Source organism: Quercus robur, chromosome 11, assembly GCF_932294415.1.
Source record: "Quercus robur chromosome 11, dhQueRobu3.1, whole genome shotgun sequence".
Lineage (NCBI taxonomy): Eukaryota > Viridiplantae > Streptophyta > Magnoliopsida > Fagales > Fagaceae > Quercus > Quercus robur.
This window is the reverse complement of record NC_065544.1, coordinates 832,582-938,233: the sequence shown is the minus strand read 5'-3', so window position 1 is coordinate 938,233 and position 105,652 is coordinate 832,582. Positions and strand designations below refer to the sequence as shown.

Sequence of the window (105,652 nt, the reverse complement as noted above, 5' to 3'; positions counted from 1 at the left end):
CATACTTTCCTTTTTCTCTACCTCTCTTTCTCTCTTTCCTTTTCCTTAATTTCTCTCACAGTCATCCCTCTCTCACTCTCAACCTCTTGCCATGCAGTCGATGCCGCCGACCTCACTCTTTGGTTTTCGGGTTGATTTTGATCCTTTTTTTTTTTTTTTTTGTGATTTTGGGTTAATCTAATTTTGGGTTGGTGGTTTCAGTGTGTTTTTAGTGGTTTGGGCCAGTGGTGGTTGGTTGATTTTAGGTTGTTTTTACGATAGCCAGTGGTGGCTGGGTTAATTTTGGGTGATGTTTGGTTGATTTTGGTGGTGGTGGGTTTGCATTTTTGCAATAGTGGTGAGTTGTGGGGGTGGGTTGTGGGTGGTGGTTGGGTTTTGTAATTTTTTATTTGTATTTATTTTTTTTATAACAGTAGGTTTTTTTAAGGATATTTAATGTGTTGTAATTATAAAATAGAATTAAGGATGCTTTAATGTATTGTAATGATAAAATAGAAGATGAGATGGATGATGTATTGAATGTCATGTTAAAAGAGTGAAGTTGCCTTTTGGTGTGTCAAAGTAACTTTTTGTTTTTTTTTTCGACAAATCTTATGCCACCCCTCCTCTAATGACTAACAGATGGCATGCACCCCAACAGAAGTGGTATCAATCAATACATTCATATTGTAATTTAGCAAATTTTCTAAAAAAAAAAAGTAATTTCTCAACTAAAATAAACCAGCGTAGAGGGGGAAATAAAATATAAAAATAATAACATAAAACCAAAAGGGACACAAACAAATTAAAATTTTGAGAATAAAAAATGAATGAGATGATTATATCCAAAGAGTAATGGGGGTATTTACAAAGTGTTGGACGGTGGTCTCCAATGTCAGATGAGATGCAGAGAAAGGAGAAAAATGAAAAATGAAAAATCTCACTTGCAAGTTCCAAATACGAGACCACTTAAACAAAGTCCTAGTTAGTATTGTGAGATCCAGTTTTAACTTAAATTTTCATTTTTTCCAAGTTGCGGGTCTCATGAATAGTGCCTATGTACCTACTAAAAAAATGCAGCCACTGAAAAACGCTCAAAACACGCTTCCCAAACTCATACTTCATCTCAATCCAAACCCAGCCTTCTTCTAACTTCTAAAACCCATGTTTTGCTTTCACAGGCAAACACGTCACTTAAGCAAGGCACGTGGCGTTATCTCTGCCGATTATGGAGAGAATATACACAACCTCTCTCCCTCATTTTATTTCTAAACTCTCCTTCTTACTATTACTAATACTCTAAAGGTTCGTTTGGATAGAACTTATTTTGTTGAAAACTGAAAACTGAAAACACTGTAGCAAATAAGTGAAAAAACGTGGATGATATATTTTAATATGGATATTGTAGCTCAGCTGAAAGTACTGTAGCAAATAAATACAGTGTTTACTCTATTTTTTATTTTCCTTCTTCCTCCTCACCGTACCCTAGCTAACGCCTGTGCTTTCAGATAGTTCCACGCCCACCAGAGAAATCCACAAGGAAGACCTACATCAGTCTGACACCAGCGAAGAGCTCACGTGAGAAATCCACGAGGAAGACAACCCCAGTCCGACGCCGACATGTACTCTTCCTTCCATAAACCCATTTCACCCTCTTCCCCAATTTCACTCGAGCTCCCACCCATGACACCTCTCTTCCCATAAACCCATTTCACCCTCTTCCAATTTCACTCCTCTCCCAACCTAACACCTCTCTTCCCATAAACCGATTTCACGCCTCTTCCAATTTCACTTGCTGACCCATTTTTTTAATTTCTAGGTAAATGGGTTTTTGAGTTTGTGAATTGTGGATCTTTCGTGTTCTAAGTCACGGTACCTTTCACAATATTCTCATTATTGTGATCTCTGTGTGTGTTTTTTCTTTGTTTCTTTCTATTTTGAGAATTGGATTTCAATACTTTGATTGTTGTTTGAAACGCGTGATGATCAAAGCTATAAACGGAGATGTGGATCTACTGGGTTTTTTTTTTTTTTTTTTTTTTTTTTTTTTTTTTTGGCTTAAGATTCGACTTAGCTTTATGATCAGCTCTGTTTTTTGTTTAGCAATGAGATTGGTTAATGTATTTACATATTTATGGACCTACATTGTGTAGATTGAGAGATTGGAAAATATCTGATTCTCTCTCTATAAAAACAGGGCGGATAGTGAGCTTGTTAGTTCTAGACCCAGCATGTAACTTAGCAATAAAAAAGAAAACCACTGTTGAGGGCCATTTATGAGAAAGAAAGCCCAATAACAAGAGCAACAAAGAATTGAAAAAGTAGACAGCAAAACCATTAGGCACAAGCGGTAGGAATAATGGATCACAGGCCTAAGAAATAAACAAATGAGTCTTGAAAAGGCAAGTGGGCTCAAAGAAGCCCGGAAAGAAAGAAATAGCATCTAATGGGCAGTGTATGAGATAGAAAAGCAAGAAAGGGCTGTCGCAGGCCCAAGGTAATGTAAACTAAGAAAGTAAGGGGTTTATGGCAGGCCCATAAACCCCAAGGATGAGAATAAGGTTATTGAGCCAAGGAAGCTCAATGAAGTTAGTAAAAAAACCCATGGGAGTGTGGAATTAGCAAAAGGGCTAAGGAAGCCCAAAGAAAGCAAACGGGCCAAGGATGCCCAAAGAAAAGCCCAAAGGTACATAGGAGCCTATAAGTAAAAGCAAAACAGTGGCCATGCCAAGCCACTGAGAGAAGGAATAAATGGCAGGCCTAAAAGAGGTCCAACAGGATTAAGTTATTATGGCAGGAATAACAGTACAACATTGCAAGAAATAAAGAAAACTAAGGTGTGGGCCAAAGAAATGTAAGGCCCATCATCAGACAAAGCCCAGCTCTTGAATGAAGCGGGAAAACAAAGAAAAGCCCACATAAGAAGTCAAAAAACACGGACGGCGAGCCTCCAGACCACGGCAGACGAATGGGCAGCAGACAAGTTTTGGACATATATGGAATGAAGGCACGCGCAAGGCTCAGGCACCACCAGCCTGTACCCAGCCAATACAAAGCATGGTGAGGTCGGGGGGGTCAGAGGATCAGAGGGCATGGTTTGGTGGTGGGGAGAGGGGAAAAATCTATTTTTATGGTTCCGGCTAAGGCTCTTTCGGGGAGGTGTCCTGCTGGGATGGCTTACTACCCAAAAGAGACAAGCTGAGTTGGAACCATTAGGTGCATGCCATGAGGGATAGGGAGAGAGAAATAACCCAGACCGTGGCAGGAAAGGGTGCCACGACAGACTAGCAAACAAAATATTCTTCCTTGTCTGGCGATGAGAGGGTGACACACAGACAGAACAGTGATGGTCGGCCAATACACCCAGACCAAATAAAGGGAATTAAGGGTTAAAACAGTAAAATTGGGTCACAGAAGGCACTATAAAAGGAGGGTCTTGCCGTGAACAGAAAAGGGGGGGAGGACAAGACGGAACAGAACTTAGAGAAGGAAATAGAAAACTTAAAAGAAGTAGAAAAGGAAAACATAGTGAGAAGAAAGAAAGAAATAGTGAGAGTTAGAAAGGTGGGCATGCACTGGTAGATTAATCCCTTCTCTCCCTTATGAAACCCAGCCCTCTGTAAGAGAAAACTTGAAAGTACCTACGCAGAAAACCACTCAGGCTCGTTTCCCTCAAGGCTGTTAACCTCTATGGCAGGATTCTTTCCTAAGAGATTGACTGCTTTGAGGAGGGACGTTCTCCCCTTTGTGGTTCTGCTCCTGTGGATGGAATTTCCGGTCGAATTCCTCCGTTATTCCGATTGACCCGTGAACATTTGATGTTTTCTCTGTTATTTCTTTTCTTCCTCTCTTCCGTAAAAGGAAAACAAATAGTGTTGTTATTATAATTGATGTTAAGGGCTATTTAGTCATTTCCCCATTTAAGTGGGTAGATATTTTCTGTTTATTCTATTATTATTATTGTAGGGTCACGTTCCGCGACGAACCGCAGTAGTGTTGGGTTCGCACGTGAATGGGCCCAAACAATATCATTTGTAGAGAGTGGATTCGAAAGGCTAGGCCTTAGTTACCCAGCGGTGGTTTTGGTGGTGTTCATATGTGATTTAAGTGCTTTCACTCTTGGAGTCTTTCTTCTGGAGGTAGACTGGAAGCCCTTCTTTTTTGGCCAGTCATCCCAGCCCCCCTCTCCAGATTACTTATTTTTTCTTTTATACTAGCCTGCGTTCACTTTCCTTCGTCCACGTGTAGGGTCAACCTTTCCAAGACTGATACTTGTCCCGTCAGTCCAAGTCCAAAGTTGTTGGGAGTGGTTGATAAAGCTAAAGGATAAGGCTCTGTTAGGCGCAGAGCTATGCATGGGGAAGGTAGTAAGGGCAGCCTTTCCTAGATATTTTAGATTTCCTTTCAAGTATGTCCCTTTACCGTTTTGCCCCTCCTCTTGGTGGATCTTTGGGTCAGCCGAGGACTGCACTGTCCTCGGCTGCTTCTCCGGGCCAATTGGGCCTTATTATTCTTGAGCTCGGGCCATGACCTTTTTTCGGCTTAGGCCTTTGGACTCCCCATCAGCAAGTGGGCCTGGCCCATCAATTATTGGGCCCCACAATAGCCCCTCAAAACCCTGCTGTCCGATATCCTGGTTAGAGAGGAGGGTTTTGATAATACCGAGCATTTATTATGGCTCATTTAATTCAGCCCTTGACTAACGCTGTCGACTCTTCACCTGACCAGGGAATGTACCGGTCTGCAAGAGATTCCCCTTAATTTGCGCATGATGCTCTTATGCCGTTTGGTTATACGAAGCGCGTCTTTAATATCTTCCTTTTACGAGACTTCCCAGATTCAACGGTTTTTGATGGCGTGAGGGAATGAAACGGACGCATTCATGTTTGCAGATTTTCTTGGAGATCTGAACACATTAAGTACTCTCCTCTTCGTCCCCTATATAAAGAGAAGAAACAAGAGTTGTTTCTCCCACAGATGAATCCCTTTAACCCCGCCAAAATTTAAAAACCTCAGATTCCTTCCTGAGTTTACTTTTACTCTCCAGTCATACTTTAACCTGAAATATATTCTCCATAGAAATAAGCAATGAAAAAACCATTCCCCTCCCAAAAACACCGTGTTCTAATGAAGCTCGAAATGGCTCGGTCAAGACAAGGATGGCGGAGACTCAAAATTTGTCTCGCCTTTCTTTCAGCCAAAATCCGAAGCAGGGACTCGTCACGTCACACTTTCGGCGTGACTGAGCCAAGGACACACATCGTCATTACTACCCGCTCTCTCATGAGCATACCTAATATGGCCCCAGTGTGTTAGGAGTCAGGACTGGGGCAGGGACTAAGTGTCCCTGCTTCTTCCTCTCTTCATTCACTGGCGCCTCCTTCTGCCTCTCTTTCTCCCTTCTCATCTTTTCCCTCTTCTTCTCCTCCTTCTTTTACTCATGTCCTCCATCTTCCTCATTCATCTCCTCCATCTTCTTCTTCCTTGTCCTTCATTTTCTTCTTCCTTCTCCTTCAACTTTTCTAAAGAAAGTTCTTCTATCAATAGGAGCAATACTGCGGCAGAGATTGGAGGGACTTTGAAGACGAGTTTAAAAGACACCTGACTGTTTACTTATCTGTATTGCGAATACTATTGTTGCTTCGGTAGTTTACCTTTTGTATAGGCTTGTTTAAGCCCCTCTTTGTACGTTGTAATAATTTTTCATATTAATAAAAATTGTTGTTGTTTTACTTTGCATATTCTGTTTTTATGTTTTTACAAGTTTACAAGCGCTGCTCGGCACAATAGTATAGCACTTGAACCAATGACAACTAAGGCCGAAATACTTGCTAATAAAAAGATGTCACCATAAGTTTAATAGCATTATTTGACACAGCAATGCCTATCTGGGAATAACGATACTTACCCAAAACAATGCCGACATTAGAACTGGATGCTCTATGCGGTGTGGGATATAATCATCCGAAGACATATTTCCCGCAAGAATGAACAACCCCCGTAGGCTACCAAATAGTGGGGTGTCTCGCCATCATCCTAACACTTTTATCGGCCTCAGCATTTTAAAGTATTTGAGCCGAGGGCTTTCCCCATTTGAGTAGTGGGCGTCCCAATAGGTTTGAGTCCGAGGACTTCACAACGCCTTGGTTCTGTCCAAAACCTAGTTTTGTCACCTAGGCAGTTGGTTTCCCCATTGGCTTGAGTCCGAGGACTACACAACGCCTTGGTTCTGTCCAAAACCTAATTTTGTCACCTAGGCAGTTGGTTTCCCCATAAGCTTGAGTCTGAAGGCCGTAGTTCAGTTTCTCCCTCTCCTCAGGTATTTCGCGAGGTGCCGAGCAGGAGGCTATCCTCGGCAACGGTTATTCCTCGGCGTGGGCCATTGTCCCTGGGCCCCCATGCAGAATGGGCCTGGGCCGCAAATTCACTAGGCCCATAACTTAAAGGGTATTTGTGTAGTTTTTGGTCACGCAATACTTTTTGGCGTCCCAATGTTCGAGGTGCACCTTCCCGAGACTCCTTTAATCCCATGGTTGCAGGTGGCGTTGGAGATTGAGCCAGAGCCATCTTGTCTATAGCGTTCCTTGGGACGCTGCGTGAATTAAATGCCACCACCTTATCTCTTTAAATAAATAGGAGAGAAAGTTGCTTCACATACGCACCAATTCTTCAGTTTCCTCCCAAATCACAACTCCCATATCCAGTGCTATCCCCCCTTAGCATAACATGTTTGAGGCGAGGGTTGGGGAGAAGAAACTCTCTCCGCCACAGAGGCGTCGTGTCCTCCTGAGACTCAGAATGGTGAGGTACGGGCAAAGGAAGCATAAATTTAAGAGAGTACTCCACTTCGACAGAGGGGAAAGGGTGTTTCTCCCTCTTCTAGTTAAAATCCAAAGCAGGTTCTGTTCATGCCAGAATTTTGGTGTGTCAGAAGAAAGATTCTCCGCCATCAGCGTCTCTGCCCTGTCGCAGGCAAATTTTTGGTGAAGGCTTCTCAACTTCCAGCTCCCTGCACCTTTCCTTCAGCGGTGTGAGGCTCAAGTTGGGTTTCTTTTGCTGCCTGAGTTATGGGCATATAAAGGCATTGAGGAAGAACAAGGTCTTGGAGCAGTAGCCAACCTCTCCTCTGATCCACTTCCTCGGCTTTATCTTATTTTCTTGTATCTTTCTTTCTTTTTGGTTATGTGGTTAGCTTTAGAAGCTAACCTCTCGTCTGTACTGCCTCTTCTGCTTTGTTTTATTCTCTTGTATCTTCCTTTCCAATTATGTAGTGAGCTCTGACATAAGCTGATTCCAGCTTTTCATTGTACGCTGTACTGTTTCTTTGTTTTAGTGAAAATGGAAACTTATTTACTTGTTTTGAATACTGTTCTTTTGGCAACACCACTTTGTGAATGAGTGTGCTCCATGTGTTTGTTTCTTCTCGGCGATATTTAAAGCAAGAACCCGTGAAATACAATCCAACTAATTCTAATTTGCCGACACTACCAGGCACAATAATAACAATTCATAGTAAGTTGAACTTAGGAAACTAACCGAGATAATGGTTGAACGTTCTGTAATAAGTGCGAGAATACTGTCTGAGAACGAAAAATTCTAAATAATTCATCCAAGGGGATGACCGAGCATTGAATGACTTCGCTTATGCTTTTGGAAACATGTTGCCCCATTTCGTACAAGTTCCTTTGGTGTTGAGGATCTGAGGGCAAACTAGAGAATCCATGTAGTTCAGGAATTAACCCAATTGTTAATGGAGAGTTTTCCTTGGGGAGATTCTAAGGTCCACGTAACATAATTTTTCCTTTTAAATAGTTGGTTTCCCCAGAGGCTTGGGTCTGAAGACCATGCAAGGCCTTGGTTCTGCCCAAAACTTGTATTGTCTTTGTAAGTAGTTGGTTTCCCCAGAGGCTTGGGTCCGAGGACCATACAAGGCCTTGGTTCTGTCCAAAACTTGTATTCTCTTTTTAAGTAGTTGGTTTCCCCAGAGGCTTGGGTCCGAGGACCATACAAGGCCTTGGTTCTGTCTAAAACTTGTATTCTCTTTTTAAGTAGTTGGTTTCCCCAGAGGCTTGGGTCCGAGGACCATACAAGGCCTTGGTTCTGTCCAAAACTTGTATTTTTCTTGTAAGTAGTTGGTTTCCCCAGAGGCTTGGGTCCGAGGACCATACAAGGCCTTGGTTTTGTCCAAAACTTGTATTTTTCTTGTAAGTAGTTGGTTTCCCCAGAGGCTTGGGTCCGAGGACCATACAAGGCCTTGATTCTGTCCAAAACTTGTATTCTCTTTTTAAGTAGTTGGTTTCCCCAGAGGCTTGGGTCCGAGGACCATCCAAGGCATTGGTTCTGTCCAAAACTTGTATTCTTCTTTATTTATTTATTTTCCGAAGGTTAGCCTGATGTTTGAAGCCCCTAGACTTGTCCATGCCATTGACACTGCGAGGCGTAGCCCCTAGTGGGAACTTATGTTGGCATAACAACACTGTGTCGCCGGTCATAAAGGCATCCTCATAGACCCTTGTTCGACAGAAGCTCAACTTCACCACCGCTCGAGCTAATGCGCAAGCCTTTCCCACAGACGGCGCCAATTGTAGGGTCACGTTCCGCGACGAACCGCAGTAGTGTTGGGTTCGCACGTGAATGGGCCCAAACAATATCATTTGTAGAGAGTGGATTCGAAAGGCTAGGCCTTAGTTACCCAGCGGTGGTTTTGGTGGTGTTCATATGTGATTTAAGTGCTTTCACTCTTGGAGTCTTTCTTCTGGAGGTAGACTAGAAGCCCTTCTTTTTTGGCCAGTCATCCCAGCCCCCCTCTCCAGATTACTTATTTTTTCTTTTATACTAGCCTGCGTTCACTTTCCTTCGTCCACGTGTAGGGTCAACCTTTCCAAGACTGATACTTGTCCCGTCAGTCCAAGTCCAAAGTTGTTGGGAGTGGTTGATAAAGCTAAAGGATAAGGCTCTGTTAGGCGCAGAGCTATGCATGGGGAAGGTAGTAAGGGCAGCCTTTCCTAGATATTTTAGATTTCCTTTCAAGTATGTCCCTTTACCGTTTTGCCCCTCCTCTTGGTGGATCTTTGGGTCAGCCGAGGACTGCACTGTTCTCGGCTGCTTCTCCGGGCCAATTGGGCCTTATTATTCTTGAGCTCGGGCCATGACCTTTTTTCGGCTTAGGCCTTTGGACTCCCCATCAGCAAGTGGGCCTGACCCATCAATTATTGGGCCCCACAATTATGTTTGCCTACCACAATTTTTCTGAAACAGTTCCACCTGCCGTGAACACGTTCCTGGCAGACTTGGCTTAGTTTGCGCACAACCCGGACCACCTTAAGTCGAAGCTGGACCGGTCCCGACTCCCTTATCCAGAAAACTTGGGCTTAGTGCAGCAGGAGGCCCAATACCACTAGCACAACCCGCCCCCCTTACAACCACCTTATGCATATATGTACAAGTTGCTTTTTTTGGGTTTGATGATTTTGAAGCTGTTGACAAATGGGGTTGTTTTATGTATAGTGTGAGTGTCTAGAGTTTCTGCACATATTGGGAAATAAGACCTGGTTTGGGAGAATGTTGTTTATAGAATTATAGTATAAACAACATTTGATTGGTAACGGAAATTCACTCATGGGTCTTTGTGAATTAGAATAAAGTTTGTTGTTTGTTGTTTGTTGTTGTGTGTATGTTATTGAGTCCATCTTCAATAATTAAATGGAATGGATATCACATCAGAATAGGGATCACACGACTCACAGCCTGAGTCTTGATAACTTTTGACATCAAACAAACTCTTTTTAATTTAGAAGGTTTCCGATTTCCAAATTGAAACCGAGGTGGTTCAACCATACATGATACATCGCAAAGAGACAAAAAGTCTATGGTGGGAACTATAACTGTAGGCAGATCTTGAAGGATCATACTGCTGAGGTAAAAATGCTTTCGATTCTATTCATCATGTCCCTTAACTGATGTCGACTTTGGGTGTAAAATTTGTCTTTGTTCTTCATGCTTTTAGTTTGTACTTCGGAAATAGTAGTTGAATTTTCTTATTCAATTCTTTCTTGTCTTCCCCCTCCCCCTTATTTCCTCTTTTCTTATAGTTTTGACGTACCTAGTAAGGTGCTGCTGGAGCATGAGACCTGTATGTGGTCATTAGTAAAGTGTTACTTCAATTAAGAGTGTTTACAGCTAAGTCCTTTAGTGTCAGGGAACTTGTCTCTCACTATGCTATATCACACTTCATTAATCATGTTCTTTTTCATGTACAACCTGCAACAGGAGGCATTTTCTCTCTATCTTCTTCCTTTTTTTTTTCCCTCCCTTTTTAAATGCTACACAATATTTCCATTAATTAATACATGTTGACCAAAATAATATCTTGACATCACAATTAATCTAGGATCTTTGAAATATTTTCTGACATTCATGAATACAATTGTTGCATTATATGCAATGATTTCCTCTTACCACTTTCAACACTGCCCTCATCAATGTGGTGTTCTTAACTTTAGAAAAATGGCATGCCATGGTGTAGTTTTCATTTTGGCACTCTTGGAATCTCGGATTTATTTCTTGGTGATGAAGTTTTGCCTTTTTCTCCCCTTTTTAGGTGGAAGCTAGTACTGTACATGCCACAAGTAACTACTTCGTGATTGTTTCTCTTGACAGCACATGGTGCTTTTATGAACTTTCTTCTGGACTATGTCTAACACAGGTCTCTTTCTCTCCTTCTCATGCATGTGTGCGCACTCAGACTTGAACTGACACACAAACCCACTGTTATATAGTACATCTAGAACTATGAATAGCATGCATGTATCTAAAGGTTGACAACCCATTGCATTGACTTAATCGATAGATTGAACACATGCACACTTAGACAAACATGCAAGTAAATGTCATTTGCGCTTTCAATAACATGTTAGAGGTTGTAAAAGAAATAGTGAGCTTTAAATGCTTTCATCAACCTTAAAGTATCTCATAGTCATTAGTATGTATCTTTTTCCCTTCATACTTTCTGGTGGGTCAATTTGACAATCTTCAGTTCTGCAGGTTGTGGACTCAACGGATTCTAGTGGATATACTTCTGCAGCATTTCATCCTGATGGTTTAATCCTTGGGACAGGAACTTCAAATAAAACATTTCACATCCCACTATTCCTGCAGTTTCTGTTACTACTACTTTTGAATTTTATTGGCTGAAGAAGTGGAAGCTAGAATTCCCTAATTATATGGTGTTGGTGCTATTCTCACATTCACATTCATAGACCGGAGAATAACCTATGAGCATTTTGCATCAATTTCGCGAGGTGCACTGCCAACTGAGCTGGAAACAGTTATATCTCTGAGCAATTCTAGTCTCCGTGTTATCATCTCTTTATAAGTACATGTCCAATCTAATGTATTATTATTATTATTTCCAAATTTTTCTTAATGAGATTTTGTTCTTTACAAATAGTTTAGTTGTTAGCCAAGAATTTAGCCTTGTATGTTCAGATGTGGTTGGGTGATAAGATTATGACAATTGTTTCCTAAAATTATCAAACTGCCTTTTTTTTTTCTTTTTTCTTTTTGGTGTGTAATTTGTTGCACTTCAAATAGAATTCAGGGTAGATATTGTTTTCTTTGTGAGCCACCAGTTCTGCTTACTAACAATACAACAACAAATGGAGTTACATTATTGAAGTTTGTGAACCATCAGTTATGGTCCCCACAAAAAAAAAAATCCATAATGTTAATGGTATTTTCAACCACACTAAATTTCTATTGTGACAAAAATAATAGTCATCATAATTAGTTATCGTCCACACATATCGATGCTGTCATACTATCACGAACCTCTTTCATCTCAGTTTTATCCAAGATTGAGATCATATGTGCCACAGGATCATAATGATCTCTCTCTCTACGTCCAGATGTGCCCCCTGTAGAGCTGAAACGTTCAACGTCATTGTTTATCTCATGAGCTCTAACAAAATTGTGAAGAACCATTGTAGCAACAATGATGTACGATTGAGTGCGTATATGAAAGGGTAGCATATTTCTTAAAATTTTCCATTTATTCTTCCAAACTCCAAAAGTTCGTTCTATGATCGAACGGAGTGATGAATGGAGATAATTGAATCTCTCCTCTGGACGATGCAGCACTTCATGAGGCTGAAATTCGGGGATGTGGTACCTCTCCCCCTTATATGGTGCAAGGAACCCTTTCTTCATAGGGTACCCAGAATCAACAAGATAATATTTTTCTGCAAATGAACACGTTTATTACATTAGCATTTTCACTACATTAAGACATACTTTAATACTATAATTAAACTGCATATTTACAAACTAGCTAGAGCTTTTGGGAAGCTGTAACTCTCATTATTGAGGCAGCTTAAAAAAATCCTCGTGTCATCTGCTGACCTTTCTCATCCAACACACGCGAATGTGAATTTCATGTCAAAGTCACATGCGCACATGCAATTTGTTGTGGTGATCCCCTTCTTGCCATAATACGGGTGTTGCTCATCAACTGGTACGACCATGGGAACGTGGACCCCATCAATCGCACCAATGCGACCCTAACCATTGCCACAAAAATACCATATGAAATGAAATACGTGGTATGACCATAAAGATAATTTGAATAAAATCAAGTCAAGATACCAAATTCACAAAGTACCTTGAAATGTGGCCAATATCAACTTGAATGCTGAATATGTTCTGGCACGTCCCGAAATGTACGATCAGTAGGCTTGATAATATCCATTGCCATAACGGTGGCTAACAATGTAACTACCGTGGACACGTGTCGATGCATTGTCTCACCTAAGTGCTGAAATCTATCCTGCACCATTCTGTTACCCTCAGCATGACCAAGTACCACTAATGTCATTGCCAGAGACTCTTCCAAGAAAACTCTTCTGGTACCGTTATATCCATACTGGCGTAATGTATTACACAATTGTCCAAACACATGGCTTGACATTCTAAACTGTCTTCCACATTTCTTCTCATTTCCAGTTAATGTATATTGTACCCATTCATACCTTGTTTGTATATTTGTATGCAATGGTACTTTGGTCATATAGGTCTGTCGGGGACGTTTTTGCGACAAGGGTCGAAAATGCAAGAATGACCCAAATCTCCCCTTGGGTTCTTTGGAAGTGTTTATTTGTGGAGAATCAAACCCAAAATTCCAAATGTATAATGAACAAAAGGCTAATGGTGCTTTGACAAGAGAAAATCAAAATGCTAATAATGAAAGTGCTGAAAAAGCATAAAAACATAACAGGTTTGAAATTTCGACCCACAGTCACATAGAAAAAGAAAATGAGGAAGGTCGTGAGGAAGAGAGGGAATGTTCCCCTGTACTCATATTTTCACCCCTAAGGTTCAGAATTGTGAGAATGTCTCTTGGCTCAGTGGGTTTTTGCTCTCAAGTTTCAGCTCTATAGGGAAAACGTGGTTTAACAGGTTTGAAACTTTGACTCACAGTCACACAGAAGAGGAAATTGAGGGAGGTCGTGAGGAAGAGAGGGAAGGTTCCCCTATACCCATATTTCCACCCCCAAGTTTCGGAATTGTAAGATTGTTGAATAGCTGAATAGGTTTTTTGCTCTGAAGTTTCAAGGCTCTAGGTAGAACGTGGCTGCCCTTTTTTATGAGCTGAAGAGAGAGTTTTATATAGAGTTTAGGGTGTTGCTCTTGACTGGTTTTTGAATAATGGAAGAGGCTTTTATCCCCTATGATACCAATTTGGTGTTTTGGCTTGGGTTGCTTTTTTTAGGGAAGAGTTTGGTAAGCTTTTTACATAATTTTGGAAATAAAGGAGGTTTGCTCTAATTGTTTGCCTTTGGTCAGACATTTCAGACCATTAGGAGGCTTACCTAAGTGAGGTCTAGCAGATGGAGTTGGCCAATGGGAGCCAAATATGCTTTAAAGGTAAAAATGGGTTATAGCGGAAACTTTAGGCCACAGTCACCCAGAGCATAAAAACTATTTTGGGGTGGAAATTTTGGATACAAGACCTATTCCATGAGCCTGAGGTGCTACCAGTTTCCCTTGCCCACTTGGTAGCACGCATGGGCTGGGCTCTTGCAAAAGGTCCGAAAGGAACCAACCCATACCTTCCAAACCACACTTCCTCAATTTCCCCCAATAATTCGCATGGGCTTGGGCCATGTTTAAAAAAATAAAATATAATACATGAATTGAGCCCACAAGAAAGTCGGGCTTGGTTGAATCGGGCTTGTAGAAAATGTGTCGCGAAAATGGGTATCAACATTAGCCCCCCGAGCACGCGTGGCGCTTGTGGCATGCGGTGTGAGTAGTTGATGTGTAGGTTGGCTCTTCCTTAGGAGATCGCAGATACCGTGAGGTACCGACCCATAAGGTTGAGTCATTGTAATTGAATCTGAATTTCATATCGAAGTAGACTCCTTATTGATTTTGATAGTCGCAAGGTATGAAAATCAGTTCGTAGCATGACCATGCCTGATATTGAGTTGGTATTGGTGTTGGAAGTAGAAGTAGCATACTTGACTGTAAAATTGACTTGGGTCCATAGGAGAAGATGATGATGAATGAAAGGCTATCTTGAAACTCTATGCAAATTGTACCACATTAAGGATGCTTCAATTTTCTTGAGTTGCTTGATTGTTGGTTAATTTGATGAGATTACGTTTGCCAAGATTTGTTTCGATGAAGCTATAACCACAAGCGATAAGTGATATTGCTAGCCGTATAGCGCATTTGAGATGGAATAGAGCAAAAATATCACTTGGCGATGTAGTATAAGGGTGTGACATAGCTGCTGTATGTGCTGGCACTGGCAGCCCCCAATATTGTGTTATCATGGCGAATGCGAATAAAATGCAGAGTCATAAGTTGTTGTTGCTTTATGTTTGTTGTGATGAAGAGGAGAGTGTTGGCGAAACCATTATTAATGATTTCATAGAGCGTCTATTATTTGATTGTGGTATTGCCCATTTATAACAGCCCATGTGTCTTGGGCCTTGATAGGACCAGATTGACCATGATAGCATGAGAGGTTGCCTTGTAAAATAGCTGTTGTGTATGCTAAAATGATGAATGGTGTAACTTGTGAGCAAGTAGGAGATTCCTTTTTGTTGCGTGGCTATAAAAAATGTTCAATGAAACATCGTTGTGTCGAGATGCTTTCACTTGTGGTAATGTCGCAGCTCCATTTGTTTGAGAATGAAGCCGCGGATTTCTTTGGCAACATAAAATCTATTGTGAGAAGTCAAAACTCATTGCTAACCCCTTTTCATGCCAATAGGGATTATTGAGTGCGTCGCATTGCCATCCTGCATAGAATAAGTATATTTTGGGAGATACAATTGTTGAACGGGAACTTTGTAACTCACTTGGTAAGCCATATATCGTTCTTCATTTTCTTTTCTTGATTGCATATAATGGTATATTGAGTGAGTTGTACTATGATTTTTTATAGGATGACTGTGGCTTAGACAATTGTGATGCCGTCGTTGGGACTTTCATTCCCGAGGCCAATCCCATTGCCAATGTATCATTTCCTGAGATTAAAGCTACTGCGAACAACAACATAGAGCTGCAATAAATGGTACCACGACTGTTGCTAATAACTTTGGGCCATTTTTAGTCCGTTTCTCACTTGCGGCTTCGAAGTAAAGAAGAGAGAGATTGCAAGCCAATGTCCCAAAGATTGTGATGTTGGATAGGGACTATGACATAGCTTCAACTTTTTCCTTCGCCTCCTTTCTTGCTTTCCCCTTTTTTCTTTTTTATCCGATTGTCTTGTATTGAGCCCCAAGTTGTGAAATTTCAAACTAGTTGAAGTGTGTAATATGGGCTGCTGCCTTGGAAACATTTTCTCTCGTATTCCACCCTTGTGGACAGCCCACTTATGTATAGAGTAGCTTCTGTCTAGTTATATTGGTGCCACTTTGAATTTGTACTGTTATGGTTAGTAAGTACAATTTGTATTTTGTACAAAGAAACACATATACTATGTCTCAATATGTAATTTGAATTTTGGAATGAAAAGAATGATTTGTACCTCAAGGATGTAAATAGTTTGTATTTTGTACCTTGAGAATGAGTTTCTACCTTTCTTCAATAGGCTATGAACATGTTTTTGTTGCGAAAACAACTCTTGTATGGCCGTGACCATTTGAATATATTGAGAAAAGCTTGCTTAAAAGGGTCAAGTGCACCTTGCGATGAAGTAGCATAATTTTGATAGATTATATGACGTAGTCTCTTAAGAATAACTCGTGCTTAATTGGATATGTTGTGAATATGGCTTTGCCTTTGCAAGGGCAAATTAGTAGACATGTTGCTTGGTTGTCATGCCCTCGCAAAAAGGTTTTGGCTAAGCGCACGTCTCGCTGCTTGTGCACCATTTTTCAGCGCTTTATTGACAGGCAGACTTGGTTTCACAAATAGCACCTCATATGTATTGAAGCTTGGCTCGCCACTTGGTAGTCGACATACATTAGGTTGCTATTTCTTTAGTTTCAAGAAGCCCTCACATATGGGCTGCGTTTGCGCATGCTACAGCTTGTGGTGCATTTGTTTGTCACCGTTTCGTAGAGGCTGATTGTGTTCTCACAAACAGTAGCTTGAATGAAGCTTGTATTACTATCAATTTTGAAGAAATCACATTCTTGGATATAACGCCCTATAGAATGCACGATTTTGCCATTCTCTTGAGGAGTTGTATCCTTGCATATAATGAATTACCATTCGACAATGGGGTAATAGTTTATTGACTTCCTTGCCGCTTTATAAGGTTTATGCATCGGCTTTCTTATTCTTTTGAGGGCTGGCTATGTCCTCGCATGTAGTGGATCACCGTGCTTGAATTTTAAGATGTTATGTTGGCTTCCCTACCGCTTTGAAAGGCTTGCTGTTAAGAAAATGTTGGCTTTCTCTACTTTGTCGAGGGCATTGCATCCTCACAAGTAGGGGTCTTGCCACATATGAATGATATGACATCTCGTCGGCTTCCTAATCATTCGGTAGGGATTTCCTTTGAGGGCGCATTGGCTTCCCTACCTTGTTAAGGGCTAGTCGTGCCCTCAGAAGTAGGGGTATCGCCATGATAAAACGTCTCATTGGCTTCCTAGCCATTTGATAGGGCTTACCATTGAGAGAGTATGCGTTTGGCTTTCCTTACCTTATTGAGAGCATTTTTTTTTTTTTTTTACCCTCGCATGTAGAGGCTTTACCATAAGAGTAATTTATTGGTTTTCTTGCCATTTCGCAAGGTTTCTCATTAGAAGAAAGCGTTGGCTTTCCCCACCTTATTGAAGGCATTGCACCTTTGCATATAGGGATCTCACCATGCTTAGATAATATGATAGTTTGTCGGCTTCCTAGTATTTCATAGGGCTTGCCTTCAAAAATTGGTATAAGCGAGACGTATTGTTGTCGCTTATGAACGAGACGTCAAAGCAACAAATGATATGCTTCTTGATGAGTTTGGCTACAACCATTCCCATCACTTTGCTTGAGTCAAATTGCTTCTGCCCACTTAGTGAACTATTTAGTGGCGGCAAAGACCCGAATGTACTCATTCAAGGGTGAATGGATAAGTCCGATGAGTTCAAGCCCCCGAGTATAAAAGGCTATGGAGCGCTCATGTCTTGAAGGCTTATATGGTGTGTGTGTATAAGCTTGGAGTGCACTTGGAAGTGTGGCGACTTTAGCGAATTTGGTTATGCCAAACCAATGGTATCCCATCGCCAAGAGTTGTTGGTAGGATTTATTCCTCCCTTAGTACTCACCATATTTCTCCAAGATGAATTCCAAAAATGGGGTTCCTCATTTGCTATATAGAGGGCAGAATATAATTCCTCTTTGTCGAAGATTTGTTGTGCCGTAGACAGCGTCTCCATACTCAGCTAATTTGACTTCTAATTTTGGGACAATGATAGGCTAAGCATCGAAGATGTCGGTATAGGGTTGTTTCATTCCCAGCACCACAGTTTTTCTCCCACACTTCGGTTAGCCTCTTTGTCGAAGATACATGGTACCGCAAATAGCAGCTCCATACTTTGCTTTGCTTAGCTTCTAACTTTCAGACAATAATGGGCTAAGCATTAGAGACATCAGTATAGGGTTGTTGCATCCCTAACACAACAATTTTTTTATTGGCCTCTATGCCGCTTATTCCAAGCTTTCACATCAATACTAAGATTCCACTCGAAAATCTTTGGAATGGATTTCTAGCAACTAGCTTGTGATTTTTGAGTTGTTTGACATCAATGTTTAGAGCGAGCTCTAGTGAAGCATTCCTCAAAGGTGCGCGCGAACTTTCCTTATTAGTTGGCTTGGCCGCGGATTTCAATTGCAAGAATTGAGTGACAAGAACAATTTTCTTGATGATGGCAACGTTTGAACTTCCCTCTTCAAGTATAATCTCAAATTCAAGAAGGATTAAGGCGTTGTCATGGCTTAGAATGCATGTGCTTGTCATGACTTGAGATATATGAATATGCTATGGCTTGGCGTGCGCGGATCAACCAAGATTTTGGATGCGTGAGCTTGTCATAGCTTAGTGTTCATAAGCGTGTCACAGCTTTGGTGAGAGGGAATTGAGTTTGGATTTTCTTTGTCATTGGGTGCTCTGAGAAGGTTTCCATTTCACCCTAAGTGCAAATGTGATTTATATTAATAAGCGATAGTCATGGCCAAGCGAAATAGCATAAATGACTTATAAAAAATATTATAATTAAAAATTTGAAAGATTAAAATGGTTTAAACGATATGTATAAAAAAATGAATTAGCGAAAAGAGTGCTCGAGAGTCTTAGCTTAAGCACGCTTTAAACGATAGTATGTCGCTCGTATGACTTCAAAACTTGGCTTATGAAATGTCGCTTCTTAAAGACTTGATGTATGGTGTGTCGCAACCTTAAGGCTTGGTGCATGGAACGTCTAGCGCCTTACGGCGGGCCATTTAGCTATGGCTTTTAGCTCTTTGGTGAAGACTTCATTTAGCGATGATGCCAAAAATGTTTAGCTGCGAAGGGTCGCACACAGCAGCGATTATTATTGTGCCAAAATAATTTAATCACTTGCAGTAGCCCCCATATGCTCGGCGCTAACTCAACAACAATACAACTTGATGTATGGTATGTTGCTACCTCAAGGCTTGGTGTATGGAATATCTAACACCTTGTGGTGGGCCATTTAGCTATGACCTTTAGCTATTTGGTGAAGACTTCATTTAGCGGTGACGCCAAAAATATTCAGCTATGAAGGGTTGCACACAATGACAATTATTGTTGTGCCAAAATGAGTCAATCACCCGCGGCTCCCATATGCTCAGCGCATGAGGGGTTCTTGGTTTTGAAATTGATGTTTAGAGCTTTGCATTGTTGATTATTGGTTGGAACCGTCATACCCTTCGCGGTTGGATTTGTGGCTTGCCATTTTTGCATTTTCAAGCTACAACAAATTTTTTTTTCACAAATATCATGTAAAGCAAGAGATAAATGGTGATTCATCCATAAGAATGATATCTAAAATATATATATATATATGTATATATATATATATATACATATACATATATATATATATATATATATATACATATACATATACATATATATATATACATATACATATATACATATATACATATACATATACATATACATATATATATATATATATATATATATGGATGAGTGGAAGAATTTTTTTTTTTTCCTTGAATAAGAAAGTTGATTCTCCCTCCATCCTTCACTTCTTGGGTGGTTTCCGGAGGTTAGAGCGATTTCGTCACATGATTTGGAGCATCTCCAGCAGCTCAATGAGCTAAGGATAGAACTTTTTCAAGCTCAACTTCACAATGCTCTTCTTGCGCGGTAAAGCATCATACAACTTTCCTTGGAACGACAAGTTGGTGTGAGAAACACCATCTTTTCACTAGTTCCACACCTTTGGAGGCACCATTTCTCTTGTGTCAACTACTTGACTCCCCAGTGGAGTCGCCAAAATGTCAGGGACGTTTTTGCGACAAGAGCCGAAAATGCGAGAATGACCCAAATCTCCCCTTGGGTTCTTTAGAAGTGTTTATTTGTGGAGAGTCAAGCCCAAAATTCCAAATGTATAATGAACAAAAGGCTAATGGTGCTTTAGCAAGAGAAAATCAAAATGCTAATAATGAAAGTGCAAAAAAAGCATAAAAATATAATAGGTTTGAAACTTCGACCCACAGTCACATAGAAAAAGAAAATGAGGAAGGTCGTGAGGAAGAGAGGGAAGGTTCCACTATACTCATATTTCCACCCCTAAGGTTCAGAATTGTGAGAATGTCTCTTGGCTCAATGGGTTTTTGCTCTCAAGTTTTAGCTCTATAGGGAAAACGTGGTTTAACAGGTCTGAAACTTCGACTCATAGTCACACAGAAGAGGAAATTGAGGGAGGTCGTGAGGAAAAGAGGGAAGGTTCCCCTATACCCATATTTCCACCCCCAAGTTTCAGAATTGTAAGATTGTTGAATAGCTGAATGGGATTTTTGCTCTGAAGTTTCAGGGCTCTAGGTAGAACGTGGCTGCCCCTTTTTATAAGCTGAAGAGAGAGTTTTATATAGAGTTTGGGGTGTTGCTCTTGACTGGTCTTTGAGTAATGGAAGAGGCTTTTATCATCTATAATACCAATTTGGTGTTTTGGCTTGGGTTGCTTTTGTTTAGGGAAGAGTTTGGTAAGCTTTTTACATAATTTTGGAAATAAAGGAGGTTTGCTCTAATTGTTTGCCTTTGGTCAGACATTTCAGACCATTAGGAGGCTCACCTAAGTGAGGTCTAGTAGATGGAGTTGGCCAATGGGAGTCAAATATGTTTTAAAGGTAAAAATGGGTTAGGGCCATGCTTAAAAAAATAAAATATAATAAATTGAACCCACAAGGAAGTCGGGCTTGGTTGAGTCGGGCTTGTAGAAAATGTGTCACGAAAATGGGTATCAAAAAGGTCTCCACGTAAGTTACACATGCACACTCGACTATATATGCTGCGAGTACAATGTCGTCGCTCAGGTCGAAGTCATTGTCCCTACATATGTTACCGACTTTAATTGCATGTGCAAATACTAATGTGATACTATAATATGTAGGCTAAAAACAAGTTGTTAAACGTTATTGAACCTTTATTACTACTAGGGTCAAACTATTGTGGTACCAATAAATTAACAATCCTAAGCATATGCTTTCACGATTTCATCCAAGATTTCTAAAAATCATATATTCACATCTAGAGGGGAAAGTATAGAAACTCACTGGTGTTGGGAATCAGATGAGTCATTTAGCAAATCCATCCTTTTGTATACCTTGAGACTGCTTTACAGCTACTGAACAATGATCTAAAAGATATCAAGCTTAAAATTCAGAGCCTTGAAATACGGAAGATATCTAATGCTACAAAACCAAGAAAATTAATAATAAGAAAATAGTATAAGCACTGGTTATAGAATAAATAATAAACATTACAACCAGTTGATTAGACTGCCAAACCACAAGCACAAGGTATTTTTATACTAAACAATCACCCACTTCCTAACATACTTTTTAAATATTAATCATGATACAAATATATACAGTACCAAAGGAATACTCATATAATAAAATAATATAAAAGAGCAAACATGCCACAATAAAATAATCGATAACAATTTTTTTTTTTTTGAGAAGTGATACCATTGTTTTGAATGTCAAGGAACTCAAGGTTTCCATTTATTAGTAAAAACAGGTCCAATCAACTCAAACATGCAGCCTCAAAGAAGCTTAAAAAAAATAGTAGTTAAACAAGCCCAATTGCAATCAAAACTTCCAATAGAAACATTCCAATAATTGGCTTTTTTGCAAAACAATTACACTGGTTGAGGTGTGTGTCTACCAGTTCATTTTTCTGAAAATTCAGCTTAACTAAACCTTAATTCTAAACTAATTGGAACTGTTTGAAAATTTATATTAGTAGAGTAAAGAAAAAAAGGTATAATGAGATTTGCTGCAAATTTCTAAGACTTTGTGATCCAAGTGTACCCTCCAAACTGGACAAAAAAGTGTAAAAAGGAAATCTGATGTTGTAAGAAAATTCTTTGCATACTAAAAGGTAAAGCATGGTATACTCTGGAAGGCCAACTAAATCAAGATCATCTAAAATTGCAAACCACATGGACTGGAGATAAACTTGCTGCCAAAAAACATTAATAAAAACAATCACCCACTTCCAAACTAATAAAATCTTTCCAGCACATGAATGACTTCCATAAAGACAAAGAGCTAAAGTCATTATCCTTCCCTTCAAAAGGAATCTAATTATCAGTCTCCCTGTAGAACTAAACACAACAGTTTTATCTCATTCACTCGCTCTCATTTTTTTACTCTCTCTCTCTCTCTCTCTCTCTCTCCATATATGTGTGTGTGTGTATCTACATCCATGTTTATGTGCGTGTAAGATTTAGAAGCAAAGTACCTGACAATGATCCCTATATTCCTCTGGAAGCTCCTTAGTAGCCAACAATGCGTCAAGCATGCCAAAGTAGACCTGAGTTGGCATTTTGGTTATAAGAATTTAATTTAAATTTTTTTTTTTAAAAAAGCACTAAGTTGGTATAGAAAAGACAGTGAAGTAAGATGCTTCTGATATTCTTCTGCAGGTACATGACAAAGCACCTTTGAGAATCTTTTTTTTCCCCACAAAAAACATGCCCTTTCTCATTCTTCTCTAGCAGCTGCTTAACCTATATTAATTACCAATAAGTCACATTATTACAAGGATTTACTTGAATTAATGCTTCATTAATTTAATTCCTATCTCCTAATAGTTCAGTAGAGTCAATCTCAATTTAATGCAAACAAACTCTAAAAACAAAATGAGATTTTTGTGACCTTGTTGCACCAGAGGAATTCACTTAATTCAAGAATAGAAGTACTTGACCAAAGCACAAGCATCTACAGATTATGGCAGAAACAATGCAACTCAAATACCTAGAAATCTAATTTAATGAATATTGACAACGGTTCTGATGCTCCATTAATTTCAAACTCTTTACACTCAAAATGAAGCAGTAACTGACAAAAAAAAAAAGAGCGAGGATGCAACACAGTAGAAATTAGAAATGCTAAAGGTACAAGCTCATAAGATCATGGAAGAGCCATGAGGATAATAATCTATAACTGAAGATGTTCAACTTTGGAACCCTTAAACAACTTATCTCCCTTTGTAAAAACAACTTGAAAATTAAATTTTAGTAACTACTACTCCATAATAAACTCATGAGGGAGCCATAAAAATTACATAGTGGAAGATTTTTTATTCATTTGAAAAATTAAAGAATCACTTAGCAACTGTTATACCTATACACCCTTAATGGTGGCATCCAAAAGACATCTAACACTCTTGTCTAATCATGACCAGCAATTTTGCAGCAAACTTATTGGCAGAACCAGAAAACAACCAAAGCACACTAAACCAGAGCTCAGAACATGCTTCAAGGATTATATCCCATGACTTCTTCTTTCTAATCATAAACGACCATCATCAAATTTTACCACAAATAATAGTGCATAACCATCAAAAATACAAAAAACTCAGCTAAAAGAAGCATTGGAAAAACATATATAAATATACCAAGAAGTTGACATAGGAATGATGAGCATTGTCTTACATACACACTGATGGTAAGCATTAGTTTCGACCAATAAAAAAAAAAAGAAAAAAAATAGTGCAATAGGTACAACACTGAAAATTCGATTACTACACTAAGCCCAAACAACCCTATCGAGACAATCCCCTTTCCTTCACTAAAAATGAAATTCAAGGTGCCTTTGGTACTCTTTTTCTAGCCACTTTAGTTGGATGTTCTTGTCATCGCCAAGTGCAGCAAACATGTGCCTACCCCGCTCTTTTCCATGAAGTAGAGGGTGTTGAACAGATGAAGGTAATGACCCGAGTGCACCCCGGGAAGACTCAACACCATGTCCAGAATTGCTTTAACCTGAGTAATTGCTGTGGAAGCAATATCCATATGGGTACTTACACTTCTACTCTCAACAATAACATCTGAGATGCTCTTCAAAGAGTCAAACATCTCTTGCACAACTAAACGCTTTTTTCTTGATTTCTTACAAATTGGCTTGAAAAGGGGGACACTGGTTGCCAAGCTTTTCCCCTTAGTCACTGTTGGTCTTGCCCTCGACGATGATGGACCTTCAACCTCCATTGCGTAAACATTCACAAAGGGTTCACATTGGGGGTCAACAAATTTTGTGCTATCAACAAAGTCCCCAGACCCTTCAGTGGTTTCCTTTGGTATTTGACCGCTCGTGCAAAACACATTTTTCCCCGTTGCAACCGTGCCTTCAAACATGATGTTCAGGAAGTCACGATTCGACAAACTTTTATTTTTTAAGGTTTTTGCATTGGGACATGCCTACATGTGGACAACCAGTAGTTAGAACACAATAATATAGTTGTAGACAGTAAAGATTTTCACAATTATGTAAAGTGAACTAACCGCAATTTTTCGAGTCCACCACTCATCACTGGCCTCAAGCATTCCAGTTCCAGCATCATAACCCAACCCAATGTCATTGTCAAAACACTCGTTATACTGCTTCCACCCTTTTTTCAGATGATCCCATTTATTTTTAACCTATAGGTGAGTCACCACTTTTCCCATGGCACCCAACTGCTCAATCACTGTATCAACCCTAGTTTTGGTAAAAAAAATCCTCCTTTCCTCTTGCCGTCTATGACTTGAACAGCATAGAACTCACAAAAAGCTTGTAGTTCTTTAGGGTCTTTCCAGTCAGCTTTCGGATCATTACTACCACCGTTCTTCGATTTCTCTTTAACCATTTTTGCTACAACTTCCTTCTATACTTATTGAGGTATTTCAACAAACAGTTCATGTGCATATCATTTTTCAGTTAGGCATGCCCACATGAAAAATGTCAAGTAAACTCACGTATATCCAAATACAACAGAGGTAGGAAGAGAAACAATGGTATTACACGAAGGATCAAGAAACACACATACTAGTGTCATGGAAAACACAAAAGAACCACACACAAACATTGAACACAAAAACCACACACAAACGTTGAACATAAAAAACCACAGATTGATGAAGCCTCATAGAAAACAATATAACCACACACCAACAGATTAGAGAGCATGAGAAGTTAGACACAACTTACTCGTGAATGCAGAGACCTAAAGTGGCGGCAATGATGTCCCGAGAGGAGAGAAGGTGAGCTACTACTGATGAAGAACAAAGGGGATCTTTTCAGAGAGTTCCGCGTAATGGGTTTGCTTGTATCGTGTGTGTTCTGTTTTGATGGTTTTGTGGTTGGTGGGTAGGTGCAATTCATTGATGTGGTTTTGGACGGAGCATTGAAGAGCTTTGAAGGCATTCTGCCACGGTAGTTGAGAGGAAAGAAGAAAGCTGAAGATTCTGAAAATAGCCGTTGTGAAGAGCACACCATTTTGATCAGATGATATAGCTGTGCTTGTGCAATGAACAGTACAGGCACCGTGAAACATCCGTTGAGCGCACCGTTTTTCACAGTACACACACACGCCTTGGAGCTTAATGAAACAGTGCGTCTCAGCAGCGTTTCAGCTCTTTTCAATTCATTCCGAATGTTGCTGGCTTTGGTGTCCATGAACAGTACTTCAACACGCGTTTTCCATTTAATGAAACGGTGCGTTGAGCTTGCATTTCAACTCTTTCATTCTTGCGTTTCCTCAACGTTTATTTGTCTACTGTGTAGCGTGGGTCCTAGCAAATTTCCAAACGCAAACGTGAAACGCAGGAGTAAACGTGAATCCAAACAAATACTAATATTATAATACATGCACTAAGGTTTACGATAATGTCTATGTTGAACCGAAATAAATATATTAGTATTATTATTGTGATTTTTTTTTTTTTTTTTAGGGGGGTTGGAGGGGAATATTATTATTATTATTTATAATATGCGAAAAAGATAAAATTTCTTCTGCGGGTCGGGTCTACTTTACAATCAAGAATATTGCAACATATCTGAAGCAAATGCAGATCTGGATGAATACGGAACTATCAGTGGACTACATACATTCACATAGTAATGTAATAATAATCATCTTTATTTTAGTATTTCTTTTTCTGCTTTCCCATGCCTAGCTCAGCAGAAGAATCAATAAAGTGTTTACTGACCAGACACCACAAAAGCTACTATCTGCATTAAGATAAAGGATAAGATGGAGTTATATTATATATTCACAATTATTTAAAGTATATCTATGATCTAAATTGTACCACATTATTTAAAATTTTATTGTGGACTTTCTCCCTGTTCCACTACAAAATACCATAAATCTTAATCTTATCTCATAAACTTTCATAAATCCTAAACTTGAAGATAAAAAGTTTTGACTCTTTCTTGGTCTTTTATAATTGTAAATATTACTAGAAAATTTAAATATCTTGACAGTTGGATTAAACAAAATAAGAGAAGTCTCTTATTGTCAACCTTGTTCGTAAAAAAGTCTTGTTTCTCATAGGAAAAGATAAGCTTCAAATGTTTGAAACTTGGAGGAAATTAATAATGGATGTTATAAATTTAAGTCTCAAAATAACAAAAAGTCTCGTAAGAAAAGATAAGCTTCATATTTTGCTGAAATTAAAATTTTTTTACTGAAAGTATTATAGATAAAAGTTAGCTGAAATAGTATAGTGGAACTCATGAATAGTACCAAAAAATGTAATGAGATCTATAAATAATAATAAAAATAAGTTAACAAATTTCATTCATGCCAAATGCAGCTTAGTTCATTAAATTTGGAATATAAGGAGACTTGTATCATGTATGATGTAATTTGAAAGGTGTAAGGTGTGGTCAAATGTGAAGAAGATGATAATGGAGCCGTTCACATCAAATACCAAGACTAAGTATGTGTTAGGATCCAGATAAACCTGCGTTTGTGTTTTTAGTGTTTTACTTTTCTTTATCTTTTTTTCCTCCTACACGCGTTTCAGCTTTAAGAGACAAAGTGACTGTTCACGGGAACTACAACTACTTTATTAAAAAAAAATATTAAAAATGAGTCTCACGGTACTATTCACCTATTTAAAAATTATTTTCTTACAATATTTTCAATTTCCAACAAAATAAACTGTATTCAAACGGATGGTAAGAGATCTAACGAGATCTAACACTATCCTTGTACAGCCTCGAAACATCTTAACCAAGTACAACCTGGTCTACAACACAACTCTCACACTGACTGACACATAATATTTTATTTTATTTAAATGAAAAAACAAAAACAAAGAGATAAATTAAAATCACAGACCAAAAATCGAAAAGGAAATTCTTTCTTTCTTTAAAACAGTTTACTTACCAGATGTCTTTCATTTCCAGGAAATATATATATATATATATATATATATATAATATAATTTTAATTCTTCTTTGATCTGGATAAGGCTTCGGAGCTTCACTTTCTCCCTTATTTATTCTCTCTCTCTTTTTCCTTTTTTTATTATTAAAAATTAAAAAAAAAAAAAAAAACTCTGTGTGTTGCTGAGATATCAAGAACGGAGAAAATATCGGAGACCCATGTGCTTGTTTTATAGTAAGAGTATATTTAGATCAGAAATAGTATTTATATCCACCAACTAAGCTCATTAGTCTCTCTCTCACGCACTTGCTGCTTATCCAAATTTTATTTTATTTTATTTTATTAATTTCTGAAGACTAGTAAAAGTCCTATATTGATCACAAAGAAAGAAGGAAGCATGTCGATCACCATCGAACGCTCCAAATTCATGCAGTGTATTCCGATCTACGACTCGCCGCGGTTCCGGGCTGAGAGAGTGGGTGACGACGAGGACTCGTGTAGCTCTTCATCGATCGGGAGGAACAGTGTCAGTGATACTTCGGACGGTGGTGGTGGTGGTGATGATGATGAGTCTGGAGAGGAGAGTGAGGTTCAGAGCGCGTTTAAGGGACCCTTGGATACCATGAATGCTCTCCAGGAAGTTTTGCCGCTCAAGTATGTGTTTACTACTTTTCTGTTTCTGGGTCAAGCTTTCATTTTTATTTGATTTTACATTGTTTGATGCATTTAATTTTGGAGTGGTTTAAATAAGGAAAGTAAATTTGTGTATGCGCTTGTCTTGATGTCCTCTGAGTGGAGTTTTGATGAAGGGGTGGGGCTGATAAATTTGTGGGTTTTTAATTTCGTATCTTGTAGTCTCATAAGCTTTTATGCCATTTCTAGAATTTTGTTATCACAAATACGAAACCCCCTGAAATGATTGATGAAGTTGTTTGTGTCTTCTTGCATTTCATTACTCGTCTTAGGTAAAGCTCAAATTGCTGCACTTCAATTAGGTTACTTGATATGGAAATCATGCTCTGGCTGTTTCCTTTATCTACATCCTTGTACTAAGTGTGTCTACACTGTTACTGAATGGAGTTTTGTTTTAGTCGGGAAGCTTAATTTTCCCAAAATCAAATGGAGCGTAAAGAGGTGTAGCATGCCGTAGCCAAACGAGTTGTAAAAATAATAGAAGGACGTGAAAAAGTGCTGATTATTAATGTTTAGGAGCTTGAATTCTAGGAGCATATAAAATCAACTTTATCTTAATATGGCCTATTAACTAGTACCTATTACCTATAAGAGTGATGATGTACAAGAAGTGAATATCTAATTTCTATAACTTAAGTAAATACTGATTTATTTCCATTCAAAATAAGAGAAAATGAGTTTTTAACACACTTGTATTCCACATCATTAGTATTCTAATTCTAAATATGCCAATTTCCAGCTTTAACTGCCTATGTTTGTATTAGGTTGAAGTAGAAAAGAGCGAGTCTATAGATTAGAATTATAGGTCTTCTTGCTTAAGAAGACTAATTCTATGGAAGCAGGCTTCAAGCTTATATATGCAATTTTCTATTACATGTTTCCATGGTCTTTTCTTGCGTGAAAACAATTTGACGCATAACTGGAGTGTTTTTCCCTTGGAGATCATTTTAACTGGAACAAATGGATCTTCAACTTCAAGATTATAAAATATAAACACATGAGCATGTAGCACTTGTCTTTCTTACAAATGTAATAGTTGGCTGATAAATAAAAGTTATGCTGTCCATCATTTTCATTGTTACCATCTGGTTTCTTAATTTTCTTGCAATGTTGTGCTTTGTCTCATTTCAGGAGAGGCATATCTAATTTTTATAGTGGCAAGTCAAAGTCCTTCACAAGCCTAGCAGATGCCTCATCTGCTACCTCTATTAAAGACCTTGAAAAGGTAGAAAATCCCTACACCAGGAAACGCAAGAATTTATTAGCGCATAATTTCTTGGACAAGAATCACAATTACCCTTTGAAAAACAATGGTGGTGGGATATCAAAGAGACCAGCCAACTCCAGTCGAAGCACAACTGCAGTCGAGGACTCAAACTCAGTTTCAACATCCCCTTCTCTCTGCCTTCCACCTCTGCATCCACATGGTAAAACACCACCCAGCAGCAGCTCATCACCATCGCCTCCACGGCGAAATTCTCCATGGCGGTCATTCTCTCTGTCTGATCTACAGTGTGTTGCTGCAGCAACTCCTAACATATCTAGCTTGGCAATTTGTAGTCGAGATGAGGAAAACAAATTACATTGACAAGCTTGTGTTTCATCCCATGCCGAGTTTGAAAGTTGGAAGCATGTTTGTGTGTTAATTCTTTGCAGGCAGTCTCCTTGATTAATATGGAAATTTTGCCGATTGTACTCGCAGCTAAAGGTATCATGCCGGGGCATTTCTAGAATATGATCATAACAATGCTGCCCCCGCTCACCCCACTTCATTCCACTTTCGCAATCATGTAATGACTACAATGCTTTATTACTGTATCATAGAAGAACTTAAAGTTTGCTCCTCTTGTTTAAGCTATTTTAATTGTCATCAATCTATGAAAGCAATTATCCTGCTTGTAGAGAATTCTAGAGGCGTGGGGGGAAGCATTAATTTAGAGTTGACGAGTGGGGCGATTGGATTATTAATTTGTTGGTGGGAGTCGAGAGCAAGCAAATCCGTGTTTTTCTTTAAAAGCTTCCCATAATAGCTAGCAGTTTAACTTTAAAATATCACATCTCACTTGTTTCTTATTGAAATGCGTTGTTCTTAAGCTCAAATTGAAACTTTGGATGTCTACTTTCCAATAAAAAAATTTATTTGACTATTTCTAAACGGCCAATATACTTTGTGAACGTTAAAATCAATCTGCGTGACTCTGTCATAATGCCTTTTGAAGGGTTCCATAATGATTATTTGGATAAATTTTCACAATTTTCATAGAAATTCCCAAGAATTCGCATAATTATTATTTGGGTAAATTTTCACCATTCTCGTAGAGATTCACAAGAATTCTCTCAAGAGTACTACTTGAATAAGTCTCGGCTTAGTTGTGTCCTGGGTACAAATTTATAGCAATTCTTTAGTATCATTTTTGTGGGGGAAAAGTATTATCTAAGGATAATGAAGTGATCGTGCCTCTAAACCCTTTGTTATCTAATTATTTTGTAATTCCTTTACTGAATTACATATATTTTCCTAACATAAACATGACTTCAAAAACACCAAGATAGAGGGATGGGAGAGAATTTTAAATTTCGAGATCCTTTCTCTTTTATAAATATAAGAAGAAATCATTTGAAATTGGACTTTTGGCTCATCAAATTTTAATATATATATATATATATATATATATTTTTTAATAAAGAAATTAGGTTGCTTTCATACAACACCTCTCACTACAAGTGGCATGACTAAAGTTTCATTAGTAATCATTTCCTACCTCTTATACATCATTCACATATCTCTCAAGCCATCTCAATCATCCATCCAAAACCCTAGACAGCAAAAAATTCATCAAACACCTGAAATACTTTTTGATTAAACTCAAAAGTGACTTAAGAAAAGATCTAGTCACATTTGCGTTATATTCCAAAATGACTAATCTAGTCATAAGTAAAGTTCATTGTAGTTGTTAATAAAACCTTGATCAACCTATATGGCTGATGTGGGAGATCGCCCTTCAAGATCATCATCTCAAACTCATGATGATGAGATCTTTAAGTCAATTTCAAGAGTCTTTCATCCACAAAATCTGAAGACATCAGGTTGCACATTAAAAATTAACAACGTACACAACAAGAAGAAGCACAATCTACCATGCAGTTGACAAATCCATGGATCAATCCAAGAAAGCAAGGCCAATAACTTATTCTATATTTTTTATAGTGATCTGCCATCATATCATTTATAAGAGGACATGCATGTAGGTAAAGATCCAAACTTAATTTAATTTTCATCATAATTGGTTGGATGAAAGCATAAACTTTGATAATATGGGTTAATTCATATGCTCATGGATATAATACTATAATCATGCATTAGATCTAGGTTTAGAATAGGAATACTACTAAATATCACAAGATGAGGATATTATATTCAAGCAATTCATAGCATGGTATCATGTTGGATGAATGTGCATACATGACATAGTCATCAATTTTCTAAAGATTGATGTACGGATAGAATAGAATGGGTGCTTAACTCATTCCTATCTTTGTAACCTAGCATTTGAATCTATATCTTGAGTTTGTAGACCGAGTCCTTTTCTTCTTCTTCTTTTTTTTTTGGAATTTTTTAGATTATAATTAGAAAATAACGCAATATACTTTTCTTGTTCTAGATTTTAACGCTTTTACCATAAGTTACTTTAAGCTTTCAGTGAAGTTGTGTAAGGAGATAGATGTCTAGATATGAAAGTTTTGGTGGGGTCATAAATGGAGATAGAAGATCCACTTACTAGGTTAGATGTGAGAAATATTTTTGGCCAAAATAAGTGGGGGGTTTGGGCTCTGCGAAAATTCAACGGTGCACTCCTAGTTACACAAGTGTGGCACATTTTCCATAATATTAATTATCTATTATATATACAAAGTTTTCAAAGCAAAAGTATTTCTCTAAAGGCTACATTTTGGAAGTAAAGGAAAATAAATCTAGGTCATATATATGCATGGAAGAGTATTTTCAAAGCAATCGATGTTATTCAAGATAAGACTCTTTGGACAATAGGGGATTATATATATATAGAAGGATAGGTGGTTACCACAACCAAATAACCATTGAGTTATTAGTCCACCACACACACATCGAGTAGAGAGTAGGGTGCCCGAGAAGTAAATAAAGATGGTAGAACCTGGAATGAAGAAGTACTAATATGGCACATGTTTATAAACCATGAAGCAGAAGCAATCCTGATGATCCCACTAAGTGTTAGAATGCAAGGAGGTAAATTGGTTTGGTTGGGTACTCTTAGGGGTGTCAATTCAGATTAGCGTGTCGAGTTCGTGTCGTATCAAAGTAGGGGTATTCAACTAAATAGCTTAACCCGAACTTGGTCCATTTAATAATCGTGTTATGATCCTTCAACTCTAACCCCGACCTGTTAATAAGGCGAGTTTACTTGACCTAACCCACTTGACATGCTTAATAAACGGGTCGTGTTAGGTTGATATGAATGTAACACAACTCATTTCAACTTACATAATACTCTTTCCGTCCTAGTTTGTTTGTCATCTACTTCATTTTGAGATGTCTCAAAATATTGTCCTATTTCTAAAATTAGAAGTCATTAATTTATTAATATTCCTATTATGCTCCTATTGTATTTCCAAAACTATTTGAAAAGAAAACCAATAAATATTTTAAAAAATCAATATTAATTAAAAAGATAAACTAGAATTTGTATTTGAAGTAATCCAAAATTGCTTGGAGCCAATACCCAATAGTTTTTGTATTGTGGTAGTAGTAGATTTTTCAAATTTGATTAAGAGGATAAGTTACAATTTGTGCAGTGTAATTTCAAAAATGCTAATACTACTAAGGAGCAGATTTTTGTACCTGTAATTTTAGATTTAATATTCCTATTTTTTGATAAATTTATTTAAGGGTAGTTTGGAAAATTATACATTTTTTTAAGGCAGACAAGACAATAAATGATGTTCCCTTAAAAAAATTTGATTTTTGAAATAGGACAAACAAATTGGGATGGATTGAGTATTAAATATAACATTCATCTAGAAATAAATTTTTTTTTTACATCCCAAATATAGTGCATGCACTTCAAGTCTTCAACCCACATTCAAAATAATATAGTTTAACAAAAATATAATATCTATCTAGAAATAAGTTCTTTACACTCCAAAAGAAGTGCATACACTTCAACCCAAATTCAAAATAACATAGTTCAACAAAAATATAATATCCTCAGAACTCGCCCAATGCTAAGTATCAGTATTGAAAGAGTTTGAGCAAACAGTAGACTAATCCTAACTATGACTACGATTATCATCCATAGATTCTTTGTTGATGTCCAAATTCATAACATCTCCCACAAGCTCATCCAATTTCATTTGTGCAAGTTCTATGCCAAAATATATATATATATATATATATATATATATATATTAGTAGTTATAAAATATGATCATGCCTCAACAGTTTTACAATAACTAAATAATAATAATATAAGAGAAATAATAACTAACAAAACAAATAATATTACCTTTCTGTCTATACATCCAATCTCTAGTGCAAACCAATGCCTCAACAGTGTTTAGCCTTAATGAACTCCTAAATTGATCAATCACTCTCCCACCAACACTATAATTAGACTCTAAGGCAACATTAGAAATAGGAACACTCAAAACATCACAAGCCATGGAAACTAATCCAAGGAATCATAACTGATTTGCTTTCCAAAATGAGAGAATATCTAAGTTTGCACTCTTGTCCACTCTTGGCTCATCCAAATAGAGTTCTAATTGACTTTTTTGTGAATGGGTAAACTCCTCATCAATTTCAAATGAATCAAATTCCTAGATAAACAACAATGTCAATTTAAAAAAAAAAAATTAGATATTTATAAGAAGGTTTATAGAGTTAGGGTTTGTAGGGTTTAGATCAGATCTAAGGTTTGTAAAGTTTTAATTTCCAATTATACCCCTTGTAAGCTTTTGTAATTACTCACTTTTCTTTTTAAATTTAAAATATAGGTTGGATATAAAAGGTATTTGACAAATCTAAGATAAAATAAATATTTATTTGTTATACGACTTAAACGGGTTGTGTTAAATGGGTCATTTCAGGTTGGTACAAATAAATTGGTATGTTAAACGTGTCTATTGCGGGTTATGCGAGTTGACCCGTTTATGACATGTTTCTTATCATGTCGTTTTTAGGTTGACTTATTTATGACCCAAACCCGCTAAGGTTCAACCCTAACCCACAAAAACCCATGTCGGGTTGTGTCGTGTTCACAGATTGAGTTGAACATTGACACCACTAGGTACTCCACATGGATTGTGTACTATTTCTAGTGCATAATGTACTTGCCAAGGTTAAATCCTAATTCTTAAAGTGAGCTTTGCATGATGCCATTCCCATGAAAGTGGACTTATTTAAGACAAAGTTCATTCATTCATGAAGCGTAGCTACTTTGAATCCTATTTGATGGGCTAATAATAAGATACAAATCATGCACTTTGTTCATTTAATTCTATTAGACTAGTATTGTGGCTCAAGTTAGGCTTGCTTAAATAAGAGATTAACTTATTATTTCATATCTTCGATCGATGATATAATAGTGGAAAACATATGATTGTTATGCTGTCCTAGGTAATTCCGCAAAGGAATAATAAATTTTTTAGGGTGAAGCAACCCCATCACTTCAGTGACTAATTTGGTCAGATATGAACAAAACTTACTGAATGAGTTCCTATCACACCAGCCGATCGAACAACAAACCTTTAAAAATCGAAGATCAGTACAAAGTAGTCATATATAGGAGCCACCAGATGGACATTTTTAAGGTGAAATTTTATAGAGCAGTTTTCTTAGATAAAAATTGAGCGGGCTTAGTTGAGTACGGTCATTCCGATCCAGATCAAACTGGTTCCATGTTTGTTGCATTAAACAAAATATCTGAATGCACTTAATGATAGAGGAATCAAGGTATATTATGGAAAAAATGACGATGCAATTTTGCAAGGAGTGTAGAGTTTTTTTTTTTACAAGATTGAAATTCTAATCTAACCTAATCTAAGTATATATATATATATATATATATATATATATATATATATATATATGTGTGTGTGTGTGTGTGGTTCCATGTTTGTTGCATTAAACAAAATATCTGAATGCACTTAATGATAGAGGAATCAAGGTATATTATGGAAAAAATGACGATGCAATTTTGCAAGGAGTGTAGAGTTTTTTTTTTTTTTTTTTTTTTTTTTTTTTTTTAAAAGATTGAAATTCTAATCTAACCTAATCTAAGTATATATATATATATATATATATATATGTGTGTGTGTGTGTGTGTGTGTGTGTGTGAAACTCCCTTCTAAAGACTTGAACCTTGACCCTTGGCCCCACACCTTACAAACACTTATGTTTGTAGAGTATAGAGTTGATAGAGCAATATTGGACGGGTGATTATTATGAATGCAAATAAAAATGAAGTTGTAAAGCATGCTTAGTATGTGAGTTTGCCATGTAGGCAGCTAAGGCAACATCGTGGCCACGCGTTAGCAAGGAAAGCAAAAGAAATGCTCATGTGTAGAGGTGAAGCTATGTAATAGGGTGGAGCCATAGCTCCGCCAAAATTTTGAAACTTTTAATATATATATATAAAATTATTTTAATGTTTTCAAAATTTAGTCTATAAAAATCAAGATTTTCAAACCCGAACCAGATTGAGAGGTTGGACTGTGAAAATCGGGAACCGAGATGAAAACTGGTTTTTTAAGCATAAAGAACCAGATTTTTTGTTAATTCCGTGAACCCCTAAAACCGGGGTTGGACCGCACGAACTGGTGGCAAGAACCGTGAACCCGTTTGCATTTTTTTATTTATTTATAAAAACAACTTAACGCGATTTTATTCTACTTAATTAAATTATCCATCTCTTACAAGGAATAAAAAAAAATTATAATTAAAATCCTTCAAAGATATTCAACTTTACTTCAAAAATTAATCATAAATTTAAATGTTTTCATGGTTATTATTTTATTTTATTAACTTTCTTATTTAATTATTAAATATATGCTTGAAAATCATTAAATTTCCCTCACATATATAGATATATTGTCAATTTTGCTAGTTCTATAAATTTAATATCTATATTTAGGTTTTAATTAATTATTAAATTAATTATGATGTCATCACGGTTCGATCTCAAAAACCTTGAACCTCTCCCTTTTATGGTTCAATGAACGGTCTGGGTCTGAAAACCTTAATAAAAATAAGAGTTGGCCATCCTGAATATTTGAATTAGTTCAATAATGCTTTTAAAAAATTAATTGGTCTAATAGTTGTTGAGGAGAAAATTTTGATGTTCCCAAATAAAATATGGAGTAGCCAAGCCGAAATTCAACGATGGACCCTTGAAATAAAGCCCAAAGGCTTTCGGTGTTGTGTAAGTCCGCCCAAGCAAGAGATAGAGGTTGCAACCTAACAAGAAGACAACAATAAAATACAATAAACACGTTACTATTGTTAGTTTGTTATATTATTAGTCATTTTACAGCATCATAGTCCAAATCAGTCTTCTAGTGGTACGGTATTATCTTCAACGGTAGGATAATTTCAGGTTAATAAGTGTGCTTACATGGTAAAAATAATATGTTTTCCTTATTATTATTAAGTCAACTTAATGGAAAACTTTCATAGTATCCAAAACATTATGGCCTTCATCATAATAATAATAAACAAGGATTAAAGGCTTTGAATGTTCAATTAGTGTATAAAACACCTTGAACGTTTAGAACCCCAATTTACAAATTATCAATTCAAGTTTATTATCAAGCAATTAATGTGCGGAATTTGAACATAAGCATAAAACAGAATTGATCAACAATCTTAGACCAAATAAAATCACATTCACAGTAGAAATTAAATGGAAAAGATTAAGGGAAGATAGATACAAACACAAGGACAACACACGATGTGTTATCGAAGAGGAAACTGAAGCCCTCGGCATAAAACCTCTCTGCCGCTCTCCAAGCAGTAAATAATCCACTAAAGAATGTAGTTGGGATACATGAACAGCAGAAGACCCTCTAAGCCTAATCTACCCAGTGTACCTAAGTCCACTAAGTTCCTACTCCAACGAGGTTACGCCGAACCTATTTCTTTTTTAGCTTTCCGGATTCCGCTATTGACCATAGCATCAACCAATATGAAATTGGTCCATTCTTAACTGCTTCCCAAAGCACCAAACAGCCTTCTCACAGGTATGGTGAGAAAATGTTTTGGTAATGTACCTCTCAAGGATGTAACAATGGAGAGGAAGAGAATAGAGGAATTTGAAGAGTCTCTATGTGAAGATTGAGGATGAGTCAATCTTGTTTTTCTCTAGGGTTTCTCTCTCAAAATTCTCTCTAGAAGCTCTCTACATTTCGTGGGTATAAGGGGTATTTATACTAAGATGAGAGTGGAATGCGAAGAGTCAGGTTTTTCAAAACAGAGCTGGTTAGCGGCTTGGCCTCGCGACTTGACTAAGTCGCGAGTTCAAGCCGCGAGTTAACAGAACGACCAAGCTGGACTTTTTGTCCTGTAGTGCTCCAACTGGCATGACTGTTCATCTTCTTTGCACACTTCACTCGTGTGCTGCAGTAGGCGACTTGCCAGTCGCGAGTCACTCGCGAGTCCCAGCCGCGAGTCTTTGCATCCTTGTACAATCTTGAGCATTACTTCACACTCTCTCACTCATTACCCTTACATGATTCCCACCTAAATACAGGATTACTAATTGCTAAAATACAAGCAAATTTGGCATGGAATAAAGCCAACAAGGTGGTTGATAAAATTCAACCTTACAGGCTTCATAGTTACAAATAAAAGAGGAAAAATATGATGGAATGAAGGGAGAGAGAGATCCTAGCTCAGTGTAGCAAGTATTAAACTAAGATTTTGGTGAGTGTGTATTTATAAGGCATGAATGAGGTGAATGTGAGCCATTTTGAGTGAGTGAGATGAGATTAATACTAAGATTAAGGCTTTTTGTGAGTGGTGGGCTGTTTATGACTAGTTGAGAGACACTTATGGGCTGTGATTGTGTGAAAGGGGGAAAGAAGTATCTGAGATTAGATGAGTGTGGGCTAAAGATGGTGAGTGGTGAGCTTGAGGAAAGCTAAACCACAAGCAAAGTAGTAAACAAACCAAGAGTTTTAGAGAGGGTAGCTGTCCTTTGGTCAATTATGGGACGTTTATGGAGTAGGAAGGTGTAAGCCAAGTGGTGAATGTTGGTGTTATGGTGACTATAGGTTGAGAAAGGTTGTGAGTGAGCTCAAGATAGCTTGAGGAAGCTTAAAGAAAGCTTGATAGGGACTAAATTTCTGCATAATGAAGTCAATGACAAAAAATTTTAGAGAGGCTCCCCCCCTCTGTGGGCTGAGGTGTGTATGTTTTTATAATGGAGTTTTAGAGAAGTATTAATTAACAAGAATTCAAAAAACGTATGACTAATCAGAGGTAGTGAATCAAGGTTAATTTTCATGGGATTTTTTGTCAGAAATAGGAGATTTACTTTAGGGGTTGCCTTGCCTCTTTGGTAATGATGGGATTTTAGAGTGCTTTGCATTAAATGCCAGGATTTCTGGGACTGAGCCTAATCAATGAGATTAAGGCGTGTATCAGGAACGAATCCTAATGTTGCAACTGAGATTTGGTCCCCTCAAGAAGTAAGATTTAACACCCCAAGCCAGGTGTCAAGCCCTAAATCCACTTCAGGGGGTTCCGCTGGAGATCCTTTTATGCCTTCCAAACCACATGTTCCCAATTTTTCCCCTTTAGGATTTATGGGCTTGGCACATGAATCATGTCTTGAACGGTTTTGCCATTTATAGCATCAATTTGCTGAAGTTTGGATAACTTGGTTTTAGGTACAGTCTTGAGGAAGATGATGGAGTTTCATCGTCCTTCAGACTTCAGCTGATATGACAACCCTCGAGTACTATTCACGTTAAGTAGAGGGTAGCAGAAAACTGATGCGACAACCCCTAGTTCATCCTCAAAGGCTTGGTTCTCTTGTAGGGGTCTCTAGTTGTTTTTTGATTAGGCATGAACAAGGGCTGGTTGCCCACTTTCAAGCCTCTTGCTGGGGACCTTTTTGGACTGGAACTTTGCTCCATTTCAGCACTTTTAGTTGGGCCACATGGCCCTTTCTTTGCTTGGGCTTGTTCCCTACTCCATTAGACTCGTAGGCCTACAAAATGGGCATTAAAGACATGCTTTGCCATGAGTTTTTTACTCCTCATGGGTTTTAGTTGTTAGTAGAAATAAAATGAATCCATGAGCTTTAATAAATATTTATGATAGATTTTGGGTATTAATTCCACGGGCTTTAAATAACTACTTGTATAATTTCTCATAATTTTTACTATGGATTATTTTGTAAATGATATTTTCTTTGGGGCTTTTTTAAATAATGACCTCCAATATTGTTCTTGAGAATAATATTTACCATGGGTTCTAAATAAATATGGTAACAACCACTATAATGGAATAATGTGATGTTCTCATGAGTTTCTCTATAGATAATCATAATGGACACGTAGGATGAATAATTTCCATGAGTTTTGGTAATAAATATTATGAATGTTGTGATGTAAGATAGATAGTGAACATGAGTTTATAATATGAAATAAATAAACGTCATGGGTCTAATAATCATAACTTTCCATTGGTTTTTATAAAATGATTGCCATGGGTTTTGAGAATAGATAATTCATAAATTCCATGAGCTTATAATATTGTAGTAATAGGTTTAAGAATCTAAAGTATCATTCATCAGTGGACTTTTAAGTGAAATAATTATGATATAGTATTTTGCCAAGTATTAATAACCTTGGGCTTTTGATAAAATAGTGTCAAGTAGTTAACTTGGACTTTTAATAGTGTCAACGTAAGTTGGGTTTTTGATATTGCCAATAAGAATTGGGCTTTGATATTGCTAGCAAGAACTGGGCTTTGATATTGCCAATGAGAATTGGGTTTTGATATTGCCAATGAAAATTAGGCTTTAAATATTCCCGCCAGCAAGAATTGGGCTTCGATATTGTCAATGAGAATTGAGTTTTGATATTGCCAATGAAAATTGGGTTTTAAATATTGCCAACAAGAACTAGGCTTTGATATTGCCAATGAGAATCGTGTTTTGATATTGTTAATGTGAATTGGGTTTTAGATAAATAAATTGCTATGGGCTTTGATTATGGATTTGAATTCCATTGATAAAATTGTTTTACCATGGATTTGAATCATTGGCTTTTCAAATATTGCCAAGCATAAGTATTCTTGGACTTTAAATAGAATAGGATGTGTTTATTGAGTTCATAGGGCCGGTTTTGGGCTTATTTAAATAATGATAATAAAATTGGATAAAATATGAGTTTTTGGGCTTTTTTATGATATTTTATATCATAACTCAATTTAGATAATGAGATATGAAACATTTGTGATTAACATAATAATAGAGAAAAAAATATTTGGGAAAACCCAATAACTTATTAGTGGTGTTTGAAAATAAATAGGTGATACTCAAATAAAATTAGGTGTAAAAAAAAAAAAGTACCCTAACAATAGTTATAAAGATATAACTTTATTTTTCGCAACTTTATTTTTCGCAATTCTATTTTTTATTATAAAATGTGGTCTTATATCTTTTAAATATTTGATAAAGTTTGGCACCAAACATATTTGAATATATCTTTTTCAACTCGTTATGTAGCAATTAACAAGTTATTGACTCATTAAAAAAAATGTTGTCACTAAAACTACATATGAAATATCTCTTTAGTTGCCATATAATGGGTTAGAGCAAGATAACTTCAAATATGTTTAGAGCTTAACTTATTTCTTCAAGTTTTGGATCATTCATGTTTTTAAAAATTTCATTAGTTCAATTGAAAGATTTTATTTATTTATTTACTTTAGTGTAAAATTTGCGAAAATGAAACTTTTTAAGAATTTCACTGTGAAAATGGAAAAAATGAATTTTATTTTATGAAAGATTGCCATCAAACATAATTTTGTTAAAAATACTAAGCTCTTTTTTTTTTTTTGGGTGTGTGTATATATAACTTATCAAATAGAAAAGTGTATATATATATATATATATATATATATATATGTGTGTATGTATAATAAAAAAGTGCGCGTATAAAAATCAAAATAATGATTAAATTATAATAAAGGAACTGATTATTAGGTAATCGTTTTCACATTTCACAAATCAAAATAATGCAATTAATAAAGTAACTAATATATGTCTTCTTATTATAGGATGAACCAGTAGATGCTTTCTTTTCAATGGAAAAATTTACTGAATATATAGAATAATGCTACAGTCACAAATTATTTTACAATATTTTTACAAAATGTTGATGTGGCTAACCTCTTATTGGTTTTTATCTAGACCCACTGTTAATATCACATTTTCATTTACCAATAATCAGTAATCACTCACCACTTCAACAGTTTGTAAAATTTTTTGTAAAATAGTTTGTATCTCTAATATTATTCGAATCCATATCACATGCTTACAAAATACAAAACATAGAGTATACTCATTACTTAGTAAGTAATCCAGTTTGCAACTTGCCGCTGAATCTACATGCAATAAATTGAATTTGATTATATACTACTTAGTCATGAAGGAGAGAATTGAGAGTTGAAACAAATTGAAAAATTAACACACACATACATATATATACACACACTTTTAAACTAAATTGTTATTCTCTGTAAGTTCTAGTTAGCTCAGCTAGTAAAGTTTTCGATGGTTATATAAGAGATTTAGGGTTCATTTCCCGCTTACACCAAAAATTGATTGGTGTCTTGATTTTGTGATAATGAGTTATCATCAGGAGTGAACGTCATAAGTTGAAACTCTCTCAAAAAAACATTTCTATTCTCCGACCCATCAGACTATTGTATAATTTTTTAATTGCCAAAAATATGGCTTCCAAACAAGGAAAGATTATTAATGACCCAACTTGCAATTTCTACAGAAAGGTTCAAAACATTAATTATGCATTATCATATATGAATTCTTACCTAAAACAGATGTTGAAAAAAAGATAATCATTGTAATATGAAGAGGACTTTGATAAGAACAACATTATGATACTAACTCATTTCTGGTTTACATAAGTACTAGACTGACAACGTATATAAATTTTCACAGACTACGAAGTCATATTTGTGCGACTTTAAGAGCCTCCTGACCTTGGCTATCCTAGTTGGTTGACAATAAGTTCACAGTGAATACCAGTTTTACTTAAGAAGAATTACCTCCAGGTTTCTTTGCACTTTATTATAAATTGATTGTCAATATTTGAACTTTTTTTTTTCTTTTTTGGTATTGTTGGCATGAAACTTAATGTCTTTTGCACAATGAATTTTGTTTAAGTAATTCCTTTTAATTACATATTTGGTCATAAAATTTCTTAGAAGATGCTAGTCTTGACCAAATTGGCTTCTCTAGCATGTCGAGCATGCATTGACATTATCTCTCTTTTAGTTATTTTAGTATTGTGACCATGAATTTTAATTCTTCTTTGATTCATATTTGTCCTTGACTTGAAATTTATAAAATTTTGTTAATAGAAATTATGATGACAAAAATAATATTGACAATTACATTTCTTAACCAGGATCTTGTTGCCTTATTACCAGAGTTAAGATATGATGGCTTCCTCATCTTCTTTTGTCTCTCAAGAGGAGTTCAATACATTCTATACAATTGACCGGAAGATTTACACCCTCCTTGTAATCAACCTTTGGCGAGATCCAGTGGAGACTATGCAAATTATGGCCTTATGGCTTTGGCTGGAGCGGGTGGGCTTTAATAATGTTGTGCATAAGATGTTATCTTTGCCTTACACTTTAGTCAATGAGCTCGCAGATGAGGCTATCATATGCCTCAATTGCATCAACACCAACCAAATACCGACCTCATCTGAGAACAATGATATTCCTCTCACCCAAAGTTTGATGGATAAAGAGATATCTCTCCAATTTTTCCTAGAAAATCGATTAAATGGTATTGTAGGGATCGCCAAAATTGTGAATGAGGTATGTATTAGAGCACTCTCAGACATCATGCAGCAAGCCGTTGAGAGAAATGCTTCTCAAAGTTTAGTAGAGAGCCAAATGTTGATGATGCCACCTTCTGCTTCCATTCACCAATCCTTAGTCCACCCTGGACTTCGTCAACCTAGAACCTCAGGAAATGAGGTACCAGCAGATGATAGGACCATGTTTGTTACATTCTCTAAAGGTTACCCTGTACATGAATGGGAAGTTAGAGAATTCTTTACTAGATCATATGGGGATTGTATAGAGTCTTTGCACATGCAAGAAGTGCAGCCGCATCAACAAGCATTGTATGCTCGTATCGTTTTCCACAATGCTTCAAATATGGAAATGATACTTGGTGGCTTGGGAAAGGTAAAATTTATTATTAATGGTAAGCATGTTTGGGCTCGAAAATTTGTGCCAAAGCGTGCAAGATCCTCATTGTTGCCGCCATTGCCAACAACATCACATTTGCCAGGCACCTCATTTCGACCATAGTTTATTAATTTTAGATGAAAGGGGTGTTTAGTTGTTATGTCATGTTTTCTTAAGTTATTGGAACAACATATTTGAATGAAGTTCTAGAAGAACAATATTGTTGGAATATTGTTTTATTACCATCAAACCGAAAGAATGAATGGAAAAATAAGGAAATCTTTGTAGAAAAGTTTTAAGAGTAATGCTACAGTTACAAATTATTTTACAATATTTTTACAAAATGTTGATATGACCGATTTTTAATTAATTTTCATCTAGGCTCACCATTAATATTACTTTTTCATTTAACAATAATCATTCACCACACTAACAGTTTGCAAAATTTTTTGTAAAATAGTTTGTATCTCTAACCGTACTCAAGTTTTAATTCTTTCACCTTAAGTAAATTCAAATTTAAATATATTTAACAAAATTTACTGCACACATTAATGCTACTTTTGTTGAATCTTAATGGTACTGGTGGTGCATTGATGATGTTATTTATGATATCTAAATTGATGATTTTAAAAATAATAAAAAAATTGAAGAAGGAACAAAGTCAATAAATGTTGTTAATAATTTGAATTACTATCAACACAATTTGAATTCCCTACATTTATTGGGGAAAAAAAAAATCCTTACATATAAGACATTAACTTTCTTCAGTAATTAATTTTATTGTGTTAGACAATTGACCAATCATTTGTTATCTTTCAATAATGATAATGAGCAGACTTTTTATTACACTTTTTAAATAAGGACTTTGTTAATAGGTGCCGGTCAGCATCTATTAATAAACCAACTATGGTTCATTTATGATCATTCACAAATCCCACCTGCATAGGAAATTAGTAAAGTTTTTACTTTTCAGCTGTAATTTTGTAAGATGATTTGACTTTCTCCATCTAAACTGACACACATTTAATACATATTCAGTTTTTTCCATATCCCTAAAAAAACGTAAATAATTTATTTTAAATTTTATCACATTAATGGGTGCTATACAACACCCGTTAATAGCACCCTCTAAATAAACATGCTTTAGAGGATTGACCATTACCCTTTTTCATTCAATATTTGACACAATTTTTCCATAACTTTCTAAGAAGGCAAGTTGTGAGTAGTAGACAAAAAGTTCTAAAATCATAAAAGCTCCCCATTAATAGCTCACCTCTTAACAAACTTCCTAATCCCATTGTCCATGATTGACTAAACAGTATGTAGAAAGAAACTAAACAGTGGTCACCATTACATTCATTTCAGGACAAAACTTAGATACAGTACTTTAGGTGATGTTCCTTAGATTTTCCTCTTAAAATTCAACCATGTGTCTACTTAACTAAAAAGATATACTTTCATCCCATGAGAAAAAATCCACATGACTAAATTTTAAGAGGAGAACTTAGGGAACAGTACCTAAATACTGTACCTAAGTCTTGCCCTTCATTTCAATATGTTTCAATTGGTTGCAAATGATTTTTAAGTTTTAGTGCACAGACTGTAATTTAGTTTATTAAAAAAAAATGCTACGAATAAACATAATGCAAAGTAGAATGTTTTTCCTGGACCCGTAGTGACCCTGAGAAGCTAAAGAAAATAAGAGTAAAAAACCTCCTTTTACACATGACATTAAAGGATATACCTTCTAGATGATTGCAATGTTGCCCATACTATTTGCAATATCTTTCACTCGATATATTTTAAAAAATGATATTGGATTTGTTAAGAGAAACTTGTAGTCTAGGCTAAAGAAGAGTGCATTACTAAATTCTTTTAATGGTTAAGGAAAAGTTTTGATTTTTAAAGTTTTAGATTGTTTTTAGCTCTGAATGTCTTTAGGGAGAAAAAATGTCAAGACCAGTAAACTTTTTTATTATGTACATAGCTTTATGAATTTATACATCTAGAAAAAATAATATCTTGTGATTAAATCATCCTGCAAGCTAATGACTCCTGGACAATTTCAACTAGTGGTGAAATATATAAAAGAGAACAATATCCATTCTCACATGTCATTATAATTTTAGGCTTCATAATTAACAAATGAATTTATTTCCAGCATGTATGAGAAATTTTAAAATGCCCTCAATTTCAAGAAAAGTTTAATTGAATTGAACTTTCAGAGAATTTATACATATTTTTTACTATGTAAGATTCAACAACATATCGATGTCATAGGTATCCTTTTGTTGAAGTTCGTTTGAGCTTATCCTGGGAGTATGACATGGGTTATTTCAGCACTGTAACGCCTGGTACTTGAACATTGGCTTTAGTCATTTTCTCTACCCCTTCTTACCTTGAAAAAGGGGCAGCTTGAGTTCTTGAACCAATAACCATCTCTCGGCTAACCTAGCCTCCTTTGTCCCTCAAGACCAAAAAGGGGCAGTACAGGAATATTCACCTGTTGCCAATCGACTACGCCTTTGGCTAACAAATTTTAATTTTATTAATAAATAATGATTTATATGTTAATATAAAATAAGACGTTAATTTATGGATATTCCAACGGAGATGGCTGCAAAATTTAATGCAGATGGTATTAATGATATTAATGTGGGTGAACCGTTAAAACCAATTAACGTGGAAGGAGCAGATGCGTTACTTTTTTAGCGAGATACCCACCCAAATTCGGACTCAATCATGTCCAAATCACCCCCAATAAATGCTCCTATTTATGAGGAGGTGATTAAGGAATTCGGAAATTCAATTCCAAATTCAATTATTATGCCAGAATTATTTGATATTCAAGTCAGGGAGATTGATGAGGCATTAATGACTAACGGGCAAAATCCTAATGGGAGTGAGATACCTAAGACAACAACTAATAGGGTTGTTAACTCGCCAACTCAACATGCCATCTCAGCAGAAAATCAAAGTACACGTCAAGCAGGAATTAGGGCAACACAAAAAAAAAAAAAAAAAAAAAAAAAAAAAAAAAACCTACGACAGGAGCAAACCAAGTTGGGTAGGCAAGGAGAAGGCTGTGACTGAAGTGCAAGTTGAAGGAAAAGTTGGTGGAAAGAGAAGGGGAGTTGCTCATCCGAAGTTACCAAGCAAACATAGGCGGGTTTCTGAGGATGAATGTGTGTCTTATTACTCAATGGTGGAGGCTGATGTTCAGCCCTGCCAATCACCATGAGTTGCTTAAACTGGAACTGTCATGGGCTTGGGAACACATGTACAGTGAACGAGCTTGCTGAATTGGTGCAAGCAAAAGATCGCTCTATCGTGTTCTTAGTCGAAACAGAGGCAGATGAAGCAAGGCTAAAAGATGTGATGAAGAAAATTCAATTTGAAAACATGTTTGTTTCTCCAAGAACTACTAGAGGAGGTGGGTTAGTTTTATTCTGGAGGGAGTCGGTTAATCTTTCAGTGGAGGGTTTTGATAAAAATCATATTGATGCAATCATAAATAAGAACAAGGAGAATGAGTGGCGATTTACTGGTTTCATTTAACAATAATCATTCACCACATTAGCAGTTTGCAAAAATTTTTGTAAAATAGTTTGTATCTCTAACATTACTCAAGTTTTAATTCTTTCACCTTAAGTAAATTCAAATGATATCTTAATGGTAATGGTGGTACATTGTTGATGTTATTTATGATATCTAAAATGATGATTTTAAAAAAAAATTGAAGAAGGGACAAAGTCAATAAATGTTGTTAATAATTTGAATTACTATCCACACAATTTGAATTCCCTACATTTATTGGAGAAAAAAAATCCTTACATATAAGACATTAACTTTCTTTAGTAATTACCACCGCACATCCTTAGTGCGATAGTCACTCCACAAGTATAAGTGCTTGTGGGGTGTGAGGGGTAAGGGCCGGAGTTCAAGTCTCCAAGAGAGAGCTTTCACACACATATACACTTAGATTAGGTTAGAGTAGAATTTCTATCTTGTATATATAAAAAAAATAAAATAAAATAAAATAAACTTTAGTAATTAATTTTATTGTGTTAGACATTAACTTTCTTTAGTAATTAATTTTAGGAATGTGCATTCTTGATCCTCCTTAGGTTTCGCCAACTCATATGCCGATGCGGTAGAAAATTCTCCATTTTTTGTAGCTTTCCAAATTAAGGTGTCCTCCTTACTACCATATAACTGGATAGGCGTAGCTGAAATTTTTTCCTTCACACTTGCCAGAAGCTGAAAAGACAGCTCGTTCCATTTCCATTCTCCATCTCTAAACATATCTTTAACTAATATCTTGTCTTTCAACTACTGTAATGGACCTTCTATGAGCTCCCTTAGGCTGCCCCCTTTTAACTAGTTGTCAGTCCAGAATTTCAAGTTGGAGTTATTGCCTACACTCCATGCAATTCCTTTAGAGAATATATGGAAGCCTTGTTTGATCGCTTTCCAGATTGAAGAACGAGGAAGCTTGTCAGGATCACTGGAGTTCCTCCTTGATTGAGAATAGTATTTGTTTAACAAAACTTTTGCCCACAGAGCATCCTTTTCATGATAGAGCCGCCAGTTAAACTTAGCCAAAAGTGCTAGATTTTTAGCTCTCACTGCTTGAATGCTTAATCCTCCCTCCTCCTTAGATTTGATAATTTTGTTTCAACCAACCAAGTGCATCTTGCTCTTTTCTTGAGATGATCCCCAAAGGAAATCCCTACTAATTTTATCCAGTTTATCACAAAGATGAATTGGTAGAGCCACCCCTTGCATCACATGATTTGGAATGGCTGACATCACAGATTTCACAAGGACCGTCCTACCTGCGAATGATAGTAACTTAGCTATCCATCCGGATAGCTTGTTGATAACCCTTTCCGCCACAAAATTAAATTGATTCCTTGCAGCCCCTTTATGTCTAATGGGAAAACCCAAATATTTGCCTAAATTGTTGGTAGGTTGGATTTGCAGATTGCTGCAAATTTTATCTTTTAGCTCTGCCTTCACATTTCTGGAGAAATAGATGCAGGATTTATTAGAGCTCACTTTTTGACCCAATTCAGCACAAAATCTGTCTATCACATCTCTAATAACCACACTGCATTCTTCACTTGCCTTGGCAAAAAGAATAAGATCATCGGCAAAAAAGAGATGTGATATCTCAAGATTTCCCCTTGAAGCCTTTATGGGAACCCAGTCACCATTAATACATTCTTTTTCGATTAGGCTTCCCAAGTACTCCACACATAGGATTAAGATGTAAGGGGATATTGGATTGCCTTGGCGGATGCCTCTTGAGGGTTGAAACTTTCTAGGGACTCACTATTAACAAGAATGGAGATGCTTGTAGTGGAAAAACAACTCATTAGGGGTGTCCACGGGTCAGGCCGGGTCAGGTTCGTGCCCAACCCGGACTTAACCTGACTGGGGTGGGTGAATAAAAAATTGACCCGAAACCAACCTGGAGACCTGGTCGGATTTTTCATTTCGAGTCTCGTCGGTTTCAGGTTGATTCGGGTCGGTATCGGGTTTAACACCGAGGACGAAATCTGGCCGGATCTGGCGAGATCTGGCCTAAATCTAGCCGGATCAGTCAAGATTTGGCCGAAATCTGGGTGGATCCAACGAGATCTGGCCGAAATCTGGCCGGATCTGGTCAAAAAATCGTAATACTTTGCTGGAAAGGATAAGGATTTGGTTCAGGTCGGGTGTCACGGGTTTGGAAACCAAAAACCGACAACCGACCTGCATGGGGTCGGGTTAGCTTCGCCGGAACCCGCATTCGACCGTCGGAGTCATCGAATCGGGTGGTAGCAGGTCGGACGCGGGCAGGTTGGCTGAGTTGAGCGAGTCGTTAGGTCTTCTGGACAGTCCTACAACTCATAATGAGCTTTACCAAGTGATGAGAGAAGTGAAATGCATGAAGAACTTTATGGATGAAATTCTACTCAAGCCTATCATAGGCTTTCTTAAGGTCCACCTTAATTGCCATGAAACCCGTCTTTCCTTTCTTGTTACCCATGGAATAAATGAGCTCCTGAGCTATAACAATGTTGTCCATACCCCTCTTACCCGGAACAAAAGCAGCTTGTAAGGGTGAAATATTTAATTTTTTGAAAAGATTCCTACCTAATCTATAGTCAAACTCACACTCCTCCCACCTAAGGTTTGCGTAAATGATGTTCTCCATTTGAGATTTCTACAAATGAATAAAACTGAAATATTCTTTTAGGAAAGTAATAACATGCGAGGATAGGACTTATTTATTGCATTTATAGAAGGGTCCTGTTAACAGGTCCTGTATAGCACTTGTTGAGAAGGAATAAAATAATAAATAAACTACACGTGGAGACACATTTACTGAAGAAAGAGAAATTTTTTGAAAAGTTAAATTTGTTACGTAAAAGACAAAAATACCCTTCATCATCTTTTACCTCTTCTAAACGTTTTACACAATTTTCTGTCTCTAACGTCTAAAGCATTCTTTTTCTTCTTCTCGTCTCACCTCCTTCTCTCTTGGTCTCTCTAACGTTTCAATCCCAAAAAAAAAAAGAGAGAGAAAGAGTCCACCAACACCAATGCAACCACTAGATCTGTAACCCACCCACCACCACCAAATTTGTCTCACTCCCTCTCTGCTATCTCGGATTCTCTCTCGTATCAACCAAAACCAAAACCTTGAGCTCCACCACCGTTTCTATTAGCTGTGCTTACCGGTGCCACCACCACAACCTCTATAGCCGTCGCCCTCGTTTTCTCTCTCTGCCTTTGATTCTACTTTTACTTCCCTTGTTTTTGGTTGTATCTGGGTTGCTATGGTGAATGGGTTCAATTTGGAACCTGAAAAGCTTGACAATTTGGCTTGGGTTTGAAATTTGGGCATTTGGCTGGTTTTGTAGATCTTAAAAAAAAAGAAAAAACTCAAAAAGTACAGACTGAGAAATGTTAGTGAAGGAAAGGAATATGAAAGAACTTAAAAGGGTATTTTTGTAAAATGACCAATTTTTATGCTTTACTAACACTTTAAGTGCCACGTTATCCTACTTTTTTCTACTCTCAAAAAGCAACTATGTTTTATTAATAAAAAATTCAATCTTAACGGGTGCTGTTTTATAGAAACCTCAAGGGGAGTGTCATTTATACAATTTTTTTTTTTTTTTTTTGGGGGGGGGGGGTGGGCGCTGGCTGTGGGTGGGGGGAGTGCCATTGTGATAAACTTAATGGAAGATTGGTGTAATTTACCTAATGATTAAAAATATTAACTTTTTTCTTGCAACAAAAAAATGTATTAATCAATTAATAAATTTCAATCCTAATTGAGAACGATTAAATTTCAAGTTAGTTTTCCTCAAACACTAATATAATCCATTAGACACTAATATAATTCTTTTTGGAAAATGTTTGGAATCAATTAATAAAATTTCAATTTTAATTGAGAATGATTAGGTTTCAAGTTAGCTTTCCTCAAACACTAACATAATCCATTAAACATTGATATAATTCATTTTGGAAAATGTTTGGATCCAAACATGTTTGGAGCCTTCAACTCTAACCACCAATAGAAGGATGACAAGTGTTTTGTTATATGTACATTGCATGTGACAAATATAAATGTTATCTTCCTATTAGTAGTTAATAGTCAAACTTTGTTCATTTTGTAATTGCCAAAATTTAACATTCCAACAAGGAAGAGTATTAACGAAGCCAACTACAATTTCTATAGAAGGATTCAAAACAATACTAACATCTTGCCATAAATGAATTCTTACTTAAAAAGATGTTGAGTCCAGCATAGTCCTTGTAAATGAAGAACACTAAGATAAGAACAACGGGAAATTATTGTATACTCCCGGAGTACCATAAATACGTACTCCCTCCTCTCACATGAATGGTAGGTCTCACCATGAATTTAATTAATGAGACCCACCATTCATATGAGAGGAAAGAGTACACATTTATGGTACTTCGGGAGTACCTAATAATTTTCCAAGAACAACATTATGACATTGACTTGTATTTATTTTTCATAATTGGATTGAAAATACTAATAAATTGTTTTGGTCTAAGAAGTCGTATTTGTGTGACTTTCAACGCTTTCTGACTTTGTCTGCGTTAGTTGGTTGCCGAGTGGTTCACAGTGAAAATTAGTCCTACTCGAGAACAACTATTTTCCGGTTTCTTTGTACTTCCTAAATCCATAGCAGGTCATTAAAAGACATTACTGTGATTCATTAGATGGATTACTCTCCTTAGAGAGTGTTATATATGATATATGGCTCTAGAGATTTATTGAAATGGTGGGCGTGAAATTGTACTCATGTGGATACAATCACATATCTAGATATAAAATCTTTTTAGAATGTGCTAACCCTGGCCAAATTTCCTTCATTAGCATGTTGTTCATGAACTAAAATTATCTCTCTTTTAGTATTTTAGTATTGTGATAACAAATTTATTTTCTTCTTTGCTTCCTTTTTTTCTTCTGAATTGAAAACTATTAAGTTTTTGTTGGTGACAACAAAAATAATATTGTGACAACAATATAATATTGACAATTGCATTTGTCTTGGCAGGATCTTGAGAGAAACTATGCATTCTTCATCTTCTTTTCTCTCTCAAAAGGAGTTCAATGCGTTCCATAAAATTGACAGAAAACTATACTCCCTCCTTGTAATCAACCTTTGGCGAGATCCAATGGAGTCTATGCAAGTTATGGCCCTATGGCTTTGGTTGGAGCATATGTGATTTGATAATGTTGTGCACAAAATCTTATTGTTGCCTTACATTTTGGTTAATGAACTTGCAGATGAGGCTATCATATGCCTCAATTGCACACCAACCAAATATCTTCATCATTTGATAACAATGATATTCCACTCATCCAAAGCTTGATGGAGAAAGAGATCTCTCTCCATTTTTTTCTAGAAAATCAGCTAAATGGTGTTGTAGGGATTGCCAAAATTGTGAATGAGGTATGTATTACAGCATTGTCAGACATCATGCAACAAGCTGTAGAGAGAAATGCTTCTCAAAGCGTAGCAGAGAGCCAGATGGTGCTGTCACCTCCCACTCACCATTCCTTAGCTAGCCCAACATGGACTTCGTCATGCATGTTGGACTTGGTGGAGGTGATTTGATTCAACCTAGAACACTAGGGAATGAGGTACCAATAGATGATAGGACCATGTTTGTTGCATTCTCTAAGGGTTATCCCGTACAAGAATGTGAAATCCGAGAGTTTTTTACTAGATCCTATGGGATTTGTATAGAGTCTTTGCATATGCAAGAAGCACAACCACATGAACAACTATTGTTCGCTCGTATAATTTTTCAAACGGCTTCAACCATGGAAATGATACTCAGTGGTATGGGGAAGGTAAAATTTACCATTAATGGGAAGCATGTATGGGCTCGAAAATTTGTACCAAAGCATGCAAAATCCTCACTATCATCACCGCTGCCACCATCACATTTGTCAGACACCTCATTTTGACTATGGTTTTTTTTTTTTTTTTTTTTTTTTTTTTTTTTTAATGAAAGGGATTTAGTTACTTGTTATGTTATGATTTTTTAAGTTATTGGTAGAATATCATTCTCAAAAAAAAAAAAAAAGTTATTGGTAGAATATAATTGAATAAAGTTCTTCATTAGAACAATTTTGTTGGAATGTTGTTTTGTTAGCATCAAACCAAAATAATGAATGGAAAAGAAAATCTTTGCAGAATGACTAAAATTCTTTCACTTTAATTTAGAACTAACATGAGTTGTATTTTTATGTGCAATAAATTTAGTGAAATGCATCAAAGGTTGACACTACAATCATCATGCTTTTTGGTGATATCTAAAAATAGATGTAAAAAGAGGAATGATCTTTTTAAATGGGGGAAAATTAAACCTATTAACATTCAAAACAAAACTTGAACTCTCTACATTACCCCCCCCCCCCCCCCCCCCCAAAAAAAAGAAAAAAGAACATGTCACATTTTCTTCTTTTTAGTTATTTTGTTATCTTTTATTAGACAAATTACCCATCATTTTGTTATATAAGTTAATAGGACCACAACTAGGCTAAGTGTCCGTTTGGATTGGGATGGAAAATTAAAATTATTTGACTATTCAGCTTATTTTTACTACTATTCATGGCCCCACTGTATTATTTTGACTAACTTTTACATTTATCTACAGTACTTTCAGCAATAAGTTTTCAGTTTTAGCAAAATAAGAGGTATCTAAACACACCCTAAATATTTAAAAAAAGAGGCCAATTGACATGACAAGTTTTTCTTTTTCTTTTTTGGTTGTTCTTGTTGTTGTTGTTATTGTTACAAGAAGGGAGGTTTTATTTATTTAAGTGAACTATTTACACATAGCATTTTCAGGGCATTATCATGGGTGCCTTGATAAATTAAATCATATATATATATATATATATATATATATATATATATATAACAATGGTACATAAACTAGGGACAATTATCATATTTTACTTTTATCTACAGTACTTTCAGCAATAAATTTTCAGTTTCAGCAAAATAAAGTTTTGAGGAAAAAATATATGACCCATAGGAGGTTGGCTTCTCCTAATGAATCTTCCCTGCCTAGTTCCCGTACTTGGAAAGCAATGAGGAAGGGGTTAGATATTTTTGCAAAAGGCACTAGATGGAGTCTAGGCCGTGACAGTAACATCAACTTTTGGTTCGATAATTGGACTTCAAATGGACCATTGGGAACTATTGTGTAGGGGCCTCTCACAAGAGGGGAAGAGGATTTTAAAGTCAAGGACTTAGTCTCAGACTTGGGTTGGGATTGGGGGAAGATTTCTATTACCTTGCCAAGTCAGATTGTCATGGAAATTCGAGCAATGCCTCAATCTTGTATTGCGTCAACAGAGGATAGGTTGATATGGGCAGCAACCTCTAATGGTCAATTCAACCTCAGTAATGCCTACTTGCTGACAATACAGCAACTCGAACCTCATCACTCCTTCAATGGCATTTGGGTTTGGAAATTAAATGTTCTTCCAAGGGTCCAATTCTTCATCTGGATGTGCTTACACAATAGCATTGCCACCCGTGAATGCCTTGTAGCTAGAGGAATCCCTGTGAACACCTCTTGTCCAATATGTCATCAAGTGCCAGAAACTATTATTCATCTCTTGAGGGACTATTCTTTTGCTGTAAACTGTTGGCAGAACCTTGGAGCTAATAGTAGAGCTGATTCTTTCAGTATGAACCTTCAGGACTGGTTGAAGTTTAACTGCAAGGTAAATACAAAATATGGGGGAGTATGGGGATTCCATGGAACATGATTTTTGCTTTTGGTGTGTGGACCATTTGGCAACACCAAAACAAAGTAGTGTTCCAGAATCGCAATCCAAACTATGATATTCACACCGAAGTCATTCATAGAACAACTGAGTTTGTGTTTTGTGCTCAAGGAAACTCTTCCAAGAGTCCTCATATCGAGCGAAGTATCAAATGGGAAAGACCATACTGCAACTGGTTCAAGCAGAATATAGATGGTTCAGCTCTTGGAAACCCGGGTACAACAGGTGGAGGGGGCATTCTTCGATCAAACTCCGGATTATGGATTCAAGCTTTCTCTAGAAGCATAGGAAAAACCACCAGTTTCCTAGCAAAGCTTTGGGCTTTAAGGGATGGGTTAATTATGTGTTTGAACTTGAGAATTAGTGCTCTTGAAGTAGAGTTAGATGCCCAAGCTGTTGTTGAATTGATGAACAATGACAACACCCCCAATGCTACTAACTCATTCCTTGTGGCTGATTGTAGACTTCTAATTTCTCAAGTTTCGCAGATTAAAGTGAACCACTGCTATAGAGAAGCAAACGCCTGTGCAGATGCTCTTGCTAGAATAGGATCTCTTCAAGATTCAGATATGTTGTATTATGATTCCCCTCCGTCTAATCTATTGGAGTTTTATCTTGCTGACCTATATGGTCTTTTTCATTTCAGGTTTTGTCCTGATTCTGATGTAATTGCTTCTGTTTCTTAGTTTCTTGAATGAAAGTCCATTTTACCAAAAAAATAAAAAAAACAGTATCCAAACACACCCTAAATGTTTTTAAAAAGAGGCCAATTGACATGACAAGTTTTTCTTTTTTTTGTTATTGTTGTTGTTATTGTTGCAAGAAGAGAGGTTTTATTTATTTAAGTGAACTATTTATACATAGCATTTTCAAGGCATTATCGTGGGTGTCTTGATAAATTAAATTAAATCATATACATAACAATGGTACATAAAATAGGGACAATTATCATATTTTTCTGCATTGCTTTCTTATTTACAACCCCTTCTTGCCGGTCAATCAGCACAATTATTGGCTCCACAGAAAATGTGCCCAAGATAGATGGTCTAGTTGCAAGCGATCAAGCTTCAGCAATCAAAAACCAAAATAGCAATAGTAGGTGCAAGTGCATCATTAGATTTAAGTGCTGTTTGAACTCATCGATATCTAAACATCAAAATAAAATAAAATAAAAGTAAGTGCTGTTTGTGAGTCCGTTTCCAAATAGACAAAATAAAGTTGCGAGTAGTGGTCGTGCATCATTCGTCACTGAACAAAAGGGCAAGGACAAATGAGGTAAATCCGCAGCTTGCTGTGATAAAAATCTCCACCTCCCAACAAAACAACATCGTTGTCAAACTGTGTGTGCACCTTTTGTTCCCTCTCGTCCTGATTCAGACTTCAGAGCCCTCCAGCAACAGGCCGGGCTGTACATACGTTTACATGTACGCTTGAAATACGTATTCGATTGGAAAGGTAATTCCTTTTTTGTGTCATGCGCTTCAAGCACTTCCTCTAAAATTTATGCTTTTGAAAGAAACAAAACTAAATTAGGCATACTGTTATGTGTTTGATGTTTCATACGCTCACTCAATTCTACAGCTTTGTTCTTTCTTCTTTTCGAAAAAGCAAGAATTTGTTTTTATTTTTTGGTTGCTAAATTATGGTGACCGAGTTTAGTGTGAACTTTTTGAGAATATGCAAGAAATGGGTTTATTAGCTTTTGGGTAATTCTTTCAGTTTTGATTCAATAAAAATGGATCCGGGTTCGAATGGAGAAGAACCCACTTCGTGGGAAGAACTATACAACATTAACTTGATGCCATCAGAGTTGTTTTTGAAGTTCAGGAAAGAAACACAAGGTATTCGTGTTGGTCTCAATTTGGAGGTATCTTTCCATGCCTTGGCAAGATTTAATTTTTACTTGTCCAATTCAATTGCTTTTAATTTCTGATATGTTACTTCTGTGTTTGGCAGCCAAAATATGAAGGTAAAGTTGTTATGGACTATGTAGTTAGTAGGTTACTCCTTTATAGTCATGTGGTCAGGGTGTTAGTGTTACTGCATCACTTTAGGTAACCCCAGCTCTACGTTAGTGGAAAAACGACGTGTTTTTTGTAAATAGATTTAGTGCGGTTAACAACTTTGAGCCGTGCCAATGAGCTTTAGCTCAACTGGCACTTCCTCCTCCCATAATAATGGGATGGAAGGTGTGTGTGTAACTTACCAACTAAAAAAAAAAAAACTGTAGAGGGGGTAGTGGTCATTTGCTTCAAAACATGGCAACACTGTATCAGAAGATGACATGCATATGCACGTTCTAGTGCCTCTTACACAAGTTTAGTTCTGGGATTGTAAAACTATGCAGTCAAGTGCTAGAACACATACTGCACTGTTTGTGATGGTCTTACTATGAAAAATTTTGTCTGTTTTTTGAAATTTGTCATTTTGTCTAGTATTTGATGTGCTATCTATATTTGGTGTCTTCAATGTGTAGACTATAGCCATAGAAACAGTCTGATTTGGGTATCTTGCATGTTTTGAATCATCTTTGTTGCAAGGAACTGATGAATAGTTTGAAATCTCAACAATTGGAGAATTATTTCTGTTAGTAATTTTGTTTGGCTGAGGGGATTTTCCCTTGGATATAATAACACAACTTTTCTAGTTTCTATTGTGGTAGTAATAAATTAGTTAGTTTAATTCAGTGGATTTGCTTTTGGCATTTACTTTGTAATATGTTATAGAGATATTAATATCTGATTATGCCATGATATTGCTGCGTATGACTTGATACTTAAATGTGAATATTAGTACCTTCACTTAATTGGCTGTAAAATGAATTATAATTGAAGCCTCAGTTGTGAAAGCTTAGGCTAGTTATGGTGCATGGATAGGTAATATTGTGTGAAGTAGTCCTGCTGGACATGTCCTGACAAGGCATGAGTTGGACAAAGCTGCTTTGGAGATATAACAATTACATGTGTTTGAACAAGAGCCAAACCTTGAGGGGTTGGCCTAATGGTTCTTAAGACCTCATGAGATCCATGAGGTCCTGGGTTTAAAACCTCTAGTCAGTATCTTAGGATCACCCCTAAGGAATTCCTCCCTGTAATTACCTAGTGTGTATGGGACCTGGATTTTACACAACAGGGGAAATAGTCAGGTGCTCAAAGAGCTTTGGAGACCTTCGCAAAAAACAAAAAGAAGAGAAAATAAAAAAGAAGTGTGTGATTGATTTTGCATTCATTTGATCTTTGTGGTTGTGCCTTGCTAACCTCTAACCTAATTAACTAAGTTCATAGATAGCCTAGTAACTACATTACATGTTTCACTCAACCACTTTGTACAAAAATATGGTATAACTGAATGCTTGAACAATTTAGATGTTTGGCTTTCATCTCAGCCTTTGGTTTGCTTGGATTTTACTCCTTCACTAATCGATTCCCTCATACTGTGATATATCATAATCTTATCACCTCCAATTCTCATTGTATGGATGATTTTTTTAATGGTATTTCCCAACTTAAATGTTGTTTTGGTTCAGTTCTATAATGCTCCCACCAATGAGTTTCAAGCAAAGCTTGTACTGAAGCCCTTAGCACCTGACCGGAGGTGGAAGTTTATGTATGAGCCTATCCATCAAGATGTACGCCTTCTTTCCAAAAAGATTCCCGTAACCAAATTTCTAAATCTCCAGGTTTGATGCTTTTACATACCTTTTTCTGTATACAAAGAATATAAATGTACACACACACACACACACACACACACACACACAGAGAGAGAGAGAGAGAGAGAGGCATGACTCAAGGTAGTTGGCTTTAGTTGTATTTGGGCTTTCACACACAAAGTGCAGGAAATATATAGTATTTTTGCACGCATGGACCAAGTAGTATTTTGTATTTTGTCATATTAGTGTGTGTGCACATGCTTTTGGCACCATAGATGGCTTTAGTTGTATTTGGACTTTCACACAGAAAGTGCTGGAAATATACAGGTTGGTATAGGCCACAATTTTCAGTTAAATGCAACTGGTTGGAAATGGAAGCTTACTACTTGTTTCGGTGGAGATGGCATATCTCGGATTCAGAATAAAACATCAGTTGGCTTGTTTCCTGGCATGGATTTGCGTTTTGGGTGGAGGGCTGATTATGTTCTTCCAGAAATTACTGGGTAACTGCTCAATGTTCTACACATTTACTATTGAAGTAAATATGAGAACTTCTGGAATTTATGATATTTCAGCATTAGAAACTCTTTTATGTTCAATGACGTGCTTTATCTTAGTTTTTTTATCTTTATTTTAAAAGTGCTATATCTTGCTAACATGTAGTAGTGACCTAATAGTTTCTTAGGAATACATGCAATATTGCTATTCATCAGTTCATTCAATTATTTTTTTTGTTCACACTGACAGTCTATCATTGTTGAAACCTTGAATTTAATAGGGCTCTTGGTACTAGTGAACCATTGTTCAACATGAACTCTGGACGGTTGCAAGCTTCACTTGATAGAGTCGAGGCCATAGTAACCCACAGTGATGCAGAATATTGATCAAGTCAAAAAAAAAAAAAAAACCAGGTATACTTGCTGTTTACTTTGTGGAGACAACTATCAAGGTATTAGCATTAAGTATCACCAATACATAGGGAATGGGTGTATTTGGAAAACAGAACATGAAGGGCTTTTATTTTCAATTTCAGAGCATCTCTTTTTTCTGGCGAAACAAATTGAAAAAAATCATAGTATTTAAAATGTATGAACTTTTTTATTAACTTCTAGTAGATGAGTATGTTTTACATGACACTCGTTGTACCATGTGGTTTCCAAGGTTTCATTTATTGTAATTGCTTGATGTATATACTTTTTCCATTATGTGTTCCAGTTCCAGATGCCCTTGGTATTGGTTTCATTTGAAGGGTCTTTTTCCCTCCAGTGCTTCTGTACACTAGAGGTGACTCGGGCACAACATGTGTCCTAAAATGACCACATGTCAGCCTAGTGTCCTGTCTAGTGCACGAGAGCATTAGACAGAAGCTTTACCCTCACTAGAAAATTTCCAGTTACTTTTTCATTTATTATTATTATTATTATTTACGTGAACTTCACATACAACAGAAGCAGCAGGAAACTCATGAAAAGCATGCCAAGAGGCCCAAGACTTTAGCATTGCTGAAAAAGGAGATATGATCATTACTTGGTTAGCTGTTCAAATGTTATGCAAGTGTCCAGTATTGAATTGTATAGCCTTAGGCTGGTGGGGATGCATAGTTACTTTAAGTTGAGAGATTCTTGCAATGTAAACCAAGTTGGTTTATGTAACCGGCTTCAGCGTACTTATGGTCTCTCCTGGCCTTTTGAAGACAATCCAGTGAAATTTGCAAGTGATGGTTCTTAATTCTTATTCATTTCATTCCATATTAAAATGATATGTTTTCGATGAGGACCATCATCTTTTCATTGTTTTGTATTGGTAATTTTCTTATGAGCATTTGCACGTTTAGATGGAGAAGTTACACATACGGAAAGAAAAAAAAAATGAATGAAACTGAGAAAAACAAACCCAAAGCCTTTTTAGTGGTGAAGACTTGGTGCGATAGTGCTCTAAGTACGACCTTTAGAAACAAATCTCTATTTTCAAATTGTTTTTTATTTATTTACAAAGCTTAACCCACAAATTACCTAGTCATTCTTATGTCGTAGTAAACTCCATATACTTGACATGATTATGATCATGTTTTTCAGTTCACAATGGACAAACTTTTCTCCCAAATTGAGTTAGAAGAATTTCCTCAAATCCATTGCATTGTATTTTAGAAGACCATTCAAGTGTTTTAAATCACATTATTTATTAAATCATTTAAAAGGGCAAGTCACATCACATGAATATTAAGTAGGTCATCTGAACTATAAATAATGTGAATAGTCTTGTGAGTTATTAACTAGAGTCTGTTTAAGAATTGATTATTTCTGTTTGCTTATTTGTATAATATTTATCAAAAGATATGGTTTTTAATAACTTTGTGTTAAATGTATTACAAAAAACAAAAACAAAATTAGTTTATTTCAAAAAAGGCTTATTAGATAAAATGCAAAATCTTTTTTAGTAATTTTTAATTTTTTTTTAATTACTGAAAATATAAACTTAGTAAATATGTATAATATAACTTATATGGAATTAGGTGCAGTACGCCGTGGTTTTTTGGAAACAAAATCAGCACCTTTACTTGCAGGTGCATATTTTGCACCTCCACTATGGCCGGCAGTGCAGTGACCGCATTTGGCAGTTGGTTTTGGTCAATTTAGGTGTAGTCGGAGTGGTTTTTTTATACAGCCCTAAGTAGAATTACATATTTTGTCCAAATTATTTTTTAAACTAAGTATACCAATAAAAATATGCTCTACCAAATGAGCATTATATATTATGGATCTGCGAGATGATTTACTCAATAATCAACTCTCATATCATGATGAACCAAATTGATCCTGGGGATGACATTTTACTTTTCTTGTTCTTTGGGAAATATTTTACAATAAAACAGCTGGAATCATTTTACTTTAGGCTTTTTTGAACTTGTAAACACCATCAAAATCCACAACATGTTTGAAAGTTGAAACCCAGAGGAGGGAATATTACATGGGAGTTGGGACTGTGGGACCTCTCTTACCTAGCCGTTGTAGCCTCCAACGGCATAATCCCATTCCATTCATTCCAACCCCTGCCTTTATAAATTCAAAATCTCCATTGCATCGCATAGCACATCTCAAGCAATTCCTAACATCTGAGACTGAGAGTCAGAATTCAGAACCCAATTAAAAATGGCTTCCTCTAAGCTTAGAAGCTCATGTTCCTTTCCAAATCTTGTCCTCTCATGCTTGAATTTCACTCTCTTTATCCTTTCCTCAGCTTCTCTTGCTCCCATTATTCTACTGAGAATGCCTCCAACTTCTATGGGTATGGCTTTCCTCATGGTCTCTTGTGTTTCATTGCTCTCCTCCTTTGTGGGCTTCTACTCTCAGCTCACCCACTTCTGTTTCATAACCCACATGTCACTTCTCCTTGGCTCGGCAATTGGGCAATTGCTTAGCATATTGGCCTTGTTTACAAAAGAGCAATCCAGCCTTTCCTTGCTCAAGTCCAAAAGGGACCCCAAAGAGGCAAAGCTTTTGGTGAGGTTGGAATGTGGGGTTTTGATGGCAATGTTTCTAATGCAGTTGGTGGTGTTGGTACTGAGCTGTGCAGTGCACAGCTGTTGGCTGAGAGAATATGAGGGACTAGAAGCAGAAAGAGAGGCAATGGCAAGGAAGAGGAGTAGGAGGATAGCTAAAGTACAAGAGGAATCCATGTCTAATGTAGCCAAGATTTCAGATGTTAAAGCTAAGGAATTGGATGACAAAATGAAGAGCAAGTATGGGCAGTGGGTAAAGACTGATTTTGAAGGCTAAGGTTCAGGCACTTTCTTGGCTGCTTATTCATTATCAATGTTTAAATGGGTCTATATATGTATAATAGAGCGTTTCTCACTGTCTGTTACTGTTTCTGAATCCTGGTTTCACTATTGGTGTGGCCATTGAGCGTGAAGTAGTGTGGAATCTATAGGCGGTTCTTTTGGTTTGTGTGGCAGTAATGTAGTATTGTGCCTATTGCCTTGTGAAAGTTTTAATGATTCTCTGTTACTCTCCACTCTGTGTGTGACTAGTAACCTTATACAAATCCAGAATCTGCTCTCTCTCTCTCTCTCTCTCTCTCTCTCTTAAATAATTAGAAGAAGGTGATGAGTGAATGCCTCACTTATCGCTTTCATATTAAAAGAATGCCATTTTACAAAAAAATTTCCCCCCTAGCCTAGAAAATTAAAAGCAGAGAATCGAGATTAAATTCCAAACCAACCTCAAAATACAATTAAAAGATTAATTAAGTGTTCCATAATCCAATTCCCTTAGATAACAAGGCCATGGCATAATATTCATAAGTTTTACATTTGATGCTTACATCTTTTAAGCATGCCCCACGTTTAATATGTGAAATGAGTAATATATATGAAACATGTACGCTAATGGGTGTGTAGTAATCAATATCCTATTTGCTTTAACAAATTATTAAGGATTAAAATGTGGGAAACATTTTCAAAAAACTTTTGAGAATATCCATGTTACCTCTAATTATTTGGTACCTGCACAATTAACTAATGCATAAATGATAGTCCACAATGGAGAGCCAACATGTCTCCCGCCGTTGCCATGCTATCCATTGGCTTTAGGTTCAGATAAGGCAACCAACATTAAATAATGCATCTAGGGGTGACCACGGGTCGGTCCGGGTCGGGTTTGTGCCCAACCCGCAACCGACCTGACCAAGTCAGGGTCCAATTTCTCAGACCCGCCGTCGACCAGTCAGAAAATCGAATCGGATCGGACGGTTCTTGTCGGAAAGTGGTCAGGTCTCGGTCGGGGTTGATTATTTGGAAAACGGCGAGAATCCGGCCAAGAAAATATGAAAAACAGCAAAATCCGGCGAGGAAATTTTGAATAACGGTTGAAATCCGGCCAGATCTCGCCAAATCCAGCGAGATCTTGGCCATTTTCGGCAAGATCTTGGCTAGATCTAGCGAAATCTCGCTGGATCTAGCTTAAATATTCCCAAAGAAAACTCAAAACTCGCCGGATCTACCCAAAAAAATCTCAAAACTCGCCGGGAATATGATGGGTCGGTCGGATCTGGTTTCTCGGATTTGAGAAGAGGAGATCCGATCTCCGACCCGTTGATCTCGGGTTTTGGAGAATGAAATCCGTTGCCGACAGCTGGAACAGTTGGTTCGGTCGGCGGCGGATCGGGTTCGGTCGGTGGGTCGGTTCCGGCGGGTCCTTGGACAGCTCTAAATGCATCAAATAAAAGCCACGCTATCTATTAGTTTGTTTAAGGTTCAAATTCTTCAATAAGGGATGTAGGATTTGAGCCTCAAACTTTTATGCTAGAGACACTAAAGTAGCATTTAAATTCAAAGGAATATGACGCTTGGCAATTTTTTTTTTTTTTTTTTTTTTTTGAAAGCGACGCTTGGCAATTTGAATACTAGGGAATGAAACTATTTTTATATTTTGCCAAAAAATCCTTTGGATAGTATCAATTCTCTTTTTTTCTTTTTTTTCTTTTTTTTCCCTCCAAATGTATTATAAGAAACAAAAATATAAACTATAAATCATGAAAAATTCAATAAAATTATAGTGAAATATTTTTAATTGACTTGTATAATACAAAATAATTATTTAAATTGTCAATAATTATATTATATTTTTATTTTATATCTATAGGTTAAAGAGTAGAGAGGATCAGAGGAATGTGGATATCCAAGGAATGTGAATACCCACCTTTTTCAAAGAGAATCCACATTCCTACCAAAAGGGGGTTGAGTGGGAATTCAAATTCTCAAGCATCTAATTCTTTTGTGTGATTTGCAATCAAATGTGAGAATGTTTCAACATTCTCAAGAATCTTAAAACATTACCCCATACCAAACGTCATCAAAGACATGTTAATTGAACCACAAGACTCAATAATTCAATGAATATAAAGTAGAATATCATATAAAAACCGTGGCATCCATAAATTTAAGAATTTTTTTTTTTTTGATTAACTTTAAACTTTTTTTTTTTGGTTGAGAAACATGATTAACTTTAAACTTAAAAATAAAGATTCAATAATTACATCCAATAGTTTTTGAAACTGATTGACACATCCAACCATTAGTATGGGGACAAAGTGATCATCCAAATCAAATCTATTAAGTTGTGGTTTATAAAACCATTTACGCATATTAAATTATTTGATTCATTAAATCATATAATGGATAATATTTTTAGTTAACACATAGTGAGTGAGATGAAAATTTTGTTCTACTAACTAATATATAAAGTTCAAATCGATTAATAAACTATTAGTTGTATCAATTCAATCTTTCAACTTTCATATCAAGTTAATGTCATCCTTTATTTTTATTTATTTATTTTTTTTTTTTTACGGAATCAATACTAGAAGTTGATTCTATTTTGAAGTTTTAACATGTTCAATAATAAGCTTTTAATTTATGTTCCATTTACTAGATCAGCTAATTTTGATAGATATATGGAGACAATAAGATATTATCGGATTAAATTAACTTGGTTTTGAAAGTTAAGAAATTAAATTGACAAAATTAATAACTGACAAACTAAATTAAATTTTATTTAATAAAAGGAATCTTTTTTGGTGCTAAAAATTCAATAATAGGATTAAATTAATAATGGCATAAATGCACTTTTAGTCCCTATATTTTGCACTTTTTTCATTTTGGTCCTTACATTTTATTTTTACTATTTTTAATCCCTAAACCAATTAACGTGTGACATTTAAGTCCTTACCATCAGCCAACTAATGGGAAAAGCTGAGGTGGCAGACGGAACACCCTATTAGTTGACGTGGCGCTGATGTGGCACTGATGTGGCGATTAAAATATTATTAAAAAAATATTATTTGGTATTTTTATATGCCACATCAGCATTTTAATTTTTTATAAAAAGCCATGTCAGACAATTTAAACCAAAAATTAAAAATTAAAAAACAAAATCATTTAACAAAAAGTAAATTGAAATTTTTTTTTTTTAAAAAAACCTTAAATCTAATTTAAACTAAAATCATTTCTTAAAAAAATAAAAAATTCTTATCTTTTTTATTATTTTTGTTTTTGTTTTTGTTTTTCTTTAACCTCATCAGCTTTAAAAACTATAGCAACTTTATCTTTTGAGATTATCCTTTTTTTTTTTTGAGATAATCTCAAAAAGACTAACCTCGATGGTCCTCCACCAAATATCCAAATAGATCAAATTCTCTCTTTGAGATAATCTCATCAAAGATTAATCTCAGATTCTCTCTCTCTCTTCACCATCCATGGATAGAATCTCTTACTCTCCACTGTAGGTCCATCGCCGGAGCTCACTCAGCCTTCTTCTCCACCACGCACCAGAGCTCACAAGCAGACCAACGACGAGCAGATCGTGCTTCTCTCTTGATGTGAAGAAAACGATGGGAACAATGGATTTCGCTGGAAAAACGAACTCGACTTACGTGAGAGAGAACGATGTGACGAGGCCAAACTCTCTCTTCGATTGATGAGGACGACGATGATGACAAGGTAGTTGTTTGTCAAGACAGCGTTGTTTGATGAAGTGGCCGAGGAGGCAAAAACAGTGGGGTTTGACGGCATCATTTTGGTGGAGTTAGGATTGGTGGTGTGAAATGATTTCGTTGGATTTGAGGAGGCAAAAATGATGCCGTTGGATCTACTCCAAACCAAAAAACTCATATCTGCTCCAAACCCAGAAACCATAGAATTTTTCTTTGAGTTTTTTGTTACTTGTTGTTGTGTTTGGTTGTTAAGAGATAGGTTTGTTTGGTTGCTAAGAGATAGGTTTGTTTGGTTGGGTTTGACTTGCTCTTAATCGATGGTGGTGGTGGGTTTGATTGTGAGAACATGAAGTTTGCTAGGTATTCTTGCTCTTGTTCTGGGTTTGATTGTGAAAAGGTGAAGTTTGATTCTGGGTTTGCTCTTATTCTCTTCGACATGCACTGTTGGTTTCTTTGATTTGTTTCTTGTTTTTCTGGATTTGATAGAGATTAGATTTAGTTGTTGGATTTCTTTTTTGAAAACGATTTGGTTGTTGGATTTAGATTCGGGGTTTGTCATATATTGGTTTGGGTGCTGGGTTTATTTCTTAGATTTGGGAAGAACATGGAGAACAAGTTCTTTTTTTTTATTAAAAAAATAATTTTAAGTTTTGTTTTTTAATTTATTTTCTTTTTTGGTTTAAATTGTCTAACATGGCTTTTTATAAAAAAAATTAAAATGCTGACGTGGCATATAAAAATGCCAAATAATATTTTTTAATTGTCACATCAGTGCCACCTTAGCTTTTCCCATTAGTTGACTAATGGTAAGGACTTAAATGTTACGTGTTAATCAGTGGTGGTTCTAGGAATTTTGTTTAGGGGTTCATTAAATAATTTTAATAAAAAAAGAACTTGAATATATCGAGTTACCAACAAAAAAATAATAATAATAATAATAATAATACATGAAATTTTACAATTTCCTTCTACAAGTATTCACATTTTGAATTATGAGTATTGTGGGGCCTGGCCCAAAATGATGGGCTAGTCAAATTACTAGCCCGTCCGTGAAGCATCCTGTCCGAGGAGAGGTCATAGTCCAAGCATCGTTCGAGCCCAATTACGGTAAAGAAGACCTGTCCGAGGAGAAACTCCTCCTCGGACATTACGAAGTCTGGATCAAGAGCTCACCCCAGCCATTGCAATTCACCCTCCAAGCATATAAAAATGAATAAAACCCAAAATATCTCATAGAAAGCTGCTGCCACCACATTAAATGAGTCACAACCATTCTCCTGACCGCATTAATGAGGAAAAGACCCCTGAACAGTGCTGCCTTGGACACTGCAACTCACAAGGTGATGATAAAGATGTCTGATAGGACAGGTGCTCAAGTGGGGGCTTAGATGATCAACAAGTGTAAGGCTCAGATAAGATCGAAAGACCTATATAATGTAGTGGAATCCCTCAGAGAGGGGGAGAGGCGGAAAAAAGAGGAGAAGAACGGCGAAGAACTTAATACTCCTCGGACTAATTCCGAGGAGTCCAACCCTTCAGGCTACATCGTCGTAGGGCTTGGATGTTCAGACCGAACTCCCTTCTACATGAGCCCTCCTGAAATCAGGACCAGACCGTTGCCCAGCGACCAAAGGCAAGCCTTTTAAGCCCACTCTCTACAAATCACATTGTGAGGGATCTTTTATGTACGACCCCAATGTCATTCTTGGGCCGTCCAATAATCGTGTCCCTACAAGTATCTATTGCCAATGTGAGTAGGTATGAGCCTACAATCATTTTATTTTGTTAAGTTTATCTAACAATTTATTTTTATGCAGTTTTTATTATCTATTTGGTATTGTTTTTATAAAAATATTTTAAACTAAATGACTAAACTAAACTCATTGTTTTGTATTAATTATTGACGCACACAACTACACTCATTCATACATCATGTAACAAACCATCTCTATTTCCTAATTATTAAATTATATAAATTTATATTATATTTATATTGTACACACAAACTTCCACACACATCATAATTCACACAAATAACATTATAACAAAAAGTAATGCACATAATCAATAATAGACACACTCACACATATAATATAAATTTATAAAAAAATAGTGACACTTACAATTCACAAGCACTTGCTCTTTATTCTTAGAGTTGAAAATACTTATAATAAAGATATGCAAAATTTAAGTCAAGGTGTGCAAAAATATTTTTTAAAAAAATTATAGTATTAAACTAACAAAAAATATATATTTTATACATATAATTTTTTTTTTTTTTTTTTGAAGTCAAGGGATTCATTTGAACCCTCTGAGAATAATGTAGCGCCGCCCTTGGTGGTAATTGGTTTTAGGGACTAAAAATTGTAAGAATAAAATGTAAGAATCAAAATAAAAAAGTGCAAAATATAAAGACTAAAAATGTAATTACGCTATTAATAATTTAACTTCCCTTGATTTAAGATAAATTACATAAAAATGAAAATTAGTGTCGGGGGGTTGTTAAGGATATCTACAAGTTGTCTGACAATGAAACCCAAAAGCATTGCATGACAGCCGCTAGCTGCTGGTTTCTACACCAATCTGTGTGTGTGTTCGCTCCAAAGCCACCAGTAAGTTGTAGTCGTAGTTGTAGTTGATGCCTTCACCTGTTCTCACTCTCTTTTCATGTCATGTGGCAATTTCTGATTTGCTGTTCCCAGATGACAGTACGTAGGACCCATCTAATGATTTTCGCACTTCTGGAATTTGGATAAGAGTGGCAGGAAGGACACGCCCAATTTTGACTTAATAAGTTTTTCCTATTTCTTATCTTAACTAACTACTCATATCATGTGTTACATTAACCATGCTAGTCAATATTGGTAGATTTCAATTAACTTAACTGATAAATTGTTTAATAGTTGAATAAGAGATTTGAGATTCAATTTTCACTCACACTAAAAACTGATTGATGTCTTAGTCAGATAATAAAGAACTATCATTAAGAGCGGACACCATAGGTTAAAATCCTCTCAAAACATAAAGATTCCTTAATGAGAGGATTATCTTCTCTAAATTAGATTTTTATATAGTTCAAAAATACTATTATACCCTAAGTGTTTAAGCACTAACAAAATTTGCGGACAATTACGTAAAAAAAAAAAAAAACCCAACCCCACTACACCACTTTCAATTTTTAAATACATGTCAAAATCCATAAATAAAAAGGTTAAAAAAATTTAAATCATAATCCATTCCAATTCAATGTCTGTGTTCTATTTAAATTCAAATACTTTTCTTAAAAAAAAAAAAAAAAAAATCAAATACTAGGCCTTAGCCTACTGCTTCTTAAAAAATAAATAAATAAATAAAAAGCTTTTATCCTTATCCTTATCTCAATCTTTTCTCCATATCTCAATATAAAAGTAGATTCCTATTCGGCTATTCTCATTAAAAAAAAATAAATAGATTCCTACAATCCAACACACACATATTGATTGCCTTTTAATTGAATTCAAATTTTTAATCCCTTGTCTAAACAAAAAAAGAGGAAAATTTAAAATGAAAAAAAAAAAAAAACAAACTCAAACAGAAACACATGTTAAAATATATATATATATATATATATACATACACACACAGCTCCCTAACTTCTTTAGCCTATTTTATTTGAATTCAAATTTCTTAATCCCCTACCTGATCCCCCAAAAAAAAAAAAAAAAAAAAACCTATCAGCTATGAACTTTAAAATCTTTGCACTATTTGTATATATTTCACTTTTTACTTTCTTTGCGCAAAGACTTCGATTTCCTCAATTTCTTTTTTCAATTCATCACCATCTCTTCATTGCGAAAAGTACATTTCTTTTGATATTGTTTTAATTATTACTTTGTATTTTTCATTGTATTTTCCTTTTCTTTGAACAAATCAATTTAATCTCCTGTTATCTATTTCTGTCTCATAACTTTTATCTATCTTTTTTAGGTTCTTCTCACAACTTTATTGATTTCCTCTAATTTTATCTTACTATAAACCATCTCCTCTTTGAGAAAAGGCTTTTTTTTTTAATTATTATTTACTTTTTAAACATTCATCACTCCCCAAGAATTTTGGTGAACAGTTTAGAAGAGCTCCTAAGGACACGTAACACACATTCATAGATGCTAGTATCATATACTATATTACTCATATGAAATGTTACATTAACAAGGCTTGTCATTTTTTTTTTTTTTTTGTGTGTGTTTGTGTGTTTATAATCGTTCTCATCCATGAATGTCCAAAACCCACTTCGTGTTCGTGATCCTGCCACATCACCATCTCATATTGCGTCCCATATTGATATGGAAAAAAAAAAATAGTAACAGTTATATAAGGGAAAAAACGAAACAATCCACCATGCCCAAGACGCATATAAAGCCATTTTGGCATAATTTTCCTCATAATCATTTTTTTATTATAAAAAACTATATGATAATTAGAATAAATCATATTCTTAAATTATATATATGACATTAAAGTAAATTCTTACGAACTAATATAAAAAGAGCAATCTTTGTGTTAGAACTACTTTTCCTTCTTCCTTGTTTATATGTGTTTGTTTCTCAAAAAAATATATAAAAAGAGCAATGTTAGATGAGTAATTATTGAGTACTCCGATAGTACTATAAATGCGTATTCCCCCTTTCACATAACTGTAAGTTCTACTAATTAAATTCATAGTGGGATCTACAATTCATGTGAGAGAGGAGAATACGCATTTATGGTACTCCCGGATTATTCAATAATTTTCCATGTTAGAGACATAATTGTTTCAAATACTTGTTTAGGTAATAAATGATAGGTTATGATTGTAAATGTACGATAAATTATACAGTCCTCTAGTGGACCAAGTCACTTGTCTAGAGGACTAAGTCACTTGTCCACTATTCCACTAAAAGATTCTCACTTGTTTAAAATTGTTGAGTCAGTAATCAATTTCTATTTTTTTTTAAAAAAATATAACTCAGCAATTTTAAACAAGTGTGAGTTTTTTAGTAGAATGGTGGACCATGTCACTTGTCCACCATGTAAACCGTATAATTTCTCGTAATTGTAGGGATAAGGATTGTTTGGAGCTATTTGATTAACTCCTACTCTATATAGTTTATAAAATTCCATTCATCCATTTAAAAGAGTAAATTAGATTTTGTAATGTTATTAATATTTAAACAAACATTAATTATTTTTCTTTTACTATCTATTTAAATTATTGATAATGTCAAAATTCTATCAATTCTTTTCAAAATAGATGAACAAGATTTTTGGAACGGAATAGTGTTACTCTAAAAACTCTAGATAATCTAACATGTGATTAGAAAGCAATATTACTTTTATATAACCCATGTTTTATAAGAAAGAAATATGACATAAGTATCACTTTTATTTATTGAATAAAAATTTCTTGTTTCTCTTTTAGAGTTCTATTTTATGCTCCATAAACTTAATATGTCATGTGTAGGGACACGATTTCGCAACGAACCACAACAGTGTAGGGTTCGCATGTGAAAAGGCTCATACAATATCATTTGTAGAGAGTGGGTTTGAAAGGCTAGGCCTTGGTTACCCGGCGGTGGTGTTTTTTTTTTTTTGTGGTGTTCATATGTGTTTAAGGTGTTTTCACCCCTGGAATCTTTCTCCTGGAGGTGGACTGGGAGGCCCTCCTCTCTCTGGCCAGTTTCCCCCCCCCCCCCTTTTTTAGATTACCTACTTTTTCTTTTATACTAGCCTGCGTTCACTTTCCTTCGTCCACGTGTAGGATCAACCTTTCCATGACTGATACTTGTCCCGTCAATCCAAACCCAAAGTCGTTGGGGGTGGTTGATAAAGCTGAAGAATAGGCTCGGTTAGGTCAGAGCCCTGCATGGGAAGGGTAGCTTTTCCTAGATATTTTGGATCTTCTTTCAAGTTTGTTCCTATACCGTTTTTGCCCCTCTTCTCGGTGGAACTTTGGGTCTGCCGAGGACTGAACTGTCCTCGGTTACATCTCCGGGCCATTTCGTGCTTTATATTGTCAAGTTTGGGCCATAGCCCTCTTTGGCCTGGGCCTTTGGACTCCCCATGAGTAAGTGGGCCGGACCCATAAATTATTGGGCCCCACAATAGCCCCTCAAAACCCTGCTGTCCGACCTCCTGGTTGGAGAGGGGGGTTTTGGAAATACCGAGCCTTTATTATGGCTCATTTAATTCAGCCTTTCACTGACGTTGGCGTTCCTCCACCTGCCCAGGAAATGTACCGGTCTACGAGATGTTCTTCTTAATTTATTCACGATACGCTCATGCCGTTTGGTTATCCGGAGCGTGTCTTTAATAGTTTCCTTTCACGATACCTCTCAAATTTAACAGTTACTGATGGTGTGGGGGAGCGGAACGGGCATATTCTTGTTTGCGGATTTCCTTGGAGATCTGAACAAATTAAGTACCCTCCTCTTCGTCCCCTATATAAAGAGAAAAGACAAGAGTTGTTTCTCCCATACATAAATCCCTTTAATCCCCAGGAAGTCTGAAACCCTTAGATTCCTCCTAGAGTTTACTTTTACCCTTTGATTATACCTCAACCTGTAATACATTCACCACAGTCATAAGCAATGAAAAAGCCATTCTCCCACCAAAAATACCATATTCTAATAAAGCTCGAAATGGCTCGGTCAGGGCAAGGATGGCGGAGACTCAAGATTTGTCTTACTTTCCTTTCAGCCAAAATCCGGAGCAGGAACTCGTCGCGTCACACGTTCGGCGTGACTGAGCCGAGGACACCCATTATCAGTACCACCCGCTCTCTCATGAGCATATCTAACATGGCACCAGTGTGTTAGGAGTCAAGACTGGGGCAGGGATTAAGTGCCCCTGCTTCTTCCTCTCTTCGTTCACTGGCGCCTCCTTTTGCCTCTCTTTCTTCTTCTTTCCACCACCAGATTCATCCTGGTGCTTTTCCTTCTCCCTCTTTTGCTCCTTTTTCTTTCTTTTCATCTCTTCCCTCTTCTTCTCCTCCTTCTTTTCATTCATCTCCTCCATCTTCCTCATTCATCTCCTCCATCTTTTCATTCATCTCCTCCATCTTCCTCATTCATCTCCTCCATCTTTTTCTGAAGAAGGCACTTCCCTCAATATGGGCGATACTGAGGCAGAGTTTGGAGGGACTTCGGAGACGAGTTTAAAAGACACCTGACCGTTTATTTATTTGTATTGTTGATGTTTTTTTTTTTTTTTATATTGTTTCGGCAGTTCACCTTTTGTATAAGCTTGTTTAAGCCCCTCTTTGTACGTTGTAATATATCTTTATATTAATAAAAATTGTTATCATTTTACTTCGCATGTTCTATCTCTATGTTTTTACAAATTTGCAAGTGTTGTTCGGCACAATAATATAGCATTTGAATCAATGACAACTAGGGCCAAAATACTTGCTAATAAAAAGATGTTGCCGTAACTTTAATAGAATTGTTTGGCACAACAATGCCGACCTGTGAAGAACGATACTTACCCGAAAACTAGCCGAGATGAGAACTGGATGCTCGATACGGTGTAGGAAGTAACCATCCGAAGACACATCATCCGCAAAATGAACAGCCCCCTTAGGCCACTGAATATTGGGGCGTTTCGCCATCTTCTTAACACCCTTATTGGCCTTAACCTTTTACAGTATTTGAGCCGAGGACTTTCTCCATCCGAGTAGTTGGTTTTCCCATAGGCTTGAGTCCGAGGGCCTCGCAACGCCTTGGTTCTGTCCAAAACCTAGTTTCGTCGTCCAAGTAGTTGGTTTCCCCATAGGCTTGAGTCCGAGGACCATGCAATGCTTTGGTTCTACCCCGGAACTCAGTTTCTCCCTTTCCTCAGGTATTTCATGAGGTGCCGAGCAGGAGGTTGTCCTCGGAAATGGCTATTCCTCGGCGTGGGCCGTAGCCCTTGGGCTCCCATGCAGAACGGGCCTGGGCCGCAAATTCACTAGCCTCACAATATCGGATTAAGAGGCATTCTTGTACTCTTTGGTCACGCGGTCCCCTTTGATGTCCCAGTGTTCGAGATGCGCCTTCACGAGAATCCTTTAATTTCATGGTTGCAGGTGGCGTTGGAGATTGAGCCGGAGCCATTTTGTCTGTAGTGCTCCTTGGGACACTGCGTGAATTAAATGCCACTTCCTTACCTTTTTAAATAAATAGGAGAGGAAGTTGCTTTACCAACACACAAATCCTTCAGTTTCCTCCCAAACCATAATCCCTAAGCCGTAATTACAACTCCCCTATCCGGTGCAATCTTCCCTTAGTATAACATGTTTGAGGCGCGGGTTGGGGTGAAGGGTCAACTTTTTCCCCCCCCCCTTTTTTTAGATTACCTACTTTTTCTTTTATACTAGCCTGCGTTCGCTTTCCTTCGTCCACGTGTAGGGTCAACTTTTCCATGACTGATACTTGTCCCGTCAATCCAAACCCAAAGTCGTTGGGGGTGGTTGATAAAGCTGAAAAATACGGCTCGGTTAGGTCAGAGCCCTGCATGGGAAGGGTAGCTTTTCCTAGATATTTTGGATCTTCTTTCAAGTTTGTTCCTATACCGTTTTTGCCCCTCTTCTCGGTGGAACTTTGGGTCTGCCGAGGACTGAACTGTCCTCGGCTGCATCTCCGGGCCATTTCGTGCTTTATATTGTCAAGTTTGGGCCATAGCCCTCTTTGGCCTGGGCCTTTGGACTCCTCATGAGTAAGTGGGCCGGGCCCATAAATTATTGGGCCCCACATCATGCATCATGACTTTTTTTTTTGAACTTTAATTACTTTATTAAAAATAAAAAATAAAAGTTATGTTGCATTCTATGATTAGTAGAATATAAAATGAAAAATTAAGGAAAAGCTTTTATTTACTTATTCGGCATAAAAATTAAGTTCAATAAAAATATAGTTGTCTTTCAAAAAGTAAAGTTTTAAAAGAGTTGTACACAAGTGAAATAAGCTAAATAAACAACTTAATTTTTAAATAACCCTCATCCAAATCAACACTAAATTTAAAAGATAAAAATAAAAAGATAATTTTTATAATAAGTACTTCGAACACAACAAATTTTACAATCCATTGAAATGATAAATTGTTTTACTACAATAACACTTCCATTGGGCCCATTAGACATCTACCACTTACATCATTTTTATCATACACCAACCATGATATGTCATTTCATCCTATATAAAAAATAAAAATATAAAAAATAAAAATAAAAAATGTAATGAGATTTATTGTGTCATTAGAAAGTATAGACTTGTAACGAAATTTTTATAAAAAAATATTATATTTATAATATTTTAACAAGGTTAAATGTAATGTGGGGATTGAGGTCATGTTGTCTTTGACAGGGCGGTTATGACGGGTACTTGCGCACCATGTTTTTCAGTCAAAAAAATCAGCTTCACCCTTAAAAGCTTATTCTATTCCATAAATTAGGCAGCGAGGTAGAGAGGGTCAAACAGACACAGACTCGGCCTTTTGCTTTTTCTAACAATCGCTGTGTGCGTTCCCTTCAACAAAATTCTGGAAAGCAAGCAGATATGCGCTCCTCCACCACCACCACCAACACGATTTCGATTCACAGACCCCAACTCTTGAGGTTTCCCCACGATGCTGCTGTTGTTGCAGCAAATCATATTAAATTTCAAAGGGTCACAACAGCTTCTTGGACAATGTGAGTTTTGTTTTTTTTTTATGAACAGAACAACCCATGTATGTGTTTATTAGTTTTAATGTTTTTGGTAACAATAACTGACTGACACTGAGACAGGGCAATGGATTCTAAAAAATCATCATCTTTTGGTAATTATACGAGCAAGAAGGATAAGAAGGAAGAGCTGTCCATTATTCCTCACTGGGAATCATCATCTTCATCCTCCGATTTCCGATTCGACCGCCTGCAGCCGTCGGATCAAGAATTGGGTACAGATCAAAAAAGACTTGAGTTTGGACACTACGTGGCGCGACAGGCCCTTCTTGATGAAGAGTTTTGGGTATACTATATTTTCCATTTTATCTTCTTCATTATTTTCTTTGAAACCACTTTTTTTTATTAGGCACAAATTTTGTGGGGAAAAAAAATCTGCATCTATTGTGTGTGTGTGTGTGTGTTTTTTTTTTTTTTTTGAACTTTTTATATTTTTATTATTATGCGGTAGACAGCGGCATGGCTAAGAGCAGAGAGTCATTGGGAAAATAGAGCTAACGAACGGTATGCTTCTGCTTCTATTTCTATATAAGTTACACATTTTTTCCTTGCTTTTTTCTTTTTCTTAGTGACCTTTCGCTACAAATTAAGGGAGGGGGGGATTTAACAATTTGATCTTGTCTTTTTTAATCTTCTTTCTTTCTTGTTTACAATAAGTGAATTGGAACAAACAAACAGTATGATTTGAACCCAAATTCTTCCTGTGGAAAAAGAACCTTATATACAATGCCACTGAGACTCAAGCCTCTTCTCAATTGACAACACTTTGGAACAAAGGAAAGAAAGATTTTCATTAGATAGGCCAAATGGGTCATTGAAAGTAACCTTATAATATGTTCTTTTTCTTTTTTTCTTTTTTTAATCACAAGCATAGGAGGAGAAAAAGACTGCCAATTTTTGGAGAAACTGACAAATGTGGCTGATGGAGAAAACAAAGATGTAAAGGATTAGGAATGTTTTTTTAGATATGTTTAAGCCTCCAAAGTTTATTTGTTTTTTTTTTAACTCTGAAAATGGTGGCCTATTTGGCATGTTTGTAGCGTCTTATGAGGATAATTGTATTTTATGTATAAAAAAGAGGGGAAATTGTTTGAGAATGACCGCTAATTCTAGCTATGCTTGATTAACACAGATATGTAGATAACTTCAAAAGGAAATTTGCTGACCAGGTAGGACTTAATGTGTTCATATTATTTTAGTTCATATGTATATGTGGAATATATTTGTTGCATGAATTTCTGAGTAAGTACCTCTTGTTTCTATAGGAGTTTAATGCCATAAAAAGGCGCAGTAGAGGCCAAATTGGGCAGAAATGCACCTGTATTGTCACGGTATGAAACCAATCCACTAAGTTCGTCATCATACCCTTTCATTTGATTTAGTTCGAATATTGGTTAAAAACCATTGGTTAGGGTGAGTTTAAGTGGATAATAGAACTTCTCTATATTATGCTGGGAAAAAAGGATTATTGAATCATTGGTTGCTTGATCTAATCAAAGCTTCTGATAGTGTTCTGGTATATAATTTATCAGGTTATGAAGGAAGTGAAGAATGTAAAACGCACTGTAATTAAAAGTGTAGTTGGAACCCTTGATTTGAGTATCCGGTATATGTTGCATGGAGAGACTGTTCCTGGGGTACAATAGTTTTTTGTTTACATTTGCAGCTTTTATGTGTTGTCTGTCTAATCCAGTTCTTTGGCTAACTTGAACCTGGCAATGGAATTAATTGCTATTGCAGGAAAGGGTGAGAACTCCTCTCTTCTGCAGCATCAACAGAACAGACCAAAATAAATATGGGTATATTGCAAACTTATGTGTGATCAAATCAGCACGTCGTCGGGGTATTGCAAGCAACATGTTACATTTTGCTGTTGAATCAGCCAAATCCGAGAGTAAGTCAAAACATTCATCTTTTCTTTACAATAAAAAACTTATAAACTGTCTGATATAGAGTAGATGTTAAGAAAACATTTCTCTTCTGATCTGTTCTTCTATGGCAGGCGTGGAACAGGTATATGTGCATGTGCATAGAAGCAACATACCTGCTCTGGAACTTTACCAAAGGATGGGCTTTGAGGTAATGTGGATGATTACATGTATTCTTCTTCTAGCTTCTTTTTTGGGCTTTTTCTTTTTATAGCTGAAAGGCTGATAGAGCTTTTGCATTCTTGACTAGATTGTGGAAGTGGCAAGCTCTCAATTGGTAGAAGACCAAACTTACTTGCTTTGTTTGAAGACATAGAAATTCATTCAACACAAACTATTCCTTTTTTTTTTTTAGGGATGGTTACAGTAAACCCACCTGTGGTTTGGCCCGTTTTCACTTTGCCTATCCATGGTTCAAAACTTAACACTTTGCCCACCTAAGGTTACTTCTATTAGGACTCTGTTACCCACCTTTGGCTTTTCCGTTAGAAAACAACTTTTACAACCAATATATAACATAAAACGAATCAAAAAGTTAGGGTTTGAATTTTTTTGAAAGAGCTTGGATTATGGGGTTTTTTGTCTCTATGCAAACTGCTGGTCCTCTACTGAAATTCCTTTGAAAAATAATCAAGAAAGAAGGAAGGCAAGAAAGATAGGGCAGCGGCCAACAAGGACAAAGACAGCAACATATGTTTCCAGAGTTGAGTTCAAGGGTTTGGTTTTGGAGGTTTGTTAATGGTTATGGCCCTTATGGGGGCTGTTCTCCTCACTTCTCAGACCTCATGTGTAATCTAATGTAACTGGTGTTCTTTTTCTTCCTACTTCCTACTTGTTCTATTTGGCTATTTGCTATTGTTGCTGTGTTATGGGTTTGGGAATTGGGATTGGGGGGTTCAAGCTTTATCTGTTTGTGCAAGAGCAAGACTACTGGTGTTTCTTTGTATTTCCTAAAAGCTTCACCAAAAGCTGCCTTTATAATTGTACAACTACCTATATATGATGATAATGTTAAGCTAGCTATTGTTGTGTTTGTCCAAATGGGTATTTTATTTTTTGTCTTAATTGCATACTTTCTTTCTTAGCAACCAAACAGAGAGTTTTGGAAGAAATGGGAATAATTTAGAAATGTGAGAGACATCACAGAATCAAATGGGTCTTGAGAGAAGTCAGGCAGGCTGTGCCGTCTTCTTCCAAAATCAAAAAACACAAACACAAGGAAACCACCCCTTCCGCACCCCACCCCCCCCCCCCCCCCCCCCCAAAAAAAAAAAAAAAAAACGAATTTCACACTATATAATCGCAATGCTCGGCTTTGTCACCAAAACTTCGCCACCACAACCACTGTACCATCACCATTGCTGTCTTCTAACCGAACTCATCTTCCTTCTCCTCAAGACGTCATCATTTTGCCTTATCCTGTGTTAACCGTACTTGTTTGATCTTATCCTGTGTCCAGTTTGTTTAGAGTGCTTGATGGATGTGCTGTGATGTGGGCCGTTGGGATATAAAAATCTGAAATGGGTTGTGGGAAGAAGGGATGAGTGAGACAGAGAGAGAAATCAGAGATTGAGAGAGAGATGCAAATGAGATAGAGAAATGATGAACCAAATGTGTTGGCCTGTCCATTTGATCTTGTTTTGATACACATCTTGTTTTTCTACAAAAACCCCCTCTTTGATTTTGTTTGTTTGAGTTTTTTTTGTTATCTTTTGTTTTTAGAGGAAAAAGACATAAAATTGAAGATAAAGTACATTTTTCCACCTAATTTTAACAAAGATGGGTAACGGATTGAAGTTCAGGTAGGCAAAGTATAAAGTTTTAAATTACGGGTAGGCAAAGGCAAAGTGAAAACGAACCATACCACAGATGGGTTTACAGTAATTATCCTTCTTCTTTTTTTGTACGATGACAAAGAGTCAATGTACACACAAATTGTAGAATTCTTGATGTTAATAGGCAATCCTTAATTGAGATGGTGATTTCCAAGTTCTTGTAAGAATTACTTGTTAGTCATCATAGGCTGCAAAACCCATTATAACAACATTACTTCAAAGGTAATGAATATATTACAAAATTGTAGGCTTTCTGCTTCCAAAGGAATGTGGTCTGCATTTGAAAGTGTTTCGTTCTTTCTTTTTTCCCAAGTGCATAGTAAAACCTGACATGAATTCATCTTTTGAAATTAAGGGATGATAATAACAGCTCCTTTGTGGTGAACAAAGAAGTGTAATACTTGTAACTAATCTGATAAGGCAGTCTAATGTGCGCAGCCCATCAGCAGGGCATGTGGCGTTAGAAGAATAAACTGTTATAGAACAAAAGGAAAGTCGACCAAAGAAATAAAAATGGATTTTTCATGTCAAGAAAATCAGTCTCACCACATACAACCGGAACTACAATATATAAACAATTTGTGAAGCAGAAGCAGCAGTAGAATGTGAAATTAAGTGGGAGGAGAGTGCATGGAAAATCTGAGAATGGTAAAACACTGTCCAAACAAACTCTCTATGATATTTAACAAAAATGTGTTGCTTACAAAAACTTCTTTTTTTTTTTTCAAAATCTTCAGCAATTAACATATTCTTCTTTTAGTACAGTGTTGTTTTAATTTATAGTTTAGAAACATCAGTCGCTGTGCTACAAAGAATGCCAAAAAAGAAATAAAATCAATTGCAATTGTTCCATATGATGAACTAGTATAATCTCCTAAAGCTAACCAATTATAAATCAAGTGCCAAACCCCCACGGCCACGGGTCATGTTGCAATATGTTCCTGCATATATAGTCCATGGTGGGAGCTAAGTTGGAGGCCAAGGTGAAGGTGCTAAGGGTTATGGAGACGAGGTTTTGGCGGGACTGAGGATTAGAGTAAGAATGAGATTGAGCTCAAAAGAAAGAGAACAGAAATTCAAGAGACTGTCACTAGAGTTAGTTGAAAGTTGAAAGAGAGTAGTAGTTTTAAAAAATGCAATGGGAATGGGAATGGCAGTGGGACACCGGGTTGCTTTTGTCAAGAAAATTTACCCACCATAGGTATTTTAGAATAAGCAAAGGCAGCGGTGGCTCCATGTTTATCTCAAGATCACCCTATTTTGACACCTAATAAAAATGTTAAATACGAGAATTACAAAAATTTAGGTTTAATAAAAATAAGAGTAATGTTATAGACACAACATTTTCATAACAAATTATATGCAACAAGCTGTTATTGATGAGTAAACAAATAATGTCAGTATTAGGCCAAAATTAGAATCAATAACAACTAAGCTAACCTTTTTTTTTTTTTTTTTAATGGGAAGGCTACATAAACTTTATTAATAATGGAAAGCAACAAGTACATCAAAGAGAAGAGCTTGTTCAAAAAAATAAGGATTCTCTTCAATCCATACAAAGAAGTCAACAATGCCAAGGGCATGTTTTGCTAGTAAATGAGCGAGCCTATTCTCAATGCGTTTTTGTAAAACTACTACTCTCTTCCTTTCAACTTTCAAATACCTCTTTGTCTCTTGAATTTCTATTCTCTTTCTTTTGAGCTCAATCTCATTTTTACTTTGATCCTCAGTCTTGCCAAAACCTTGTCTTCATAACCCTTAACACCTTCACCTTGGCCTCCGACTTTGCTCCCACCATGGACTATATATGCAGGAACATATTGCAACATGACCTTGGGCTTTTGAGCCTAGATCCCCAATTTATTTGTACTCTAGTTGGGTTTATCTCACAATGGGAGGTCCAAGAAATGATTGCCGATGACATTGATGGTGTTCTGATGATATTTTGGCACTGAACTTCCTTAGTTACAGCTCTGCCGTGAAGACTGCTACACAGCCAAGCTCCCTCTCTGGAATCCAAACAAGATTTCCTCCTCCTTACTTCTCTCATGTTTTCCCTCCCCAATGTTTCCAACCCCCAATTCCTTCCTCTCCTCCCCTATTTATATCATTCTCTCAGTGGGGTTGTCATGATGAGAGAATATTCCACATGTCAGTGGATCCCTCCATATTATATCATTAATCAGGGGGGACTCACTTCTTACTATTGACATAACCTCCTAATAACTCGTGCCTGATGCTGATTATTACTTGGCGGGCGGATTCCCCTAAGACATTACCTCTTGTTCATAGCATGTCTTGAGGTGCTTAATTATATGCTCAACTAGCTCCGCCCAATTTGGCTAAGTGGGCTGAAATGGGCCAAAACTATTCAATGAGTGGGCCTGTAATTTAAGGACGGCCTGCTGTTCTCGGTCTATACAATTATCATTTCAAACTCTCCTTTCACTCTTCCATTTGACAATTCTCTTCCCAGATTGTGAATCCAAAAGCCTTTTAAGGTAGCTCCTTTAGGCAGGTTGATGTTCACCCCCGAAACTCGACAAAATCCAATTTTCTTTCTTTACAGTTTACGGTACTCGCTAGCAATCACAATCTTTGCCTTTACCTAGTTCAAAACTTGAAGACCCTAGTCCCACATTGTAATGGTATAGTAAGAGCTGAACCAAACCAATAATGTGGCTTCTCAGCTCAGGGGCCCTTCTTTAAATTCCAAAGCTCAAACCTTATTCTTGTCCTTGTCCATACCAAGCACATACCATATATATCCACAAGCTAGCTAGTAGCTAGGATAATTTTATCAAAGCTTGACACTACAAGACAAGACTCAAGAGCATTGGATATATGGGTTTGCATGAAAAGATTGGAGTCGGAGAATTAATAGTCTTGTTTGGGTTCCATCTTCCATGTTGTTATAACCCCGGCCCCCTTCTTTTACGTTTTCCTTCTAATTAATACTAATACATATATAGGGCATATTAATTAGTGGTAATTGTTACAACAAAAGTAACGTTGAAAAAATATTCATGTATAGTCATGAGATTGATTAGTGATCACGAAGGTCAGCGGTGGTGGTGGATGTGTTGGGTTTTATTTATTTATTTTATGTAATAGAATAAGAAAAGTATAAAATTATAAATTAATTAAGTAGGTTGGACACGTGGCAAGTTTTTATTAGTGAATCATAGAATAGAATAGGAAAAGTGAGAAAGAAGATTTGAACTCATGATTTAAATAGCAAGACAGTTCATAAAGCTAATCTATAATTTAAGAAGAAAAAAGTTAATACACGTAGAAAAACAAAATCACATCCAGAATTTAAGAAACAACATTTTAACAAACTTAGTGATCTTCTATGATATTAACTTTAGTAAGTGTAATTAAGTGCTTAACATGAAAGTATGGCTAACAAGAAAGACGACGTTTAGTTTTTAAAAACAGCTAGCGCACCGTTCAGGTTGAAACTAAATCGACATGTAGTTTACTTTAACAATGAGTGGCTTACTACTTCAACAATGCGTGGCTTAATTAATAGCTAGCAAAAGGTCAAAAAGATCAACATTTAGTAATCTAAAACACGACATAACGTTTTTATATTTTGTTGATAGAGTAATTGATTTTGTTGACAACTTTTTATATTTTCCATAAAAGTTATGTTAAAACTTTCCTAATATAGTTTATTAACTGCCCTAAGAGTATATGTTAACATAACCTTTTTAATAATGCAGTTCAAGAAGTGTAGCAAGGTTTGCTTTATTTCTTCTGGAGGATGGACGGATGGATGGGGGTTGTAATCTCATCTCGTGACATTCAACTTTGTCTGTCATTCATAATTAATAATTATCTCACATATATATATATATATATATATATATGTGTGTGTGTGTGTGTGTGCACGCGTGCGCATTCTCCCTTTCTCTCTCTCTTTGTGTGTTAACTCCTACACAACCATGGAGAGGGTCTTTATAGCCAGACCATCTGGGTATTTAGTTGATCTTAAAGATCAACCATGTGGCATTTTATGCTCGCTGTTAAAGTTTTACTTTTACCATCGAAAATCTACTGAATAATCACATTCACCTACATCTATTGCTGTAAGGGACTTCCTCAGTAGTAGGACCCAACAATTGAAAAGTCCAGAGCACATTAAAAAATTCACCATAAAACATGGAACGGCCATTCTGTCGTCCTATGACATTGCCAGGACACAACTGAGGTGAACTGTGAGAGTAAACTTTTCCGCTCTTCTCAGAGCCTCTCGCAAGAATGCCCCATAATAGTCCCTGCTTTTAGATGAGCATTCTTCTCCCAACACATTTTTCCAAACACTTTTGACGTAACTTGCACATTGGTCAATTTGTGATTGAATTATATTACTAACACAATAGAACCACCAATAGTACTTGTGAAAATTAAACAAATCTCCACCTAACACATCTACTAGTTGTGGCAAGTGTGTGCAAGGCAGCAAGAGTGTCTCCAAACTTTTTCTTAAACAAGATAGTCTCATAAGATAAGACAATTCATTGAAAGATCTCCAATAAAAACTTCTTGTTATAAAAGTCTGTCCACAAGAATTGCTAAAGAAAGCATCTAACTGGAATCATGCGGGATGATTACAAAATATCAACATTTGCAGTTAAGTTCAGTTACACAGTACAATACTGTGATCAATTACAAAAGCAAGTAACCAGACTAGATAGGTACAGGGCAAAAAAGAACACTGCTTAAGGAGTTTTCAACTCATATATGCTTTAACATCTTGAGTAACTTTTGTTATTCTATGTCTCTAGCTGCTGTATGATGTTAGTTATGATATTATATCTGATGATCCAAATTGAGATCAGATTCGAGAAGACTATGAGTAATAAAGCAATGGACCTTTTTCATGATCAGGCACCTTGACATGTTCCAATACTGGACACATCTTCAAGCCAATGATTTGTACATCCGGATTCGAGTGGCCATCGAGAAAAACTTTCGTAATCTGGAAAAGGAAAAAAAAAATTAAAAATTAAAAATGAAAAAGTTATCACATCTTGAAATCTATCTTCTTGCAAAATAATCTTAGATCCTATTAAATAAATTTTTGTAAATTTCAGAACAGGCCTCAGAGTGGATATAAAACTGATCATAATTTCAAAAACTCTGCATCTCTATCCAGGAGATGAGTCCAGAAATAGATACCTGAGTGCATCCAAAAAGTTTAAGCACCCTCAATGATAAGCAATTGTCTACAATAAAACCCACAGCCTCATCTGTCAAATTTCGGCACCAAGATAGATCCAGAGTATGCAACCTTTTTGAACGCCTGCCAAGTGATGCAGCTGTGTTGTAGCCAACCTAAATAACCACACAAGTCCCAGACAGAAATAAGAGAACATCATTTACGGTTAAGTAGGCCTGGTTTCAACAGACCCATTCAACTGAAGGGCTGGAATTAAACAAAGTGGCAATGAAGTTATTATAACTCAAATTGGCCAAAGAGTGGCACATAGAGCAGGAAATTCAGGCACAAATCATTACTAAATACCAACACAAGCAGCAATCAGTTTTGCTTATGCAAAGCCTTGTATGAACCACAACATATTTGAATCAATTTTGAAGTACCTTTATGAGCATGCCCATATGTGAGGGGATGTGTGTGTGAGAGAGAGAGAGAGGTAAATGAATTACCTTCTTGACATTATTTAGTGAAAGCTCTTTCAAACAATCTCCAGAGGTTTCGAGGAATGCAGCAATAGCTTCATCACTGTCATGCAGAAAAAATTATTCAGTTGGTTCATCACTGAGATGATGTCAAGCCTGTGCTCAGTGAGCATCTAACAATTTAATATCAAATCAACAGAACGATAACCAAAACAAGGTAAACTAGAAATCATTCAGGTGATTGGAGTACAAATATTGGGGTGTTTATAAGTACATAGGAGAAGATGCCCTGAAAGTTAAAAATAAAATAAAAAATAAAACAAAACAAAACAAAACCTTCATACATCCTGTACCAGAAACAGCCTTCACACTCCAAAAATAAATTTTTGACCATACCTCAGGTCCTCAGCATTTTCAAAAACTTCTTTTATTCAGCCAAGCAGTGCCTAAAAGTAAATGTTCCACCATACAATATTTTTTCTCTAAACTTCACTGTCTAAGAAAAATTAAACCCAAGAAACCATAAATTTTAAAGAGCAAAAACCAGATTTTTCATAATACCATCCATACAGAAAAATTTGGCTAATCAATTATGAAGTATGCTCCATGCAAATGAGAGTAAAGCTTGCATTTCCTACCACTTATAAATTTGAAAAATTGGAAGGCAAGGTCCTGTATGTAAATATTTCTGGGATTATTCTCCCTTAGCAGACTTCTTTAAGCTTTAGCTTGCTTGCAGCAAGTTTTTTCACTTTTCCAGCTCCCCGATGCATTAGGGAAGTAATATACCACAAATATTAACAAATAATAATTTTATTAACATTGCTAGTATCTAGGGATAACCAATCCATCGTGATGATGCATTACATTCTATTGTACAGGAAAAAGAAAGTGAAAATATTAACTTAAACTATAAAAGGTAAAAAACCTGAATGAATTGCGGCATAGTTTTAACTTTTGAATTGCGCGACAGCCATTTGCAAGATATCCAATAGCAAAATCTGTCAATTTGCTTAAGTTTACAAGATCAATCGCACATAATCCTGGACAGGTTTCAGAGATGACTTTAAAGGAAGAATCTGTCAATTTTCTGCACAAAATTGGAGCACCCAGCAAAATTGAAGGAATAAGAGTCAAACATTTTCAGGTAACTAAATGAAAGAATGTTCATATCTAAAGACATTAAAGATAATCAAGGAAATTTTGAATAGAAGCGTGTTAAAGAGACATACACACAATCAGCCAGAACAAGCTCCTTAATATTGTGACCACGAGCAGTCAAGAATTCCTTGAGAAAATCATCACCTACATTTTGAATACCAGCTAATGATAATACTTGTAGTTGTTCAAACTTCTTCAATGCTGGCAAGATAAGCATAGAATCGAGGCTTTGACAATCAGTAAGATTCAATTCTCTCAGAACTGATCCCAATGAATCAGCTAAAGTGTCGATACTGGAGGAGGTGAGAAGGGAACACTGGCTGAGATTTAATGATCTTAAAACAGAGGCAGAAGAAACAAGTTTACTTAGCCCATCGTCTGAAAGACGACATGCACCACTGAGGGATAAAGTAGTTAATGCAGCCAAGCTATTTGATGACCGAGCTAAGGTAGAAGGTAATACATAATCTGACATACAGCGCCCACACTGGTCAAGTTGTAGCACCTGATTGCACAAATTAATGAATCGGGCTTATCTAGTGCTCAAATCACAACAATATTATTCCCTCAAAATAAATGGAAACCCATTATTAGTTAACAACAGCTATAACCTTCCAGAAGATGAACAGTAACACTGCAAAACTAAGCTTGTATGCAGCAACTTGTTAATACATTCAACACAAGTTCTGAAATAATACACATAAAATTTTTAAAAGTAAACCCATTATTAAGTCCAACAACTGATTCAGAGCTACTCTTTGCATTTACTTCACAGTACACTGTTTGGACGTTTATAAAGGAAAATGATGGAATGGAATGGGAAAATCATAAGGAAATGAGATTAGTTTTTCCCCTTAAATGTGTTTGGGAGTTTATAAAATAGAGGAAAGTAAAGAAACATATAATTTTACTATTACACCGATTATATTGTAATTGTGTTAACAAAAATAGGGATGCAAACATTTATGTAATTTCCCCTTAATTAATGAGGGGAACAGAACATTCCAACCGGCAGAACATTTATTAAGGGAATGGATATCCATTCCCTTCTCCTATATGCAATGGGATTCCACCATTCCCTCCATTGCATTCCCCTGTGGCACAGTGCATCCAAAAGCACTGTTAGTAAACCCCAAATGGAGCTTTGGTGATGGAACAAAATTGAGGACAACATGGAGAAACAAAAGACATCTCAAATGCAGATCAAGCATCAATATTTCTGGGAAAGGTAGATATATGTCATGTCTAGGCATCATAATTTTTGCAGTAACACACCAGCATACAGCTGCAATTTACTCATACTTTACTGCGATTATGACTAAATAGATTTATTAATCTTGAATGTTCCCAAGTCTAACAGAAGCACAGGAGAGTGCCAGAATTCCATAAGAGCAGAGCATATCTAACAATATTGCATCGACAAGCAGCTTTAACTAAAAAGAAAAAAGCCAATAAACAAAATGTTTTAGCATAATCATGTCATAGAATGAAATATATGAAGCAGACCAGAGAATTTAACCTGCACCCTTGCTCAGGGATTATGATCCAGTGCACAGAACTTTGGTGTTTAACAGTAATGTATATTAATAAAATGTACCAAATGAACATCATAAACTACATCGATATGAATCAATTACAATTGGTCAGAGCATCATGATAATACACATGGAAATCTAACGTTTAGTTGCTTAAATATATTGGTTTCAAGTATCCCATAATTTCCTACTCTATAAACATGTCCCAAACAGATATGAGCAGACCTCAAGACAAGATTTAAACCTGAACCTCCCACAAGCGTGAACATTATAGAACTTAGCCTTTTGCCAATCATAAAACACTATTCTATTGCAATTATGAAGAAGAGTCCCATTAAACATACTATGCCAGGAATTCAAGTAATAATATAACTGAGATTTGGAGATATTAGCAACATATCATATGATAACTTGAACATACCGTTAGATTGCTGGTGTCACAAGTCTGAAAAGAATCTGTAAACTGCTCCTCCGTTAGCCACGAACAATCCCTTAAGCGAACCTCTGTAGGTGATCCACGAATAAGAAGCTCAAAAACATGATTGTTCATTCTGCGAGAATCGCATAGCAACTGACTCAGCTTGTGCTTCAAAGCATCTGGGACATTTTCAAGTGAAGCAATTGCATCAGCATTCTGGGAAAGAATTATCAAACACAGTTCTTTCAGTGAGGGAACCATGGGCTTTCTGTGATTTTGGCCATATCTCGGTGTCCATATCAGTGATGCAGGTTTGCTCTTGTCTAAAGAGGAACTCTCCACTCGCTTATTTTTAGTTTCCCGATCTCTAATGATCTTCATAGCTGTGGAGAAGGGTCCTGGCCAATCTTCGATTTCTGGTTCTGCTTCAGCCTCAGTAGGCACATTGTTCTCCTCCTCTTCCTCTTGAGAAGAAAAATGAGCAAACCTAGAGGCATTTTCCCTGGCTATCTCTCGGAACCGTTCCATGTAATCCCTTCTGCTTGAGTCAATCTCTCTTGTGTTAGCCTTCCCAACTTTGGTTTGATCCAACGATGCTACATTATCCGCCATTTCTCTTTTGTCAGCGTTCCCAATTCTGGTTTCATCCAACAAAATAACATCTTTATCTGAATTCTTAACTTCAGAATTCAAACTCAACTCCAATTTCTCACCACCATTCGGTAATGAAGAACCATGAACCAATTTGTCCTTCCCTTTCTCTTCCCTGCTATATCTCCTTCTGCTCTTATTAGCACTATTCTCATCAATACCCCCATCACTAGCACCACCCAACTTTCTCTTCCCCTTTTCATTTCCTCCACTCCCTTGCCCCTCATTAGTCACATCCACTGCACATTCCAAATCCAAATCCAAATCCAATTCTCCTACTTGAACACCATTGTTTGCCTCTAAATCATCCATGGCCAACTTCCCTTTCCCCTTTTCCTCTCTTCTAAGCCTCCTATCACCAGTCTCAACCTCAAGATCAATCACTTCCCTTCCCAATCCTCCTCCATCAACATCTCCACTCATTCTTTTCTTCACAACCCTCTTCCCGGACCGCAAACTCAAAAACCCTTTACCATTCTCCTCATCCTCCACCGAATATTCCGACCCTAGCACATTCAGATCAATACTCAATCTCCTTTTCCTTTTCGGCTCCTCCTTGACACTCTTATTAGACTTGGGCGTAGTAGTAGTAGTAGTATCGATTCCCAAATTAGAACCTAAACCAACTTCACCAAAACCCCTTAAACCCTCCTCTTCCTCTTCCTCTTCCTCCTCCGCGGAGCCTAACACATTAAGGTCAATACTCAATTTCCTATTAAACCCATCATCGCGAAAACCCCTTAAACCACCGCTCTTATTAGATTTATCTTCGTCGGAGGCTTCTACACTCAATCCAGCAAAACCCAAATCCAACGAATCAATAATACCCATTTCTCCATTACCCATAAAAACCCCACCTTTATCCTCCTCGGTGCCTTTTTCGCCGGATTTGGAAACGAGACGGAGACTTCGTCGCCGAGTAACCCCAGCAACGGAGACCGAATCGGATCCAAGCCCGATTGATGCAGGAGACATGGGTGTTGGAGTGGGAGTAGGAGATTGGAGAATGGGTTCTTGAATTTGGGTGGGAGTGGAGGGCTCGAGTTTGGTTTTGGTTTTGGTTTTGGTTTTGGTTTTCTTTTTGGTAATGGGTGTTGTAGTTGAAGGGACTATTTTACGAGACCTTAAGACCTTCATTGATGATACTAGAAATCAGAGAGAGAGAGAGCTCTGTATCTCTATCTCTATCTGATTATCTCAATCTCTATCCTCATATATGGAAAGAAAAAAGAAAAGGCGTTATTAGGTTTTTGGGTTTCTTTGGTTTGGGACTGAGAAACAACAAACACTTCTCATATACGCTATTGCAATTTCCCGCCAGAGTGTATATAATAATAATAATAATAACTAATAAGTCGTCTTCTCATTTTTTTTATTTCACTCAAAAAAAAATCAAATTTTATAGGTTTTTTTTATAAAAATAAAAATAAAAATTGAGAATCCTCCAATTTTATAGCTCTTGAAATAGATGGAATCTTCCAATTTATAATTGTTCTTTTACTATCAAGCAAATATATCAATTGAGAATTTTTTTTTTTTTTTTTTTAGGTGGTGTTTGCAAGCATATCCCTTATTGATGTAAATAATTGTTCTTAAAATTTCTTGATAAGCTAGTCGAAAGATCACGTCTCAAGAAATGCTTAACTTAATGGAACGGTTGGGTCCTCTAGGTAATTACTCTTATTGGAGTATTTTTTTATAAATAATATATATTATATTTAATTTTATAAAATCCTTATTAAAGGATTGAAAAGTTAGAATTGAAATTCAAATATAATGACACATTTGGTAAACTGTAATGGTAATTACATAGAAATAGATATTATAAGAAATACAAGATGTTGTAATATAATACTTATTACTATTTATTTGTTTGGTGACAACATAGTAATAGAGCCCTAAATACAATGGGATGAAAGCATATTAAATCAAACTTAAAGATATATTTCCTAACAAATAATTTTCTTTTTTAATTGAAAGATAGATTAGATATTTTTTATGATTTTTTATTTTCATAATTATTATGTGCATATGAAAAGTTTGTTTATTTAAAAATATATTAATTTTAAAAATTAATAAACCTACTAAGGAATATCTATTATAATTCTTTTAGAAAATAATAGTTATTCCTCATTTTAAAGAATAGTTATTCATAAGAAATTATTATTTTCTGTAAAAAAAATATAACCAAACTACTAAATAGCTAAACTATAGGAAAAACTATTACATTACAGTGTCTATTACTGTATACCAAACATACCATAAGTAATAATATCATGTAATAGCAACAGTTTCTTACTAATTTTAAAACTTTTCTATATACTCTCATTAGTTATGTTTGATAATTTCTTTAATATATACGTAACGCCTAGTTTTTTTTTTTTTTTTTTTAGAGAGAGAGAGTTTCAATCTATAGCGTTCACTCCTGATTATAGCTCTTTATTATCATACCAAAACACCAATCAGTTTTTTTGTGTAGGCGATGATTAAACCTTAAATCTCTTATACAACCATCATAAACTTTACCAGTAATGCCTAGTTCTTGGTTGACTAAAAATCATTAGTGATATAAAATTTTCAATCTATCAATTAGTGTCATGTGTTGTTGTCTTTGCTATGACATTTTTTAAAGAACAAAGTTTCTCTCCAAACTAATTTGAAGAGAAATCTTACAAACTCATCATATATCTTTATATTGAGTATGGATTTTGAAAATCTAATTGTTAGATTGCATGTCCTTATTATATTTTTAATGCTTAAAAAATTTCAAGAAGATCAAAGATCAATTGATATGTCATCAAATAAATGTTATAATTTCAAATTTTTGTAATCTAAAGTTGTATATAAAAAATAAGTTAATTGATAAAATAGTAAATAACATCCAATTTGGACGAAATTTGATACGTATGTTACTCTTGTATTTTACAAAGTACAAATGTTATATATATACATTTAAATTAGGCTAGAATATAATTTCTACCTTGCATAAAAAAAATAAAAATTTGATTGAAACATGAAATTAAAGGTAAAGGCTCTACTCCACTTGAACCATTCTATATGCATACACAGTCACGTAAGCATTGTAATTATCATTTTTTAGCCTTTACACTTTTAAATCCAACTCTTTTAAGCCAATATATATCAATTGGATTATTGTTTTTTTCTGGACAGGATTTAAACACATCTCCTTTATTGATGTAGAATGATTATACTTGGAATTTCTTGATAAACTAATCTAAAATCCACGTCCTTAGAAACATTTTAATTTAATGGGATGGTCGAATCTCAAGGTGATTACTCTTATTAGAATATCTTTATTTTAAATCCTAATAAATGATCATTTAAGTGGAAAAAAAAATGAAATCAATTTTCTTTTCACTGACACGTCAGATTCAGTCTTAGATTTTTTTTTTTTTTTTTGGGTTGGAGGAAGCAGTCTTAGAAAGTTTGAATTGAAATTCAAATATAAGGGTATCTTCGTTTAGAGGTGATGTAAGGTAGATGAAAAATTTTGGAGAGAAAATAGGAAAGGAAATTTTTTTAAGTGTATTTGGTTGGGTGTGAAGGAAAGAAAATAAATGGTAGGACCCGTTTATTTTCTCTCCGGACCCACCAAAAAGTTTTCTCCTCGAAATGAAGAAAAAATTAAAAGAAGAAAATGAGACTGCTTAATGAATAAAAATGTTCATCTCAAGTTCCTTTTTTTTTTTTTTTAAATTATTTTATATGCTGGCACGTTGCCTCTTTCTTTCCTGGATGTTGCTTTTTTTCTTTTTTTCTTTTTTCATTTTTCATTTTTTGAGTTCCTGGGCAGTGGGCGGACACGTTGCTTCTTCTTCTTCTTTTTTTCCTTTCTTTTTTTTTTTTTTTTTTCTTTTCTTTCCTGGACGTTACCTTTTTTTCTTTTTTCTTTTTTCTTTTGTTTAACTAGACATGATTCTTTTTGGGACATGATTTTTATTTTTTAATAAATTGGGTGATTGCTATTTTTTTGTCACTTTTTTTGTTTTAATTAGCTATCATTTTTTAACAAGAGTGCACGAGTAAATTTATACAAATTCATTTTTTTCATCCCTCTACTTTTTCACTACCAACCAAATAAAAATAAGAGAAATTAAAATATTTTCTATCCTCTAATTTTTTCATCCTCCTATAATTTTCTATCCTTCCATTTTTCCACCCCTCCAACCAAACAGACCCTAAGTGATAATATCATGTAATAGCATCAATTTCTTACCAATTCTAAAAAAAAATTTGTTTCTTCTCATTTGTTATAATTTAACAATTTATTGAATATAAACATAACGCTTACTTCTTCTTCTTCTTCTTTTTATTTTTTTGATAAACAATACTATCTACGACACACACACGTATAGGAGAAGGGGGATGAGACAAGGGAATACACTTACACGCCAACACCAAAATTGCATGCGACAATTGATGTCGCACAATAAGTGATAAACCCCTTCTCAATATCACACCTTACCGATATGATATTGAGATGGGTTTATTACTTGGTTGAATAAAACCATTACTTGCATCAAATTTTCAAACCATCAACATCGTCATGCATTATTGTCTTTGCTGTCAAAATGATTGAATACATAAATGTTACGTAATCTACACAAAGTTTTGAATTTGATTGAAACATGAAAATAAAGGTAAAGGCTCCATTTATAGATAAGATACACGGTCACGTAATCTCTCTTCTTCTTCTTCTTCATTCTTTCTTTTTTTTTCTTTTTTTTTTTAAGAGATGCGGTTACGTAATTATTGTGATTATCATTTTTTTGACTTTATACTCTACAGTCTACATCCAACTCTTAAACTTACTCCTCCTTCAAACATTCTATTAAGCATTATTTATTCGCGGAATTTGAGATAGATGGCATCACTACATGTCGATGGTTGGTTTCAATCAAGCCAATATATCAATTGGATTTATTTTTTTTAGGTGGGCGAGATTCAAATGCTTGTTTATTATTGATGCAAAATAAGAGGGTGTTTGGATTGGGTTGTTTTGAGTTATATAACTCAAAACTCAAATTTCTTGGGCCCCACTAAGTTGCATTTTGTTTGGTGTTGTTTTTAGTCATGGTTTCCAAAACTTGTTTCTCAAAAGGGGTTTGATGGACATGGGTTTCAACCAAAATTTGGGGATTTAGGGGTTCTTTTTGGAGAGAGGAAGAAGAGCAAACCTCGTCCACCGTAGCCCATAAAACAGAGAAAGAAAAGGAACTCACCAGTTGGTTGTTTGCAAGCGATGGGTCTTCAGGATATGGAGGCAGAAGTATAGAGAAGGAAAAGGAAAAGAAAAAATCACAAACCGTTCTCTTACATTCGGTGTGCGTGTGTCTGTGGAGATAGGAAGACAAAACAGTGTTTTGGGTGAAAGGAGAGAGAAGAGGACACGTGCGAGAGAAAATCAACCTTCTAACCTGTGCAGGCTATGGGCTCCACCAAAAAGTGAAAAAACTGAGTTCTGAGATGTGGGACACGGTTTTGAGATATTGGAGCCAAACAATTTTTTTCAGTTTTGAGTTTTGAGTGAGATAGAGTTTTGAGAAATGAGTTATGTGTTTTGAGATACTTCCAATCCAAACATCATCTAAGTGTCCTAGGTACTTCTTGATAAATTAGTTTTAAAACCATGTCCCAAGAAATGTTTGACGATTGAATCCTCAAGGTGATTACTCTTGTTGGAGTATTTTTATAAAAATTATTATTATTTATTTTAAATCCTAATTAAATGATCATTTAAGTGACAACATCATTTAATAGCATCAATTTTTTACTAATTTTAAAATTTTTCCATTTTCTCACATTATTATATTTGACAATTTCTTTCTCACATTAGTTATACTAGTGTATAACCCTGTACATATGTATAGGTACAATTAAAAATAATCACAATTACACAATTCAAATTATATATTGGGTAAATTGCAAATTACACCCCTAAAGTTTGGGGTTGTTTGGATTTTACACCCTAAAATTTCAGAACTTTGATTTTACACCCTAAAGTTTGGTTCCGTTAGCAATTTACCCCCTACGTTAGTTTCTACTGTTAAGTGACACGTGCATATTGATGTGTTTTATTTTTGCCAAATCAGCTCCAAAACTAAGTTGTTTCAATAAAAAATAAAAGCTTAGCTAGCAAATCATAGAACAAGCCTCATTTTAAACCCATCCACTTGAAACTACCAAATGGAAACAATGCAAGGCTTCCATCTGGGTTTTATTATGTGAGTTTTTGTGTCTCTTAGGAGTAGAATTGAACATTGGTGGGAGTTTATTATGTGTGGTTTTTGTCTCTTAGGAGTAGATTCGAAGGTTGGGGTGTTTTATTTGGAGAAGAAATCTATTGATTTTTAACCAAAATAATAATAAGAGACCTATTGATTTGGGGAGGATGAAAAACCCATTAGGTTTTGGTTGGAGTTTTGTTAGATTGAGCTTGTTATTTAATTTCCTTCAATTGAATATTTTCGGTGCTAGGTAATGGCTTTCTCCGCCACAACAAAGCTTTCTGGTTCTCTTGGTACAATCCTCTACAACAATATGCTAAATAGTGGTTATGCCTCCCAATCCCAAAGATCATGTGGCCATGCGAATTCTATCTCTTCTATAGGAACTGTTTTTGATATTAGCCGTCAACTCTTTCCAAATTTATCGATTAGTTTCACAATAATATATATATATATATATATATATATATATATATTTATATATATATAAGGGTAAGTTACAAAGGGGGGAGGCCAACTGAGGCCATCTGATTGCGGAAATGTAAACAGGTTACAAATGTGAAGACCATGACTATGGTGTTACAAGTGTAAACTGAAATATAAACTAGGGTTGCCATTCTGTTTACAAGATTAAGGGTTGTAAAGAGAAGGGAGGTATTTTTGAGCTAGACCTAAACTAGTTCTGGAATGAAGACCTCTGAGGTGAGATACTCCAATTGGACTTGCTGAAGAATGAAGCTGAGGGTTCCTTATATAGTTGGGGGAAGCCTTGGATTCTTCAGGAGATTGCTGAAATTACGGAGAGTAAATTGCTTTTACTGAGGGTGAATTTCTTTTCCACCGAAAGCAAATAGTACTCTGAATGATTCTGTCGAGGCACTGTTTGATGAACAGTAACTGTTACTGTTCATGAATAGTGACTTGTCCCCTTACCTTTCCGAAATACTGTTCATGCACAGTGACTAGTGTTGTGGATGAATAGTGATCTGTCTAGAACTTTGCTGGTGCGGGTACTGTAGCTGAATAGTAACCGGACTGCAAAGACTATTCTGGAGCTGTTCTAGAGCTATTCAAAATATCTTAATCGCTATCTAAGTTGTAACCATCATAAGGATTTTGAGGTCGATTGGATTGCGATTCACTGAAGCTTCTGAAGAGGCAGGAGAGTTCTTTTCTTCTGACTCTAACTTCTCTGATTGAAGGAGCAACTGTTGAGCAAGATCTTTTAATTCCTTACTAGATTTTCCGGTGATCTGGACGGAGTGTAGGCTTGACTGAGATCTTGCAATAGCTCTCTGAATTGGATATTTTAATCAGTATCATAAGCATCAAATGGGTATCCATCAAAGGGATCCCATGGAGGAGTATAATCACAGTTATGCTTATGATATTTGTCATATTGATTACAAAAACCGCAATACAGTAAAGGTTCATAATCTGCATTTTTTGTTGTTAGCTGCCTGGGATCAATGTAATCTATTCTTTGTAGAGTTGGAATGGCAGGGGAGTATGGCCTAATAGTGAATACTGAAATCCTGCTAGTGTTTCCTGTGAAGTGATAATTTTTCCATAGTTCCCTGGAGATATCAATAATTTCATTATTGAAGTAGTCCTTCCAACATTCAGCAGGAGCATATGGATCTTCGTAGGACAAATAAGAGTCTCCTTCATACCAAGGGCCATTATGGGTGTACCTATTGACGAGTACAAGGTGGTGAGCAGGTTGGACAGTCATCCAGTTGTTACTATCCCATTGTGGAAGAGTACTCCAGCATCTAATGGAGACAAATGAACTTTTGATCTTTGTAACAACCTGTTGTATTATTTGGGGGAATTGGCTGATTTGATCATGGCTTGTCAACTTGATGAGTCTGATAAAGTCGTATTTAAAAATTCTTGAAAGCCAGCTTGGATCTCTATCCTTTTCATCTGCCCCATCTTCATAATTGATTACTAGGCCAGGAAAAGGATGCTTCTTCTCATAAACTCTGTGACTGCTCCCAAAGTATTCTTCCCAGGTTGACTAGATGAAGGCGTTTTCAATGCCATCTGAGTCTTCACCATAAACTGGAAAATGGGTGGTGACCATTATCTTGAAATGTTTAAACCATCGGTCACATGATTCAAACATAGCTTTGCTTCCCAAAATACGAATTTGTATATCGATAGGCAAGTTGGCAACAACACTTCTTAGCTGGATCTGAGTCTTAAGACTTAGTCTAGCATAATCTATACCCATGATAGTCATTTTATCCGTTGAATGGATATCCTCTTTACCAAAGAGTTGACTAATGAGAGTTTCATTTCCTGTCTCAAGGTTTACAAGTAAATAGGCTTTACCAGCCTAAGGTAAACCCAACCAGTCTAACCAAGAATTGGTATCCAAGACCTACACCTCCTGACCTCCAGTTCGAGGAAAGGAATAGCCAGTTCACAGTATCCACTAGTAAACTCTATGAATGGAACATAGATGGTTTATCAGAACAAGAAATCCTAAACAAAATTCAGCATATGACCATGGTAGCCAATAACTACCTCAACGATGGACTTCAGAACATAGAGGTCATCAAGCTCATGCTTTTAGGATTTACAGAAAAACTTTTGCAATGGTGGAATAACTACCTTACAGAAGAGTCTAAGGAAGACATTAAGAATGCTGTCCAAAAAGATGAGAATGAGAACCCCATCTTTGACGAACGCATAGGAAGAGGTGTTCCCGACGGAGTCAATACCCTTATCTATACGATCATGAAACACTTCGTAGGAAAACCCAGCAACATCACATCTAGGATTTATGACCAATTGAGTAACCTTAAATGTAAAACCCTTGGTGAATACAGGTGGTATGAAGATGTGTTTACCGCCAGAGTCATGCATAGAAGCGATTGTAACTCTCCATTTTGGAAGAAGAAGTTTATCAATGGCTTACCCACATTGTTTGGTGAAAGGGTGAAAGAAACCCTTTGTAGCCCCTTAGGTGTCATAGATTATGATAACCTAACATATAGAGACATCTCTAGCACAATCAGGAGTGAAGGAATGAAGATGTGCAGAGATTTGAAAATCCAAAGCCAAGCCAGCAAAAGTAAAGCCAAGTACGAAGTAAGAAACTTTTGTACACAATATGGCTTACCTTCAGTCATCCCCAAGAAGAAATCCAAGTATAGAGGAAAAGAACCCTCTGAGAAGTTCCATAAGAAAAGGACATCATCCAAGTATTATAGAAAACAGAAGTTCAAAACAGATGATTTCTATAAGAAAGGAAACTCCAAGTCCACAAGAAAGTTCATACCTAAAACATCAGGAAAATGTTTTAAGTGTGGAAAAAGAGGTCATTTTCAGAAAGAATGTAAAGCTAAGGCCAAATCCCTTATCAACAACCTTATTAGTGACTAAGCCAGTAAAGAAGAAATTTTCAAACTCTTAGAAATTGACCGCTCAGATAGTGAGTCTCCCAGTAGTTCTAGTGAGCAAGAAAAGCATCAATTATATAAATCATCCTCTGATCAGAGGCTCGGTGGTACACTACTCCCTTAGCTTCACAGTTTATAAGGCAGCAAGTTGGGGGGTTTTCCTTCGATGTGGGATTCAAGCCAAAATCGGTTACAAGCAAGCTATTGGCCGAGCTGAGGCAAAAAGTCTCCACAGTAACTATATTATTTTTTTAATGAAATTTAATTAATTTATAGTTAATGGTTACAATCAAATTTGTAACTAAATTTTGTCTGTACTTAAAATGGCAGATGTAACTTGTGGAAGGTTTTTTCTTTTCTTTTCTTTTTTCTTTTTTTTTTTCAAATAAAAATGCCACCACAATATTAAAAATTTCAGAGCTTTTTCTCATCAAATGAGTGACTTGAACATAACATAAATATAAATAGTCTCAAATAAACATATGTAAAAGTGATATATTATTATTATTATTGTTGTTGTTGTTGTTGTATAAGGAAGGGAGTGTCCTAAGTCTCAATATTCCGAATTGATGTAATGTTACAAATCAATAAACCCATCACTCACATATTTTGTAAATATTTAATTGTGGGGCTTGATAATTTGTGGCCCAAGCCCACTCCTAGTTTGGGCCCAAGGCCTAAGCCGAGGAGAGCTGTCTCCAAGGACGCCTAATGAAAGCCCAAGAAGGGCACGAGGACATGGCCGAGGACGATCTTATGCTCAGCACCTCCCAAAACACCTGGATAAGAGAGGCAAACTCGGTACAGGGGCAGGACAAGGGAAAAAGCTGTCAACACAGTAATACAGAATCCTGCATCTGACAAGCCCATACTCAAAACCATGCCCTTGTGCTTTTCCAGCGACCCCCAACCACTCTAAGTATGGGTTGACTGGACAGGCCTGCACCCCAAAAGGTAAAACTAACACGTGGACGCAAAAAGGGAAATGGAACACTAGTATAAAAGGAGAAGAAAACAAAGCTAAAGGGAGGCCGGTGAAGCTTAAGTCTTACAACCCTTGCTAATGGAGGGTTTAGCTAGTCAAGCCAAGCCCGTCCATACATAAATTCCAGTAGGAACTACGACTAAACCGCTTACCTGTGCCCAAGGTCATACCTTTCAGGCCCACTCTCTTCAAATCATATTGTTGAGGCCTTTTACATGCGAGCCTAACGTCGTTCATGGGTCGTTAAAAATCGAGTCCCTACAATTGGCGCTGTCAGTGGGAAAGGGTTTGTGTCTTGGCATAGGCGATAGTTCGAGACAGTTCCCTTGTCATTTCTACCAGCTGGTTATGGTGTTCTAGAGTAAAGTTCCATTAGGGGCTATAATTCTTGACTAGGGGCTACGTTTTATAGCGTCAGCCGCGTAGATGGTTCTAGGGGCTCGGCCGAGGAGCTAATTCCCCTAAAGCCAAGGCCCTATAGACGAAAAATTACAAGTTTTGGACAGAACCAAGGCCTTGTATGGTCCTCGGACTCAAGCCTCTGGGGAAACCAACTACTTAGACGAAAAACTACAAGTTTTGGACAGAACCAAGGCCTTGTATGGTCCTCGAACTCAAGCCTCTGGGGAAACCAACTACTTAGAAGAAAAACTACAAGTTTTGGACAGAACCAAGGCCTTGTATGGTCCTCGGACTCAAGCCTCTGGGGAAACCAACTACTTAGACGAAAAACTACAAGTTTTGGACAGAACCAAGGTCTTGTACGGTCCTCGGACTCAAGCCTCTGGGGAAACCAACTACTTAGACAAAAAACTACAAGTTTTGGACAGAATCAAGGCCTTGTACGGTCCTCGGACTCAAGCCTCTGGGGAAACCAACTACTTAGACGAAAAACTAGAAGTTTTGGACAAAACCAAGGCCTTGTACGGTCCTCGGACTCAAGCCTCTGGGGAAACCAACTACTTAGAAGAAAAACTACAAATTTTGGACAGAACCAAGGCCTTGTATGGTCCTCGGACTCAAGCCTCTGGGGAAACCAACTACTTAGACGAAAAACTACAAGTTTTGGACAGAACCAAGGCCTTGTATGGTCCTCAGACTCAAGCCTCTGGGGAAACCAACTACTTAGATGAAAAACTACAAGTTTTGGACAGAACTAAGGCCTTGTATGGTCCTCGGACTCAAGCCTCTAGGGAAACCAACTACTTAAGAGGAAAAGTGCAGGGTTTGGACACAGCCTGGACGTTATACGGCCCTAAGAGGCTACCCCAGAGGAGAGTTACCCATTGATAGTTGGATTAATTCCTAAACCGACTGAAATCCGCAGCCTACCCTCGGATCCTCGATACCAAGGGAATTGGTGCAACTGTTATAGGGTCAGGTGTTATCAAAACACGGCAAAAGCCCCTCACTGCTCGGCAACCCCCTCGGAGGGTATATTTAGTATTTATCGTTCTCAGACGGTCACCGCGCATGCATTACGGGGCATTAAGCCGTTATCTCGATTGGTAAGGTTCTGTTTCAAGGTTTCCTGCTCTAAGCATCACTAAAGGAAGATACATACATAGCGCACTTGTTCACAAAGTAATTGTTGCCGAAAGGAAAAGTATTTAGAAATAAATAAATTCATCTTTTATTAAGACAAAGAAATAGTACAGCGTACAATGAAAAGCTGGAATAACCTTATACTAAAGCTAACTACATAAGCGAAAAGAAAAGATACAAGGGAATGAAGAGAAAGCCGAAGAAGAAGTGCAAAGGAGAGGTAGGCTGTTGTTCCAAGATGTTGTTTAAGGAAACCATTCCTCAACACTTTTACATGCCTATAACTCAGGCAGCCAAAGAGCCCAACTTGGGGCCTGCACCGTTGAAGAAAAGGTGCCGGGAACCTGACTTCAGGCTAGCACTGTTGAAGAAAAGGTGCAGGGAGCCGGAAGTTGAGAAGCCTCCGTATAACCGCGCCTGCGATAGAGCAGACGGCGCTGATGGCGGAAAACCTTACTTCTGACGCGTCAAGAATCTGACGCGACCAGTACCTGCTTCGGATTTTGGCTAAAAGAGGTAGAGATACCATCCCCACCTTACTAAGATGGAAGATCATCTTGAGTCTGTGTCTACCCTGTCCAGACCACCTCACCTTGAGTCTCGGAGGGACCCGGTGCCTTTTGTGGTGGATGTAGTTCCTTCACCCTAACACGTGCCTTAGGCATATTGCACTAAGGGTGGGAAGCACTAGATATGGAGACACTGATTTTGGCTGAAGGATTACGGTTGTGAAGAAAACCGAAGGGTTTGTATGTAAGAGGAGTAAACTCCTATCCTACTTATTTAAAGGGAAAGGAGGAGATATTTAATTTACGCAGAGTTCCAAGGAACGCTACGGACAAGAAGGACTTGGCTCGGTCTCCAACGCCATCTGCAACCATAAAATTAAAAGATCCTCGTGAAGGCGCGTCTCGAGCACTGTAGCATCAAAGAACGCCGCGTGACTAAAAGTTAAAGGGGCGCCTCTTATAATTCGGTGCATCTTCTACGTAAATGGAAAGACACAGACATCGATGAAGTACAGAATCTGAGCGAGTCATGATGTGAGCCCAACATAATCAAAATCCTCCTCCCCAACTAAAGTCGGGCAGCAGGATTTTGAGGGGCTATTGTGGGGCCTGATAATTTGTGGCCCAAGCCCACTCCCAGTTTGGGCCCAAGGCCTAAGCCGAGGAGAGCTGTCTCCGAGGACGCCTAATGAAAGCCCAAGAAGGGCACGAGGACATGGCCGAGGACGATCTTATGCTCAGCACCTCCCAAAACACCTGGATAAGAGAGGCAAACTCGGTACAGGGGCAGAGCAAGGGAAAAAGCCGCCAACACAGTAATACAGAATTCTGCATCTGACAAGCCCATACTCAAAACCATGCCCTTGTGCTTTTCCAGCGACCCCCAACCACTCTAAGTATGAGTTGACTGGACAGGCTTGCACCAAAAAAGTAAAACTAACACGTGGAGACAAAAAGGGAAATGGAACACTAGTATAAAAGGAGAAGAAAACAAAGCTAAAGGGAGGCCGGTGAAGGTTAAGTCTTACAACCCTTGCTAATGGAGGGTTTAGCTAGTCAAGCCAAGCCCGTCCATACATAAATTCCGGTAGGAACTACGACTAAACCGCTCACCTGTGCCCAAGGTCATGCCTTTCAGGTCCACTCTCTACAAATCATATTGTTGGAACCTTTTACATGCGAGCCCAACGTCGTTCATGGGTCATTAAAAATCGAGTCCCTACATTAATCATTATTTGTGAAACTATAAAAAGTTTATGATTTTTTTTTTTAATGTTTCTACTTATAACTATTGTATTTTGTTTTTGAATTCGGGGTAGTTCTTATTAGAGGTCAATATTGGTAGGCGAAAAAGATCATTTAGGTTGGACAACGGACAATTTATCCAGCTCTCATTCCAGTTGTGAGTCTCGATCGTGACCTCGAAAAGGACGTTCTTCAACGAAGTCCTTGTTTTATTATTCCAAGTATAAACGCGTTAAGTCTATTACATGGAATTAAAGAAATCAATGAGAATCTTACATGTCAAATTTTATGTTTTTTTTTTTTTTAATAAGATTTGTTCCTACTTGTATATAAGCAAAATATTATTACAATAAAGCTAATAAGCTTTAACTAATCTTTTTTTTAGGAACAAACTTTAATTAATCTATATATTAGTAATTTGATTACTTCAACTAATCTATATTAGTAATTTGTGTAACTTCATTTTTTTTTTTTGAGAAAGATGTGTAACTTCATTTGGTACTCTTCCCTTACCAATTAACATTGAACTACTATACTAGAAATAGGGGTTTCTAACTTTCTATACATAACACCCTTAGAATTTGGTTTATTAAAAATAAAAAATAAACGCCCATTGAATTTGACTTAAGCGTTAATTCTTACATTTTCAATTTGAATAATTAACCCCTTAAATTTTAGATTTGTAACAAATTAGACATTTTGTTGAGGACCGTTTGGTACATTGAATAGAGATTACTTTAGAACTAATAATCTCTATTATTATCGTATTAAAAAAAATAAAAATAAAAATTCCTTATTACTATAAATAAAAGATGTTGTAATGAAATAACTATTCTTAGGACACGTTTAGTATACTAGATGAGGATTATGACATTAAAGGTAATCTTTATTATTGGGAATAAAAATGTGTTATAAAATAATACGTAAAATTATTCATAAGTTTGGTTGTAAGTTATAAGATTAGAATAAAATTTAAGATTTATTTTAAAAAATATCTTATTCATATAATTATATTTCCTTAAAATAATACTTTTTTGAATTTTTTATGTGTTTATGAAAATTTTATTTATTTGGAAATATATTTATTTTAGAAATTATTACACACCTTAAGGAATAGTTATTATAACTCTTTTAGAGAGGAATAATTATTTCTCATTTTAAATAATAATTTTTCATAAGAAAAGACTATTCGAGATAGTAAAAATATAACAAAACTAAAGAATAACTAAACTATATGAATAACTAATATTATATTACAGTGTTTATTATAGTTTACTAAACATGCCCTTACTGATAAGGTTGAATAAGCATGTGAAACACCGAAACCTAATGCAGGAACTAAAAAAGAAAAAGAAAGAAAGAAAGAATACGAGTAAATTAGTAAAAGATGAATATTCATTAGGATATACAAATATATTACTAAAAAAGAACTTCTTAAAATGCAAGAAATATAGTAATAGTATTTAAATTGGCATAGGCTGTTGGTGAGGAGTCAACACTGAACATAAAAGCTTATCAGTCCATTTCAATTGGATCGGGCTAGCCGACGACGTGACATCACATGAGTAATTAAAACTTAATTGAACAACAACGCGTACGTACTCGAAATCAAGAAAGAAAGAAAGGTCCCTTTTCAACTATAAGGTCCCTTTTCAACTATAGTTTGGCTTCTTTCTTGTTTTCACATTTCAACTATATATATATATGTCTCAAAAAAAAACTATATATATATATATTTCACCAAACAATATTATAATTTAAACTCTCCAATTACTTTTTGTTTTTGGTCAAGCACCGATTCTACCGCGTGTTCCATGCTGTTTCAAAGCTCTTATTACAACTTGCGATTACAACTCCCCAAGTCCCAAACTTTCAAGTAATTGCATTAATTAATAAGTGTACACACATAAAAGTGATTAGATTATTACCAAGTGCTTTATTTATTTATTATTATTATTTAATACGGGCAAACATTCTTATGCCAACCATTGAGTTTCATATTAGTATTTTTCTTATAAAGTATTGTTAACATGTGTTTAGGGCTAAAATGTAAACTTCACTTTTAAAGTTTGAAATATTTGACTTTTACATCTTCAAGTTTCAAATTTTAAACTTTACCTCCTGAGAATATATTATGTTTGCATTAGCAAACCTTCCATCTAGATTTTCCTTTTGAGGTTATTTTATTTAGCAAACTAAACACGTGTCACAAATTTATGTGACACTTAAATATGGATGAAGAAACTATTAATGCAAAATTGAAAACATAATATATCTTCAAGGAGTAAAATTCAAATTATAAAATTTCAAGATGTAAAATATAAAGACCCCTAACTTAGGAGTCTACTTTTCACTTTAGCCATTTGTTTTATAAAAAAAATTTATGAAATTAAAAATAAATTGTACAAAAATATCAATAAAATATATACAATTACTTTTAATGAATGCACTTGCAGCAAATGCAAGATGCAAAAACTAATCTATTTTTGGATGAGAAAGGGAGTTTTATTTATTTATTTATTGATCAAACAGTAACAAACCTAGCAACTAGGCACTCTCTAGTAATGCTACTAATGCCTAAGTTCATTACATCCCATATATAGTTATAATACACAAAAGTTGGGTATGTATTAAATTCCAAAATTTTGCTTGGCTGCTCCCTTCCTCATTTTTTTAGTCCATTTGCTACTTCATTTGCATCATGGTATATGTGATGAAGATGGACAATCTATTTCCGAGTTATAAGGTTCCTACAATAAAAAATCAAAAGAGCAACATCTA

The 105,652-nt window shown here is 36.2% G+C and overlaps 7 protein-coding genes across 8 annotated transcripts; 6 read left to right on the top strand and 1 right to left on the bottom strand.

The window, feature by feature from the left end:
• Positions 1–27,505: 27,505 nt before the first annotated feature.
• On the top strand, positions 27,506–29,957 carry LOC126706157 (protein OXIDATIVE STRESS 3 LIKE 2-like). Its single transcript, XM_050405467.1, has 2 exons — positions 27,506–28,012; positions 29,183–29,957. Exons 1-2 carry the CDS (start codon positions 27,756–27,758, stop codon positions 29,637–29,639), a joined length of 714 nt encoding a protein of 237 aa, XP_050261424.1. The 5' UTR covers positions 27,506–27,755; the 3' UTR covers positions 29,640–29,957.
• A 12,825-nt stretch (positions 29,958–42,782) lies between these two features.
• LOC126707007 (uncharacterized) lies at positions 42,783–43,670 on the top strand. The gene has a single exon (XM_050406594.1). It carries the CDS (start codon positions 42,783–42,785, stop codon positions 43,668–43,670), a length of 888 nt encoding a protein of 295 aa, XP_050262551.1.
• Positions 43,671–55,924: 12,254 nt separating this feature from the next.
• On the top strand, positions 55,925–60,281 carry LOC126706106 (uncharacterized). The gene is made up of 6 exons (XM_050405377.1): positions 55,925–56,346; positions 56,611–56,758; positions 58,418–58,570; positions 58,871–59,046; positions 59,322–59,454; positions 59,992–60,281. Exons 2-5 carry the CDS (start codon positions 56,627–56,629, stop codon positions 59,425–59,427), a joined length of 567 nt encoding a protein of 188 aa, XP_050261334.1. The 5' UTR covers positions 55,925–56,346; positions 56,611–56,626; the 3' UTR covers positions 59,428–59,454; positions 59,992–60,281.
• A 1,335-nt stretch (positions 60,282–61,616) lies between these two features.
• On the top strand, positions 61,617–62,557 carry LOC126706567 (uncharacterized). Its single transcript, XM_050406096.1, has one exon. The coding sequence runs from the start codon at positions 61,693–61,695 to the stop codon at positions 62,317–62,319; it is 627 nt and encodes a 208-aa protein (XP_050262053.1). The 5' UTR covers positions 61,617–61,692; the 3' UTR covers positions 62,320–62,557.
• A 12,845-nt stretch (positions 62,558–75,402) lies between these two features.
• Positions 75,403–78,710, top strand: LOC126705852 (uncharacterized). 2 transcript variants are annotated; one of them, XM_050405072.1, is made up of 9 exons: positions 75,408–75,716; positions 75,813–76,035; positions 76,201–76,253; positions 76,882–76,918; positions 77,015–77,080; positions 77,282–77,386; positions 77,490–77,643; positions 77,752–77,828; positions 77,928–78,710. In XM_050405072.1, the coding sequence occupies exons 1-9, from the start codon at positions 75,583–75,585 to the stop codon at positions 77,991–77,993; spliced, it is 915 nt and encodes a 304-aa protein (XP_050261029.1). In that variant the 5' UTR covers positions 75,408–75,582; the 3' UTR covers positions 77,994–78,710. The 2 variants fall into 2 exon arrangements, with proteins under 2 accessions (XP_050261030.1, XP_050261029.1); XM_050405073.1 differs by lacking the exon at positions 77,282–77,386 and having other exon boundaries at positions 75,403–75,716.
• A 5,328-nt stretch (positions 78,711–84,038) lies between these two features.
• LOC126705318 (uncharacterized) lies at positions 84,039–90,212 on the bottom strand. The gene is made up of 6 exons (XM_050404217.1): positions 88,279–90,212; positions 86,394–86,827; positions 86,090–86,251; positions 85,189–85,264; positions 84,700–84,855; positions 84,039–84,499 (listed from the first exon to the last, which is right to left on the bottom strand). The coding sequence occupies exons 1-6, from the start codon at positions 90,061–90,063 to the stop codon at positions 84,371–84,373; spliced, it is 2,742 nt and encodes a 913-aa protein (XP_050260174.1). The 5' UTR covers positions 90,064–90,212; the 3' UTR covers positions 84,039–84,370.
• A 7,479-nt stretch (positions 90,213–97,691) lies between these two features.
• Positions 97,692–98,570, top strand: LOC126707005 (uncharacterized). Its single transcript, XM_050406591.1, has one exon. It carries the CDS (start codon positions 97,692–97,694, stop codon positions 98,568–98,570), a length of 879 nt encoding a protein of 292 aa, XP_050262548.1.
• Positions 98,571–105,652: the final 7,082 nt, after the last annotated feature.

What these genes read in the sequence shown, in the direction of transcription:
- LOC126706157 (XM_050405467.1), top strand. Translation starts at nt 27,756, where the DNA reads ATGTCGATCACCATCGAACGCTCCAAATTCATGCAGTGTATTCCGATC. An exon ending in CAGGAAGTTTTGCCGCTCAA is followed by an intron (nt 28,013 to 29,182) that starts GTATGTGTTTAC and finishes GTCTCATTTCAG; the next exon opens with GAGAGGCATATCTAATTTTT.
- LOC126707007 (XM_050406594.1), top strand. Translation starts at nt 42,783, where the DNA reads ATGGCTTCCTCATCTTCTTTTGTCTCTCAAGAGGAGTTCAATACATTC.
- LOC126706106 (XM_050405377.1), top strand. Translation starts at nt 56,627, where the DNA reads ATGGATCCGGGTTCGAATGGAGAAGAACCCACTTCGTGGGAAGAACTA. An exon ending in CCAAATTTCTAAATCTCCAG is followed by an intron (nt 58,571 to 58,870) that starts GTTTGATGCTTT and finishes GGAAATATACAG; the next exon opens with GTTGGTATAGGCCACAATTT. An exon ending in GTTCTTCCAGAAATTACTGG is followed by an intron (nt 59,047 to 59,321) that starts GTAACTGCTCAA and finishes TGAATTTAATAG; the next exon opens with GGCTCTTGGTACTAGTGAAC.
- LOC126706567 (XM_050406096.1), top strand. Translation starts at nt 61,693, where the DNA reads ATGGCTTCCTCTAAGCTTAGAAGCTCATGTTCCTTTCCAAATCTTGTC.
- LOC126705852 (XM_050405072.1), top strand. Translation starts at nt 75,583, where the DNA reads ATGCGCTCCTCCACCACCACCACCAACACGATTTCGATTCACAGACCC. An exon ending in ACAACAGCTTCTTGGACAAT is followed by an intron (nt 75,717 to 75,812) that starts GTGAGTTTTGTT and finishes ACACTGAGACAG; the next exon opens with GGCAATGGATTCTAAAAAAT. An exon ending in AATGCACCTGTATTGTCACG is followed by an intron (nt 77,081 to 77,281) that starts GTATGAAACCAA and finishes ATAATTTATCAG; the next exon opens with GTTATGAAGGAAGTGAAGAA.
- LOC126705318 (XM_050404217.1), bottom strand. Translation starts at nt 90,063, where the DNA reads ATGAAGGTCTTAAGGTCTCGTAAAATAGTCCCTTCAACTACAACACCC. An exon ending in GTGACACCAGCAATCTAACG is followed by an intron (nt 86,828 to 88,278) that starts GTATGTTCAAGT and finishes TTGTGCAATCAG; the next exon opens with GTGCTACAACTTGACCAGTG. An exon ending in CACTAAATAATGTCAAGAAG is followed by an intron (nt 84,856 to 85,188) that starts GTAATTCATTTA and finishes GTGGTTATTTAG; the next exon opens with GTTGGCTACAACACAGCTGC.
- LOC126707005 (XM_050406591.1), top strand. Translation starts at nt 97,692, where the DNA reads ATGGTAGCCAATAACTACCTCAACGATGGACTTCAGAACATAGAGGTC.